General features: G+C 37.8%; 6 protein-coding genes across 11 annotated transcripts; 3 read left to right on the forward strand and 3 right to left on the reverse strand.

The window, feature by feature from the left end:
• The first annotated feature begins 28,235 nt into the window (after window positions 1-28,235).
• On the forward strand, window positions 28,236-30,927 carry LOC121976142 (pentatricopeptide repeat-containing protein At3g02650, mitochondrial-like). 4 transcript variants are annotated; one of them, XR_006110554.1, is made up of 3 exons: window positions 28,236-30,018; window positions 30,264-30,578; window positions 30,811-30,927. XR_006110554.1 is itself a non-coding variant. In XM_042528156.1 (3 exons), exons 1-2 carry the CDS (start codon window positions 28,301-28,303, stop codon window positions 30,346-30,348), a joined length of 1,803 nt encoding a protein of 600 aa, XP_042384090.1. In that variant the 5' UTR covers window positions 28,236-28,300; the 3' UTR covers window positions 30,349-30,371; window positions 30,493-30,856. The 4 variants fall into 4 exon arrangements, 3 of the variants coding, with proteins under 3 accessions (XP_042384090.1, XP_042384091.1, XP_042384089.1); XM_042528156.1 differs by having other exon boundaries at window positions 30,264-30,371; window positions 30,493-30,856; XM_042528157.1 differs by lacking the exon at window positions 30,811-30,927 and having other exon boundaries at window positions 30,264-30,375; window positions 30,493-30,578.
• Window positions 30,928-38,917: 7,990 nt separating this feature from the next.
• On the reverse strand, window positions 38,918-68,447 carry LOC121976143 (elicitor-responsive protein 3-like). 2 transcript variants are annotated; one of them, XM_042528158.1, is made up of 5 exons: window positions 68,260-68,447; window positions 67,220-67,285; window positions 57,553-57,679; window positions 57,239-57,353; window positions 38,918-39,177 (listed from the first exon to the last, which is right to left on the reverse strand). In XM_042528158.1, the coding sequence occupies exons 1-5, from the start codon at window positions 68,324-68,326 to the stop codon at window positions 39,112-39,114; spliced, it is 441 nt and encodes a 146-aa protein (XP_042384092.1). In that variant the 5' UTR covers window positions 68,327-68,447; the 3' UTR covers window positions 38,918-39,111. The 2 variants fall into 2 exon arrangements, with proteins under 2 accessions (XP_042384092.1, XP_042384093.1); XM_042528159.1 differs by lacking the exon at window positions 68,260-68,447 and adding an exon at window positions 68,152-68,252.
• A 2,157-nt stretch (window positions 68,448-70,604) lies between these two features.
• LOC121976144 (FACT complex subunit SPT16-like) lies at window positions 70,605-75,521 on the reverse strand. Its single transcript, XM_042528160.1, has 2 exons — window positions 75,369-75,521; window positions 70,605-74,121 (listed from the first exon to the last, which is right to left on the reverse strand). The coding sequence occupies exon 2, from the start codon at window positions 74,071-74,073 to the stop codon at window positions 70,891-70,893; it is 3,183 nt and encodes a 1,060-aa protein (XP_042384094.1). The 5' UTR covers window positions 74,074-74,121; window positions 75,369-75,521; the 3' UTR covers window positions 70,605-70,890.
• Window positions 75,522-80,522: 5,001 nt separating this feature from the next.
• Window positions 80,523-83,650, forward strand: LOC121978575. The gene is made up of 4 exons (XM_042530903.1): window positions 80,523-80,853; window positions 82,812-83,013; window positions 83,107-83,326; window positions 83,397-83,650. Exons 1-3 carry the CDS (start codon window positions 80,523-80,525, stop codon window positions 83,129-83,131), a joined length of 558 nt encoding a protein of 185 aa, XP_042386837.1. The 3' UTR covers window positions 83,132-83,326; window positions 83,397-83,650.
• A 369-nt stretch (window positions 83,651-84,019) lies between these two features.
• On the reverse strand, window positions 84,020-96,415 carry LOC121976145 (WD repeat-containing protein PCN-like). 2 transcript variants are annotated; one of them, XM_042528162.1, is made up of 11 exons: window positions 96,112-96,415; window positions 95,862-96,005; window positions 95,015-95,318; window positions 94,875-94,938; window positions 94,622-94,735; window positions 94,375-94,537; window positions 86,228-86,381; window positions 85,558-86,123; window positions 85,238-85,419; window positions 84,698-84,952; window positions 84,020-84,590 (listed from the first exon to the last, which is right to left on the reverse strand). In XM_042528162.1, exons 1-11 carry the CDS (start codon window positions 96,277-96,279, stop codon window positions 84,293-84,295), a joined length of 2,412 nt encoding a protein of 803 aa, XP_042384096.1. In that variant the 5' UTR covers window positions 96,280-96,415; the 3' UTR covers window positions 84,020-84,292. The 2 variants fall into 2 exon arrangements, with proteins under 2 accessions (XP_042384096.1, XP_042384097.1); XM_042528163.1 differs by lacking the exons at window positions 85,558-86,123; window positions 86,228-86,381.
• A 598-nt stretch (window positions 96,416-97,013) lies between these two features.
• LOC121976146 (choline transporter protein 1-like) lies at window positions 97,014-108,648 on the forward strand. Its single transcript, XM_042528164.1, has 10 exons — window positions 97,014-97,318; window positions 97,639-97,997; window positions 98,802-98,947; window positions 99,360-99,543; window positions 99,813-99,886; window positions 99,961-100,074; window positions 100,373-100,729; window positions 106,085-106,345; window positions 107,665-107,892; window positions 108,230-108,648. Exons 1-10 carry the CDS (start codon window positions 97,098-97,100, stop codon window positions 108,419-108,421), a joined length of 2,136 nt encoding a protein of 711 aa, XP_042384098.1. The 5' UTR covers window positions 97,014-97,097; the 3' UTR covers window positions 108,422-108,648.
• The last annotated feature ends 35,531 nt before the right edge of the window (window positions 108,649-144,179 follow it).

A 144,179-nucleotide genomic window follows, 5' to 3' on the forward strand; every position in this document is an offset into this window, starting at 1 on the left:
TGTTTTTAATAATTGCACTGTTCTTTTCTTTCTTGTTATTGTTGTTGTTGTTGTTGTTATTTTTTGTTATTGCCATCAGAATCTTGATTTTTTGTAGGGTTTTGTTCTTAATTTTAGTTCACAATTTTTTTTTTATAAATTGATTTTTAGAAGTTGTAGCTTCTGCAAGATCAGTGATTGATCAGTACGTGATGGAAGATTTCAATCCCTCAATGTATTATGATGATTATGATCTAGTGGAAACTTTACAACTTTGGCAACTCAGTGACCAAAGTGCGATCGAAAGAATGGCGAGTTTATCGGATATTCCTACGGTTCTTGAGAATCAAGTAGCAGGTGCAGGTTTCAATTCTAATGGAGCAGACCTTCACATGGGCATACCTCCACCCTTAGACCGCTCCTTACCTGCAAACTACTTCGATTTTCAGACATCTGACCTGATATCCTATTCGAATCATGATGCCTGTAAGGTAAAATTTCACAAATTGCATGTATCATTTGTTATTTCAGAAAGAAATAGCTAGTTTGTTTATTATTGTCTTTTTTGTAGGTTTATGCTCAACCTACTGGGCATGAGGGTCTTCTTGATTCGGTATCGGTTGCTATGTCTTATGATTGTATTGTAGTTTGAGTATAGTTGCAAATAGTTCATTCTTATTATTGTTTTTTCTTTTTTAAGAAAATGCAAACCTTCCCGATTCAAATTATGTTCATGACTATCTTCTTGAATTGAAATCGCTTGTTATGTCTTTAGATTGTGTTATAGTTTGTGTATAGTTGTTTTTAATATTTGTTATTTCAAAATCAAATAATTTGTTCGAACAATGGGGTCTGAGGAATTTCTTGAATCGGTATGCTTGCTCTGTCTTTAGATTGTGTTGTAGTTTGTGTATAGTTGTTTTTATATTTGTTATTTGAAAAATAAATAGTTTGTTCATTCTAATTATTGTTTTTTTCTTTTTTGGGATAATACAATCCTTCCCACTTCATATTATGTTCAAGCGATGGGGTCTGAGGATCTTATTGAACTGATATCACTTCCTATCTTTAGATTGTGGTATAGTTTGTGTATAATTGTTTTTAATATTAGTTATTTCAAAAACAAATAATTTGTTCATTCTGATTATTATTGTTTCTTCTTGTAGGATAATGCAATCCTTCCCCCTTCAGACTATGTTCAAGCCACGGGGTCTGAGGATCTCCTTGAATCGGTATCGCTTGCTACATGTCTTTAGATTGTGTTATAGTTTATATATAGTTGTTTTTGAAAAAGCTTAAATGTTTGATTGTTGAACAGAAAAATTATGCAATCTCTATGATTATTTCATCGGAAAGGACACAAGATAAAGAAGCCAAGAATGTTATCGATGAAAATCAACAAAGAAACAATGCTAGTTTGGTGCTAAGTGATCATTCTAAGCCAGTTAAGCTTCTGGCCGTTATCGCTAAGCACCACCGAGGCAAGTTAAGGCAAAGAATCCACCCTTGGACGGACACAATTGGAGGAAGTATGGGCAGAAACATGTGAAAAACAACGAGTTTCCGAGGAGCTACTATAGATGCACACATCCAATTTGCAAAGTGACGAAGAAGATCGAATACTCTACCGAAGGCCATGTTGCGGAAATAATCTATAAGGGCTCACATAAGCACCCTAAAGCTAACCCCTCTTTCAATCATGCAAGTAACTGTTTAACAAAACAAATGGCCATAAATGATTATAGCTCACACAAAAGGTTAGTCACCAACAAATTTTATTATGTACTTCTTTCTTACTTTGTTCATGGAATTCTCATATGATCTTGTTTAATTGTTTTAGGAACCTTGATAATGTCAAAATGAGCTCATATGCTAGATCCGCTTGCCAACCAAAATATACAATTTTGATAGAAAGTTGCGATGAATTTGTCTTGGATGATGGATTTCATTGGCGAAAGTATGGGCAAAAGGTTGTTAAAGGAAACTCAAATCCAAGGTAACTATTTAAGGATTGAGTAAACTAAAAGATGTCGTTCTTATGTCCCGGCTATGGAAAAGATGATTGATTCTAATTTTGGATGTTGCAGGAGTTACTACAAGTGTACTTATCCTGAATGCATGGTGAGGAAGCACATAGAGCGGGCACCGAATGACAATAAGCAAGTGTTGATGACCTACGAAGGTCACCATAAGCATGAAATTCCCGCGGCAAGATACAATATGAACAAAAATTTGAATCATGTAGTGACACCTTCCTTGAATTTGGGAGGAACAAGAGTACCGTCGAGCCATCACAATCAAGACAACATGGTGCTAGAGGCAAGAGTTGAGACACCAACAATGGCAACCCAAGAAAGGTTCACCGGGTTTGAATTCCCTAATCTTCTCAACATGGCCCCGTCGAGAACATTTAGTGCAGAACAATGGGCTTCGCCTAATATCTCTTTTGGGTCCACCATTATGCCTTTTGCGGGCCTCCATGGGCCTCCTCTCGTCAGTTCAGGGATGGTAATGACCATAATGTCAAAGGTAAAAGGCACTCAGGAGCACGGTGCTTCCTCCTCGATTGCACTATTAGCTTTACAAGCTAATTGGCAGCAAAAGAAAAAATCATCACCTCAACGGCTCTTCCAAAGTGAACCTCCACTGTTTGAAAGGGAGGTATATCAAGAAGGCCCCCCACCTTTACAAGCTAGTATTCCTATAGGTTATCAGTCCATGGTGGCAATGGTGCCATCTCAACCACGTCAAATATAACTTAATTTATCTATAAAAAAAGTCAGTTTTTGTTTTAGCTTTTAATCAAAATTCTAACCGAGCAAGACACCTATGATGATATCATTTTGCCAAATATACCCTACAAATTTGTAGGGATATCATAGAAGCCACAAGTGCTAAATTTGTACCCTACAAATTTTGATTTGTACTAGTTAGAGTATGTAAATAAATTACGAATATGATCCAAACAATAAATGCCCAAGTTTCCTGGGGGTGCCAACTCTAATTCGATCACTGCTCGACAAAGATTTCCTATGTATATGTGCCAGGACAATTTAGAAATAAACTAGACAAAAAGGGAATGCATTGTTTCTTCATAGGATATGGATCCTTTCAAAAAGATTAATATATATGTTTTAACCCTATTATTAAACAAATATACGCAAAATAAAAATTCTATTTGTAGAAAATGAATTCTCCTTTGCATATTTAAGTAAAGTAGAAGTATCTGAAAAAAAAAAGGAAGCCTAGGAGCTTTGATGAGGCCAATGAATACCTAAGCATGGCGAAAGACAATTCAAGAAGAGCTAGATGCTCTTACCAAAAATAATACTTGGAAAATAACAACCCTTCCTGAAGGAAAGAAGTTAGTGAAGTGCAAATAGGTTTGTAAAACAAGCATAAAAGTGATGGTTCAATCGATCGATCACTATTATTGCTAGATTTGTAGTTAAAGTATTCATCCAAACCCATGGAGTGGAGTACAGAAGGACTTTTGCTAGCATAGCAAAAATGAACACCATAAAGGAAGCTAGCCTACACACCAGAAGGACGCGAAGAATATCTTCTTATAAGGGAGCTAGAAGAAGAGATTTATATGCATCTGTCATAAGAACTCCACCGAAGTTAGAAGGACAAGTGTGTAGGATAAAGAAACCAATCTATGGATTCAAATAATCCCCTCAAGCATGATACATAAAACTTATTTTGAACTTTTTAATAACAACTTTAAAAGTGCAATAGTGATTCATCTTTATTCAATAAGATTGATAATGGGAAAATCACTATTGTCCTTATATACGTTGACATCATTTTTCAGCGTATGAAATATCATTTCGTGCCGTTTGGCATGGATAATTTTTACCATTCCGCCGGACGGTCGAAATCGGCACGGGAGATGTCCTCGTCTCGATAGCGCCGGAGGAGACGTGGGACGCCTCCGTCGGCACAGGAGGAGACGCGGGACGCCTCCGGTGGCGTCTGACGAGGCCTTTGGCACCAAAGGCGTCGCCGAAAGCTTCCGGCGACCCTGCCGGCGTCGCCGGACGCTTCCGGCGGCCTTGCCGGCGCCGCAGGACACCGCCCGCGGGATCGCCCGTGACAGGCGATCTCGCGTACGCACGATTTTTTTCCTTTTTTTTAATATTTATTTATTTTATTTAATTAATTAAATTAAACAATTCCTAAGGAAGATGAGATATTTTGAAGAGGCTTTTATAAACTCTAATTAAATTATCCTAATAAAATATATTTAAAATTAAAATAAATTTTATTAATTAATATTCTGAAAAAAATAATGTTGTAAATTTAATTTAAAATTTTTAAAAAATATAATAATTCTTATTTATATTCTAATATTTTCTGTATTATTTTAAATTTCATTTAAATTTTAAAAAAAATCTTTCAAAATTCTAAACAAATTTTAAAAATTCTATTTTTTTTTTAAAGAACTCAAATAAATTATATTTATATTCTGATATTTTTTTAAATTTTTTTACTTGATATTTTTTTGCTATTTAAAATATATATTATTTAATTAATAATTAATTAAATGAATAAATAGTTAATTTATATAATTATTATTAATATAAAGTAATATCTTGTATTATTATTATTATTATTATTATTATTATAGATACTTCCATTTTAATTTAAATTATTGATATATCAATTCTATTTAAATATAACTATTTTTAATTATTTTTTCTTACAATATTAAATTATTCAATAATTGAGAACTTATAATAAATCAATATACAATTTATTTTTATATACACCATAAATATATTTATTTTATAATTACTATAGATAAATAAAAAATATCGAAATTGTATCGGCACGGTACGATACGATATCGAAACCGTATCGTTCCGGTCTGAGATCGAAACCTCTGCACGAGTGAACTTAGGGATGGACTGTGATGAATACATGGGATGAGGATAATCATTGCTGCTACAATAGGAGTGATATAAATCATACAGATCAACTTAGGAATTTTCTTAAAGCTAGTTTTGAAGTTAAGGATTTAGGACTACTAATGTATTTTCTAGGAATAGAACTTGACTATTCTCACAAGGGTTGGATTCTATCCCAAAGAAAGTATGCTTGATCTCTTAACAGGAAACGTGTAAACTTGGAGCAGGACCAGCTAGTAGCCCCATCTCTACATCTATAATGACAACTTGTTCATAAATTTGCAGAGCTACCATAGGCTCATTGGGAGTCTTATTTACCTAAAAATTATCAAACCGGAATAGACATCCTCACTAAAACCCTGCCAAGGAAAAAATGACTCGACTGTTAGGATATCTATAAGGATAGGCTTAGCGCATGTGAGAGGGCCGATTATAAGGACTTCTTTAGATGCCTCGATCGTTAGAGCCAAGTGCAACGACAGGATTGACCATTTGGGAGATTGTAGACACAAGGATGGCCAGATGGTGTGTCAAGTTGACATCGAAAGATATCCAAATGAGTCAAGATTGATTAGACAATTGACATTAGTTGAAATTTAATAGACATTAGCAGACATAGAAATACTAACATGTTAATAGAGTTGACAAAAGAAAAGATCAAGTGAATCAAGATTGACTAAACATTTAATAGTAAAGAAATTCACCAGGTGTTTAGTGAAATGTAAGATTGCATTGCATGACTAGATCGAAGTGGTGAATAGGTGTGTGTGATTTTCTTTTCGTTTGATTTTATTATTCTAACAAGTAGATATACTCTAAAAAGTCATTAGAGTCCACTCATACTTTATCATGGCCATTTTCCTCAATTTTTGATAAATCCACTGAAGGATGCTATTGGAGCTTACTAATGCTTTAACGCGATCAAATAATTCAAATTTAAATTTTAGTTAACTTTTGAATGTGAATATAAAATACCAAAATGACAAAAAGGAAGTTCGAGCTAGTTGGAAAAGCCCCTAGACGAACGCAAAGGTACACATGAATAGCACTACAAAACCCCAGAAAAGATACTACAATACATATGGTAGCGCGTGACAAAATCAAAGACAGTGGTAGCCCGATCAAATTGGTCTCTTACGTGGAGTCTTGGGTTCTGCTATGATTCCAACTTTAAAACCACCACCCCACCTATGAGTAGTTCGGATCTTTTGTCCCGAAAGATCTTCGTCCTCATGTCCCTTTGTCGATCGGACGATCATGACATCCTTAAGATGTGTGATATCCTCGTGATATGCAAGGCATCCTTGAGATGTAATCTATCCAATCCGATCGGCAAGGGGACACAAGGATAAAGATATTTTAGGATAAAGGATCTAAACTCACCTATGAGACCTTATAATCAAGGAGCCTCCGAAACGAGTTACCCCATTGTTCCATACAGAATAGAATGGACAGTAGTGTTTTTGTAGATGACCGCTTCCTTGATTTTGTTATACAGAGTCGAATGTACAGTACGTTCTCGTTTGAATATTTAAGGGTGTTTTGAGTGATTTTGGGATGTTACTGAGGTATAACTCTGTCCTCAGCTGGCTGACTATTATTATTATTATTATTATTTGGTCATATTTTTAATTACTTGAGCCTAGATACATGCTCCCGTGAGATGTTCAGCTGATTAGAAAGTGATAAATTTATCACAATGGACAGAGATTAATTCTCGACGGATGCATATCTTTTTGAAAAACTCCTCTAGCCACTTGAGCAATAAGTTATTATTTACCTCACTTCACACAATGAGGATGGATTGTGATGTGAGGATGGATTGTGAAGAACGCATGAGTGAACATAATTGCCTTTTCTTACCATAGATCTGACAAATACTTAAAATAACTTAACTATATCTTGACTATTTCATAACGTAGAAGACTATTAGGCTACGTTTTGTTAGGGTAAAGTAAAATTTATAATGTAATAAAATGTATAATGTAATGTAATGTAATGTAATTAATATTATATTAATAAGTTTGGTGAAAGAGTTATATACTATATATAATCTTTAATTATAAGGATGATTATATTCTTTTGTCTAGTGTCCATTATTTTTTTTTTATAACGAATGTAATTCATATTATTATAAAATGATAAAAATATTCAGCGACCTCTGCCGCCACCATCACTGGTGGTTGGTGGCGATAGCGGCAGGCGGCAAGCGACGTCGGTGCCTAAAGGCAAAGGCGACGACCAACTGTCAATTACCCACGGCCACCGGCGACCAATAGTTGCCGACAGCAGCGACGTCAACGATCGGTTAGTGTAAGAAATAGACTAGGGGTATATTTGATAGTTAAATTTTAGTTAAACATTGAGCTTGAAATATAACTAGCTCACATGGTGTTGACCTTATAATCTAGATTATAAAATTTTACTATCTTTGTAATCCATGTTACATTATATTATAACTTTAAAACTTTACCAAATAAAATAATCAATATTATAATATAATCTATTACATTATAAGGCTAATTATCTCTCAATAAACTAAACGCGGCTAAAGTTCAACTTTTGTATACTTAAATACTTAGTGATATAGTAGAGATGATTATATATGTAGCAATTTTGATCCTAGCAAATACATGAATTTTTTTTTAAAAAGAAAATGGTAATATAGTAATTTTATTCAAAATGATTTTTATTTTATAATTTTTTATATTCTTTAATTTATACTTATAGTAGTTTTTAAATTTTTTAATAAAATTTATATTATGTTATTATTATTTTTAAATATAATTTTTATACATTTTAAATTTATAACATGTATAAGAATTTTTATAAAAATTACTATATGGGACCTTCTTTCAATCATAAATCAAAAAGTATGTCATAAAGATGGATGGATGCCTTTTTTATAAAAATAAAAAGATATTCCAAATTATATAAATAGTTGAAAGGATGTCTCTTATATAAAAATAAAAAAATCAAAAGGATGTCTCACTTTCAGGGAATATTTTTATTTTCAATATTATTATAATATCTATGACTAGCTACTCTAATATGTAGCATCTACAAATAATATTTAAGTAGCTATTCTATACCTAATATAATCGTGTAATAATTAATTTGTAGTCTCCAGGGCGTAGCACAGTTGGGGGCGCATGGTTTCGTGGCTGAAAGGTCCAAGGTTCGATCCTCGGGGTGTCATTGCCTGAGGTTAGCGTCCCGGCTATGCACTTTCATGTGTGTACCTGTATTTACCTCCCTCCATATCCGTGGGACCGGCTCTAGGGGGCCGTTGATATGACGGTTCCACATTTTTTTTTTGTGTAATAATAAATTTGTAGTATTATATAACTATTTAGTAACTTCTACCATTGTTGTAAAATGATTTTAATTAATTTAAAAATAAATGTTAAATAATTTTAACCTAGTTGATAATAAATATTTTGATATAATAATTGATCTGGTGATAAGGACGGGGATCCTCATTAGCGGAAGATCAATGGCACGTGGAGGTCAAAGGTCAAGAGATTTAACCCTTAGATCGGCCGACCGGCCGACCGTCCGACCGGAGGAAGCGGGCTGACCTTTGACCTCACAGGGCAGACCGACCGGCTATTAATCTCTCGAACTGAAATAAGACAACCCGACTGGGGGTCGGGTTTCCGATACTCAAGGTAAAAAGGTTCAAATCCCGAGCGGGATGTCCGTTCGGCCGGTACACAAGGCAACACAGGCGGGAGCAGTCTCATCCGAGCATACGACCGAGGCAGAAGTTATATTCCTGCCGAGCGGCCGACCCGCTCGGCCCTGGAACAGACAAGGAGAGCAAGAGGACAAAGGAGACAGGGGATAACATCATCCTCGAAACGCCTGCCGCCGACAAACAGCAGAGTTGGCGGCCGAGCCGTACATAAGATCATACGGTGGAAGCTTCTACCGTCACTTCCGGGATATGTTCGGACGATTGTGGAATGACGCCAGAGGTACTTTTCTGACACGGGCTCGTTAAGGTATGTTTGGGGAAGCGTGCACGCATCAGGAAGCGTGTCCGCGTTTCCCCGGGGTCCTATATAAGGAGCCCCAGACGTCGACAAAGGTATGCACACATCTCTACTGTAGCCTCGTTACGCTGCCTCTCTCGTTGCCTGACTTGAGCGTCGGAGGGCCGTTGCCGGGAAACCCCTCCCGGCTCGGCTTCTTTGCAGGATCGTCGGAGAGCTACACCACCAGTCGGAGACAGCGGAGCGTGCCACGTCCCTAGCGTCCGTCGACTCAGCGCTCGGACAGGATCAAATTGGCGCCGTCTGTGGGAACGCACCTGAATCCGAGCCAAGAAGATGGAAGAAGTTGGACGTCAACTTCTGGTAACGCTCTTGTAGGATCGAAAAGAATTTAGATATCTCCACAATGACATGATATTGTCCACTTTGGGCCTAAGCCCTCATGGTTTTGCTCTTGGGCTCTACCCAAAAGGCCTCATACCAATGGAGATATCTTTTTCTCTTATAAATCCATGATCTTTCCCATGTGTTTCCAATATGGGACTATGTTTGCAACCTTGCAACCCCAACAATCCCCCCCCTCAAACAAAGGACCATAGGCTTCCCACGTCCGATCCTCGACCCACCAGGTATTCCTACCCCTCGGTCTACCCGACCTACTAGGACTTCCTTGCCTAGCCACAACTAGGACTTCCTGCCCCTCGGTCCACCCGACCTACTAGGACTTCCTTGCCTAGCCGCAACTAGGACTTCCTGCCTGGTGTCTGGTCCACTTGATCCGAACATAGGAGCCCCTACTTTCTTTGTTCGAGGTCAATATTGTACTCACATGGTTCAATCAGACCATAGCTCTTGTGCATAGTCGGTGGTTAAACCTTCTAGCAGTCCGGACTCTGATACCAATTGTAGGATCGAAAAGAATTTAGATATCTCCACAATGACATGATATTGTCCACTTTGGGCCTAAGCCCTCATGGTTTTGCTCTTGGGCTCTACCCAAAAGGCCTCATACCAATGGAGATATCTTTTTCTCTTATAAACCCATGATCTTTCCCATGTGTTTCCAATATGGGACTATGTTTGCAACCTTGCAACCCCAACAGCTCTCTCCCGAAGAGCTCGAGGCACTCGTCCAAGCGCGAGCCGCAAAAATAGTAGAGCAGCAACAGAAAGCTCAGGCTGAGCGGGCAGCGCAGCAGGCGACATCAGCCTCGAGTGGCCTAGCACCACCCGAAGATAGGCAGGAGCAGCTCTCAATATGGGGGCAAAACAAGGGGTCAGCCGGCACTCAGATGGGGGCGTCGCCCGCCCCGATACCTTTTCATCGGACTCTGTTCCAGACGCCCTCAGAGGTAGCACAAGCCAACCAAGACAAGGGATCTTCATCGGACGAAGCACCCATCCGGGACGTCAGAAAAGGAAAGGCGCCCCGATCAGACGCGTCTCCCGAGCGGACCAACCGGCAGTTCTCAGATGCCATTCTACTCGATCCACTGCCGAGGCATTATGTGCCTCCTGCGATCGGGGAGTACAACGGGACAACCGACCCAGATGACCACATGGGTAAGTTCGACAGCACCGCCACTCTGCATCAATACACAAATGGTGTGAAGTGCCGAGTATTCCTCACCACACTTTCGGGATCGGCGCATCGGTGGTTTCGGAGACTGTCGGACGGATTCATCACAAGTTTCAAGGAATTCCGAACGGCGTTCCTCCATCATTTTGCAAGCAGCAGACGCCACCAGAAGACAAGCGTCAGCCTGTTTGCCATCAAGCAAGGCGCGAGGGAGCCGCTCCAAGCGTACATTCAGCGCTTCAACCAGGTGGCCATGGACATTCCAACGGTCACCTCGGAAACAATGGTGAACGCGTTCACGCAAGGGCTCGTGGACGGTGACTTCTTTCGATCACTCATCCGGAAGCTGCCTCGGGACTACGACCACATGCTGCATAAAGCCAACGAATACATCAATGTGGAGGAAGCCCAGGCAGCGAGAAGAAAAGAAGCCCAGAGCGACCAACCAGCTCCCGCCGAGCGGAAGTATCCCATCAGTCACCAACCACCCAGAGGACCGCGAGCCGAAGCCGCTCGTCCTCACCAACACACTCGGCCGCACGCCGTCCAGCAAGTCACGGCTGATCGGCCCAAGCCCAAGGGGAAGGTATGGACCCCAATGTTTTGTTCACTCCATCAGTCGGCCACTCACAATACCCGAGACTGTCGGAGCCTACCCCCCATGGCTCATCCCGCACCGAGGAGTTACCGCCGTCGATCGCCTTCACCAGATCGGCAACATCGACAACGAAGCCCCGTGCAAAGGATAGAAAGGCGATCCCTCGAGCGGCATCACCGTCAGCAACACGGAGCCCACCACCAAGCGTCAGATGAACGACCTCGACCTTCCGCTAAGGAGGAGGAAAATAGGGGCAACGCATCTCGGGGAGAGATCAACCTCATCGCCGGGGGCCCGACCGGTGAAGATTCCAACAGAACCAGAAAGGCACACGCAAGACAGTTGACGATCCATGCGGTCGGCTACAGCAAGGAAAGGGCGAGCGGACCCGAGATCAGCTTCGGGCCCAGGGACCTCGAAGGAGTTGAAGTCTCTCACGATGACACCCTGATCATCCGAGCGATAATAGCCAATTACACTATTCACCACATTTTCATTGACACAGACAGCTCGGTCAACATAATATTCAAGAAGGCCTTTGACCAACTGCAAATCGACCGAGCCGAACTATTGCCAATGACGACCCCCCTCTACGGATTCACGGGGAACGAAGTCTTGCCGGTCGGACAAGTCCGGCTGGCTATATCGCTGGGAGAAGAGCCGCTCAGAAGGACGAGAACCACAAGCTTCATTGTGGTTGATGCCCCTTCGGCGTACAACGTTATCTTGGGACGACCGGCGCTCAACAAGTTCCGGGCGGTCGTCTCTACCTTCTGCCAGAAGATCAAGTTTCCGGTAGAAGATCGCGTAGGGGAGGTGTGGGGAGATCAGCTAGCGGCTCGGAGATGTTATGTGGAGATGGTCCGAGCCGAATCCAAGTCCGCTCGGAAGGTGCCGCGGTTCGAGGCAAGCTGGAGGCTCCCTGGGTAGGACCATTCAAAGTCGTCGAGAAGCTCCGATCGGGAGCCTACTACTTGGAGGATGAGGATGGACGAAAGCTAGAGGGGTCATGGAGGGCAAACCACCTCCAGCCCTATCGGGCTGGATGAAAGGTGCACTGATGTAATATATTTTGAATATTTCGTTCGGATGTATCGTTTGGTTGCAGGAATGAAAGCTATAAGAACAAAGCAAAGGCATGATTCTGGCGCACCAAGCGGGTAGCAGCATGATGCCGTGGCAAAGACCCCGTGTCGTTCGGCCGGGAGTATATTATCTGAGCAAAATGCTCGATGGCGAAGACCCCGTGCCGTTCGACCGGGAATATATTAATCGAGCCATGGGCTCGAAGGCGAAGACCCCATGTCGTTCGGCCGGGGATATATTAACCGAGTCATGGGCTCGAAGGTGAAGACCCCGTGCCATTCGGCCGGGGATATATTATCCGATCCATATGTTCGATGGTGAAGACCCCGTGCCGTTCGGCCGGGCGTATATTATACGAGCCATAGGCTCGATGGCCCCGCGCCGTTCAGCCGGGAGGATATTATCCGAGCCAAATGCTCGATGGCGAAGACTCCGTGCCGTTCGGCCGGGAGTATATTATCCGAGCTAAGCTCATTATGAAGACCGTCGAGCGGCGACGTTAAACTCTAGAGCCGGACCGGCGACTATAAACCCCCCGGCTTGAAGAACGTCGAGCGGCGACATTAAACTCTAGAGTCGGACCGGCGACTATAAACCCCCCGGCTTGAAGACCGTCGAGCGGCGACGTTAAACTTTATAGTCGGATCGGCGACTATAAAAACCCTGGCTCGAAGGCCGTCGAGCTACGACGTTAAACTCTAGAGTCGGACCGACGACTATAAACCCCCTGGCTTGAAGACCGTCGAGCGGCGACGTTAAACTCTAGAGTCGAACCGGCGACTATAAACCCCCGGTCAGAAGACCGTCAAGCAGCGACGTTAAACCTTGGAGTCGAACCGGCGACTATAAACCCTCCGGCCGGAAAAATAATAGTAAAAAGGGTTGACCCGTGAGTCGAGGGGCCGATCGGCCAAGTAATCAAAGGTACTTAGTGAACCTCTAACGGGATTGGGGGTGTTCAGGCGAGCGGCCTAATTATAAAGAATACTTCATGAAAAATTCCTTCGGAAGCAAGGCAGGACGAGAAACGATTAACGAAGAAGAAAGAAGGGGGAGACATGAACGATAGTAATTCGCTAGTCGATCGGAAGACACAAGCATTGACAAAAAGGAAAAAGAGTAAGTTACTAAAAATACGACATAGCTTCATTACAATTTAAGCCCTTAGGGTCGATCGGAAGGATTACAAGAAGCACTACTCAAGAAATTCATAAACGGTTTTCGGGATGGAGGAAAGAAGCGCCACATAGTCTTCGGCCGGGATGGTTGTGGAATCGAGGAGCTGACCCTTGGACTTCAGATAGTCCGTCGTGGCGATAATGGCCAACTCAAAGGTGGTATACATCCGCTCGCAGACTTTCTCAGAAAATTCGTTCGAGCGGATGTGCTGCTGCTTCAGGGCTGCGACCCGGCCTGGCTCGGCCTCTTGATGTAGGACCGTTAGATTCGATAGAGGGGGGGTGAATATCGATTCGAACAAGACGAGTATAAACGCAGCGGAAAAATAAAATAGACACAGATGTTTTTACTTCGTTCGGAGCCTGTGACGACTCCTACTCGAAGGCCCATGGTCCTTGACCACTTTCGTTGGGCAATCACTAACAAGTCGAAATATGATTACAGAATAAGTACAGGAAATGCTAGTGACAACAAAGCAATACCGACAAAGAAAATTAAATAAAAACCGGAGGAGCACTTTTGTCGGAGTGTCGTTGACGTCGCACTTGAACGTCGAGCAGCAAGACCAGCAGTAGAAGAGTTCTCAGTAAAAATTGATTGTTATGAAGCTCCTGTCTGGGGCTTCTTTTATATGCTGTTCCAGGCGCCTGGATCCCTTCCGGGCGCCTGGAATGTGACGTAGCTACACAAACCATGATGCTCCACGTGGCGACGACTCGGTTGGATAGAATTCGCCTTCCGGGCGCCCGGACCACCTTGTTTCAGAAAACTCCCTTTTCCTGCAAAACAAAGTTAGTCCGAGGCAAATATGTATCCTGTAAAACAGATTGTTAGCACAGTTAAAGTTCAACAGATGGATAAACAAGAGTATGACTTAGATTCCGTCTTTCCGAGACCGGAATCTAGTCACGATCTCGACTTAGACATCCGAAATGGACCTAAGCCGGATCGACGCCTAATGTCCCTTCCCGGGAACGCGTCCTCACAGTCACTCCCCTCCAGTGACTTGCCTCACTTACCCGCCAGACGTCCGGTCAGCCCGTCGACCCGTCTGGACTTCTCGCCAAGCGTCCGGTCAGCCCGTCGACCCGCTTGGACTTCTCGCCAGCTATCCGGTCAGCCCGTCGACCTAGCTGGACTTCTCGCCAAGCGTCCGGTCAGCCCGTCGACCTGCTTGGACTTCTTGCCAGACATCCGGTCAGCCCGTCGACCTGTCTGGTCTTCTCCTGCACACTCGATCAAAGTGTCAGACAACAACAAAACTAACTTAACCTATTTGTCATTCATCAAAACCTGGGTTAAATCGTTAGTGCTAACCGCACCAACAATCTCCCCCTTTTTGATGGAATGACAACCTGGTTAAGTTAGTGTTAACATATGCAAAAAACAACATGCATTTATGTGGTTTTTAAAGTTAGTTTGTATTTTCAAGTTGGTTTAGCTAACTTAACCACCTAACCCTCCCCCTTTGGCACTCATCAAAAATAAGCAGGGGTAAATAATCATAGTGTTGAGTTACTGCAAAAAGTAATCAGATTTTGCAATATATTTTGATTTAATTTTTAACACCAAAAAATAGCCAAATTGACTTGGGGGAGACAAGTTAAATTTTGAAAAGTATAAATTTAAAGTTAATCAAGTTTAACTTTTCAAGCGTGTAAAAATTTTCAAATCAGGTTTTTCAAATTTACTTTTCATGTTTAAGTAACATTTACTTTTCAAAAAGGTAAATTTTCAACTTCGATTTTTCAAAACAAAGCAAAAATTAAACAAGTAAGAATAATTTTTCAAGAAGTAAAATTTTTGCCAAAATAAATTTTTAAGGCTAATTTGATAAAAGCTAAGTTTGGAAAGTTGAATTTTCAAGCATATGTTAAAAAACTGAATAAGTTTAAATTTGCAATATTCAACTTTTAAAATCAGGTTTAAAAATTAGGTGGGATTAAACTTAGTTAAATTTAATTTTATGAAAACGGGTGTTTTAAAAATAAGTTAGTTTTAAAATAGATGTAAAAAAACACACAAAATTTTAATTAATTTCTCTCCCTGAACTTGATACTTAAAATTTTAAAAATATTTGCTAAAAATATTCAAAGTAAATTTTTTTTTTTAAAATGAGGTAGAATTTTCTAGAGAGATTTTAAATAGAAGATTAAAAAATAACGCTTAAGGAGATAATTAAAAAATAAACCTCCCCCTGAATTTGATATTCCTTTATTAATCCTCCTTATTTATTAATTTTTCTAGGGGATTTAAAAGAAATTGAACCTCCCCCTGAATTGGTTACTCCCCTTAATTTAATATCTCCCCTTTAATACTAAGGTTTGGTTGTGTTAAATTTCAAAGCCCTAACACATTTGTCTAATTTAGTAATACATATATTATTATCTCTGTATCCTTGGTTTAACTGTTTATTTGAATTTGATTGATCAATTATTAATTAATGTTAGATTCAGGTGCTTAACTTTAGTTTAAGGTTAAATAAGATAAGATTTTATTAATTCAATAACAGTTAAGCATTATCAATAATTTATTGATTAGTTTTTACTTGATTTAATAATTTAATACTTAGTGAAATAATTTAAATTTCATATTGCTTGATTGAGTTGGTTAATGAAAGTGTTAGTTATAATTATTATTATTATTAAAAAAAATTTTAAAGGGATTTTTAAAACATCATTTAAAAGGAATTTAAAATGATTTTTATAATATATTTTAATTGTAATTTCAATATTAAGTTTTAATTTAAGATTTAATTTTTAGTTAAGTCAAATTAAAAATTAATTTTAAGGTTAAAATGATGTTTAAGATTAAAAATGAGTTTAAAGTTAAAATAATAATTTTTAAAGTGAAAATAATCTATAGAAATAATTTATTATTACTATTTTTAAGTTAACAAAATTTCATTATAGTGAAAAAAATAAGAAGAATTTTTCAAACTGATACAAAATTTTTAGATAGTTTTAAAATGATTTTTAAAATATTTTTTAAATGATTTTTAAAAGTTTTTTTTTTTAAAAAAATAATTTTTGAAATAATTTTTAAGTTAAAATAATTTTAAAAATATAATTTTTATATTAAAATAATTTTTAAGTTAAAATAATTTTTAAAATAACAATAATTTTTAAAAGGTTTTAAAAGAATTTTTTAAAAGAATTTTTAAAGTTTTTAAAATGATTTTTAAAAGAGTTTTTAAAATAATTTTTAAAATGTTTTAAAATAATTTTTAAAAGAATTTTTTAAAGTTTTTTAAAATGATTTTTAAAAGAGTTTTTTAAAATAATTTTTAAAATGTTTTAAAATAATTTTTAAAAGTTTTTAAAATGATTTTTAAAAGAGTATTTAAAATAATTTTTAAAATGTTTTAAAATAATTTTTAAAAGTTTTTAAAATGATTTTTAAAAGAGTTTTTAAAATAATTTTTAAAATGTTTTAAAATAATTTTTAAAAGAATTTTTTAAAGTTTTTAAAATGATTTTTAAAAGAGTTTTTAAAATAATTTTTAAAATGTTTTAAAATAATTTTTAAAAGTTTTTAAAATGATTTTTAAAAGAGTTTTAAAAATAATTTTTAAAATGTTTTAAAATAATTTTTAAAAGTTTTTAAAATAATTTTTAAAATAATTTTTAAAATGTTAAAATAATTTTTAAAAGAATTTTTTAAAGTTTTTAAAATGATTTTTAAAAGAGTTTTTAAAATATTTTTTTTTAAAATGTTTTAAAAGAATTTTTTAAAGTTTTTAAAATGATTTTTAAAATAATTTTTAAAATGTTTTAAAAGAATTTTTAAAAGAATTTTTTAAAGTTTTTAAAATTATTTTTAAAAGAGTTTTTAAAATAATTTTTAAAGAATTTTTTAAAGTTTTTAAAATGATTTTTAACAGAGTTTTTAAAATAATTTTTAAAAGAAATTTTTTTTTAAAGTTTTTAAAATGATTTTTAAAAGAGTTTTTAAAATAATTTTTAAAAATGTTTTAAAAGAATTTTTCAAATAGTTTTTAAAGAATTTTTCAAATAATTTTTAAAGAATTTTAAAAATAGTTTTTAAAGAATTTTTAAAATAGTTTTTAAAGAATTTTAAAAAATAGTTTTAAAGAATTTTAAAAATAGTTTTTAAAGAGTTTTTAAAATAGTTTTTAAAGAATCTTAAAAAATAGTTTTTAAAGAATTTTTTTTAAAAATAATTAAGTTAAAATAATTTTTAGGTTAAAATAAATTTTTTAATTTAAAATAATAAATTTTTAAGAAAAAAAAATTAGTTTTAAAATAATTTTTTAAGTTAAAAAAAAATTTAGTTTAATCTTTAAAATAGATTTTTTTTTTTAAAAAAAAAATAAATTAATTTTACTTTAATTTAATTTTAATTTCGTTTGAAAATTAATTAATTTAATCCTTATTCATCTCACCCGATCTAGATTATCATTCAGGGAATCTTATAATTTTGTGAGATGAATTAGATTTAATTACAGAGTTTGGTTTAACTTGTGTTAGATTCAGGTTTAGCTTTGGTCTCAACAAATAGGCAATCTTCGGATAAACGTCTAAGTTTGGTGAGTCACTTGGACATCATTAGAAGTAACCAACCTTTCGAGGTTTTCCGAATAGTCCTATCCACGGAGCTTAGTATTAAACCTTGGTCTAACTAGTTAGGATCCATTTAAAGGTAGCTTCGGTCGGTTCCACTTGGCCAAATGCACCAGATTGAAGCCATATCTTTCTAAACATGCGATGCCCAAGCTTCCCCAACATACTATCATCAAAAAACTTCACCAGTACCATGATTCAAGTTAAACTTGAACCCTCTTTAACTAGTCCTAATTACCCTGTCGCGTAGGTTGGTTGGGGTTACCCTTTTCGGGTAGGTTGGTTAGGGTTATCCTGTCGGGTAGGTTAGTTTTGGAGGTGCCAGCTATTCTGGAGCCTCCCCCTGAATTATTGGCCATAAATTTAGTTTTTAGTTCTGGTTTTATTATAGTTAAGTTTTGGTTAAAATTTAATGTTTAATTTGTAATTTAGATTCAAGTTTTTAATTTTGAATTAATTAAATTAGTCAAATTATCTTTCTTTAAGAGAATGTATTTAAATTTTCTTTCATTTTCACTTTTATTAGGTTAATTGAATTATTTTTCTTTAATAGCTTATTTTTAAAGTTTAAGTTTTTATTCATTTTTAAATTTGAATTAATTAAATTGTTTGAATTATATTTCCTTAAAGGTTTATCTTTTAACCTTTTATTAATTGTTAATTTTGAATTTTTCAGATTATCTTTATTTAATATGTTATTCTTAACATTTAATTTTAATTTTGTTAAATTTAGTTTTGATTTTATCAAAGTGTTTGATTTTATTCTTATATTTTCTTTATTTTTTAAGTTGATATAATTAGTGGAATTTATTAGATTATTCTTATCGTTAAAATTTAATTTTTTATTAATTAAATTATCTTGGGTTTGGATAGGATTTTCTAGATTAATATTGTCTAGATTATTAAATAATTTATTAATTTTATCTAGATCAATATTCACCTTGTCCTCTCTATCATTTGAGTTTTCAGATTTGTTTAGGTTCAAGTTTGAATTTTTTAAATTAATTGGATTTGTTTTATCAGATAATATCTTAAGGGTATTTTTGTAATTATTGTCAACTACATTGTTTTCACATATATTTTCAGAAATAACCAGATCAATGCTCATATTTTCTAAACTACTATTAGCAGGGGTATTTTGATAAATATCACTAACCTTGAGCGCAACCCCTAATTCAGTAGGCTTTTCGATTGGATCTAACCCGAGTTCAGATTCGATTTTTACTTGATCCTCAAGCTCCATCGGCTCCTCGTGAAGTTTGATCAATTGGGTCCAAAGCTCATGTGCATCTTTGTACTTTTTTACTCTGCATAAAACATTGTTAGGTAAAACATTACAAATGATTTTACTTACATTTGTGTTTAGTTCTGAGTTATGAGAAGGTTTTCTCAATATCAGCCAATAATCAAAGTTTACGCTTCCTAAGAAGCATTCCATTAATCGCTTCCAATAGTTGAAATCTTGATCGTATGGTGGTGATTCGTGGGGGTTCCGTCCTTCTTGAAGAGTCATTATTCTTGCACACAAAGAAATAGAAAAAAATCCCAAGACTTGGTCTTGGATTAGCAGTGCTGAAAAAATAATATTTCACTATTTTTGAAAAAAATAATAAAATATTATTAAAATATTAATAAAAAATATTATTCCAAAATTTTGAAAATGTAATATTTTATCAATACTAAGCAACGGTGAAAAGATGATGATGTGTTTTTCAAAAATAGTTTTGGAGGGAAAAAAACGAAAGGCGTACCTGCTCTGATATCGTTTTATTTAAAAGTCAAACGATATCTAATTTTTCTTTCAAAAAGTCCCCCCTTTGCCTGATTGGTGGTTGCACCAAATCAGAGCGGTACCTGCTCTGATACCACTTGTAGGACCGTTAGATTCGATAGAGGGGGGGTGAATATCGATTCGAACAAGACGAGTATAAACGCAGCGGAAAAATAAAATAGACACAGATGTTTTTTACTTCGTTCGGAGCCTGTGACGACTCCTACTCGAAGGCCCGTGGTCCTTGACCACTTTCGTTGGGCAATCACTAACAAGTCGAAATATGATTACAGAATAAGTACAGGAAATGCTAGTGACAACAAAGCAATACCGACAAAGAAAATTAAATAAAAACCGGAGGAGCACTTTTGTCGGAGCGTTGTTGACGTCGCACTTGAACGTCGAGCAGCAAGACCAGCAGTAGAAGAGTTCTCAGTAAAAATTGATTGTTATGAAGCTCCTGTCTGGGGCTTCTTTTATATGCTATTCCAGGCGCCTGGATCCCTTCCGGGCGCCTGGAATGTGACGTAGCTGCACAAACCATGATGCTCCACGTGGCGACGACTCGGTTGGATAGAATTCGCCTTCCGGGAGCCCGGATCCCCTCCGGGCGCCCGGACCACCTTGTTTCAGAAAACTCTCTTTTCCTGCAAAACAAAGTTAGTCCGAGGCAAATATGTATCCTGTAAAATAGATTGTTAGCACAGTTAAAGTTCAACAGATGGATAAACAAGAGTATGACTTAGATTCCATCTTTCCGAGACCGGAATCTAGTCACGATCTCGACTTAGACATCCGAAATGGACCTAAGCCGGATCGACGCCTAATGTCCCCTTCCCGGGAACGCGTCCTCACAGTCACTCCCCTCCAGTGACTTACCTCACTTACCTGCCAGACGTCCGGTCAGCCCGTCGACCCGTCTGGACTTCTCGCCAAGCGTCCGGTCAGCCCGTCGACCCGCTTGGACTTCTCGCCAGCTATCCGGTCAGCCCGTCGACCTAGCTGGACTTCTCGCCAAGCGTCCGGTCAGCCCGTCGACCCGCTTGGACTTCTTGCCAGACATCCGGTCAGCCCGTCGACCTGTCTGGTCTTCTCCTGCACACTCGATCAAAGTGTCAGACAACAACAAAACTAACTTAACATATTTGTCATTCATCAAAACCTGGGTTAAATCGTTAGTGCTAACCGCACCAACACTTGATACTCCTTGAAGACAGCTTGGGAAGCTTCAAGAGCCTCCTACAAGTTCTTCAGTTCGTCCTTGTGTTTGATCGTTTCACCCGAGCGGCTCGCCTTCTCGCCATCCAGCTGCTCCACAAACTCCTTAACTCGTTGTTCCAGACCCCGCGCCTCGAGGTTTTTAATCTCCAGATCGGCGATGGTCGTTTTCTTCCGATCGGTGGCTAGGCTTATTTTCCGATCAAGTGTCTTGATCTGTCTTTTAAGTTCAGCCAGAGTGTGGGCCTGGTCGGCCGTCTTCTTTCGCTCCGCCTCCAATAAATCTTGGGCCTTTTTGAGCTCTTTCTGCAGCTCGGCATATGAGGGACCCTGGGAGGGGGCGCCGCCAGAACTCTTTAACCTCTTCAGCTCTTCATCCACCATGGTCAGCCGATTGGAGACAACAATCTCCTCCACCCATCTCTGACATAAACAAGAGTATTAATAGCCGATCGGAAAGAGGGCGTAAAGGACTTCGGAAGAAAACACACTTACCCAGGTGGCCTGCTGCATATGGCTGTTCGCCAGTTTGCCGAGAGGAATCATAGCGACTCGGGCCCGAGCATCGGCCCACATCTCGACGAGAGGCCCCTTCATGGTGATCATATGCTCGGGCGCAATCGGTCGATCAGACTCGGGCAAAAGTTCTTCGGTGGGAAGATGCAAAGTGGCCCTGATTGTGCGGCTCCGACCGGGAGATGTATGAGCAGATGCAGAAGGAGCAGAGGCCGGGGCGGAGAATTTGGACAAAATAACTGAGCGCTGGACCCGGCTGGGGGCAGGTGGAAGAGCGCTGACTGGCACAACCTCAATAGGGTTGGCGGGCAAGTTTAGTTGTGATGGAGTCCGATCGGAGGATAATGCCTCCACCATTGGAGTTTTCCCACGAGAATCGGACCCCGCCCGCTCGGACACGCGAACAGCAGAAGTAGCCGATCGCAACGGTGTATCCGTCCGGCGCCTCTTTTGTCTGAGTGGCTGCTTGTCTTCCTGAGCGGAGCCTTCTTCTTGCATGACTGGCTCCCTGTTTGAAGTGTTGCCTCCCGTCACCTCCATGGGGGAGGCCTGGGCGGCCGACTCTTCTGCGTGTGTGTCGCTCTCACCCTCGTGAGAGCCGACCGGAGTGATGCCCAGTCGCTCCATCTCTTTGGCGGCGGCCGCCTCGAGCACCTCGGCTTTCCTCTTCAAAATCCCTTGCATCACGGACTCCATGATGATATTTGCTGCAAAGGAAAAAGAAGAAAATCAGTTAGCACTCAAAGTACATGTGCAAGTGAAATTCTTATCGAAGCTGCTCGGAAGTGGAGTGCGGCTCGGACTCAGTCCAAATATATACAGCACACCTTCGGGCAGAAGCTTGTTGATATCGAGCTTCAGACCGGCCAGCATGTTCGCGGCCTCGAGATAATCCGGTCGGGTCTTATATCTTTTCAGCTCAGGAGAAGTAGGCGGTCCGACCTGCCACTTGGTTTGGAAAGGAGCCCGCTCGGGGAAACGAAGATAAAAGTAATACTCCTTCCAGTGTTTATTGGATGAGAGGAGTTTATCAAAAAATACAAGGCCGGGCCGAGCCTAGAATAGATAGGTGTCCAGCTCGGACTGCTTAGGATAATAAAAATAGTATAAAATCTCCGATCGGAGAGGGATGCGGTGTATCTTGAACAGTACCACCACTCCACACAAAAGTCGAAAAGTCTTGGGAACTAATTGGGCGAGCGGAAGACCAAAGAAGTTGCAAACGTCGGGGAAGAAGGGATGAAGAGGAAATCGCAGACCGGCCGTAAATTGGTCGCGGAAAAAACAAACGCCTCCTCTCAGCAGTTTGTGAGGCCGAGCGATTAGAGAGGGTAGAATAAGTTCAAAGTCAGATGGAATGTCAAAACCGTCAAGCAAGGCTTCGGCGTCACGCCGATCGAAGCGAGATTCCATGGTAGTATATACCAGGGATCTAAAGTGGGTTCTATGGGTCGGGATGAACTGGCCATTATCCGATCGGGCAAAAAACAAAAACCAAGAGAATAGAAAATGACACAGCAAGGAGATGATGAAAAGGACAGCGACCAGAAGATGAAAACTCGACAAAAGGACGAGGAAAACAGAGAGGAAAGGAGGAGGAACCTTATGAAGAGGCTGGGGATCGAAGGAAGACGATGGGGAATCGTCGGAAAACGGTGAAGCGAAGTCGCCGGAACACTGAAGCACTGAAGAAAGGTGGCGGACACGCGAAGGCAGAAGTGTGACGGAGGAGGAAGATGACGGTTTTATAAGGTCGGGCCCGATCGGCCTCGACCGTCCGATGCAGGTCACAGGAACCAAGGCCCCCATCGGGCCGTTCATTTCAAACCGCTGATGTCCCATCGGACACATCGGCGAGCCGTACGGTGACGCCAGCGGAGGCACCACGTGGCACCGGGTCATAGGGGCGCATTTAATGAGCGCCATTACGGCCCACAGCGCGCGTGCTTGGTCTTAATGGAGAAGATTTACACGAATCCCGAGGAGATCCGAAGGGCGGTAGCAGAGCCAGCGCTCGGAGGAGGCTGAGCGGCCGAGGGAGGAACATTTCAGAGGGGCAGGGCGATGTCATTCAGGCCGACCGGCAGTCCAGTCAGTCGGACTTAACGCCTCCTTCGACTAGACTTGAAGGGGAGGCATGTGATCCGGTGATAAGGACGGGGGATCCTCATTGGCAGAAGATCAACATCACGTGGAGGTCAAAGGTCAAGAGATTCAACCCTTAGATTGGCCGACCGTCCGACCGGAGGAAGCGGGCTGACCTTTGACCTCGCAGGCAGACCGACCGACTATTAATCTCCCGAACTGAAAGAAGACAACCCGACTGGGGGTCGGGTTTCCGATGCTCAAGGTAAAAAGGTTCAAGTCCCGAGCGGGATGTCCGTTCGGCCGGTACACAAGGCAACACAGGCGGGAGCAGTCTCATCCGAGCATACGACCAAGGCAGAAGTTATATTCCTGCCGAGCGGCCGACCCGCTCGGCCCTGGAACAGACAAGGAGAGCAAGAGGACAAAGGAAACAGGGGATAACATCATCCTCGAGACGCCTGTCGCCGACAAGCAGCAGAGTTGGCGGCCGAGCCGTACACAAGATCATACGGTGGAAGCTTCCACCGGCACATCCGGGATATGTTCGGACGATTGCAGAATGACGCTAGAGGTACTTTTCTGACACGGGCTCGTTAAGGTATGTTTGGGGAAGCGTGCACGCATCAGGAAGCGTGCCCGCGTTTCCCCAGGGTCCTATATAAGGAGCCCCAGACGTCGACGAAGGTATGCACACATCTCTACTGTAGCCTCGTTACGCTGCCTCTCTCGTTGCCTGACTTGAGCGTCGGAGGGCCGTTGCCGGGAAACCCCTCCCGGCTCGGCTTCTTTGCAGGATCGTCGGAGAGCTACACCACCAGTCGGAGACAGCGGAGCGTGACACGTCCCCAGCGTTCGTCGACTCAGCGCTCGGACAAGATCAATAATATTCAGTGTTTATGATTTAGAATTTAAGATTTTAAAATTTAGAATTTAACAATAACTATATAATTTATGTAATTATGTAGTAATTGTTTAGTATTTTTTTAATAATAATTTTAAAGTGATTTTGATAAATTCAAAAAAAAATTGATAAACTTTAAATAATTTTAGCTAGTTGGTAAATATTATTTTAATATAATAATATTTTGTGTATAATATTTTTGATTAAAATGAAATAATCAAATTTTTATATTGTAATAGTTACATGTTATAGTAACTATCGAGTAGTTGCTACATGGTAACTACCGCACATTGTAGTTATTACCGAGTAGTTATTGTTAGGACCAAAAGTAGCTAGAGGGGGGGGGGGGGGGGAATAGCTCGTCGCGTGCTCGTTGCTCGGTGTTGCTTGTTTCTTCAAGAATGCGCAGCGGAAAATACATAAACAAACACAAAAACGCTAACACTAGGAGTTTACTTGGTATCCACCTCCAACGGAGATGACTAATCCAAGGATCCACACCACGCACGCACCCTCCACTATGAAAACACTCCTTTTCGGTAACTACCGAGGGCGGAGAAGCCCTACAAGACTCTCAGTACAAGAAGAAGAAAGGGTAGTAAAGAATAAGCAAAAGCTTACAAGAAATGCAGTAAAAACCCTAGCTTCTTCTTCTTCTAACTCGCCTCTTGACTTGGATGAACCTCCAAGAACCTTCAAGAACTAGCGGTGAGGAGCTTAGAGAGTGCTGGGGAGGAGCTGTGTTGAATCTGGAATGAATCGGTGAAGTTCTGCTGAAGAAATCGCACGCCAACAGCTATAAACGACGCCAACGGTCGAATCCCAATCGATTGGATTGCTCCCAATCGATTGGGGAGGCTTTGGATCGATCCACGGATCGATCCAGAGCGCCTCTGTGCTCTGGAAATACTTCTGGATCGATCCACGGATCGATCCAGCACTTATCGCGCGAAGCAGCAGCGTCCCAATTGATCCACTGATCGATTGGGACCTCTGGATCGATTCACGGATCGATCCAGAGAGGTTCTGTTCGTGAGGACTCACCGGATCGATCCACGGATCGATCCAGATCTTCTGGATCGATCCACTGATCGATCCAAACCTGCTGGATCAATCCACGGATCAATCCAAACCTGCTGGATCAATCCACGGATCAATCCAAACCTGCTGGATCAATCCACGGATCAATCCAAACCTGCTGGATCAATCCACGGATCAATCCAAACCTTGGTTTTTGCCCAAAACCAAGCCCAAAGCCCCCTAAACCAACATCTAGTCAACCATGACTTGTTGGTACATAAGACCTAACATCCGGTCACCCTTGGCCAGCTAGGACTCTCTCACCAAGTGTCTGGTCAATCCCTTTGACCCACTTGGACTTTTCTCTTCTTGCCAAGTATACGGTCACTCCCTAAGACCTACTTGGACTTTTCTTCCTCGTGCCAAGTATCCGGTCAATCCCTTTGACCTACTTGGACTCTCACCAGATGTCTGGTCAACCTTGACCCATCTGGATTTCTCTTGCCTGGCTTCACTCACCAGGACTTTCCCAATTGCCTAGATTCACTCACTAGGTCTTTCACTTGGCTTCACTCACCAGGATTTTTCTCCTGCCTAGCTTCACTCACTAGGACTTCCCAATTGCCTAGCTTCACTCACTAGGTCTTTCACCTGGCTTCACTCACCAGGATTTCCCTCCTGCCTAACATCCCAGTTAGGACTTCCCAGTCAAGTATCCGGTCATCCTTGACCTACTTGACTCTTCTTCAATCAATATCTTATTGTCAAACATCTAAACCCAAACCAAGACTCAGCTTGGTCAACCAGGTCAACCTTGACCTGAGGGATGTTGCACCAACAGTTATTACAACGCTAAAATAAAGAATATTTTAGATATAAAATATTTGATGGAAGTCCTTTTAACTTTTTTTTTAAAAAAAAATCTTTTGATTATTTACATAATTTAGAAATCTCTTTTGATTTTTATATTGGTGCATTCGTTCTCAAGTCAAGGTTGATCAGTTTGACTAAGCTCGAGTTGGTCTTAGCTTGAGTTTCGATGTTTGACAATGTTTGAGAAAAAAGTCAATTAGGTCAAGGGAGGACCAAATACTTGACTGGAAAAATCCTAACTGAAGGTTAGGTAATGAAAAACCCTAACTGGAGGTTATACAACAGAAAATTCTAACTCAAGGTTAAGTAATACGATGAAAGACCTAGTGAGTCTAGGTAGTGGAAGATTTGGTTGGAAACTAGACAATAGAAGTCCTAGAGGGCTAAACAGTGGAAGACCTAGTTGGAAACTAAACAATGAAAGTCCTAGCAAGGAAAAGTTCAAGTGAGTCATGAAGGATCAAACACTTGGCACGAGAACGTAAGTCAAAGTATTTTATAGAGGGTCAGACACTTGGCACGAGAAGTAAATCCAAGTAGGTCATGGAGGACCAGACACCTGGTACAAGTGGAAGTCCAAGTGTATCATGGAGGACCGGACACTTGACATGAGATGGAAAGTTCAAGTGGGTCAAAGGTTGACCAGACACTTGGTGAAGAAGTCCTAACAGGTTAAATTTGATCGGATGCTAGGCAACGAGAAGTCCTAACAGGTCATGGATGACTGGATGTCAGACAAAGGAAGTCCTGGTAAGTTGTGGTCAACCGAATACTAGGCTAGATACAAATTCAGTTTGGAAAGGCTGAAATTAGGGTTAATAATTGATTGTCAGGAAGCGGAATCGATTAAAACCCCCTAAACTTGGAATTTCATGTTTGTATACTCGAATCAATTGGTCTGATCAATTGAGCAATGCTAATCAATTGAGACAATCGATTGACAGCTATTTTATGAGGTAATAGAAAGTTACCGAATCGATTCAACCTTGTCAATTGATTGGCCTAATTGATTTAGCCTTATCAACCGATTAGGCTAATTGATTAGCAATGGTGTCTCTGTGAATAGAAGGATTCTGAATTGATTGAGGCAATCGATTGGTAAGAGTTTTGTGAGGAAAGAGAAGCTTGTCGAATCAATTGGTATATTCAATTAAGCTTTGTCAATCAATTTGGTTAATCGATTGAAGACATTTTTACGAGAGAACAGAAAGCCTTGGAATCAATTAAAACAATCAATTAGATATTAATATTGATATAACTCACCAATTAATTGGTCGAGCAAATGGTCGATCTGACATAATAATCGATTAGAGATAAGACCAATCGATTATGATGCATTTTCCTATTAAGAAGAACCCTAGAAAAGAGGAGTTCGTAGACATTTGAAGATGTTGATTCTTGAGAAGTTAGAAGCAAAGTGTTGTTGGATTTCCAATTGATCAAGAGGTATTTCCAAGCAACAAGATAACAAGCTAAGTAATATCTCATTATATAGTGTTTACTTTCATTTTTGTTGGTGTATTTTGTTGTGCTTATTGTGTTCTTGTGAGAACAAGTGTAGGAGGTTCTTCGTCTCCTTAAAATTTCTGAAAATGAGATATTTATAGTGAAATTATGAGTATAAGGCGTAGATCCTTAGATTAATCATCTCAAAAAGATGGATATTAAATAAAATTCAAATATTAACATTATGAAGTATCTTCCTTTCAAGTTTCTACTTACATTCAAAATAGAAAAAGTGAAGCATATTCACCATTCTCTAGCTCATATCCTAACATTTTGCTCATAAATTATTTTTTTCCAAATTTAATTTTAAAACAACATGCTGGAAAATTTTATTATTAAATATAACTATTATTAATTGAATTATGATTTTAATTCATTATACATAATTTTCAAAGCCTCCTAGTTATAGTTTTCAAATATCTTATTCAGTGTGTTCCAGAACATGCTTCATCGATAGGGTTTCAAACCGCGGCGCGGCGGTGAGGCGGAGCTATGTGGTGGAGATCTAGAGCGAAGGCTTCTCTTCTCCGAATATTGATTCGACGACCATCGCCGATCTATTCGATCCAGGTCTGTCTCCAAACCCTGCCTCTGATCCCTCCTCCTCCTCCCTCACCCGCATGGATCCGCCCCGTCGACGCCCGCCTCCCCACGCTCCGATTCTTCTCTTCGGCACAGCAATGTGAAGATGTTGGGAAGGGCTCCTCCGAGCTGGGGATTAAGACAGGCGAGAATAGCGAAGCGGACGAAAGCCTTAACCGTTTGTGGAAAGAGAACATCGACGACGACGATACCTCTGATATTTTCGCGGACGAGAAGTTCGAAGAAGCGGCCGAGAATGAGTGCGACGTCGTTGCTGACGTCGATCTGGAGCAGGTTGAGAAGGTCAGGTCCCTTCTTGTTGGTACTTCGCAGGATTCCTTGGAAACAAGATTGGATCAGATTGACGTGATATTGAGTGCCGAGCTAGTGGCGTTGGTGCTTCAGACGCCGGATGTCGTACCTCAAAATCTGATTAACTTTTTCATATGGGCTTGGAAGAGTGAAGAGTCAGTCAGATCATCAAGGACGGTGGAAATTCTTGTCGACGCTGTCAGTGGTTCTACTGAGCTTAGCAAAATGGATGCGTACAAGTTGTGGGATTTGGTTAAGGAAATCGGGAAAAATAGGTCGGTGCTGAATACTTCAATTCTTAATCAACTGATTTCTTTGTTTGGGAGATTACAGAAACCTAGGGCTGGTCTCGAAGTGTTCAACAAGTTCAGCGACTTTGGTTGTTACCCGGATGGGAATACATACTGCTTGACAATTGCTGCCCTTGGCACACGATCCTTGTTTAACACTGCCTGGCCTGTTTGTGAGAAGATGCTTACCTCTGAAGACCTCCCTGATGGTGAGAATATTGGGAAGATAATTACTTTCCTGTGTAAAGGGAAAAAAGCAAAGGAGGCTCATCTGCTTTACCTGATGGCTCGGCAGAAAGAGATGTTACTGCCAAGTTCTTGCTTAGATATTCTGGTCAGGAGTCTTTCCACAAAGGACGAAACGTTGCAAATGGCTCTAGAGTTGCTAAACAACTATCCTAAGGAATATGTAAGGAATGCCAATGCTATTTTTGCTTTAGTAATTAAAGGCTTATGCAGAGCTAAACAACCTCAGGAGGCCAAAAAGTTATTACTTAGGATGGTTCATTCAGGCCCACCACCTGGAACTGCTGTGTTTAATTATGTCATCACTGCTCTTTCAAAGGGAGGAGAAATGGAGGATGCCGTTTCTCTGATGAATTTAATTAAAGAAAGAGGATTGCTACCGGATATATACACTTACAGTGTTATCATGAGTGGCTTTGCAGAAGGTGGCCTGATGGACGAGGCCTATCAAATCTATCGTGAAGCCAAGAAGAAGCATTCTAAGCTTAGTCGCGTCACGTATCACATACTTATACGCGGTTATTGCAAGATGGAGGAGTATGAGAAGGCTCTTAAATGCGTGAGGGAAATGAAAGAGGATGGAGTACAACCAAATTCAGACGAGTACAGCAAACTAATACGATCGTTGTGCGTTAAGGCTCTTGATTGGCGCACAGCTGAAAAGCTTCTGGAAGAGATGAAAGAGAGTGGCTTGTTCCTTAGGGATGCAACACGCAGCCTCATTTCTGCAGTCAAGGAATTGGAAGAGGAAGCAAAATCTGAATCTGTCGGCAATGAAGTGTAATTTATTCCTGATCCTTGTTTAGATAATGTAGTACCTAGTTCTGATATCATCATCAAAGCAATATCAAGTTTTGGCTTGGGAAGGAGCAGTGGAATCTCATAAATTAATAATGCCTTTTCTCTTTATCATATGAGCTGACATACATTACAGACTGAGATTATTGTTTTTGTCATGGTTTGTATTTGAATTTGCATTTCATCCTTGATAAGAGCAATTATTCTGTGAATGTCTCTTCCTGCAGGAAATACTTGTTTAAAACCGTTATTCGAACTTGGTTGGTATTCCTGCACAACATGCCAGGAGCTGGCCTCATCATTTCCATGTAAATGTGCTGTTGAAGTGCAGTTATGTGGGTATATTTTTTTGTTATGCACAGGAACACTCCCTACCTAAATTGGTGCTATATAGCGCCCTCTCTTTTTTGCATATGTTTGTTAGATCCTAATCGGCTGATAGCATCTTTCTCCCAGTCATTTAGAAGCCAGTTAAGTCGTGGCACAGTTGTTACTGCTAGTCAATGTGCAATGGAGGGAATGCTGGACACTGGACAGATTAGGTATGTTGACATTTCAGTTGCTAATGTAGTAATGTTAATATGGAGGTTTTACTAAGATATTTAGTCATGTACTTGCTCTCTAACTGCTAATTGGTTCTATGCGCTATGACTTCGTGTTGGCTAAATTGTTTTTTTCTTCTTCAGTTTTTAAGTCAACCAATTTGCTGCAGGATACCATAGTAAAGTAGTTTTGAAATATCAATTCCAGTGTATACTCATTGATTTTTTTTAGTTGGCATTATATTCAACTATGCCGACTAATCAGGAGGATGGCCGGTCTCTCTACGGAAGTTTCCACTGACTAGGCTTGATTTTTAATCCCCTTAAATGTATTCGAGCCTATGCATGTTTTTTCTTATAATCTCGGTAAGAGACTAATAATCATCAAAAGATTTTTATGTTTTGATCTAGTATTCTTGTAATTAGTTATTTATTTATTTATTTTAATAATTTAATTTTTCGAACCAATTAATTCTAGAGATGATCGGTGTCATAGTTATATTTACAGTGCGTCGTAGTTAGGATTCCCGTTTAGATGCTTAGTGAATCATTTAAAGAGTTTAGCTGTGGTATCATTTTTTGAGAAAAAAATAATTATTTTTTAAAATATATCACGAGTTCGAATTCTGAAAATAGTCTCTTGTAAAAATAGAGTAAGATTATGTATAATGGATCCTTTCTTGAGATCTCGTATGATGAAAATTTTATCATCGGACTATTCTTTTTTACCTTAAACTATTCTACATGATATGACTACATCCCTCATACCTTACAATATTTTCGGTCCATGCATTTAAGAAATTTTGATAGTAAAAAATAGTTACATTAATCCCAGATGCTTGTGTCCATCACAGACTATTTTCAGATTATGTAAAAAGAGGTCGCTAAGTGAGAATTTTTGTTCGAAGGTATGCGTTAGTTAGAAATTAATTTATTCTCCCATTATAAAAAAGTTGATATTTTTTAGCCAATAAGACATTCCGTGGGATGCTTCTACGATATTCACATGAATACGCTCTTCGTTCGTCTCATGAACGTTTTAGAGAAGAACTATCTTTGTGGTGCTAGCCACACAAGGTGATTCGACCAAGAGGACAAAAAAGAAAAATTAAAATTTCTTCTTATGAAAAGAATTCTAAAAGCCTTTGATACTCACCAAAAGAATACCAAAGGTTTGTGTCTCTTGGTCGAATTAATCTTTATTAATATTTATTAATCTGAAATGGTTAGATTTAGTTTATTGAATTAATCAATAACCTAATAAACCAATTCATATCTATTAACCCAATAAATTTAATCATCTTATAATTGATTCTTAGAGTTAATACTAATAAGTTAGATATCTAGTGCCACTAAAAAAAAAATTAAAAATCATTTTGATCCCCTGGGGCTTGGCGCAAGGGTAAGACGGTACGGATGCCCATTAGAAGACCACAATTCGATCCTCTACTAGAGTATGAGTCAGCGTTGAATTTGCTGGAAAAACTTGGGCTAGCGGCCATGGGCTAAGTATCCATCCAAGGAAATAGCTCATAAGTTTGTCTTCACAAGTAGAAGTACTCACTTTAGCATCAGAGCCATTTTATAGGGACAGTGAAGAGCAGGATGATCGGCTCCTGAAGCACTACCATGGCATTTCCAAGATTTATCCTTAGGGATTGGTGAAAAACTTTTGTGAGTCTAGACCGATTTTTTTGAGGATTAGTCAAGTCGTAAGAATGAGAAAGTTGGGTTATATAAAAACAATATTTGGTCGGTTTACATTATTCTCATAAAAAACGTGTATCCTCATGACTGCCCTATGTCAATGAAGAGAGAGTTTAACATGAACCTAAATTGACAAGTACATAGAATCCGTAAAGATGATGAAATCCCATGTCAAATTTTGATCTTCCGAACACTATAATTATTATCTCATATACTTATAGTCTTGGTTGGACAGTAGTCTTCACATGTTGCTTATCACATATAAGAAATTCGGACCTCTTCTTTCTGTTTTAATAATTTTAATATATTTTTTTTTGATCATTTGAAGCGATTTGGATAAGTTTAAATAATTTAATAAATTGATAAAGAACTTTTAATATAAAATATGTATTATATTTTTGATAAATTATATTAATTTATTTAATATATTGTAATAATTAGTAATTGTTATAATAATATTTTCAATAAGGATACACTAGATGAGAAATATATTGATATATTATTTGAACGTTTTTATATAAAAAAAAGTTGCTTTGGATCATTTTGATAATGACGGATGCCTTGATAGTTAGTTAATTTAACGATTGACTATAAACTAATCTCATAATTTATAAATCATTTTTTACTATCATTAAAAAAAACAAAGCAAAAATAGAAGTGTTTTTTTTTTAATTGCTTACCAAACTACCTATAAGAGTGCAAGTGCTTTAAGCCTATTGTTACAATAAAATGTGATAATTCTCATCTCATACGGTTACAAAGGGAGATAAATTATAGGAGACTTCGTTAATACAGTGATCATTTGCATAGAGTCAAGTGACTCGTGATGCATTTCGTATACATCGAGAATCGATGCATTAAGCCTATTGTCAACTTATTTAAGATGGCAAAACTTATGTCTTAACCATCGCACCGCTCTGAGACTGCATTAAGCTTATTGTGCAATTGTTGAGTGCCTAATTTTCTTCTTCTACTCAAGTTAATTCAAATAAAATTATATAATAAAATTTATACTTCTTATATAGTTAGAAGAGGAGGAAGGGGCTAGTGTGTGACCTGATCACATATTTACATTGTGGAAATAGTTTCTTATAAAATGCAAAAACTGTGTATAATATATTTAATATGTTCTGATCCTAAATTATTCGTTTTTAATCATTAATAAGTAATAGAGAAATATGTAGAAACATATCTGAATCTATAACGATTAATAATCTTTTTGAATCATGCGATTGATTTTCCAGACTTTTTCTCTACGCCCTATCCAATGATGGGATTCATAAGAGAGTAGAAGAGATAACTTTCTTGTTATCTTTTGAAATTCTATTTTAGTCTATCATAAAAATATAAATTACACAAGAATTCTATACATTAAAGGATCGTACCCTGTAAAATACATCAAATTCCAAATATTCAAACCTTAGTTGATCACTTGTAATTAGGCTTAACCTAATGACAACCCGCAATATATAATTATTTCACATATAAGATCAATATTGAATTAAGGATCTAATAATCTCCTACTTGTACTATATGTACTATATGTGTAATCTTATAATTATGTTATACAAAAATAATTGTACAAGCTCAAATTTATTATCATTATTCAAATGTATCTATAATCAATTTGGCCCATCAACCATATCAACATAGGAACAAATCACATTTATCATAACTCAACTCATTAATGGTCACATATGTCAACACAATTGAAAGACATGGATCATGATATGACTGTTTAGTAAGAAAATTTCATGCAATATAATCTTGTCTATTTTTTACAAAAATAAGATTTTTTTTTTCAGAAAATAACCTCAAAAATATAATAAATTGAAATACCAAAAGAAACTCCATAACAGAAAAGCATTCGAAATTATAAACTCACTAAAATTGAACGTCATCTAAAGACATGACACTTATACGAGCAATGTGCTCATGAAAACTTTGACTGGCATACCTTTAGTAAGTGAATCCATAATCATGAAGTTTGTTCTGATATACTTTGTAGACAATTGTCAACTCTGAATTTTTTTCTTTCACAATTAACAATTTAATGTCTATATGCTTTGACTTCATTGAACTCCTATTATTGTTGGAATATAGAACTGTTGACTTATTATCACAAAATAACTTAAGTGGTCTATCAATATTATCCACCATGCATAGCTCTATGATAAATTTCATAATCATATTCCCTAATTCGATGTTTCATAACATGCTATGAACTCTATTTCTACGGTAGAAAAAATCATAAGAGACTATTTTACACTCTTGAATTCCAAGATATAGCTCCCCTAGCTGGAAGGTAACTGTACATAGCATAAGATAAATTCCATATTATCTTGGCATCTAATAAAATCGGAGTCAATATACCCAAAGATGATAAATTTCATATTATCTTGACATCTAACAAAATCGGAGTCAATATACCCAAAGATCTCGAGTTGATTTGGCCTCCGATATGTAAGCATGTAATTTTTTGTTCTCTATAAGTATTATAAGATCTGTTTAGTTGCTCCAATAGTTTAATCTTGAATTTCTCAAGTATCTATCCAACATCTCTATAATGTACGCAATATTTGTGATGTGCAAACCTGAAAATACATTAGATTCTCTATTGCTAATGCATAAGGAATTCTTTGCATCTCTTTTTCCTTAAAATCATTCTTAGGGAATTGACTGAGGCTAAATTTATCTCCCTTTATCACAGGAGTATCATTTGGTTAATAATCCTCCATGTCATATTATTTGAGAACCTTCAATCTTGGTGTATTTGTATTCTTAATACAAAAGAGGCGTCATCAAAATCTTTCATCTAAAAATTCTTAGTTAGAAATCTCTTGGTCATGTGCAATAAGCATATATCATGGTTGACAGGTAAATTGCCATCAACGTATAAGACCAAGAAAATATGTTTGTTCCCATAGAACTTATAGTATATACAATCATCAATCAAATTCATCTCAAAATCAAATGATATGATCACTTGATAAAACTTAAAATATCATTGTCAAGATGCTTGCTTAAGCTTGTAGGTGGATTTCTTAAGTTTGTAAACTATATTCTTTGGATTTCCTGTCATAAAGATTTTTCGTTTCACCATAGATCGTCTCATTAATGTCGTCATTGAGGAAGTCTTTACATTCATCTGATATGACTTGAGATTAAAATGGGCATTACTATTTTATGGTCTTAAAAGAGTCTTTCAAAGAAATCGATGAGACAATTTCTCATTATAGTTGTTGTTTTCTTTTTGTGTAAAGCCCTTCGTGATAAAATGAGTCTTGTACCTCTTCACATTGCCTTTAAAATCCCTCTTGGTTTTAAATATTGATTTGCAACAATGGATTTCTCACCTTCCGACAATAGGATAAATCCTTGATGTCATTATCTTTCATAGACTTCATCTCTTTATTCATAATATCAATCTACTACTTAGAATTAGAAATTAAATTTGCATGACTTGATGAAAGTTGATTAGATCATCTTTGATCACTCCAATGTGAACATCATGTTCTTGAAGAAATATAATGTAATCATTTACCACTTCACTTCTTTATTTAGTGGATCTCCTTAGCGGCATAGGTTTTTGAGGTGGTAAAAATTATTCTTCTAGAATAGTTTCTTGAATGGAAGGTTCTCCAATGGTGTCTTGATCTATTATATCTTGTGTGAAATCAGCATATTAATTTTCATAAACAAAGTCTCTAACCATATCTCCTCCTATAAACTCGATATTCTCAAAGAACTAATTATTTTCTGACTTAGAATTGACTTAGTAGTGAGATTATAAAACTTTTAGCCCCTTGATCTCTTAGAGTACTCAACAAAACAACAACTCACTGATCTTGAATCTAATTTTCTTTCATTAGGCCTATAAGGTCGTGCATCAATTGGGCATCCCCAAACATGTAAATACTTTAAACTAGACTTTTTGCCCATCCAAAGTTCACAAGAGATTTTACTAGTTGTTTTAGTTAGAACCCTATTAAGAATATATGTTGCAGTCTTAAGCACTTCTCCCTATAGTGATTATGGTAAGGTAGAGTGACAAATTATACTCTTCACCATATCTTTAAGTATCCTATTTTGCCTTTTAGTGGCATCATTCATAGTGGATGAACTAACATGGTGTACTATGGGACGATATTACATTCCTTTAGGAATTTAGCAAAAGGTCCTAGACATTATTCATATAAATCATAATATCTAACATAATATTCACTATCATGTTTTGATCTGATACTTTTGATTCTTTTGTTGAATTGAATATCAACTTAGCCTTATAATTTTTAAATATGTCCCTTGATTTTTCATTAATGAGATATAGATAGTCATCTATGAATGTTATAAAATATTGTTGACCAGTCCAAGTGGTAAAAAGTGAATATGTTCATCCCCAACGCCCTTGTCAGGCCGTCCCAGGACTAATACAGAGGAGGTAAATTATGGTGATTGAGAAGGTAAGTGACAGGTGGGGTGAGTTTACACGGATTGCAGGGATTTACATCCTGTCAATCCTGAGATTTGACCTCAAGACCTCATGTGACAATCAACCTGCCACTTACCAACTCCGCTAAGCCCGTGAGGGCATTATTGACCGGTCCAAGCAACTATAGGGAATGGTCAATAAATATCTATATGTATAAGTTTAAGAAGCATGAAGTCTTGTTGACTTCAAATATCCTTTTATTGGTTTCTTTCCCCTTCATATAGTTAATATAATCATCTAAATCTACAAAATTCAAGGGGTCTAGAATTTCATCTAACACCAATCTCTTTATTCTCTGTTTGGAGATATGACCTAATTTCTTATGTCATAATGTAGTCGAATTCTCATTGGTTAATTTTCTCTTTATACCTCATGTACTTAATTGTAGGGATTCATTAAATGAAGTAATAATATCAATCAAGTAAAAATTATCATAAACAGATAAAGAATCGGTTGCAACCAATTTTGAATTATGAAACTAACTAAAATTTTCTATTTTCAAATGAATAAGAATAACCAAACTTATCTAAAGTAGATAAAAAAAAATCAAATTTTGTCAAAAGATGATACAATAAATGTTGCATCAAGGTTCAAATAAAAACCAATCTTATGTTAACAAAAGGTATCCTAATAACCATAGTCATTTATTTAATAATTTAAGGCTCTCATAATTTAAATGCTCATGCCTCATATGCCAAAGCATTGAATCATTTATAACTTCATATTTTAAAATCAGATTTTCTTTATGAGACATGCACATTGGGAACACTCTATTTGATGTCATAGGTACTATAGTTATCGTTTGATCCCTTTCAATGTCAATAATTCTGAATTTATACCTATCAAATGTGAGCATATAAACATTTTCAACCGTTTGGCCCACACTCAACAAGTTTTGAGATAATTCAGGAACATAAAGTATATATTTTCACGATGATATCATCTTATCCTTCCACCTTCATATACTTTCCATCTCTAAGTTTCACTTTAGATTTAAAGGAATCCAAGCAAACAAAATTAGACTTTATACTTGTCATATGATGACATCACCGCTATCAAGGTACAATATGTCTCGATCTTCTTGCGTACTCATGCAAAAGTAGAACAATTGTTTTGAGGATTCATCATTTCCAATGAAGTTGGCTTGATTTTTCTACTTCTTTGAGCAATTGATGCAAAGATGGTCAGATTCTTCAGTCGTTACATTATCTAAATCAATAGTCTTTACTTTCATGATTGCTCTTTTTGCATATGTGGCATTATTTGAAATCTTTATTACTAGATTGATTTTTCTTCCCCTCTTTGTCTTTTGATTTGCCTCTTGAATTGGAATTTCGATGATGATACTTTGGCCATCTTGGTCAGTCTTCATTCTTTCTTTCTATCACATTCATTTTGGATTAGAGAGCCATTCTAATGATTCCTATATATCTAGTCATTCTATTCTCATGAGCTTCAAGGTAATCATTAGTTCATACATGATGAGTTTAGACAAGTCTTTAGATTCCTCAATGACAATAACATGTTGAAATTTGTGGTAAAATCTTTAAAATTGTATCAACTATGTTCCTTTCTTCTATAGTATCACCACAATTTCTAATCAAATTATCTATCTAAGCAACTTTTGAAGAAAAAAAACCCTACTGTACCTTTTCAGTTTCTTTTATGGATACATATTCAAAATTGGTACATAGAGTCCACTGTTTGATGGCAATGATTTTTGTATCTTGAAATTCTTTGTTTAGAACTTCCCAAGCATCTTGGCATTTTTAAGCTAAAAATGATAGGACAAATTGACTTGCTAAATCCTGGTTGGATGTATCATTTGCATCCTTTTGACATTCTCTTTATATTACCTTTGTTGAGCATTTGTCCATGAGTTGCTGTTGGTGGTTCCTCCTACTTTGTCCAATTACTTTCCAAAGATTTGAAAAATGTTTCCATTGAAAAATGTTTTCATCTACTTCAATAATCATAGTGCTCTCCATCAAAATTAGAACTTAACTTGGAGAGTATTATAAGAGGATATTGGCCATAGAAAAGGGAACTATATTGAGGCTTTGATATCACTGATAGATTGAAGTAAAGAACAGTAAAAAACATAAAAAATAGAAATCAAGATCTAATGGATTATCTCATATTAAGCAAATATGTGACGTAGCCACTACAATCTTATAAATACATTATAAATAATTATAGAATGACATTAATTATTGATCATCATTTACAAGGTTCTTTTTTTTCACACATCCGCTTTAATTCTCATGCATAGGCATTATTAATTCTGAACATGCATGCATATTCATTAATTCTGAAAAACAACTTTTAACAGTTCTACTGGAAGGACGATTGTTTCCATCCCCCGAATTCTTCCTCCCCAAACTCCAGAGATCGGTTTTCCTGCAGTTGAGAAGTATAGATGAATGATAAATTTGAGTCAGTTATGCTAAAATATTTTGCTTATGATCATACAAGGAATAATCTATTTAGGATATTTTTGTTTGATACGAGGATAATTGAGCATCCACATCATTTGGGCTATATCATTTTTATAATTATTCTTAAAAAAATTGCAATTTCCGGTCATTTGTTTACTTTGTTTAAGAAATTTCATTTTATCCATAGGATCATATTTTATTTTATTTTGACAAACCTATCATCATCATCATCATCATCATCATCAACATCAACATCAACATCAACATCAAGCATATTTGTAAACCACTAAAGCTACATTTGGTTAAGCATGATATAATCAATCTTGTAATGAAATAAACTTTATAATGTAATGTAATCTTGATTATATTACTATGTTTGGTAACGTATATAATATTTGATTATAAGGGTAATTATATTTTTTTTGTTTGGTGTCTAATATTTTTTATAAGAAATGTAATTCGTATTATTATAAAATGATAAAAATATCCCACGACGACAGTGACTAGTGACAGCGGCGTTGGTGGTGACTAGCGGTCGGCGACGGCAGAAGCGACGTCGGTGACCGATTAACACCGAAAATGGACTAGGGGTATATTTGACATTTAAATTTTAGTTAAATGGTGACCTTGTAATGTAATCGGATTACATGGTGTTGACCTTGTAATCTAAATTACAAAATTTTATTACCTTTTATAATCTAGATTATATTACATTACAACTTTAAAATTGTACCAAACAAAGTAATCAATATTATAATGTAATCTTGATTACATTACAAGGCAGATTACCTCCTACCAAATATAACCTAAGCTCGTGAACATAGCCGAATCGATAACCATATGATAGATTTACAGTAAACCACTAATTTGAGTTTCAAGCCCGTGTGAAAAAGATTAGGATTACATTATGTTACGCAAAGAAAGGGACAACACCTCTCAACCTCTAACGTGCCGAAGAGGAAGAGAGAAAAGAGATCGCGCGGAGCAACAAGACAAAAACGCACAAAAGGAGAGCAAATACGAGAAAGGAGAAGAAGAAGAGTTACCGTGGTTCAACGGCGTGCCTACTCCAAAAAAAAAAAGACTGAAGCTTTATTAGAATTCATGTGAGAATCACATTACATAATTCTTGTGATTGTTGTTTTACAATAGGTTTACATGATCCCTATAAATAATGCATAAACTCCAGACCCAGTAAAATTATAACAGAATTTTGTTATGAAAAATCGTAACAGAATTCTGTTATGAAAAACCGTAACAAAATTCTGTTATATAAAATCGTAACGGAATTTTATTATAAAAAATCTTAACAGATTTTTCTTCCATAGCATCCATCGCATTGACCTTCATCCAAATATGAGCCACCCGTCAATAATCTCCACCTTGGCGAATATTCACCCTTTCGAAGAACACGAGGATCTGAATACAACTCCACTTGGATCTCTAGGTTTGGGCTTCCTTCCTCTAGCATTTAGATATATGGATTACGTCCAAGCAATGCTTGAACTTCTCTGTGGTCACTGGCTTTGTCAGCATGTCTGCAGTATGAACCTTCTCAAGTTGAATTTCCCCGGAAGCAATCAACTCTCTGATCTTGTGAAACCTCACATTAATGTGTTTGGTTCTCGCATGATACACCTGATTCTTCGCCAAATAGATAGCACTCTGACTATCGCATAACAACTTGACTCCACCTTGCTGAACACTCAGTTCTCTGACCAACCCTGTAAGTCATAAAGTTTCCTTCGCTGCTTCAACTGTTGCTATGTATTCTGACTCCGTAGTAGACAATGCAATAATAGATTGTATCATAGATTTCCAACAAATAGGTCCTCCTGCGTGAACACGTATTCTGTAGTAGGCCTCCTGTTATCTAAATCTCCTGCATAGTCCGCATCTACGTATCCAACAACTGAAGGATCTTCCGGTTGTCTACTGAACATGATGTCATAATCAGTTGTATTGAGAGAAACTTGCTTACCATACTAACTGCTTGCGCCAAATCTGATCTCGTACAAACCATGGCATACATCAGACAACCAACTGCATTGGCATAAGGAACCTTTGACATCTCTTGGATCTCGTCATCCATCTTTGAACACTGTGTACTGGATAACTTGAAGTGATGTGTCAGGGGTGTGCTCACCGACTTTGCATTTTTCATATTAAACTTATCCAACACCTTTTTCACACAATTACGTTGAGACAACTATAATCTCCCAGCAACTCTATTCCTGTGAATCTACATCCCAAGAATTTTCTTGGTCTCTCCCAAATCTTTCATGTCAAATTCCTTGCTCAATAGCCTCTTCAATTTATCAACCTCTTTCATTTTCTTTGCAAAAATGAATATGTCATCTACGTATAGTAGTAAAAAAAATTAGTGATTCATCTTCAAGGCTCTTCACATATATGCAACAATCATACTGTTGGAGTGTATACTGAAAGCCTAAGCTTTGTAAACATTCATTATGAATAAAGAATCACATTTGGTCTAATTATCTACATTTGTTTGTAGTTGTTCATTTAATTTATATTGTAGATAACATAGTATGTGGTGTCACATACAGAAGATGATGTTATCAGTACCTTATAAATTATAAACAGTAGCTCACGACCAGAATGGAAAGGAACAAACCATTATAAGGTCGTAGTGTAATTAGGTATTAGTTTATCTTGACTATATAATTACACTAGTACACTCAGAGTGTATTGAGTAGGACCATTTGAGGTCGTTTCTTTTATACTGACTTTATAAAGGAACAAAGACCTCGGTTATTATGGAAGTGTGTGCTCTTAATCCTAATATAATAACAAGCACATATATTTGATATTTATTTCTTTAATTTATCAATGGGTGAGATTTAGTTCGATGAATCAATAAGCCCGATAAATTGGGAAATGATATCACTTATAGTGTGTGTTGTTGATTATAGATGGAAACTGTGTCCTAGAGATACTAGGTTGATAATGTCCCCAAGAGGAGCTCATAAGGATTGTCATGTTAAACCCTGCAGGTGGACTTAGTCCGACATGACGATAAGGTTGAGTGGTACTATTATTAATTAAATGAGTTGTCAGTAACTCACTTAATTAGTGGACATTCGATATCTTAAACACAGGGAGACTAACACACTCATAATAAGAAGGAGCCCAAAAATGTAATTTGGGATTGGTGCGGTAGTTCAATGATAGTTCTCTAGTGGAATGAATTATCATTGATAAAATTAAGTTGTGTGTTCGGGGCGAACACGGGATGCTTAATTTTATCGGGAGACCAAAACCAATTCCTCCTCTCGGTCCCTATCGTAGCCTCTTATTTATAGAGTTCTATACCCACCTATATCCACCTTCTATACCCACCCAATAGGGGCCGGCCAAGCTAGCTTGGGAACAAGCTAGGGCCGGCCCTAGCTTGAACCCAAGCTAGTAGGGCCGGCCAAATTAAATTAAAAAGAAATTTAATTTTTATTATTATGTGGAAGATATAATTTAAAGAGAATTAAAAATAAAATATCTCTCTTGTAAAATATCTACAAAAGATTAAAGAAAGAGATTAGATCTCTTTCCTTATTTGTAGATTGGAGAGATGTTTTATTTTCTCTTTAAAAATTATTCACATGTTGATAAAATTAAAATTATAGAAATTTCCTTTTATCAACCATGAAGAGATTTTAAAGAGAAATTTTATTTTTTAAAATTTCCGGAAACAAATTAGGAAGTTTTAATTGTTGATTAAAACTTGTCCAATTTGTTCTCCAATGATGTGGCCGGCCATTGAAGTTTGATTTGGAAAATTTATTTTATTTTTCTAAATTAAATCATGTCAAGGAAATTGAGGAAATTTTATTGTAATTAAATTTCCTAATTTGCCTAGGCCAAGGAATATAAAAGAAGGGGTGAGGGTGCCTGGGATAACCCTTATTATTTCTCTTCCTCTCTTATTCTTTGGTGTGGCCGGCCAACACCCTTCCCTCTCTTCTTCTTGTGGTGGCCAAACCTCTCCCTCTCCCTTGGAGCTCTTGTGGTGGCCGGATACTACTCGGAGAAGAAGAAGAAGAAGAAGAAGGAGAAAAAGCTAGCATCTCTTGGAGCTTGGTTAGTGTTTTGATTTTCTTCCTTGGTGAAGCTTCCTCTTTGCTGGCCGAACCTAGCTAGGAGGAGAAGAAGGTGATTGGTGGTTTCTCGTCTCGGAAGATCGTTGCCCACACAACGTTCGAGGTTAGAAGAGGAATACGGTAGAAGATCAAGAGGTCTTTCTAGAAGGTATAACTAGTAGTTTTTCCTTTTCCGCATCATGCTAGTTATTTATGGAAATAATACCAAATACAAGAGGCTTACGTTCTAGAATTTCGAATATGTTTTTGAGTTGTGTTCTTTGTTTTCTTCTTTTCCTTGTGATTTGATTGTTCTTTTGGTTAACCTAAAGTTATTTTAGGAAATTAAATATTAGCTTTCTATTAAAGGTTTTGTCTAGTCGGTGGTGGTTGCTCCCATATCCAAGAAGGTCATGTGCCTCGCCACGCCAGTACTGGGAACCTTATGGAAATTAATATTTAATGGAATTAATAACTTAAGGAGACTTGGGTCGAGCGTGTTAAGTTCCGCAGAGATCCAAGTCAAAACCTAAAAGAACAAATAGATTAAGTTTTGGATCAAACGTGTTAAGTTCAGCGATCCAAAATTTAATTTAAAAGAACACATGGTAGCTAGGAAAAGGTTCGGACCTTTGTCAAAATTTTATGCAGTGGAACCTAAAGGTTTTCAGTAGCAACCAACAAGTGGTATCGAGCTAGGGTTTTGCCTCTGTGTATTTGGTATTAGGTTAATTATACACATACATAATTTAGGCAGGTTAATAGTAGGATGTGCTAACTCTATGGATGCAGGATCCAACTATTTTGCTTTTAGTTATTATGTGTGTGATTGGACCCTTGGGCATGTCAAGGGCATTTATATGTGTGTGCATGATTGTATTAAAATACAGCAGGAGCTGTATTTAGTTTTATTAGGATTTTATTTTGATCTAGATACATGTACATTCCTTTTATGGAATATAGGATCAAAATGTAAAATTCTATTTATGTCATGGATCGAATCTTGCAAAGCGTGGAACCTTCTAAGGACTAGAGGCGCAGCGGAACTAGGAGCAAGATGGATGCGACAGCTAGACCCGGTGGTCAAATATGGCAGCTTCGGATGACAACACACGGAAGACAATTAAAGATAAAAGCCATAATAGTTGAAAATTAGATTTTCTATTTATTGCTTTTATATTGTGTTGTGTGTGCATGTTAGTTTACAAGTTTAGTAGGCTAGCATAGTTAAAATTCCTCATTTATAAATAACTAAGTGGGAGAGGGATTTTTAAGTAAATCCCATGGTCTCCATTACTGGTTTGTAAGTGATGCAAACAAGCTTGCGCGTTGGCTCTGAGTGCCTTCCTCCATAACGGATGAGCTTGTTTGCGGATCACTAGAACAGACTTCCATTTTTGGATGACTATAGGAAGTTAATCAAGAGCGTGTGATCTTCCCCAACGGAAGGGGCATAATCTTATTAATGGACTTAGTGTCAAGTAATGGTGTACACTTAGATACATCTAATAGTATCCTCCCTAACGGAGTCACTGTTATCATTTGTGTGACCAAATAATACCAACTATTAATTTTATTTGTCAAAAAGTTAGGTTGACAAGATAATAAAATTAATGGGTTAAAACCCTCCTTTTACAAATGTTGAAATTGTATACGTCCACACTAACGTGGCATACAAAATTCACGGTGTTATGAGGTGTTGGTTAATTTAAAATAGTATTGTTTGAGGAATCAATATTATTCTAAATTTAGAGTTCTGACCAAAAGTTATTTGTGATTCTTAGGATGACTTTCAACCCACTGTCCATCATACTTCAACAAAATAGACTTACTGGACCAAATTACATAGATTGGAAAAGAAACCGGATATTGTTCGATCAGAAAGCTATAAATTTGATCTTGGTGAACCTTGTCTGATGCACCTTTGGTGAATCTACCCAAGAGGAGATTGAATATCATAAGAGATGGGTAAAGGCGGATGAGATGGCGGTGTTACATTTTGGCTTCAATGTCGAATGTATTGCAACATCAAGAATTTACCAATGACTATGATATTATGAACAATCTCAAGGAACTCTTTAGTCATCATAGGGCTTCTAGACAAGAAGCTATGAGAAAGATAATGGCGGCCACCATGCAAGAGGTACTCCGTAAGGATCATATCCTAAACATGATGGCTTATCCGAACGAGATCGAGATCCTTGGAGGAGAAATTGATGGAAACCCGGATCGATATGATCCTCCAAACGCTACCTAGAAGTTTTGCGCGATTCACCGAACTATAATATGAATAAGAGGATTTATTCATTGGGGAACTACTGACAGAATTTCAAGCAGCAGAAGGACTATTGAAAATGGTTCTACCTCTAAACCGAGAGGAAAGAAGAAGAAGAAACAAGTCGGTTCAAGAAAGAAAGTGAATAAATCTCAGTGTAAAGGAGTAAAGAAGCCGAAGGGCAAGTGCTTCATCCGCAAGCAGGCAGGACTGTTCTCGTAAAAACCAAAACAAAGGTATATCTCATGCTCTAGTTGTTGAAACATGTTTAGCGGTGTTATCTACCAGCACCTGGTGTGTAGATACGGGAGCCACTGATCATGTCTGCAATTCCTTGCAGGGGTTCAGGAAACTCGACGACTATTTGAAGGAGAGATTACCGTCTACATGGGCAATGCTACTAAGGTGGCGGCTGTTGCAGTGGGAGATGTCTACTTATCTTTTAGTAGAAATAAAAATTTAGTTTTAAGAAATTGTCTTTATGTACCCAGTTTTAGAAAGAATTTAATTTCAGTTTCTAAACTGTTTTTAGATGGATATTCAGTTTCTTTCAGTAACGATGTAGTTATTAAAAGAAATAAAGTGATTATCTGTTCTGGTGCATTAGTTGGCAATTTGTATACTTTAAATCCAATTTCTTCCACAAAGCAAAATATGGAAATTTATAATTCATCTTCTAACTCAAATAAGAGAAAAGAACCTTCAGAAATGAACCAAGCATATCTTTGGCATCTAAGGCTTGGTCATATTAACTTAAGTAGGATTCAGAGGCTTATAGCCGATGGACTTTTGGGTTCATTAGAGTTGGAAAATTTTCCAACTTGTGAATCTTGCTTGGAAGGTAAAATGATCAAGAGGCCTTTTAAGGCCAAGGGGTATAGAGCCAAAGAAGTGTTAGAATTGGTTCACTCTGATTTGTGTGGTCCTATGTCTGTCCAGGCAAGAGGAGGTTTTGAATATTTTGTCTCTTTCATAGACGATTATTCAAGATACGGATATATTTACCTAATGCGCCGCAAGTCCGAGTGCTTTGATAAGTTCAAAGAATACAAGGCTGATGTGGAAAAACGATTAGGTAAAAGTATCAAGACACTACGATCTGATCGTGGTGGCGAATACCTCTTAAGAGAGTTTAGGAATTACTTATCAGAGGCCCAGATTCAATCCCAATTGTCTGCACCTGGAACACCCCAACAGAATGGTGTAGCAGAACGAAGGAATAGGACTCTTATGGAGATGGTTAGATCGATGATGAGTTATTCAGAATTACCAAATTCATTTTGGGGATATGCTCTGGAAACAGCAGTATACGTTCTGAACTTAGTACCTTCTAAATCGGTTTCTTCTACTCCCAGAATGTGGAATGGGTGAAAACCCGATCTAAGACATATTGATTTGGGGTAGTCCGACACGTGTCTTTGAAACCAGATCGATAAGTTAGAATCTCGTCATGAAGTTGGCGTGTTTGTAGGATATCCCAAAGGAACGAAGGTGATTTATTTTATAGTCCTAAAGACCGGAAGGTCATTGTTAGCACCAATGCCCGCTTTTTAAGAAGACTATATAATGGATCACAAGCCCGATAGTAAAATTGTTTTAGAAGAACTTAGAGGACATGTCTACTTCAGTACCACAGGACAAGATGAAGTACCACAAGAGACCGCAACACGTGTCACACATGATACACAACCACGAGATGTGCCTCGTCGTGGAGGGTTGTAAGGCAACCTGATAGATTCATGTTTTGGGAGAGTCTTGGACTTGATCCGGGTAAACATGAACCCGATCCACGAACATAATGAAGCACTCCAAGATATAGATGCAGCGTCTTGGCAAAAGACAATGAATTCGAAATAGAGTCTATGTACTCTAATAAGGTGGGAGCTTGTAGAACCACCGATGGTATAAAAGCCGTTGGATGCAGTGGATCTACAAAAGGAAAAGAGGGATGGAAGGTAGAAACCTTCAAAGCTAGGCTTGTTGAAAAAGGGTACAGGAATCGATTATGAGGAAACCTTTTCACCGGTAGTATGCTTAAGTCTATCCGGATACTCTTATCCATTCTTGCTTATATGGATTATGAGATTTGGCAAATGGATGTCAAGAGCCTTTCCTTAATGAAAGTCTTGAAGAGAACATCCATATGAAGCAACCGAAGGTTCATTGAAAAGGCAAAGAGCATCTAGTGTGCGAAGCTCAATCGGTCCATTTATGGACTAAAGCAAGCTTCAAGATCTTGGAACATCCGGTTTAATGAAGTAATCGATCATATGGATTTATTCAAAGTCCGGATGAATCTTGTGTATACAAGAAGTGTAACGGAAACGTGGTGGTATTTCTTGTACTATCGTAGATGATATTTTGTTAATTGGCAACAATGTCAAGGTATTATCGCGTAAGGGTACGGTTGTCCAAACAATTTGATATGAAGGACTTAGGAGATTGTGCACACATTCTTGGGATCAAAGTTATAAGGGATCGTAAGAAAAGAATGTTGTGTCTATCCCAAGCTTCATATATAGATACTATCCTTGCTTTTAGCACGCAGGATTCCAAGAAAGGTTTCTTACCTTTTAGACGTAGAGTAGCTCTATCTAAAGAGATGTCTCCAAAGACATCGAAGAGATAGAGGACACGAAAGCAGTTCCTTCGTTTGTAGGAAGCCTAATGTATGCAATGCTATACGAGACACGATATCCGCTTGGTGCGTGGTGGTTGATATCGAGTAACCTCGACAAGGACATTGGATGCAGTAAAGCATATATTAAAGTACCGAGAAGGACTAGAGATTATATGCTAGTTTACCAAGCGGACGATCTGCTTCCTGTGGGTTACACTGATTGATTTCCAATCAGGGGTAATAGTAAGTCTACATCGGCTATGTGTTTACTTTAGGAGGTGGAGCCATTTCATGGAGGAGTGTTAAGCAATGCTTTTGGACTCAACCATGTTGAGTATGTAGCGACCTCGAGGCATCTAAAGAAGCGGTATGGCTCGGGAACTTTCTAATGGACTTAGATATGATTCTGGTTTGCCCAAAATCATCACAATTTATTGTGATAATAGCGGCGATTCTGCAAACTCGAAGGAACCACGAGCTCATAAGGCAAGTAAACATATAGAGCGCAAGTACCACGGATACGAGATATCGTGAGCGAGGAGAAGTTGTCATCGCCAAGATTGCATCAGATAACTGGCGGATCCTTTCACTAAGGTCCTTCCGTGAAAGCTTTCGATCGGCATGTGGAGGAATGAGAATCGGATGTATGGTAGAAGATATGGCAGTTAATCATTAGTATAAGTGGGAGATTGTTGGAGTGTATCAAAGCCTAAGCTTTGTAAACATTCATTATGAATAAAGAATCACATTTGTCTAATTATCTACATTTGTTTGTAGTTGTTCATTTAATTTATATTGTAGATAACATAGTATGTGGTGTCACATGCAGAAGATGATGTTATCAGTACCTTATAAATTATAAACAGTAGCTCACGACCAAAATGGAAAGGAACAAACCATTAGAAGGTCGTAGTGTAATTAGGTATTAGTTTATCTTGACTATATAATTACACTAGTACACTCAGAGTGTATTGAGTAGGACCATTTGAGGTTGTTTCTTTTATACTGACTTTATAAAGGAACAAAGACCTCGGTTATTATGGAAGTGTGTGCTCTTAATCCTAATATAATAACAAGCACATATATTTGATATTTATTTCTTTAATTTATCAATGGGTGAGATTTAGTTCGATGAATCAATAAGCCCGATAAGTTGGGAAATGATATCACTTATAGTGTGTGTTGTTGATTATAGAAGGAAACTGTGTCCTAGAGATACTAGGTTGATAATGTCCCCAAGAGGAGCTCATAAGGATTGTCATGTTAAACCCTGCAGGTGGACTTAGTCCGACATGACGATAAGGTTGAGTGGTACTATTCTTGGACTTAGACATTAATTAAATGAGTTGTCAGTAACTCACTTAATTAGTGGACATTCGATATCTTAAACACAGGGAGACTAACACACTCATAATAAGAAGGAGCCCAAAAATGTAATTTGGGATTGGTGCGGTAGTTCAATGATAGTTCTCTAGTGGAATGAATTATCATTGATAAAATTAAGTTGTGTGTTCGGGGCGAACACGGGATGCTTAATTTTATCGGGAGACCAAAACCAATTCCTCCTCTCGGTCCCTATCGTAGCCTCTTATTTATAGAGTTCTATACCCACCTATATCCACCTTCTATACCCACCAATAGGGGGGGCCAAGCTAGCTTGGGAACCAAGCTAGGGCCGGCCTAGGTATAAATTGGGTGGCCGGCCCTAGCTGAACGTAGGGCCGGCCAAATTAAAAAAGAAATTTAATTTTAATTTTTATTATTATGTGGAAGATATAATTTAAAGAGAATTAAAATTAAAATATCTCTCTTGTAAAAGATCTACAAAAGATTAAAGAAAGAGATTAGATCTCTTTCCTTATTTGTAGATTGGAGAGATGTTTTATTTTCTCTTTAAAAATTATTCACATGTTGATAAAATTAAAATTATAGAAATTTCCTTTTATCAACCATGAAGAGATTTTAAAGAGAAATTTTATTTTTTAAAATTTCCGGAAACAAATTAGGAAGTTTTAATTGTTGATTAAAACTTGTCCAATTTGTTCTCCAATGATGTGGCCGGCCATTGAAGTTTGATTTGGAAAATTTATTTTATTTTTCTAAATTAAATCATGTCAAGGAAATTGAGGAAATTTTATTGTAATTAAATTTCCTAATTTGCCTAGGCCAAGGAATATAAAAGAAGGGGTGAGGGTGCCTTCATGGGATAACCCTTATTATTTCTCTTCCTCTCTTATTCTTTGGTGTGGCCGGCCAACACCCTTCCCTCTCTTCTTCTTGTGGTGGCCAAACCTCTCCCTCTCCCTTGGAGCTCTTGTGGTGGCCGGATACTACTCGGAGAAGAAGAAGAAGAAGAAGGAGAAAAAGCTAGCATCTCTTGGAGCTTGGTTAGTGTTTTGATTTTCTTCCTTGGTGAAGCTTCCTCTTTGTTGGCCGAACCTAGCTAGGAGGAGAAGAAGGTGATTGGTGGTTTCTCGTCTCGGAAGATCGTTGCCCACACAACGTTCGAGGTTAGAAGAGGAATACAGTAGAAGATCAAGAGGTCTTTCTAGAAGGTATAACTAGTAGTTTTTCCTTTTCCGCATCATGCTAGTTATTTATGGAAATAATACCAAATACAAGAGGCTTACGTTCTAGAATTTCGAATATGTTTTTCGAGTTGTGTTCTTTGTTTCTTTCTTTTCCTTGTGATTTGATTGTTCTTTTTGGTTAACCTAAAGTTATTTTAGGAAATTAAATATTAGCTTTCTATTAAAGGTTTTGTCTAGTCGGTGGTGGTTGCTCCCATATCCAAGAAGGTCATGTGCCTCGCCACGTCAGTACTGGGAACCTTTTATGGAAATTAATATTTAATGGAATTAATAACTTAAGGAGACTTGGGTCGAACGTGTTAAGTTCCGCAGGAGATCCAAGTCAAAACCTAAAAGAACAAATAGATTAAGTTTTAGATCAAACGTGTTAAGTTCCGCAGGCGATCCAAAATTTAATTTAAAAGAACACATGGTAGCTAGGAAAAGGTTCAGACCTTTGTACAAAATTTTTGTACAGTAGAACCTAAAGGTTTTCCGAGTAGCAACCAACACATACTTACATCTCCTATATCCGTTTTGAATCATGTATAAATCAAAAGATTTGTACTATTGCATAGGAGATTGTTTCAAACCATAGAGCGATTTCTTCAATTTGCAAACTAACTACTCTTGTCCGGGCTGACTAAATCCATCAGGTTGTGACATAAAAATCTGCTCCTCCAAATTTCCATGAAGAAATGTCGTCTTTACATCCATTTGCTCCAGCTGTAAATCGTGATATGCCACCAAAGTCAACACCGCTCTAATTGACGTATGTCTTACCACTGGAGAGAAAATTTCTTCATAGTCAATTCCCTTTCTCTATGAATACCCCTTTGCTACCAACCGAGCCTTAAACTGCACTTCTTCTCCCTCTGACATTGCTTCTTTCTTCTTGAATATCCACTTGCACCTTATAGCTTTCTCGCATTCAGGAAGTTCCACTAGATCCCACATTTGGTTCTTATGCAACGACTCCATCTCCTTTGCTATAACACTCGTCCACATGTCCTTCTTAGAGCTATGTATCGCCTCCTAAAAAGATGTAAGGTCTCCGCTACTAGTGATAAGCGCATAAAATACCAAGTCTTTGAATCCGTATCTGGTGGGTGGTTTATGACTTGTCTCGTTCTGTCACCAGCTAAGTGCGATGCTCCGTGTGCACTGAGCTAGAATCATCGGAGTCATGAGTCTCTAGCTCCACCTGCATAACATCTTTCTCCATGTTGCTTTATGGTGTTTCCTTTCCTTCTTCCTGAGTACGTTGTAGCATAGTTTTCTCGTTAAACACCACATCTTTGCTGATCACCATCTTGTTTGCCTTAGGATCCCAAAGCTTGAAGTCTTTAACTCATTTTTGATACCCAATAAAATACACTGTTTTGACTTCGCATCCAGCTTTAATTTTTTCTCACTAGATATGTGCATATAGGCTGAACATCCAAAAACTCGAAGATGAAAGTAATCTACTTGATTCTCTGTCTATACTTCCTCTGATACTTTGCCTTTTAGTGCTGCCCTTGGTGATCTATTAATAAGATAACATGTTATGTTAACCGCTCATGCCCAAAAATTCTTTGCAAGCCCCTACATTCAGTCTGAGACATCTTACCTTCTCAATAATTATCCTGTTCAACTTTTCCGCTACCTTGTTTTACTGAGGTGTCCTGCGAACTGAGAAATGCCTCATTATCCCATACTATTCACAAAATTTCTGAAACTTTGAATCTGTGTACTCAGTCTCATTGTCTGACCTAAAGCATTTGATCTTTCTTCCGGTCAGGTTTTCCACTTCAGTTTTCCACAATTTAAACTTTGCAAAAGTTTCCAACATGCGACGCATAAAGTATATTCAGACCTTTCGTGAGAAATCATCAGTAAAACTCATAAAATATAAGTGCCCCTCCACGTGATGCTACACTGGCTGGTCCCAGAGATCCGTATGTATGTAGTCCAGAATCCCCTCCGTCTTATTTGTTTCCGTCTTGAATTGCACTTTACTCTGTTTCCCAAGAACACAGAATTTGCATAATTCAAGCTTGTATGTCTTGACACCCTTCAACAAATCTCTCTTGTGAAGTTCTAGCTGTTGGGACAATTTCCCTAGGTCAAGTTTGACCAGTTTGACTAAGCCTGAGTTGAGTCAAGCTTCAGTCAGGATTTGAGTTTTGATGTTTGACAATATAAGGAGATTGTTGGAGCAATCGTCCGATTATGGAGATGGTCAAAGGGTTGACCAGGTTGATGAGAATACAAGTCAAGTAGGTCAAGGTTGACAGGAGACTTGACTGGGAAAGTCCTAACTGGATGTTAGGCATTAGGAAAGTCCTAGTGATGAGCTAGGCAGGAGAAAGTCCTAGTGAGGAGCCAGGCAACGGGAAGTCCTAGTGAGGAACTACGCAGGAGAAAGTCCTGGTGAGGAACCAGACAAGTGGAAAGTCCTGGTGAGGAGTCAGGCAATTGGGAAGTCCTGGTGAGGAGCCAGGCAACGGGAAGTCCAAGTGTGATCTTGGCAAAGGTTGTAAGTCCAAGCATGTGGTCTTAGCAAGGTAAGTCCTAGTGTGACTTGGCAAGGAGAACTCAATAACTAGGATGAGGTCGAAGAAAGCTCTTGAAGGCAAGGCGTGAAGGATGAGGAGATATCCGAGGGACGCAAGGCTGATAGAGGAGGTTAGAAGGCTAGTTCGAGGTTGGTCAAGTGTGGTGGTATAATCCGACAACTAGGATGAGGCCGAAGGAAGCTCCTGAAGGCATGGCGTGAAAGATGAGAGATATCTGAGGGACGCAAGGTTGATGGAGGAGGCTAGAAGGCTAGTTCGAGGTTGGTCGGGTATGGCCGGATGCTCGGCATGATGTACCAACAGGTCATGGATTGACCGGATGTTGGTTTTAGGGGGCTTTGGACTTGATTGGGCAAGTCCACAGGAGCTGGATCGATTAACCGATCGATTGGCTCATTCCCAATCGATCGGTTGATCGATTGGGAGAGCACCCCGACAAAGGGTTCTCCCAATCAATCCATGGATCGATTGGGAGTCTTTGCCAATCGCACAGAAAGCCTCCCAATCGATTGGGAGCCTCCAATCGATCGGCTGATCGATTGGGAGGTTGGATTTTCGTGCGATATCTCTGGAAATCGCACGAAACACAATGAATTGATTGGGCAATCGATTCAGGAGATTTCCAGAGAGCACAGAGGCGCTCTGGATCGATCGGCCGATCGATCCAAAGCCTCCCCAATCGATTGGGAGTAATCCAATCGATTGGGATTCGACCATTGGCGCAGATAAAGGCATTGGCGTGCGATTTCTTCGGCAAAATTTCATTCCTTTCTACACGAGCTTGCAAGGGTGATTTCCACAGCTTCTCCACAGCTCTCCCCGCCAGTCTTGAAGATTCTTGGAGGCACGTCCGAGTCAAGAGGTGAGTTACGACAAGAATAAGAAGAAGCTAGGGTTTCATTGTATAAAATCTTGTAAGAGTTATTTGTATTTGGCTTCCTTCTTGCTTTTTGTTGTATTGTGAGCTTGTAAGGCTTCTCCGCCTTCGGTAGTTACCGTAAAGGAGGGTTTTCATAGTGGAGGGTGTGTGAGTGTGTGGATCCTTGGACTAGTCACCTCTTCTTAAGGTGGATACTAAGTAAATCTACGTGTTTGCGTTGCAGTGTGTTGTTTCTTGTATTTTTCGCTGCACATCATCACAAGAAGCAAGCAACGACAAGCACGAGATCGCGACGAGCTATTCACCCCCCCTCTCTCTAGCTACATTTCGGTCCCAACACTAGCATCCCACGTTCACCCATATGTCCTAACCGCATATGCCACAAGATTGTACTTCTGATTCAAACTCCACCGAGGCAACTCCACCTACAACTGTAGTCCCTATCAACTTGAAGATGTTTCCTGCTACCTTTTGTCCTTTCATTACCGTCAGAGCTCCTTTGCTGACCTTCATCACCCCGCTCACTGATTTGTAATTACAATCAATATCATCCAGTGAGATCAAGTTCTTCCTTAGCTTTGGTATATATCTGACATTATATAAAATTCTGATCACATCATCAAACAACTTGATTCTGACGTTCCCTATGCCGATAACTTTGCATGATGCATCATTTCCCATCAACACTGAACCAGAATCCACTTGCCCTATATGTGTTAAACCAATCCTGGTTTGGAGTCACATGATATGAACATGCAGAGTCTAAAATCCATGCATCTGTCAGCTGCTCCAAACTTGACATAACTGATAGCATATCTACATTACCGCTTTCTGAATTTTCTTTTTCAACTATATTTACAGAGTTTGTCGAACTACCTTTATTCTCTGCGACATATTTCTTTATCTCTCGACAATCTCTCTTGATATGACATTTGCCTCCACACTTATAACACGTGATCACCTTCTTCCTTCTCGATTTAGAACGAGCTTTATTATTGTTACCCGATCCATGTCAAGATTTGCTCCTACCACGCTCTTGGTTGCTATTTACCAAAAGTTCTTCTCTCTGAGAAACTTCATCGTTTGTTTTCTTCCTTGGGTGAAAACCTAGCAGCGCACTTGTGATATCCTCCAATTTAAGGGTTTCCTTACCCCACATCAAAGTAGTAACCAAATTCTCGTACGTAGGAGATGAAAGTAGAGAATTCAACAACATCAGCGCCTTATCCTCATCTTCGATCTTCTCATCAACCCACTTCAAATTGCTCACAATCTGATTGAATACGTTGATGTGTTGGCTCAAATCGATTTCTTTTGTCATCTCCGGCCTGAATAATTTCTGCTTGAGATACAGCTTGTTTGTCAATTACTTTGGCATGTATTGGCTTTCTAGCTTTTGTCAAACTGCCATCGGTGACTTCTCGCTCATGACATCGTACATCACATCATCTGTAAGACAAAGTCTGATTGTTGCTACTGCCTTCGCCTGAAGTTCTTCCCAATCTGATCTCTCCATGTTTTTTGATTTCCTTTCTCCTAATGCATTCATCATGCCTTGTTGCACCAACAAGTCCTTGACTCTTCTCTGCCATAGTCCGAAGTTTCCGATTTCGTTAAACTTCACCATATCAAACTTTGCAGAAGTCGTCCCCGACTTGTTGAAGAAATCCATCAAAACCTGTAGCTTTGATACCAATTGTTGCACAAAAAAGGAGGCAACACATCTCAACCTCTAACGTGCCGAAGAAGAGGAAGAGAGAAAAGAGATTGCGTGGAGCAACAAGACAAAAACGCACAAAAGAAGAGCAAAGACGAGAAATGAGAAGAAGAAGAGAAAGAATAAGAGTTACCATGATTCGATGGCGTACCTACTCCACAAAAAAAAAAACTGAAGCTTTATTAGAATTCTCTCTTAAAAAAGAATCACATTACATGATTCTTGTAATTGTTGTTTTACAATAGGTTTACAATAATCTCTATAAATAATGCATAAACCCCAGACCCGATAAAATAATAACAGAATTTTGTTATGAAAAATCATAATAAAATTGTATTATGAAAAATCATAACAGAATTCTATTATATAAAATCATAACAAAATTTTATTATGAAAAATCTTAACAGATTTTTCTTCAATAGCATCTATCGCATTGACCTTCATCTAAATATGAGTCACCCGTCACCACATTATGCATACACAATTAGTGTTAACATCCATCTGGACCTAAAGTCCACGGCAAATAAATAGGACAAGAATAACTTGATGATGATGATGATCAAGCCATATATGTTCATTGAGTTCTATGTAAAGTTACATCATTAGTAAAATTCAAATATCCTCGTGGGGTGCCCAGTTGGCTAAAGGATGACAGATTTACTATAATGAGACAGAGATCAAATCACGATGGGCGCATGCCCTAGAAAACTCCTCTCACCCACTAACTATTGAAAAAAACTCCTTTCACCCCCTAGCCACTTAGTGGTTAGCTATAAGCTGACTCCGTGATTTTCCTCCCTTCACAAAATCTTATGGGCGGACTCTGAGGGGCGCCTAGTAATCACTTTTTTACTACAATTAGTAAAATTCAAATCAATTAAATAACTTTTATTAACAAAAAAATATTAACGTCTTTCCATACACCCTTCTAATCTAATTCATTCAACTCATTTAATTATATAATTTAATTATATAATGTTGGGGTCACCTTTATATATGTTTCGACCAAGTCTCTCATTTTATGGAGCTAAACCTATATTGTATTCTATAATCTCCCACTAAAGTTCTTACACTTTGCTCACTCGATTCCTCTTTCTGGTGAAACTTTAGAGTAAAGTGAACAAGGACTCTGACTCTATGGAGCCAGTTATACATGAAAGGATTAATCAAATGAGCAAAATGAAACTTGGAACAAAATTATGCCCTTCTACTTGAAGTGATGACATCTGTATATTTGACAAGTTTTATGTTCTACAAAACAACTACACAGAAAATGAAGTTGGCAGGGTCTGAAATTTATTACCACTGGGGTGAAAGTGAGCCCGACTTTGATTTGTCCACAATACTCCTGATCTTTGACCACATTGTAAATGGTCGAGGGGATACTTCCTTCGACAAAAACTGGATCCAAGGGAATCCTGGAAAATCACTCAAGAGAAACAAAGGAAACTGAACGAATGACAACTCGTCTGGTTATACAAACATAAAATGCATATATGGTTCTATAATAAATCATTCCAACCTACTAATAATCATTGAAATTGTCATAGTTTTAAAGCAGTCTTACCTTTTCATTATTTGTTCAACTAGAAAATTACATAGATAAAGAAGACTCACTTTGCTTCTCCTACAAAATCATCACTTGAAAAAGTATCCTTGTCAAAAAGCTTAATGGTAAGGTTGGTGACACTATCTGAAACAGTAAAAACAAATGTCTCATTCCATTCAGGTTCACTTCCAGCACCTGTATAAACAATTGGAGTCCCAATATTAGTCAAAGAAAATATGAAATGCTAAGAATCAAATTCTGCATAGCTTAGAGATTCATTCAGATTTCACTTGCATGATTTTTAGGTACAGCACTGTAGCATCCAGCGCAGTTGTTTTACTGCTCCAGCCATATTCCATCACTAAACTACCTGTTTCCATATCATGCAGGAGTATACTGGATAACTAGGTGATGAGATCTATGTTACACATGACTCGAGTACGAGTATTACAATTCCTTGCATCCTATTCAATAGAGCATTCAACATCTAGAGCCCCTAACCTTTGGAGCATGTATATAATGACCAAAAAAGATCTGGTCATTTGGAGTTCAAACGGACTATTTAATCCTCCCTTTTTTCCCTATCTTATTCCAACGCTCCTTGCTCAAACTTATCTCCTTTATGGTCTTTAAAATTGTACAAACTTCATCCGTGCCAAAGACATCTTGCATTTGACATACGAGGGCAGACCATTCCTCAAGGGAAAACAACCTTTATCCATGCGAAGTCATGACTTTCAGTAAGCACTTTAGATATAGGCCTCAACAAAAAGGGCAATTCTCACACTTCATGATAAATAAGGTAGGCATGTGCATGTTGAGGGTGTTCCATGGGAGTGGACCTATTGAATGAATTCTATATTAGCTTGGTTGACACAACCTAACCTAGCAAGGAGAACAAGTATACAGATCCCAAGAAATTAGTTAAATATAAATTCCTTCTAGGACCAATTGCAATTCATTTATGATACTTCTCATTCCTACTAATTAAATCCTAAACCACCCCTGGTTATAGCTTAGTTAATCTATCGCATGTTACTAGATAATAGTAGGTGCATGAATCTTCACACCATGGTGATAGAGCTTTCTACTTCATTTGTGTTAAGCTGATAAGGCAACCACATGCACCAATTAATATTTATTCATATTCCACTTGTAAAAGAAACAAAAACCAAAAATAAAACATTCAGCGGATGGGTCATGGGACTCGTGCCTACTCCTTTAATAGCTGAATTGTTTTCCTATAACTGATGAACAAAAATATAATGTTCTCCAGTATAATTTGGGGCATCAAAAGAATCAAAATATTTGAAAAGTTAATTGCATGATCTCATTTAAGAACACGAGAATCTTTTTTAAGGAAGCTTGGCATGTATGAACCTAATCAAATTCTCTTTAGTAGCTGAGCACAAGGATTAAAAATTGGATCAAGTTGCATAGACCCAACCATGGGCTAGGTCTGAACCAAACCTGACCTGAACGCTTAATAACGTGTCGGTTGCCCATTGACCTGGGTTGAAGGGTTAAAATCACATCTGGCCCATCGATAGACAAGTTGATTACAATTTCAATAAAAAAAATGTGAATCAGTGGTTCCAACCATTGAAACCGTCAATTTTACTTCTTATTTTTTTAATGATTTGGATTATTTGACCTTTTCTTATTAAAAGCTATGAATATTATTTCCTAAACTTATAAATACACTAGTCCATTTTATTTATTTTACATGTACTCCTCTACTCTTGTTCTTAATTTTCAAATCTCAATCATTTTCACCTTCAATCAAATGGAAGAATCAACTTCATCTCGCAAGGGCAAGGAGAAGGATAAGGTTAAAGGTTGAAATTTTTCGAACCATTGAACTGCCAATGCCCTGTAACCCAAACCATATTCCAAACCATAACTAGCAGTTCTGAACGAAACCATTAATGATCCGGAAGCCGAATTGTGACCAACAGTTCTAAATTGTGAACATAACCGGCTTCAACAATTAAGGTTAAAGGTCCATAATTTTTTATCCATTAGTCAGTTCTAGTTGTATATCTAGATATATATGTATCAAAGACATGCAATTAAAAGTACTCAATTGTCTTTAAAGAATCTAGGCAAATCAATGAGAAAAAATGATGTTTTATAAGAACTGCAAATTTATAGTTAATTTCAACAATACAAAGATTTTCCAAATTTTACAGTGTTGGAGTTGCCGGTCCAAGGGACAAATATATTTATATTATCTGTTATTGTTATAGACCTAGGGACAACTATAAATAGGATATACTTGTAATTTTTATTCACTGAAAAACTAATGTACATAAGCAAAGGGCACTAGCTAAGGTAATTGACTTCTTATTTTGTTGCTATCTCATAAATTGCTTGTTTCTCTTCGATTTTTTACTATTCTGTTTCCACTTGATTCCATGTATTGTCTTTTAAGGTACTTGTGTTTGTTTTGTCCACACTATCTCCGAACAAAAATATACGATCACCCAAAGTGGCCAAGTATATCTTCCTTGGCTATTCTTGGTTACGAAAGGGTGTTAGTGCTACTCTTGTAAGTCATGTGCATTTATCTATGTTGATGTCACCTTTTTATACTCATCATGTACTTTTTGAGTTGTACTGAGGTGCTTCTAGATTCTATACCTTTGTTTATTCATTACCTTCTCCTATAGAATAGCCAACACTAACGTCCATTATTGAAGACCTCCAATAGATGACCACGACATTCCATTACTCACTAAGCACAACTGTTATAGGACTAGACCCTAATTTATATTGCTTCCTATTTCTGGAAAGCTAATTGCACTTGTTCTATCCCTCGTTCCAATTTTTTTTTTTAGCTTATCTTGTATTATCACTTGGCTATTTTTACATTACACTTCTTTAGTTTCATATTTTGTTTCTAAGACTATCTCAAAGATGCTTTCACATTTAAGATGGAGACAAACTATAGTCGAGGAGAAGTAATCTCATATTCTTATTTTACATAGGAGTCGATATCTCTCTCTTATCAAGCCTATAATAAGTTACAAATCACTATTCATAGTGAAGATATCATTAACATGTATTATGAATTAGTTGAATGCTTGATTGGTGGTGAAAGGATATACTCAGCTATGGGATGGATTAACTAAACACCTTTTTGTTGACATTACTAAGGAGTATTCTGATTTGATTTGACAACATTAAAGAATATTCCGATCTGATTTGATTTGATAATTAAGAGAGATTGACATAGAAGGAAAGGAATTAAATCTGTGATTAATAGAGATTGACACAGAAAGAAAGGAATTAAATCTGTAATTAAGAGAGATTTTTATTTTCCTTTTGTTTGTAATCTTTCTTTCTAATGTCTCTTGCATCCTCCTATTTAAGTTGGACTTCTTGTAAATTATAAAATAATGAAAAAGATTTAAGTTCTTTTTCTCTTCATCCAATTCCACATGGTATCAGAGCAATAGGATGTAAGGATGAATTTTAAGGCAGCCATGGTTGGCTCTGGTCCAACATCTTCGGATGCTGGGAGTGAGATGATGCCTTTGGAGGCAAAAGCCCAAGCAAATGCTCAATCGATGGCAGGTTTTCTTCCTGACAACTCTACTGGATCTCTCCAGATTACTCTTCATAAACTGAATGGAAAAAATTATCTTGAGTGGTCTCACAGTACGATTGGCAATAGACGGCAAAGGAAAACTTGGATATCTCAATGGTGAAATCAAACCTCCAACCACAAAGGATCCAAGATTCGAGCAGTGGCGGTCTCAAAATTCTATGGTCACTGCTTGGTTAATAAACTCTATGGATTCTGTGATTGGAAAGTCATTTATATTTCTACCCACAGCTCGAGATGTGTGGGAAGCTGTTAGAGAAACATATTCAGATTTGGACAATCATTCTCAATTGTTCGAATTAAACACTCGACAGTGGAAAATGGAGCAAGGAGATCGTGAGGTAACAGCTTATTATAATGAAATGATGATTGTTTGGCAGGAGTTGGATTTGTTTGAAGAAGAAGATTGGGAAAATCCAAATGATAGTGCTCGCTATAAAAAAAAAAAAATAGAAAGAGGTCGGGTATTTGTGCTCCTGGCTGGTTTGAACAAGGAACTCGATGAGGTTCGAGGGCGTATTCTGGGACGAAAGCCTTTACCTCCTCTAAGAGAAGTTTTCTCAGAAGTACGTAGGGAAGAATCAAGACGATATGTGATGCTAAAAAATATTCCTGAATCAAAACCAGAAATGGAAGGGTCCGCTCTTGCAGTTCGTGGTGCAGAAAAGCAAAGGCCTTGGTGTGACTATTGCAGAAAACCGTGGCACACACGTGAAAACTGCTGGAAGTTGCATGGAAAACCAGCATATGGAAAGAAGAAACAGGGCAGTGATAACAAGTTAGGGTGAGCACATGAAAGTCGTGCCCTTCATGTGAACCATTCTGATCCAAAGCAGCAATCTTCCTCATAATCTTTTCCCTTCACTAAGGAACAAATGGAGCACTTACAAAAACTATTTCAGTCCCAATCCTTAGGAAATTCTAATCCTTCATGTGCCCTTGCTGATTCAGGTATTGTTCCCATCGGTACCCTTGCATGTACCAAATCTAATGGCTTCTGGATCTTAGATTCAGGTGCTACTGATCATATGACTAGTATTTCACAATATTTCTCTTCTTATACACCAAGTGCAGGGAACCAAAAAATCAAAATTGCAGATGGTTCTTTTGCTGCTGTTGCAGGAAAAGGACTAGTACCTATTTCTCAATCTATAACATTGAAAGATGTTCTACATGTTCCCACCCTTTTTTACAATCTTCTATCCATTAGTAAATTCACCCATGATCATAATTGTAGAGCTAATTTTTGTTTCTCGCATTGTGAATTTCAGGATTTAACCTCGGGGAAGATGATTGGGGACGCTAAACAGGATGGTGGGCTTTACCTCTTTAATGAAGGGTCAAACCGTAAAACTTGTTTCAACTCTATTTCTGTTCCAAATAATAGTGAAATTTTGTTATGGCATTATAGATTGGGTCATCCTAGTTTTCAATATTTAAAGTTGTTGGTTCCTAAGCTGTTTATTAATAAAGAGCAGTCAGTTTTTCAATGTGAATTTTGTGAATTAGCAAAACATCATCGATCTGTTTTTCAACCTCAACCATACAAAAAATCAGCACCTTTTACTATGATTCATAGTGATATTTGGGGTCCTTCTAGGGTTACCACTCTTTCTGGGAAACGATGGTACATTACTTTCATTGACGATCATACTAGGGTCACATGAGTTTTTTTGCTAAAAGAAAAATCTGAGGCTGCAATGATGTTCAAAATTTTTTATAACATGGTTCAAACTCAATTTCAGACTCAGATTAAAATTTTTCGAAGTGATAATAGAATGGAATTCTTTAACAATATGTTGGGAATTTTTTTTGATGAGAAAGGAATTGTGCACCAAAGTTCATGTAATTATACACCCCAACAAAATGGGATTGCTGAAAGGAAAAACAAACATCTCCATGAAGTTGCTAGAGCATTAAGTTTTACAACTAAGGTTCCCAAGTATCTTTGGGGAGAAGCAGTTCTGACAGCAACCTATTTGATTAATCGAATGCCAACCCGAAATTTGTTGTTTAGAAGTCCAATCCAGGTTTTCACAGAATGCTTTCCTAATTCTCGGTTAGTGACAAACATCCCTTTAAAAATTTTTGGAAGTGTTGCATTTGTTCATAATTTTGATCCTAGAAAATCAAAACTTGATCCAAAAGCACATAAATGCATATTTGTAGGATACCCCAACAATCAAAAGGGTTAAAAATGCTTTGATCCAATTTTGAAAAAAATATTTGTCTCTATGGATGTCACTTTTCTTGAGGGAACTTCATACCAAAACACTCATCTTCAGGGGGAGAACAAACCTAATGAAGATGAACGTGTTGATAAATCTGACTTAACCTTTGCACTTGTTCCTAATGATGCTCTATCACTAAAAGAGGTAGAAAATGGGGAAAATATTGAGTCTATCGACAAACAAGAACACTCTGTGATAATGCCATCTCAAAATAAACAATATGAAATAATAGAAATGGATGGGAAACGATATAAAGTTCTGGTCTATTCAAAGAAGAAGGAAGGCCCTAGTTCCCAGGATCCTCAAGAATCCAATCAAAGGTTCAATCATGAAATTCATGATTCACAAGGACCCAATCTTCCAGGTAATCATGAGTTTTCTAGTCAACTGGATCTTCCCATTGCTCTTAGGAAAGGTGTTAGATCTTGTACAAAATATCTCCTATCAAACTTTGTGTCGTATGAAAATATTTCACCTTCCTATTGTACATTTATTTCACAATTGTCTAGTGTATCCATTCGTAACAGCATCCAGGAAGCCCTGAATGTTCCTGAGTGGAGAGAAACTATTCTTGAAGAGATGAAAGCTTTGGAGAAGAACTCTACTTGGGAGAAAGTGGATTTTCCTAATGGGAAGACAGTTGTTGGTTGTAAGTGGGTATTTACTGTGAAATACAACTCAGATGGATCCTTGGAGAGGTACAAGGCCCGCCTGGTAGCTAAAGGGTTCACTCAGACTTATGGAGTAGACTACTCTGAGACTTTTTCTCCTGTTGCTAAATTAAACACAGTACGAATACTTTTATCTATAGCTGCTAACCTTGATTGGCCATTGAATCAGCTAGATGTGAAGAATGCATTCTTAAATGGGAACCTAGAAGAGGAGGTTTATATGGAACCTCCACCCGGATTCACTGAGAAATTTGGGGGTAAAGTGTGCAAGCTGAGAAAGTCTATATATGGACTCAAACAGCCCCCCAGAGCTTGGTTTGACAGGTTTACAAGGTTTGTTAAAGGTCAAGGATATATTCAGGGTCAATCTGATCATACTCTATTTACTAAAATATCCACCAAAAACAAGATTTCAGTGGTGATTGTTTACGTGGACGATATAATATTGACTGGTGATGATGTTGAAGAAATGAGCAGATTAAAGCAAAGCTTAGCAAAAGAATTTGAGATTAAAGACTTGGGCCAACTAAAATATTTTCTGGGAATGGAAGTTGCAAGATCCAAGAAGGGCATTGTGGTTACCCAACGGAAGTATATTCTGGATCTTTTAAAAGAAACTGGATTGAATGACTGCAGACCATCAGAAACGCCAATAGATGTTAGTGTTAAGCTTGGAGAAGTCAAACAGGGAACTCCTGCAGATGTAGGAAGGTACCAAAGATTGGTTGGAAGGTTGATTTACTTGTCACACACACGCCCTGATATTGCTTTTGCTGTGAGTATGGTAAGTCAATTTATGCATTCTCCATTTAAAGAGCACCTTGAAGCTACATATCGAATTCTTCGATATTTGAAAGGGACTCTAGGGAAAGGACTCTTCTTTAGGAAAATTGATAAGAGAGGGATTAAGGTGTATACTGATGCTGATTGGGCAGGATCAATCACTGATAGAAGGTCAACTTCAGGGTACTGTACATTTCTTTGGGGTAACTTAGTTTCTTGGAGAAGCAAGAAACAAAGTGTAGTTGCAAGAAGCGGTGTCGAGACAGAATTTAGATCTATGGCTCAAGGTATCTGTGAGGTTCTTTGGATTAAGAAGGTCCTAGAAGATCCTACTAAGGAAATTAATCTCCCTATGAAGTTGTACTGTGATAACAAGGCAACGATCAACATTGCTCAAAATCCAGTTCAACATGACAGAACAAAGCATGTTGAGATTGACCGACACTTTATAAAGGAGAAACTCGATGAAGGGATAATTTGCATGCCATTTGTGCCAACTTCACAGTAAGTGGCAGATGTGTTGACTAAGGGCTTGTTGAAACAAACATTTGAATTTCAAGTCAACAAGTTGGGCATGATAGATATCTTTGTACCAACTTGAAGGGGAGTGTTGACATTACTAAGGAATATTCTAATTTGATTTGACAGCATTAAAGAATATTCCGATCTGATTTGATTTGATAATTAAGAGAGATTGACATAGAAGGAAAGGAATTAAATCTGTGATTAATAGAGATTGACACAGAAGGAAAGGAATTAAATCTCTAATTAAGAGAGATTTTTATTTTCCTTTTGTTTGTAATCTTTCTTTCTAATGTCTCTTGCATCCTCCTATTTAAGTTGGACTTCTTGTAAATTATAAAATAATGAAAAAGATTTAAGTTCTTTTTCTCTTCATCCAATTCCACACTTTTCACCAATGGAAAAGGTTGTTTCAATCCAACTATTTCTTCCTTGGCAACTTTATTCATATGACCCCTTTCTTAGGATATCAAGAATGCTTGCTTCCAAGGTGATCAAATGGAAGAAATATAGATGATGCAACCTCCAAGATTTGTTTCTTAGGCGGAGACTAGTTTGATTTATAATAATAGCAAAAACCTATAATAAAGGATGTAACTATTCACTATCATGGAAGAAAATAGAAGTAATCCATGAAACAAATCACTAGACAAGCTTAGCTGAGAAGCTATAAGTGGTTGCTACAAAAATAGAATAATCTAGCAAGGCAAGAAAGGCATGAATCTCAAGGTTGGTATTTAAGTTGTACTCTCCAATGCAAAAGTAGATTGTACCATCTCTAAAGAAAACTAGTAGGCTATGTTGTCTCATTCAATATTTTTACATTATAGTAACTAAATAGTAAGGAGCAAGTCGTGGATGAAGGTGTTTACAATCTTTCATTTGCAATGGTGAGCAAGAGAGCTTTGTACTTCCATAAAGTTAGATTTTCATGATATCTTTGACCTAGTTGAGGAAGAGTGTTATGGACCGAAAGACTTAAATATAAATACCATATAATACTAGAGACCTAGTAGTCTCAAATAGGTTGGGTCATGAGTGGCCTAGCTTAGAATACCCACGACTCATCTTGGCACAACATGTGTGAGTTGTGCCAAGCACAGCCCAAGCCTAAATGCAAGCAATACCTCTATGACTCATAGACTACCCAAGCCTACATGGTGTTGTGCTCAACCTAACACGTGCTTATAACCATTTCCACCATTTCCCACTTGAAACTGTGAAAAATTAATTAAACTCATGAGGGCATTTCGGTCTTTTAGTTCTATAAATCTTTTTTAAAAAAAAATCTAAAAAATAAAGATCCAAACAATTCATAATTTTTCAATTTTAGTCTTTAAAATTGGAAGATTTTTTAATTTATGATTTTTAAGTTTTTTTTAAAAAATTATGGTTTTAAAAAAAGCTTAATTAAAAATATAAATACTAAAGGACCGACCATGACCCTACTAAGCCAATGTTGGACCAAGATCTGCGACTTCGCATATCAATTCACACTATGCCCAACCTAGAATAAGGTAACCGAGGCAATGTAATTCTCAGTTATTACATTAATCAATAATAATAATAATAATAATAATAATAATAATAATAATAATAATAATAATAATAATGTATAGGTAGAGAGGACCACCTTCGCTAATTAACTTCAATCTTCCATTTTGTAATTCTTTTAGAGGTGGAATAGGTACACATCTTTTCCTCAAAAGTTGTACCTTATTCAACCAATTCTAGATAGGCCTAACCGCCCAAAGTCAATTTGCAAATATTAAATATGTTCCTCAATTGGTGTAATTATGATATATGAACAAAACATACAATTGATGTACAAACTCTTTTAAGATTAAACAATGAGGACAAGCAATGAAATCTTGCAGAATATACGAGAAAGTAATAACATGGCAGGATGAAAATGCACCTGAGGCAGTACTGCTTTTCTTTTCCTGATTACGACAAATAAGGATGGCATAAGGATCCATTTTGCCTGCTCATCAGTTATAAATGTTACTCAATAGACACTAATGATATGACAAACAGGCAGATGTATGTACATATAATTTTAGATATGTATTAAATATTTGTGAGTGCATCAAGCAATTCAGGATGGTAAGCATGAAACTGAAAGCTGAAATATGCAATCGAGGCATATAAGTCAATCTGGGTGAAATGTTTACAAGTAGAAAATTTATCTACAAAGTTCTACAGATCTCATTAGCCTGCATAAAAATAGAACTTTTTTAGACACCATGAATTGTTGAGTTCGAGAAACATTACATTCAAGGGCTACAGAAACCAACCATTTGGAAAATATGATCTTGATCTAAGAGCATGAAAAAAAAAATTAACCTCTGTATCTTCTGCATGAATTTAGAATGAGATAATTCAAATTAAAAGTTCACATTGTCATAATTGACTAAAAATTTGTGGCATGTGCTTTCACTACACACTAAAAAACAGGGAACTAACCTCCAATCTAAGCAAAAATATGAAGCAAGATTTGGAATGTTTTCAGATCTTAAAATAAGACCCTTGCAATCACCAGAGGCATTGGAATCGCGAAGGCTAGAATTCATCTGCAATTCCAAGGTACAAGATTTGGCCCCCCAAAACGGCAGTTCCTTGGAAGAGCAAAATCGCTTTGAAACAGAAAACTTATCAAAATGGTCGTAATGTATAATCTCATTCGTAAGAACAAAGAGGATCCGTAATAACAGAAACACAGAGAAGGAACTCGATGATTTAGTGATTCGATGAACGTGATTGGGAATTCTAAATTATAATCTCCATAAGAACTTGTGAAGTTTAACCCAGCACGAATCGCGCCACGAGACATAACATTTCACTTCTCACCGTTGAATAATCCCGATTTGGCAGATCAAGTAAAAGGAAGGAAAAGGATCGGAAGAAGGGGCGTTTGCGTGAGATCGAAGGCGATCGACGGGAAACGCTAAAACCTACCCAAGACATCGGCGTCATGGAGGCCCTTGGCGCTGACCAGCAGCACATGAAGCGTCCCACGAGCCATCCTCGATCGCCGGATTTGCTATTGCAGATTCGTCTGTTAGTGGTGAATGGGGAAGCTGCGTCTTAAGAAAAAATAGAGTAGAGGATGAAAGAGGAAAAAAATCATCATTCGAAGATCCACCTCTATTAATAAAGTAATTTGATTAGTTAAAATTGAATCACCTATTTTAAAAGAGTAAAGAATAATAAATTTAATGGCGTATTTTAAATTATAATATTTTGAAAACAAAAATGATATTGAAAGTAATAGTTTATTTCAAAGTTAATATAATCTTTTTCTTTTTCTTTATATGATTTACATAATTTTTTTTTTTTTTTTTTTTCATCAATTGAAACTTCCTTCTATGAATTCCTTTTTAAGTACGAAAAATTCATTTGATGATAAAGTGTATTGTATTGGGTCTTTATTAGAAGTTTATAAGCCTGTCAATACTTTCTTTTCTTAGCTTTAGCTTTGTGTTGAGTTCTCATCGAGTTATAAAAGAATACTATATGACAATGTTGCTGACGATGGCAAAGAAAGCATTATGGCTTCAAGGATCAAAGTGGAGATTGTTGTTGATGAAATAACTTCAATTATGAGTATTGTGATTATTGTGAATTTGTGATAAATCAATTCTTCTTATTAATGTCAAAATTCAACTCCTCGCATACATTATTTTTATAATTTTTTCAAAATTCAAATGAAAAATAATATTCACAATATTAGTATGCATTCATGTTCATTATGTTACATATGAGTAAAGAAGCCTTGAAATCTAAAACTCACTATTGAGTGCAAATTGTATTAGATAATCAGGCATATATTTTGTTATTTGTTTAATAATATGTTAAATAAAATTTGGTCAAGATTGAACAACTCAGTGAGAGAGTCTAAGTCAAGGATGACTGTATGCATTAGAACATAGGTGGAACCACCCATGGGCTAAGGTGGGCTCCAACCTCACCTAATTTTTACTTAACATTTGTTAAATTTTTTATCCAGCCCCAATAATTTATGGATTATTTCTATTAACTCTCTCCTCTTTTCAATTTCCAACGGATTACCATCCAAAAAAATTACTGAAAAAAGTTTGAAAAAATATTTAGTAAGAAATGATGAAAAATAAAACTTAATTCGTGCAGGTCATATGTGAGTCATTCTCCTTTGATTTTAATTGTTTTGTCAACGATTTTTTAGAATTTGGATCATATGTGTGATCACTTTATTATAACCCAAATCGATTTTACTTCATTTTTTGAAAAGTTTTCACCTTGATTTTTTATCCTTGGTTTGAGTTTTTTCAACAAACGATTGTTAAAAATTTTGCCTACTCAATTTAACTGATTTTGAGAGTTTTGAAGATTGATTTCAGCTTGTATTGTTCGATTTGTGGGCTACCTTGAGTGAAAATTTTACACGTTTGATCTATTTTGATTTTCAACTCATGTATCGAGCAAATATTATTTATTGATTGCTTTATTATTATAGATTCTAAAATTATACAATTTTGAGGTAAAATACGATAACTTTAAAATTATGTTTGGATGCGGCTAGTGATGCTTTCAGGATTTTTCTGAAATGTTTATGATTTTGGAGCTGCCGGAATAATATTTTACACCTAATGTTCCAAATTTCAAATTGCAACGTGCGACTTCTATTTTAAAGGAGTTTTGCCTAATTGGAAGATTTGAGCGCTATGAGAAAATATGAATGTGATTCCCTAAACTGACATAAAAATCTGTCATTTGATACATCATCTTCTCAAAATAAAACACCCGGACAGGTGCAGTGGTTTGGCCGGTAGATTAGACAATTAGAGTTTGAAATGTATTGTCGATAAATAACAGATACAAAAATATTAACGGTCAAGATGAGACTCTACACATACTTTTTAAAATTTATCCTAATAATCGATAATAAATTTTCATAATATCACTCAAAATTAGTAAGAGAAAAGCTTGGCTAATACCTAATGCCAACTATAAAACAAAAAACAAAAAAAAAAAACCAACTTTATTGCATCACCTCAAACCAACTTCAGTCTGAATCAAAAACCATATTTAATATAAAAATAATTAAAAATATATTAAAATATTTAATATTAACAACATACAGCATAAGATTTTTCCATTTAAACAGTGCCGTGCCGAGCACAATCCCACATTGGTCCAGACAAAGTTGATCCATGTGAGACCGGGCACGGCCAGTAGGCTGCAAAACTGTTACCTGGCTCGGGCCCTTTACTGGGCTTGGTTACAGTGGCTCAGTCCAATTGCAATCTCTAGACAAACAGAACTAAATAATACTAAATAGATAGGAAATCAACACTCAGCATCCAAAACAAGTTCCAGAATCTAAATTTACATGATGAAGTTGAATGCATCCGTGTTACAACTTAAGCTAATTCAACATAATTAGACAACTAAAACAACACTAGCACATTAAAAAAAGATTTAAGAAGTTTGATACCAAGGCGTGCTCAAAAACAGGGGAATCTAATGCTTCGGTTGTAGCCTTTTAAGTGGCAATATGAGCAGGTAGGTCCTTTTCAGTTCCTCCCGATGTAGGAGTGTGCGTGTGTTTCAGTTAAACTTTGGTCTCTTCCCAGGGACTCCCTTGGGGACACTTCTTTCCAGACCACGGGATTTTCCGAGAGCTTTCACCTTCCTCCTCCGCTTCTCCTCTTCACTATCAGATTCATCACCCTTCTCCCTGTCAGCATTGGTCGCCTCCCGTTCCAACTCCTCCCATGTCTTCCCTTTCTCCTCCTCTGAGTCCTCGTCCGATTCCTCATCCTCGTCGGATTCCACCAATGATGCACTGTCCTTGTCTTCATCTTCGGAAGCGGACTCTGGCTCCACATCAGATGGCTCATACCCTTTGTCTGATTCCTCAGTATTATCAGAATCTGATTCACTGGCCTCCATGTTCAAAAACTCCCATCCGCCATCTTCGATGAACTTCTCAGGGTCCTCGACTATGGTTTTCAGAATTGGCCGCCAGTTGAGATTCAGTCTGCTCTCGTAATACTTTAGATCTGTAGTGTCGAGCCATTCCTTAATTCCATCAACGGAGGAGGATGGAATAGAATCTATGCGGAGGACGTCCCTTTTGAAATCCTTAAACACAATAGTCATGTCGAAATTCTTCTGCCCGAAACCAACTCTTTCAAGATTAACTATCTCGATCTCACCTAAGGTAACCACCAGGAAGGGTGTTTCAATGAGTTCGACCAAACAGGTAGAGGTTGGAACAATGAAGGCCGACGACTTGTGAGGGACTCCATGGAACCCAAGCTCCCGTAATGGCATATCAAACTCCAAATCAAGACCTTTAAACTGTGGTTGCGCCCAGATATCATGCACCTTGTTGACAAAGCTCTGAAATTCCATATTTATCTTATTTTTCCGATCCCTTTCACGTTGCTCTTCCTCAATCTCATCAGGATCAAGAGCTGATCTTCTTCCACCACCCAAAGTCTGTACAACATCCATAACTTCAACATAAAACTGAACATCCTTTGTCTTCTTGTTGCCCACCATGATATGATTGTGAAGGTGAAAGTGCACCAGTGTTATCATCTCTCTCTCTGCAGGCTGGAAGAAGGCATGCTTGATGTTCGCAAACATGATTTCCACTCGCTCATCAGGTCTCGATGTAGCATACCGAAACCCATTTACATGAGCCTCCAAACTTCCTGTGAGCTTCCTTCCACGACCACCGAATGAAGGGCGTATCCACAAGTCTGGTAGCTTGACTGATTTCATTCGGTTTCCAGCAAGCTGCAGTTTCTCTTGGGTAACCAAAGTGGCCCTTTCAGCTCTCTCAGACTCCCTTGATGTGACATGTCTCCGAAGTGTTTTGATTAGCTGAACCACTTCACTGGTATGCCGGGGATCCTTAGACCGAAAAGTAATCTCTTTGACATAGATTGCACCTTGAAACTTGAGGGTATTGGCATCATGAGGATTGAATGGTGTGCCAGGCACATTGAAAATAATTCGGATGGTGCAAGTCCCATGGTCCTGATGAGAGGTCACACTCTTTACTGTAGAGATATGGAAGGGGATCATGCTTCCATAAATTGGTAAAAGAATAGCCTCGTTCTTCTGATCTACTTGTATAGCTAGCTGTTTCGCAAAGGGTATATCATTTACGTTTTTGTAAGCAACTAGATCACTAGATGTTTTGGCCGGGCCTCGGCCATCACCACCTGCAGACCTACCAACAGCCAGCCGCCTAGCAGTTTCTTCATTCTTCTGTCGAGCAAGCTCTGCCTGGTGCTGTCTTCTCAACTCTTCCTTGGACATCTCCTGGTTATCCGATCTCAGAGTTGCTTTGGACGCAAGCACCCCCTTGTTGTTAAGAACAGCCTTTACACTAGGCAGCTCTTCCTCCTCTTCCTCATTAAATGAGTAAGCAACATCCTTAACCGCCTTGGAACAGCTAGCAGTCAAGACCTCAGGAGGTTTCTCGCTAACTATAACAGTATCAGCAAGCAACAATGAGTATATCTCAGTCTTAGGATTTTTAGTCTGAGCCTGGAGATTCTGGAAACCAAGAGACAAGTTGAAAACCATTCCGGGTTTCAACAAACGGTCATTTTTTGAATTTAAACTCAATCCAGACTCACGAAACTCAAGCCCTATTCCAGTTCCCGCAGACTTGGTAAGATTTGACAGCAGCTCTGGAGCTTCCTTCTGAACTACTGCTATGGCAGCTTGATAGGCAGCACCAACGGTATTTCCAGGTTTCAAAGAACCAATCACAGCATCGTGAGCTTTAACCAACACATCATAGGCCTTAATCTGGGTCGCAGTTGCATCAATCAAAAATGTCCTTGCAACATTTGAGCAATAACTGTTATAGCGTGAGCCAATAGCACAGATGATAACGCTAGTAGAATCATAATACAGATTATCATCATTGCTGGATGCACTGGGTCTGAGATCAAAATGCCCTCCACTTTGGAAGATGGGAGGATAGCATATATCGACATTTTCTGCCTTCAATTTAACCTTCACCTTTGTAGGGTTGAGTATTGCCTTTTCTGCATCATCCATCAATGAAGAATGGGAAACTTTCTTTTCCTCGTCAATGGCCCGCTCAAGCTTTGGAACCACAAAATTTTTCATCACTGATGAAGTTAGATAGGCAGCTTTCTTGATGCAGGTAAGTTCTGTGCCATCTTTTACAGAAAAGAGATCAGAGAAACCATTTGTAACATCAATAAGTTGTAAGGTCGAGTTCCCAAGCTTCTCAGACCAAGTTTCTAGAAGCTTCCCTTCCGGTGCCTCCTTTGAAATGTATCCAACAATTGGGGACTCTGATTTTGACTGTGCACGAATAGCACGAATAGTATCCTCCATCAGGGCTGTCCCATCATCATCCTTTGCCTTAACATGTATTACAAGATCAAGTCCAGCAGCCTCACGAGCAGATTTTTTTACGGTGTCAAGTAGTTTGGCCTTCTTTTGACTACATATGAAATGAATCTGCTTGTCCATGAAAACCATGATGGTTTCTGGAAACTCATAACCAAGTAACCATATATTCAATGCTGAGGATTTAAGGTACCGAAGATCTTCAGAAGTAGGTGGCGTAGCAATTGCAATGGCATCTGCAGAACCCCAAAGATTGGGTTTATGATCACTCCAATGAGTGTAAAATCCTTTTAGCCGCATGCTGAAGTTATCAAGATTGATAGTATAAGCAGCAGCAGCAGAGGCTGGTGGTTTTGCACCCCCATTCTGATGATTGGCCATTAGAAATCACCAATAGAAACTCATAAGACGTACAAAAGTGCAAGCAACCTGAAAAGGAAAAAAGGAAACAAGTACAGATGAAAATCTAAATTTTGAAAATATCTAAAACACAGAAAGAGATTGTATAAAATAATAGGACAAACAAACTTATTGAGTAAGTGGATAAGCAATCATAAAACAATGTTCACCGAACAATAATTTTTATAGCAAAGATCAAAAGCAGAAAGATTGATGCCGTATGACAAGTATGGACTAGACCAAAGTATTTCTTATTTTTCAGCAATGGAAACTAAAAATCCAACAACAAATGATCCGTCTTGAACTATCAATCAATAGGATTGCAAATTTCAAGCATTAGGAAATGAGACAAAAGTTCTATTATTAAAATGAGAACTTCAGGGTACATGCAAAACTAAAACACACGCATAAAAAATTCAACATTACAATAATGCCAAAACGATAGGATCATTAGCTAGCTAACACATATGTCGTTACTAGAAAAGTTAACATTAGTCCATGCTATCAAATTGCAAAAGCTTATGGTGTCGAAGTAATGACTACACTTCAAAAAAGTACTAATTGCCTTGCGTCTCTGGTGTACAACTATTATATTCAATTAAGGTTCCAAAAACAGATAGTAGTAAAATAATTGACATTTTTTATGGTGAAACTACCAACTACCTCACAACAATATAAGCATGTAACTTACCTTCCATCTCTCTAAGGTTGTCTTCTTCTCTCCTATCCCAATGTAGTTTTTTAAAGAAATCCAATCTCTCTCTTGTTATATATTCATCTAAATGAACTACTGCAAACTCTTCTGAACAATATGGTTCTAATAAATACTGAACCTAGCGTGAAATTACCAATTTCCTTCAAATTACCGAGATTAAATAAGTAGCAATAGCACTAGGAATCACAGGATCTGAAGTTCATAGCACGCAAGCAAAGGCCTCGAGCAATCTACTAGAACGCAATTTTTTTTTTTAATTTGAAAATACTCAGATCCAAGATCAAAATAAGCAATTGGAAAGTGCGTTAGGGTTCCTACGTCCTATTATTTACCCGAACACTGCAACCAAATCCCTAATCTGGAGCAACAATAAGAGAAACGGTGGAAAAAAAAATAGTAAAAATTGATGCAATAACTGGAAAAATATGGCGAAAATCGACCGCTCAAAGTGACCAATCGAAAGAAAAGGGCCGATTAAGACCTAAAAACGAATGAAAAAAATACTATTGTTCTCGAGTCGTGAAAACCCTCGAGAACGGCAACGAGGAGGACAAGTTCTTACCTCAACAAAGGATTTCGCGTCGCGCACAGGATCGAAGCTCCAAATGAGGAAGGAGGCGATTAGGTCATCGGGACTTCGTTCATATAGCCACTTCGCCAGAGCGCAAGCGGAAGCCCCTCTCTCTCTCTCTCTCAAAGAAAATTCCATTTCACCCTAGAACTTACGTGATTTTCAAAATATTACCATATACTTTAAGTATTATCACAATACGTCAAAATTTTCAGACCCTGAAAAGCACTTGGAAAGAACGTGTAAAGTTTGGGGTTGAAATGAAATTTTCCCTTAAAACAGCTCGGCTCCAAACCTTTTTGTACTGAAAATTACCCGCATGTTTACCCGCCTTGACTTGGGTTCAAACAAGCCACTATGGAGCGGGCCCCAAAGTGGAAAACACTACGTGGTCCACTAGAGACGAGTGCTGACGTGTCGCTTAATCAGCAAATATGATTGATGTGTCGCTTAATCAGCAAAAAATTGAAAAACAAACTGGCAGCCCAACTGAATTTTGTAGCTTATTGACATTCTTTAATAAAAATTATTTAAAAAAAATATTTTACCCATAATTAATTTTTAAAATATCTTCTTTTTCTCCCCTTTAAAATAATTTTAATCAAAATTATATTAATTTAATTAAAATTGTTGATACCTTACAGTAGTTTCAATCTAATTTTGATCAAAACTATAGCATCTTTAATTAAAATTGCTTTAAAATAATATAATTTTGATTTAAAATAGTATAATTTTGATTTTAAATAGTATAATTTTAATTAAAAGTTACTTTAAAATGAAGCACAAAAGTGTCTTTGAATATTGAATTATGGATAAATTAGTATTTTAATTTTTTTTAAAAAAAAGGTTTTGTTTTTATGATCATTTACTTATTACTAGTTAAGACTAAATTCAGAATAATGATCAAATATATAAGACCTAGAACATTCAATGAAATCATCCCCACGAATATGAGAAATGTTATGGGCAAAAGTAAATTATAGTTAAGATGATACGAACAATAGATGTCCTAGACCAATTATCCACAATATCTATATTAGCCTTAAAGTATATTAAAAATATATTTACTGGTTTTAATTAACCTATATAGGACAAAAAAAAAGAGCTTTTTTTTTATTGGAATAGTCAAAAGGGAGATTTTTTTTTTTGATTTATTATTAAAAGTACACACAATCCAAGTTAGTACATTTTTTTCCCCCAAAACTACTTTTATTTATTTGTATTACTACAGATTTATAGCTAATATAATATGAACATTTTAATTTTGATCAACACTAATAAAATATGTTATAGTACTTATAGTTTATAGTTACTACAATATAGATATTTTATCTTTGATCAAGGCCAACATTATATTATAATAGTACTTTTACTCTGATTAACATTAATAATACTAGGTTATAGCAACTACGGTTCATAACTCTTTTAATATAAAATTTTCATCTCGAATCATTATTGATCAATATTGGTCAACACATATCAACATCATGTTATAGTGCTCCAAATCATAGCTACTACATCTAAATAATTTATTTCTAATCAATATCAGTCAATATTACATTATATTAGTTACGAAATTAATAACTATAAAATTATAATTGCTATAATTGTACAGTGTTATAATCTTATACTATTATAATAATATTACAAATAAAGACAATTTTTAAAAAGTAAGATGGAATAAATGAAAAAAAATCCTTTTAACTATCCTAATAAAAAGAAACTGTCTTTTACTTTTAAAGGAAGATTAGCACCAACGTCTGTACTACTTGGCACACAATGTTATGATACTTTTGTAAAATTAACATCAACGTCCGTGCCACTTATCACATAACCATAACTTCTTGTGAGTCTCAAAAATAAAGTTGGAGGACATATATACATTCTATACACTCACCCCTTCTATCTCATGCCAAAATTTTAAAAATCCAAGGCCCATCTCAATCATGGGTTTCAATCAAAAACTATTGATGGGTTTAGAGAACTATGATCGGAACTATTTCAAGTCCTATGGGTTCATATGGATCACAAGAGTCTGAATATGCCCTTCTTTACTCTTCTTAGAAATTTTTAGCGTTGTTTCAAATGATTTACATCTTTATGCACATTGTGGTGCTGGTCTTAGAAGATTAACATCATGTTGGTACTAATTTTTTGAAACCAACGCCAAACTTAGTGATCGGAAGCCAAAGCCACGTTGGTATTATATTTTCAAGACAATCACCAATGTCGTGTTGCTTTTGCAACACCAGCACCACGTTGGTGCTGCTTTTGCAAGATCAACATCAACGTTCATGTCGTTTAGCATGTAGTCATAGATTCTTGTGTGAGTATTAGAACCATAGTTAAAGGGCATGCATATATTCTATACACTTACCCTTTCTATCTCATACCAAAATTTTAGAAATTCAAGGCCCCTAGCTCAATTAATGGGTTTTGTTCAAAATCCATTGATGAGCCTAGATGACTTTGATCAGACTCATTTTAAATCCTATGAGTTCATATGGATCATAGGAGTTTGAATATGACCTCCTTTACTCTTCTTAAACCTTCCCAGCGTTGTTTCAAATGACTTGAAATGAGTTTGATTAGAGTTCTCTAAGTCCATCAATGAGCTTTGATTGAAACCCATTGATTGACCTAGGGGCATTGGATTTCTAAAATTTTGGTATGAGATGGAAAAGAAGAGTATATAGAATGTATATATGCCCTCCAACCATGATTCTGAGACTCGCACAAGAAGTTATGGTTGCGTGTCAAGTGGCTCGGATGTTGGTGCTGATCTTAAAAAAGCAGCACCATGTTGGTGTTGCTCTTACAAAAGTAGCACTAACGTGGCCTTGGCTTTTGATCACCAAACTTGATGTTGGTTTCCGAAGATAAGTACCAATGTGGTGTTGATCTTCTCAGACCAACACCATAATTTACATAAAGATACAAATCATTTGGAACAATACTAGGAAGGTCTAAGAAGAGTAAAGGAGAGCATATTCAGACTCTTGTGATCCATATGAACCCATAGGACTTGAAATGAGTCTGATCAGAGTCCTCTAGGTCTATCAATAAGTTTTGACCGAAACCTATTAATTGTCTTAGGGGCCTTGCATTTATGAAATTTTGATATAGGATGGAAATGGATAAATGTATAGAATGTATATATGCCCTCCAATCATGGTTCTAAGATTCACACAAGAAGTTATGGTCGCACGCCAAGTGGCACAGACGTTGGTGTTGATCTTGTAAAAGCAGCACCACGTTGGTGATGTTCTTGCAAAAGCAACACCAAAGTTGCCTTGACTTTCGATCATCAACCTTGGTTATGGTTTCCTAAGATCAGCACCAACGTGATGTTGATCTTCACAAACCAACACCACAATGTACATAAAGGTTCAAATTGTTTGGAACAATGTTAGAAAGGTCTAAGAAGAGAAAAGGAGCGCATATTTAAACTCCTGTGATACATATGAATCCAAAGGGGTTTGAAATATATCCAATTAGAGTCTTGTAGATCTATCAATGAATTTTAACTGAAACTCATTATAGAGCTAGGTGCCTTAGATTTCTGCAATTTTAGTATAAAATGGAAGGGGTGAGTATATAAAATGTATATATGTCCTCCAACCATGGTTCTGAGACTCGGACAAGAAGTCATGGCCATATGACAAATGACACGAACATTGATATTGATCTTGCAAAAGCAGCACCACGTTGGTGATGTTCTTACAAAAGTACTACCAATGCTTGGCTTCCGATCACCAACCTTGCTATTGGTTTTCGAAGATCAACATCAATATGTACATAAAGATGCAAATCGTTTGGAACAATACTTGGAAGGATTTATAAGGGAAATATATCTCTATTGGTATGAAATCTTTTAGGTATAACCTAAAAATAAAATCATGAAAATTTAGACTCAATATACGATGAATATATTTAAATTCTTTTAGTCCTAAGACTTATGTTCCAACTCGGATCATCTCTAATCTAGGCCTGAATTATACTAAACTTAGTTGGCTCATACGAACGTGACCAATATCTAATTTGTCAAAGAAAAAATTAGCCATGTAACAGGCCTGTGTTTTACCACTCAATTATTTGGCATACATATTAATAATGATTCCATTGTTTTTTATATTTGTTCCAATTCAAATATCCATATTTTGGCTTAACTTAATTCATTGGCACCTCTATACCTAATGGTTATTTGAAATCTACATATTAGAGTGTTGTTTACATGAAAGGATAAGATTTAATACTTAAAACAAGTGTATCATTACATTTGCTAGTGCAAATGATACTAAAAATATAAATCATCAATCCATTCCATTTGGTAATAGAACATGATTAGTACCTTTTGATATGTGATTTAGTGCAGTGGAACACGATTAAGTACATCTTAAACCAGTATACCTGGTAGTGGAACATGATTATTGTCTCTTAGTCCCCTCGGAGTGGTGTGATGATTAAGGCATGAGATGTTGCCATATGAGGTCTTGGGATCGAAATTCGGCGTGATCGAGCATAATCTCCTCCATGTCTTGGTCATTTGTACTAATGGCTAGTAGCCGTCTGTGATTTACTTCCTCCGTGTTGACCTAGGGACGAGTTGGCGGGGGCGGCGGGAGCGACCGAATCACCTTTTGTCACATGATTATTGTCTCTTAATCCAATCCTTTGTGTTTGTGACTTGGTCCATGTAAACAAGCTAAATCAAGTAGAAAATGTAGAATAATTAGTTTATAAATACCATCTCCATTGTATGCCACTTGTTGGAGGATGCCCACTGATTTGATTTGATGTTATTTGGTTTATTATTATTTTTTCTATTGAAAGATGTTCACTCTAATTTGGGTAAAAATGCAAACTCTTAGCTAATAAAGTAGAAATATATACTGTGGTAAAATATAGAAATAAAATTAAACACATAATTCGAGCACTGTAATATAGAAATACAAATGTAGCCTTTGATTGTTTGAATCTCAAGTTAAATTGTCATATTATATATAATTTCTAAAATTTATTTTATTCAAGATATATCTAAATAACAAATACATATTTATTATTATAAATTTGATAAATTTACTATTTGAGCCAGATCGGCAAGGAATGAACTAAACCGGCACAGTTGTTCGTCGAGCGATCTAAATGAGCCGAGTCGTCATTCTTTGTCGGCCCACTTGGCTCAGAATTCACTGCTGTAAAATTCAAATAACCTGTCTTCGTGTGGCAAAATATGGCGGCGGAGGGAACAAGGTCGGGGCGACGAAGCCGCACGGCGAGATGCCATTCCATCCCTTCCAGTCCACTCCCAACGACAAGCGACCTGCATCCGCCCCCAGGAGGGCATCCTTTGCCAACGGCAAGGAGAACCGCAGAGCCGTCTCCGCGGGGAAGTCCTTCATCGCGCGTCCCAAGCTCGAGGGGAACTCAGCGGCTATCGCCGGCGTACGCTTATCCACATCGTCTTTTCCGAGAGGTAAGCCCTCCGAACCCTCCGATATGGCGTCTGAACTCCGCGGCAAACGCCGCCTCCCTAGGGTTTCCACGTCCGGACAACTGGGAATAGCTTCCGGGAGGGATCCGGAAGCACAGGCCGGAGGTCGGAGGAGTTTCGGCGGAATTAGGGTTTCGGATACTTTTCTGCCAGGGAAGGGGCTTTGTGACCAGAGTTTGAAGAAAAATGCTGAGAGATTGGATACGTTTCTCCGGAACCCTGAACCTAAAGGAGATGCAGAATCCTTGGATCTGATCGCAGAGAAACTAGGTCGCAAGAATGGCGATGATTCAAATTCAAATGCGAAAGGATCATCAAGTTCCTCGAAACCTAAAAAGGAAGCTCCTTTGCTAGAGAAGAAAGCAAGGAGTTTGAAGGAAAGTGCATCTCTGCAAACTAGTAAAAGAGCTTTCTTGTCTCAAGTTCAAACTCCATCGATTCAGAGGTCACAAAAGTTGTTCCCAGTGGATTGAAGGACACAAATTGTGCAGTATCTCCAAATCCTGAGGGTCAAACGGTGAAATTGTTTGTTCATACTACATTAAATGATAAGAAGAAAGATTGTTCAAAAGTGCAAATAGAGACTTCAAAAGAAGTAGAATTTGATGCTAAGATCAAGGGTATTCTGTGCCCATGGATCATCCGTGAACATTACAGTCTGTTTGGGAGGAGGTGAGGGAAGGATTAGTAAAGAGGTGACATTTACCCTTGTTTGGGAAGAAGGTGAGGGAAGGAGGTGAGGGGAGGGGGGACTTTTACCCTCCCTTACCCCTCAAATGAACTGTTAACTTACACCTCAAATTGGGGTGTAAGGAAGTTACCCTCCATTCCCATTCCTTTCCTTTCCTTCCCTTCCTTTTCCATTAATGAACCTCCCCTCAACGTTGCTCGAATTGCATCTAATTACTCCAGTAAGCTGCATGAGAAGCTGGCAATGTTGGAAGGGGAAAGTTCAAAAAATAGCATCTGAAATAAAGTGAATGAAGGAAAGATTGCATAGTAATAACCCAGATGATTCAAAGCTGGTTCTCTCTGATATCCAGAGTCGAATATGTGGAATTGAGAAAGTCATTGCTGATGCAGTTCGTGGTACTACATCTAAGCAGGGCTCCTCTAAAGTCATGAAAGCTAACTGCCAGGATAAAAACAAGTTTGTATCAGGTCATAATGATCCAATAAGCATTCCAAGTTATACAGTTGGAGAGTTAAAAAAGGAAGTGGTAGAAGCAAGGTTCTTTCTGCATGATAAGTTACAAAGAGACGTGATCTCATCTGGCATTTTGGAAGGTCATAGCTCAGATCGCAGTGACTCATATTTTGAAGATGAGTCACTGGGTTCAATTGATGAAAATTCCATTGCAGTGAAGTTCCTGGCTTCTCTAGATCTCGAGCAAGGTGAGCCTCGCAATAATGTTGTGACTTTGGCATCTGAGCATGCGACAGTACAGGCAACTGGGTTTGGGGAAAGCACATCTGCAGCAGTATATGCTTTAAAAAAGATGGTCAGTGGACTTTCCAAAAGGGAAACTGAACTCATGTTTGATGAAATACTTGAAGAATGTTTCGACATGGAGAAAAAAACCTGCATTGATGTTGCATGAACAAACTGAGGGACTTTGCAAAGATCAGTTATGTGAAATAGGACAGAAGGCTTTGACTGGTGGATGGTTTGTTTCAGAAGAAGCTGTTCTTCTTGCCCACCATAATGGATCCTGTTCGTACTACGACATAACTAATTATGCGATGAAACTTCAAACTTTTAATATTTATAAACATCTTTTATTACTAGATTTTCTGGTATATACTAATATACTTTTCCATGTATTAGTTCAAGGCTGAATAGAAACCACCATTGGGCGCGTCAAACAATTTGTAGGGTGATTGTTTGATAATCCGTGCACCGGGTATAGATGGTTACTTGGGGAAATTTTTTGTTGTAGGTTCAGCTGGGAATGCTACTGAATCTGGATTTTGTTCTTGGGATTATTATACAAGAGATATACAAGCATTTTGCATGGAAGATACAACGAATAGTTCCCCATTGCCGTGTTCATCTATGATGCCTCTTGGTTCGCTAAGTAATGCTGGCTTAAGGCGGAGTAATTCGTGTGCGACATCAACTGTTGAACAACAACAGTGGTGGTACAAGTCTTGTGCCCTCTCCTACTCTTTACTGCTACCAGGTAGAAATCTGTCATTGCTTATGATATTCGTGATGATGAATTTGTGTCGAAGTGGGAGACTAGCAATCCTGCGATGAGGATGGACTACTCGAGCCCTTTGCAATGGCGAAGTAGAGGAAAGGCGATTAGCAGGAACCGAAGCCATTAGCCTTTGGGATGTCAATTCTCGAAACCCTCAGTCCCTACTGTCAGTTGCCAGTGCTGGAAAAAGAATCTATTCCCTTAATGTAAACAACACTGATAACTGAACATAGCGGCGGCACTCGATAAAGGTTATTTTCTTCTCTTGCCAATTCTCATATCGAAATGTTATGCTAATCCTTTACATCTATCTAACTGCAGAGTGAGTTCATCAGAGATGGAGGGCAAGATCCAAGTGATTAGAGCGAACGTGATTAGGGCTAATATCCACTATGTTAGTTTGATCTTTAGTTGTTCTATAAGTGTTTTATTTCGAATGTTTCCATATGCAAGTGGGCTGATATGCCAAGATCTAATTCACTCATTACAACTATTACAACTGATACTCCTATTTCCACCGTGGTGGTGCATCAATTTTAAACTCTCTGTATTTAAAAAATCAATATTATAATAATGTGGATTTTTGAAATGCGGTGGTGTGATTCTTTATAATTGAACACATAGTACTGTTGCTGTTCTTGAAGCACAACGTCACAGTGGTTGGTGGGAGGTGTGGAGGGGCATGTACTTGTTTTTAGAATTTTTAAACTTATGGTCACTTGAGGGGAACAATCAAAATAATTTGATAAATTAAAATTGAATTTATTATTTCCTTCAAAAACTTTAAAAGAAAAGAATGCTTTCTCTAGTACAACACTCATGCTCAACCCAACCCATGGTCTGAGCCATCCTTGCCTGGCTCAAGCTCATACTGCCGACTAGGTTAGGCCCAAACACAGCCTAGAATAGATAATGATGGTAGAGTTTAGCGACAACACATCACATTTATGAGACATTTCACAATATATTCTTGCCTTTGAGCAACAGAGGAAAAAGGAAGAGATATATCACTAGTCAGCGACATTACATAAACAATCATTAATGGCCTCTTAAAGAAAAAGAAAGAAAAAGAACATTAGCAGTAAACAGACGAGCACTAGTAATGCAGATTGATACTTTACAAAATACAGTACAAAAACCCTGACGTGGATCGAGAAATAGCATCTGGCAGGCAAGGGAGGTCGCATTTTGTTTCCGAAAACGGTAGCTCAATCTGTTTATGTTCCAAATATGTGTCTATGTATGGGCGCGTCAAAGTTCCTGGCAACATCCAGCCACTGCTTGCCCATCAGCAGGAGAGAATTATCCGATAAATGTCCAACGAATAAGGCAGGATCTTTGAATACAAAAAAATCAAAGTTCTTAGTATTGGAAGACTTCTGTTCATGAGATTTTCTCTTCCTCTTTGCCCAGTTAGTTTTGTTACGTTCATTTTTGTCTGATGATGGATCTAAACCGATCTGGACTTTCTCTTCTTGAACGATCGGCATTCCAAAGTCAATCAAGCACATCGCCCTGAAAAAGAAAAAGATCACATCGATGTGATCAACAAAATGTGCAATATATTGCATTTATGTACTACCACAAATGCCAGATTATTTAAGAATGGAATAAGGGCATACCTTGAGCTATATATGATGACTGATAAAGAGGAAGGCAAAAAGGAAAGACCAATTATTTCTCCTGGAAATTCTTGAAATCTTCGAGGAAGGTGGTTTGTGTTCTGTTTTGACCACTCGCCTAACTGTTTTGCTTCTAGATCGAAGATGAAGACTTCGTTGCTAGACGTTGTGACAACAAATACATTACTGTTCTTTGGAGGAAAATCCGCAGCAGTGATGGAAGCATCATTCATCCTAGAAATGAACCAATGTTGCCTGCCAAACAAAATTGAAATTTTGAGTCAGAACAAGAAAAGTGGGAAAGCCATCGCCCAACATACATGTTATAGAATTAACAAAGTGGCAAGCTGAAAGAGGCATGCAAGATATTGATGCCAATAACAAAAGGCACCTCACAACATTTGCATATCCTCAAGACATAATGTTTCCAGGTTGAACATAAGATTTTGCTTAGCAGAAAAGATTTAGAAGAATTTTTCAGCACTAATATCTAGCAAAATTATCAAATAGAAGTTAAAAGGTCAATTAACATCCAATTACCTGTTTATCTCCAAGTTAAAAATATAGATGTCACCAAAACAATTGATGGCGGCCAACCACTGCCCGTCTGCACTTGTACACATTCTAGTCATAGGAGGTTCATCCGGTTGTAAATTCATGCTATCCAACTTCCTCTGTGGAACAAATGTGTCTACAAGCTCCAAACCTTTTATATCAACCACCTGTCAACCCATGAAAAGATCAAACTAATAATGTCATATGTAATCCATATGAAGTAAATAAGGAAACTTAACTGAAAATGCCAATTGAATTCATGCATAGAGAGCAGAACATGATTCCAATTGATAGTAGAAACATACATATATTTTCCTATCATGCCCAGCTAGCATAAGGTATGAGGAGTCAGCACTGAAAATAATAGAGTGTGCATATGGCAGTCTTTTAGGCAACTGTATTTTGTTGATGATCCACTTGCTTTTCCCGACTTCTGCCTTTTTGAGTTCAAAAAGGCAGGGTTTTTTCTGGTCAGAGTATGCAAAGAGCATTCCGGAACTAGATATTGCACTGCATATGATTTTACTGGATCCCTTGCTTTTCACTCGAGCAAGAAGCTGTGTCACTACCTTCTTACCAATTAACTTGACCTGTAAAACATCTATCCAGCCAGAGGATTGTTGAACAAGCATCATTGAATCCCCATCGGAAACTGTATCATTCACGAGTTTTATTAATGGTCGTTGAGGTGCTGGGCATATATCATGAGGTGAGAATTGAGTAAACTCTCTAGCAGAGTAGGCAATCAACTTGGCATCATCACCTCCAGAAATGAGCATTGGAACTCCTAAATGTGCCCATTTGTGATAACTAAATTCGACAGGTTTCTCTTGGCGACGTACCTTGACTATCTTTTCCTCAGGTGATATATCTATCAAAGAGATAAAAAAAATCATCTAAGAAAAAGATATGGCAAGTTTGGAGCGCAAGATGAGAGAAGATTAGGATCCACTGTTTTTAATTGTATTAGCAAACCTTCTCTGCTAATTGGTACTGTCATTGCCAAGGCCCTTACATCATGAGTGTGAGCTCTTATATATCCAACATAGATCCACTTAAACAGTTTTTCTTGACAGATCCCCTTTTCTTCTGATATGCTCATCTCTTCAGTGAGCTTATAAAGAATAACCTGGACAACCATTAGAAAAGGAGTACAAATCAGTGAAGTAACAAAGACTGATGCAGATATACTTTTGCAATAACAAAATATTCCAGGTACCATGACTACACATTGCTCTATACAATGTAAGATACCCAACTTGTAATTATAGATGGAGTGCTGTTGGCATGAGCGATAGAGAAATTGTTTGAACCAAGAACATCAGCAGATCTCAATAGATCAGATCTCAGCAGATTTCGATAGATCAGCCAAGTCGGATTAGGATCAGCAAGGTCCAATCTGATTCTTGTCGATATCTCTTTGTCATGTGTTTGAGTATCAACCAAATGTTAAAGAGAAAATCTGATCTCACAAACATCTCTCTGAAATTAAATGAACGAGTGGGAAACCAGTTGATTAATTTAAATCAAGTGAGGGAGAAATCAGCCAATCAATTATCAATCTCATTTTAACTGAACAACTCTCACAGCAAGGAGACCTTGAACCAGAGAAATAGTGTTGCAATACTGGTCAACCATTTAGTTTGTGCCCGAGATGTTGGATTGCCAGAGACAAATGACTTAATTGTGTGGCGGAAGCCTCTTTCCAATGTTAGAGGTTCATCTCCTTGACGACGAAAGAGAGACAACTTGAAAGAAAAGGAAGCATCAAGGAGAAAAAGAAATAATCCAGCTTTTGCTGCTTCCCATCTTCAAAAGAGGAATTGAAGATGAAATAGATGATTCATGCAGGAGAGTTTTATGAGTAATAAAGTATATGGCCATAGAAACTTAACTGGTATTACTGTAATATTCTTATATTAGGGTCTTTGATAGCTAAGTTTATCATAAAATATATATTAGGGATTGGATAATATCTAATGAAGAAGAGCTTTGGTACAATGGTAAAATTGTTGTTGACATAGAGATCACAAGTTCAAGTAGCTAAAGTAGCCTCTTGCTGCGTACAATAAACCCTTCCCTAGAACACCCCATTGGCGGAAGCTTCGTGCACCGAACTGCTCTTTCTATTGGATAATATCTAATATGGTGGGAAGCTTGGGGCTATAAGCGTAAATGTAACCTATTATTGTTGGCAATATTAGATAACATTAGGCATCACCTAATTCCTAATAAATATAAATCATTAATATAGGTAATAGAAGATTGTTGATATTAATAATAATAAAACTGATATTAATAATTTAATATAAGAAATGTTAATAAGGCATTTATTAGTTGTTATCAAATAATATTAGATTATTATTAATATTATTGATCTTAATAATTTAATCTTGTTAAGTTAATTGTTTAGCTGAAATTATCTTAAAATTAATGTATGAAGAACTATTAACAATAGTGTATAAATAATAATTTAACAATCCTATTGATAAAAATTCAATAATAACAGTAATACTAATATACATATCATAATATGTTAAATGTTACATATCATCCTAATTATAATATTAACAAACTATTTATAATGATGTAGCAAACCAAATTGATGTAGCATGGAATCGTTGTGATACCAAATGACACAACACAAGAATGCTTTGATGCAAAATTAGTGTGGCCCAAACTTAGAATCTCGAATCGCACAGATAACTCTGGGATAAATTTTACAAAGGGATAATTATCGCACATAGAGAAGAAAATCTCACACCAAAAATCAAAAGGAAATTTCTTTCTTAACTGAAAATTGAATATTATATAAAATCACTAACATTGTATAGACTCAATACCAACTAATTTAGGAATAAAATAATGTAACGTTTAAAAAAATTAACGCCATTAAACTCAATAAACTTGTACCAACTTAAAAGATATCAAATTTTTGCCACTGGAAATAGGCTAATTATCAAAAATCAAATACAATAGGACGTATAACAGCGATAATTATCAAAATTTTGCCCCCATGGGTTGGTGCAGATGGTTCATGAAGGGGTCTTACTAAAGATAAGCCCGGGGTCGATTCCTAGCGGGTACAGAATTCTCCGTTGTTTGCCTCACCCTTGCTTGCATACGCTAAGTGAGCCCTCATGATTTACCCCTTCCAGAAAGTGTGGGATCAGGAGGGGCTACACCAAGATGACAATTTCACCTTTTGCCATGTATAATTATCAAAATTTTATTGAAATTTAAATCAAAGCCTTTCCTTTGTTTGCATTAGATTTGTTTACTATGTTATTTGGCAACGGTCAATCAATAAATAACAGCCGTAAGAAGTATATCTGCCTTTTAAATAATTTGATATTTATTGTAGATTCTAATAAATAATCATGGTTAAGTTGATTGTATAACAACTTATCTTAGAAGTTTAAAATGTTACAAAAGGCATAAATTTATATATTTGTATACCTGACCTTTCATGTGCGGGTAAGGTACTTGACTTGATTGGTCCATAGCCAACATATGAATTGATGATTTTTTTTTACATGGGTGGAATTCAAACCTCTAACCCCCTACTACCTCCTACTTTGATATCATGTCAATGTAAGGCTGATTGGTTACTCATTCCAAAAGCTCGAGCAATTAGGAAAAGAACCAATGTATATATTTACATTATTAACAATTATAATGTTGGAATATGCTATAATAAATCCTAATAACTACCAACTTTATTTAAAATTTTGTCTGTATTTTTCCATTGTATATATAAATTTCTAGAATATCTAATACAGATATCAATTTTGACAGCCATGGTGCTAAGTTAATCTTTAAAAATAAAGAAAAATGTATTGCCCACTTAATTGTGAATCCCTAAAATTGCAACTACCTCTGAATGATATTATTATTATTTTTTTTGTAGATTTAAGAAAGAAAGACAATGAAGTCTTAGAAGACTCCCCCTAAACAACGTTGTAAATGACGGTAGGTGGTAGGCATTGGCGAGGCGGTCAATAACTGCCTATCGCCTCGATTGCGGCAGTGCCTAGGTGGTTAATTTTTTTTTTTTACTATTTTTTATACACAATAATGTAAATAATCATTATTCTTTATAATATTTACTTTTAATAAAATATATTAATTAAAAATTAAAAACTTAATATATATATATATGATAATTTTATTAGGTTTTAATTAGATCTATTTAAATTATCTTAATCATAATCCGAAGTTAATTAAAATTATTAACATAAAGTAATTTAATTAAATTCTAACTTAAAAACTTACTTGTGTACCCTGTTTCAGCAAGGTGAGGAGTTCGACGTGTCGCCGAGACTGCATGACAAGTTCAGACGCCTCATCGGGCTTGGGCAACACGACGCGTTCGAGCCTGTCGTCGGGTCAAGACGCCTCTGGGTCCAAGAGATGCGTTTGGCTTGCACGAGGCGTCTGGACGCATCACAAGGCTAGGCGACAAGTCTAGACTTGTCGTTGGGCCCAAGCAATGCATTCAAACGTGTTGCGGTGGCGAAACAGTGAGAGCAACGACGAAAGTGGCAGGTCCAGGTGTAAAATACCGAAAGGGGCAGATAATAATAAAGGAATTTTCCGGAATTTTTGAAAATTTTCCGGGAATTTTTCGGAGCTCGTACGAACGAGTTAACGGGGATAAAAACGGGGTCGGGAAAAGCCTGTTTAGGCTACCCCGTTTTAACGAGGTAATGTTGATTTTCTTTATTTCCTTTTTCTTTTTTTTTTTAATTTTTCTTTTATTTGCTTTCCTCGTCGTTTCCCTTTTCCCCTGCCGAAGCTCTTGCGCGCCGACGAAGCCCTAACCGCCTCGGCGGTTACTTTCCTCCTCCTCCCTCCCTCGCGTATAAGCCTCGGCCAAGTTCTCTTCCTCCTCTCCTCTGCCCGACGCCACTTCATCTTCTTCTCCTTCTCCACATCAGCGACGTCGACACGGCGAGCCCTAGCCATCTTCACGGCTCTCTTCTCCTCTTCATTGCACGACACCACCCTGAATCTGCTGAGTCCAGCCGTCGCTGGAAGGGGGGAAATCCTTATCGTGTTGATCGCTGCCGTCTCTCGACCCGAACCAGCGCCGCTGTCGCCTGTGCCCTAGCGCCGGCAGCAGCCTTTCACTTTGCCCTAGATCGCCGGAATCTGGAAGCTTGAGTAGGTCTTCGGTTAGGAGCAGCAACCCAAGCCTTGGTGTCCCTTTCCGTGCCCTAATTCCACTGTGGGGTCTTCGTTTGGTTCTGGCAGCACTCCGGTGAGCAGCTCCCCTTGTTCCAACATCAAGAGGGGCTGTGAATTGAGGTAAGGTTCGGGTATCAGAAGTTTTCTTGCTGTAATTCAGTTGTTTGGACTGATTCTAAGAGGAATGTATGTTTTGTTGTTCTTTAGGTAGTTGCCGACAGAAGCTTTAGGGCAGTGAGGTGGATTTCCAGCAGCCACCTTGTTTATAGCTGTGAGTTTGAGGTATGTTGTAGGAATTTGGCTGCATGTTGTAGTGGATAATGGATTGATTTAGGAATGATTTAATTACATGATTATGTGTAGGTTTGAATTGGAGGTTGTAATTAGTTGTCGAATGTTGAGTAGGTTTATGTGTTTTTGAAATTAGGGTTTTGCCCTAATTTAGGGTTAAAGAATTTATTTAGCTATTTATAGGAATTTAGCTAAATAATCGTATATCTATTGGATACAGGACTTTGACGCGAGACGAGTATCTCGATGTCGGATTTGGACATTCCTATTAGAGGCGGGTGCTTCTGACTTTATGTCGTTTGATATGCATAGTAGTGAATTTAACAAATTGCAATAATTATGTTTCTTATCTGTTTCGGTTAGTCACTGCCCGATACCTGTTTCATGCTTGGTTGTTACTTGTTTTGCATCTCATGTTGTTCCTTACCTGCTTATACATGCTTATAGGGGGTAGTGATATACCATGCTTCACCATGTTCAGGACCTAGGTTTTATACCTTATCTTATCTGTGTACCTTTGATTTGATTCATTGACCTAAGGTGCACCTTCTATATATATATGGATTAGCTCAGGATATTTCCATGGTTAGTGCCATGCACCATTCGCATGATTGCATGCTGTGCGATGGTCCGCTCCATTATTGTTGAGCACATCGCCAGTTACATGGATCTGCACACACCACCACTCATGGGTTAGTGGTTGATTCAGGCAGAGTGTGTTGCAGCAGAGACTTTGTTTGGCTCTGTTTGTCCGCTCATGGGTAGTGTGACGCAGCGTGGTAACCGGCAGAGATTCCTCCCCGTCATCATGGACCGGGAGATGAGAGCACTGCGCTCCCCCATTTATGATTTGGGGTAGGAGGATAGGTGTACTTCGACAGCATCCCGTCCACTCGGTCACTCATCAGGAGCAGTGACGACGGAGTGCACGGTTGTCACAGCCCTACCCACTCTGTCTCACTATTGTGTGTGAGATGGTTGACTGGTGTCAGGGGTGACCAGGACGCATCATTGGCATCATACGCATTGATGCATTTATTTCTTGTGATTGTGTTTGCTGCATTTATTTGCTGCATATTGGTTGGATGCCCATGCCTGACATGCATACAGGATTTCTATACCTCTCGGACTGTTTATCCTTGTACCAGGTCCTGGTTAGTACAGTTTTTTCCTGTTTACTACAGTTGCATTTTATCCTTCTTATATCAGGAGACTGCACGCATGATTAGTGCTAGATGTTATTTCTCTACTATGTATATCAGTTGTTACCCGCTGAGGAGTTGACTCACCCCGTGGATATTTACTATTTTCAGGTTGATGCTGTCTGGAGAGAGTTCCAGTTGCTAGTCCCCTGCAGCCACGAGGATGTTTATTTACCTTTTGACTTTATGTACTAGACTATGTTTGGACTTGTTTTGTTTTGATACTTGGAGCTTGAATGGATTGTACTTGTCGATGGGTTTTTAATTGGATTTGTTTTACTAAATGCCTGCCTAGACGGCAGAAGAGGTAAGTTGATTTGATCGTCGGATTTGTGTTTTATGGGTGTAGTTGAGTAGGGTGGATTTTGAGTCTTATTATCATTGCTTATTAAACTGCGTGGATGTCTATATGTTGTGGTTTGTTTATTATTGTTATTTATTCCAGCCGCATGTGGCTGAGGTATATAGTGATGTAGTAAAGTTTCAGATTGTTCGCCGTACAGGGGAGATGCTGCCGAAATTTCTTCGGACAGGGACTCCTCCGGGGCGTATCGGACAGGGACTCCTCCGGGGCGTGACACCAGGCGTAGCAGTGGCGGAAGAATGTGAGTTACTGCCTAAAGCACCACCTCATCACAAGGCGGTGCAATTGATGTCCGCCTCCTGCCTAGGTGGTACCTAAGCGACGTCCTCGACCACCATTTAAAACACTGCCCCTAAATGATGCTACAATAGGGGTTATCAAGAGCACAAATAAAAATCACTAAAAACGAAGTCATGGAATGTTTTGATTCTATATTGAAACTAATGAATTAGACTAATTTTGTTTCCGTGATAAATGGCAGGGACCAACACACTTCAAGAAACAAGACATACGCCTAACACCCTTAGCAACACCTCAATAGCTTGAGAGCATGGCTAGCACTAAACATTCAAAAATACATAACTCTTTCTGCATGCCCCCACAGCTACCTAGTCATTAATGAAAATATAGCAAAGGATCTATCAAAGAACAATAGCAAGTCATCTGGTCCTCTCTTACCACTTCCCTCACATGCTGACTCAAAGTTAGTCTAAGCTTCCCCCTCCTGAATCAAAATTATATCTACAAATGTGATTTCATTATACCTAATCATTAACATACACGCATGATTGGCCGGATTAAGAAAGAATTTGTCCTGGTTGACGTAAGCAACCTAAATGAACTCCTACCTGCCACAAGCTAATGAACTGACATGGCGCAAGTGTGGAATTTACATCAAAACATTGAGATAAACCTTTTAGTGCTTCATCAGCTACACACTCCAAACTCACCAGGTCAATGCATATTGGCACTCATGCATAGAAGAATCAAAACTATATTACTGCATCTATATTAAGTAATCAGTAATATAACCTCTACTTGCTCTTGAAATCCTAAATCCTTGTTTTAATCATGCTTCTATGACTCCCCCTATTTTGAACACGGGGGATACACAATAATTGAACAAAAACTCACTGGAAAGGAAATTAGCATGTTAGTATGGCACAAATCCTCACGAAGCAAGCAAGAAACAACTCATAGAGCTTCGGTCTTGGTCGGAGAAGTAATCCGAAGAGGAAGAGGAGTTCAGGAAGAGAAGACAGTGGTGCTGCTGCCAAAGCAAAAAACAGAAGAGATGAGCTTCCTAGTGCTGGAGACAAGGCCAAGGAGCCAACTACGGCTCCTAGCGGGAGGTGGAGGCGCCAGAAGAGCCAGCCGAGGAGGGTGGTTACGCGTAAGCAGTGTCAGAGACGAGGCCAAGGAGGCAACTAGGGCTCCCAGCGGGTGGATTGCCCGACTTCCTCTCCGATCGCGGAGGGGTCTTCCGCCCAATCTATCCTCCTCGTGTCATGCAGTGAGCCCTAAACAGGATGCCATCATAGAGGAAAACGGAGTGAAAGCAGAGAGCGAAGGGTCGGCAAGCGTCGGGACTGAGAAGTAGTGGATCAATTTAGGTAAAAGAAGAGGAGCCGTGTGAGGAGAGAAGTTGCATGAGGAGAGAACCGCATGAGGGATTCATTCGGTTTGGGAAAAAAAATGGTTTATTCAGTTTAACCGAATTTCAACTTTTAAAACTGAAACAAAACCGATATAACTGATATTTTAAAAAAAATGAATTTTTGAATTAACCAAACCGAATTGTTAAATTCGGTCGGTTAATTTGATTTAATTGAACTTTTTCTCAGCCCTATGGCACATTATCATGGAAAAATAATTAGGCAGAAAAAGGCACATTATTAATATAAGATGGATTCATGAAAAGGCAACAAAAAAAATTATAAGGAGAGTGTAGCGAGATGGTCCATTAAGTGATAAGTGTCATTTAAAATTCTAGCATTTTTGTTATGAGCAAATATTAATTTAATTCTAACATTCTGTTATGTGTGAAATTTATTTTATTCTTCTTTAGTCAGTACCTGTCCATCTGAACCAGCAGAAAACACTCGGTTTTGACTAGGAATAGTGGCTAAAGCATTCACATCACCCTTATGGTAGGCATGAGCTTGCATAAGAGTCCCATAGTTACCATCCCAGAACTGAACACTCCCAGTACTATCTCCACTGACAAGGGTGCCAGACCTTTAAAACAACAGTTAGTGAATGAGAACTAATAGAGAATGGAGAGTTCCATCCAATAACAATTTGAAAATTTGTTGCAAGTACCTTAAGAAGAGCAATGACCATATGCAAAGTTCAGGGCCACTGCCCAAGCCTCCAAGCCCAGCAGTAATGCGATATTTTTCATGGAAAGATGCAGCATCCCAACACCTTATTAGCCTGCATGTTGCCAATGATGGTCATTAATTAGTAAAAGTGGCAGGAGATGAGACATCACAAGTGACAAGAATTCCCACTATAGAACACCATGGAAAGCAATCTATAAAAGATATATTGACAAAAATATAAAAGAAATTACCCATCACTACTACCGGAAAATACAAACTTTGCATCATGGCTCCATGTAACACTTAAAATGCGCCCTGTGGCCATAGCAACAAAAGTTATTAAAACAGTATGAAATATGTAATGAGAACTAACTAAGGTTAACAGTCTGACCACTAACTCGGGGGAAACTTCTGCTGTAAATAAACCCATCTTTATCAGAGATCTTATACATACGAATACAACCATCATCACAAGCAAGAACCAATCGTTGACCATCAGTTTTTGTGGTTGGATGATCAAGTTCATCATATTCATCGTCACCATCATTAAGGCAAGATTCACAATCACTTGGGGCATCATGACTGGTGTGACCATTTGCTACAAGCTTGGAATCAGTCACATCTGGATGCATAAAATCAACAGATGGTTCAGCTGATATCTGCCAAATTGACACTCCGATGGAATCTAAAATGACCTAGAAGAACATACAAATCAAAATTAAAGGCTTCATACTCCCTAGAGGTACCATGATAAAATAAATCAGAGAGAAAATGATCAGAGCCTATTGAATTTAGCAATAACTAACACCAGAGTGTAAAAATAAATTTTGCACTTCCTCTTAGACTCAATTACATTAGTTAATTCAGTAATTGCAACTATCAGAAAAATGCAAATGTGTCGAACTCCATCCAGCTAGCAATGACTAAAATGGGTTGCTATTTAAAAAAAAAAAACTAATGGAAGAGTTAAATAGAACCTTTTTAAGGCTAGTCTTATCAGATTTAGCTCCATAGTGTGGTGATCAACTCAATAGTGAAAAAGTAAAATTTCGCACCTCCTCTTAAAACATAATTACGTTAATTCCCATGCTGTTAAAATTAGTTAATTTAGAATAAATATAAGATAAATTGCAACTTTCAGCACAACGCAAATGTACTGAATTCCATTCCAGCCGACAATGACCAAAATGGGCTTTCATCTACTAAAAAATGACAATAATAAAGGTTAAAAATTGAACCTTTTGATTTAGCGAGTACAAATCCCATTCTGATATCGTCCCATCTATGTTCGAAGATAGCAAACGTCCAGCGCCTTCGCTCTTCAAACTCGAACAGCACCAGACCAATGACGAAACTCTCGAGGAAGGAACTCCTTGGACCGTCTTTAAAATAGATAAGAAAAAACTATTCAGCAAAAGTTACGGGGGAAAAAACACAAAGGGAATCCCTAAAATATAAACAACTATTTCAGCATAACATGATCCATACAAGCTGGCAATGCCATCCGACGGAGCCAGGGGAAACGAGCCATATCTCCACGGAACCATCCTCCCGCGCCGCCGCCACTCGCAAGCCGTCGGCGCTGGTGGCGAGTGCCACCACCGCGGAAGGCTTCCATTCCACAGAGCTGTTCCAGTGGATCCGAAGCTTCTCCATGAGGCAGGCGAAGTAGCTTCGATCTCCAGTATCAAAAATCTCTAGTGTGTATTCGAGGAGAGCGGCGGCGGGGACGGCGGCTTGGACGGCGGCGGGGTTTTCTGAGGTTAGATGAACAAGGAATAATTTTGTTCGGTGAGGTTAGACGAATAAACCTAATTTAAATTGAAGCAATAATTTAACCCGGTTCGGTTCGGTTCAGAGTCATACCGATTCGCTTTTGTTATATTATGGGCTTAGGCCATTGGCCCATTATGATGGGCCATAATGTGAGATAATGAATAATTCTGGTCAATCCAAAAATTGCATCTCTAAAATCAAGTATAATATTGCAGTTGATTCATCATTAATATAAAGATATTGTTGTAAATTCATATTTACTCAGATATGTAAATATCTACTTATCTTCTAGAATAATGACGTAAATATATTCAATAAGGAGAAGTAGGTCATCTAACGAACTCACTCGTCTAAATCTATCTATATATTTTTGGTTTTTTATCAAATAAATTAAAAGTATTAAACTAAAATTATTTTAATGCCCTTTTCCCTCTCTTTATACCAACAGTTTCCGTGCACTCGCATCGCCCTCTTAAATATCATGATCCATCGATGAAGCACATTCCTCGAGACCAATTATTCGCGGCTCATGATTGTCCTTATCAGCATTAATCGTGCTCCGGAGGATCACTGCACCGTGCGGTCTCCTTTACCCTCCCTTCCTTCCCTTGAGGACACCTCACTCACCCACTCGCCCTCGCTCCGTCACTTGTCTCTCCTTCAGCTGGGACGTTTCAGCGCGAGGGAGGGTAGAGGAAATGGGCGGTCCGCTGGGGGCGATCATTGGGAGGTACCCGGCGGCGGCTGGGGTGGACGCGGAAGGACAGATCGGAGGAGGAGGAGGAAGTGGTAGTGACGGCGGGATCATCAGACACAACAGGAAGTGCAGAGATTTGGTGTTCCTCGTCATCTTTATTGCATTCTGGGTGGCTATGATCGTTAATTCCAGCTTCGGGTTCAACCAGGGCAACCCGCTCCGGTAAATTACGTGACTTTTCTCCTCCTTTTTTCTGCTTTGAGCCTCTCGCACGGTCATTTTTTTTTTTTTATCAAAAAGATGTCAGCTTTTGCCCTCTTTATATTTTATCCGTCATTTTCATTTTATAAAAATGCGTTTTTTTCTCGAAAGTTTCGTTTTGGGCTAAAATCGTCGCTTCCATGGCTTCTTAGATGTTCCTTTTCGCCCCGCGATTGGTTTTTTTTAGCTACATTATCTTTTTTTTTCGTCATATTTAAGTGTGAAGCCTGTGTGGAGAATGTTTAAGATGATAACATGTCGATTGAACAAAACTGATGCAGACTTACTTATAGTCTGGATTACAAAGGAAATGTTTGCGGGAACAGGCATGCGGATCCTGATTTGCGCGAACTGGACGTTAGGTATTGGCTTGATCCTAATCAGGTTTACTTGAGTGGTGTTAAGGAGAGTCGGTTCGATCTAGCTGATGCAAGGAGCATATGCTTGATGGAATGCCCTATTCCTTCAGAAGATGGTCTCAACTGGGTTTGCGATTACCCAGAGGGGGACATTCGCCTCTCTGTGGATGATTGGATTAACAGGGACTATGACTACTATGAATTTCTAACACCAGAAATGAGGAATACTTCTCTTCAGCTCCAAGGTCCATGCTATCCCATCATATTTCCAAGTGTGAATGGTAAGCAAGCTAGTTAATATCAAGTTTAAATTTTTATCTTTCATTGAGAGTCTATCTACTGTGATAGGAAATAAAGAAGTGGTTCCTTTCACCTTTTCTGGCCTTTATTTCTTGTGCATTGTATTAGATTTCTGTGAACTGAGTTGAAAATTAGTGATCTATCTCTGCCGCATCATTTGTCATCACCAGCAGTATATTAGATGTCCTTTAAATGATTTTATGTTGTAATTGCATGGTTTCTTTCTCTAAATACTGTCATCAAATGACTTGATCTTGGTTTACGCATAGGGCTATAATTTAACAGAACATTGGTGAACAAGTTTGGTGCTCAGTTTGATGAGAGTTCATTAGTGAGCTTGGTTTGTTGATGCTCATCAACATACTCATGAACACTTTACAAATAAACTTATGTATTAACTTATCTAAATCTTTATTATGAATTTGTTTCTCTATTTTTATTCAAATAAATAAACATATGGTAATCTATATTTTTTCACAATTTTAATTTGTCAATAATATGGAAAAGATTACAAAATAATATAAGGTTCACAAACTAGATCAATCTAATGTTGTTGGTTGAGCTTGATAAAAAGCTCTTTAATAAACAAACTTGAACAGTCTCAATAAGAAAATGAATAAAGTGGAACGTGTTAAACCTTAGTGTGGGTTGGCTCGTTTAGACGCTCATTTACCCATCATGACCAATAATTTGTATGCTGCAGATTCAATTTTATCACTGCCATGATTACATGAAGACATCACTTTTGTGTATTTGTCCACTGAATTATTTTTTTATGACTTCAGTGCACTGGAGCTGTCAGTTTATCGTACGTGCATCAAATGTTTCATTGAAGCATTGGCAGCAGATGGGCGGTGTTAACATTGATGAGAACATAATTATAGATAAAACTATTCACAAAACAATCAATTCCCCATCATCTGTTTTAAAGGTTGGTGAGAGAGCAATAACTTTGTATCTATACTTTTCAAATATTCCTTAAGTTCTAAGTTTTTGTAATTGATCAATAAATAAGAATATCCTTACTGGATAAATGCTGTTCTATAATCATTCTAACTTTGTTACAGTTGCGGTTTCTTAAAATTGTTTTGATCTGTTGTACATGTCATAAGATAATGTTGTATTTGAATGCTCCTGTTGCTTGCTTAGAAATTACTTTGATTTCTATATGATGGTTAAACCATGATGTGTTCTGTAAATAGAGATTTCCTTTCAGAAGTGAGATTCAACAATTATATTAGGTTGCATTCATATTGGATGTTGATGCCTTTTCATTGTCTTATAACCAAAATTACTTTGGTAGCCTATTGACATCAGTACCCATGAATATTTATTATATGCAGAGATATGTTGCAGATATAGGGAAAGCATGGCCCGTGTTAATTGTTTGTGGAGGAATTGTTCCACTCTTCTTGTCTGTTATCTGGCTACTGATGATACGCCATTTTGTTGCGGGAATGACTTGGATAACAGTGATTCTCTTCAATGCTCTTGTAATATCAGTTACAATGTTGTACTATGCAAAAGGTCAGATATGCAGTCTTGTCATGTTTGGTTTTGTATTGTGGGATGCTTGATCATGTAGAACTAGAGTCATAGAGATCAAATATGTCTAATGCAGACGTATTTGGCCCAAGCTGTCTACCATTGTCAAGAATCAAAATCTTGGAATTTATTTTCTTTATTTCATCTAGGCTATGATAATACATATAGATGCCACATTTACTCATATTGCACAAGGTGAATTTTGTCATGACCAATAAGCAAGAGACACTACTAATATTTAACTTTTTCAGCTGGATGGATTGGTGATGATGCCTTATCAGTTGTTATTGGCGAAAGTGATCCCTACATCCACATAAGTGGCCGGGTTAGTCTCAATCACTTAGAGCTAATGTTTTGACAATTATCTTCTAATTTCTCTAACTTACTGACTTAATGCAGGAAATAAATCATCTTCGTGTAGTAGCTATTCTTATGACGATAGTAATGATTATTGCCTTCCTATCTTCGATTGCAATTGTTCGCCGAATACTTATAGCAACATCTGTTTTGAAGGTATGCTGTTTCTCATAGATATAATTGAAATCTCATTTGGCAGTCTTTTCCTTTTGGTAATTTAGCTAGACATGGAATTATAATTTTGAGGGCACCTAAATTCCAACTATTTCTGTATAAATACTTCTGTAACCGTGTTAGTAGATAATAAACTTTTGAAATGAACTCACACAGCCTGGTTTTATTTGCACAACTTTTTTAGCTTCTATTACTCTAATAGAGAATTTTTCTGTTCACATTTTCTCCTTGCATCTCTAATACTTTGTGCTGAAAAATCTAATGTTTTGAGTTTATTTAGGTTGCAGCAAAAGTTATTGGGGAAGTTCAGGCTCTTATAATCTTCCCAATACTTCCATATGTTGTTCTTGCTATATTCTATATGTTCTGGTTTTCTGCTGCTCTTCATCTTTTCAGCTCGGGTCAGATACTCAAAAATGACTGTAGTGGCAATTGCTGTGCATTTGACCTAAAGTCCAACAAGGTCAATTGTGATAATTGTTGTGGCTATAGCATCCATTACACCCCACACATTGGAATTTCTATTCTTTTTCACTTATTTGGATGCTACTGGGCAACACAGTTTATCATTGCCTGTTCATCTACAGTCATTGCTGGATCAGTTGCCTCTTACTACTGGGCTCGTGGTGAGATATCGGTAAGTAAGCTCACATTTGAAGCTATTTGATGCTTAGGGTTCATATAGAATCTATGTAGCCTGCTTTTAAGCTTCCAGATTCCTTGGCTCTAAATTTACTCGTCATAAGCTCACATTTTGAAGCTATTTGATGCTTAGGGTTGATATAGAATTTATATAGCCTGTTTTTAAGATTCCAGATTCCTTAACTCTAAAATTTACTGGCCATGCACTCTTAATTTATCAGCCTGAATGTACTAAGATCGTGAAACCTTGATTTGCATGTTAAAAGTCTAGTAAGGAATGGAAATGATCATTGCCATCTTGGATTATTTCTTCTTCTTCATCCATCGTGCATGGATAGTCCTCAAATAACATGATACCCGGTACTGATAGATTGTAGTTATCATCATCATCGTGAAGTTGTGTCTGCCCTAGCTAATTGGGGTTCGCTACATGGATATTGTTCATCCATTCAGTTCTATACAACAACAACAACAACAACAACAACAACAACCAAGCCTTTTCCCACTAGGTGGGGTCGGCTGTATGAATCTTTTTACGCCATTGAGCTCTATCTCCTATTATATCATCATCTATATTTAAATAAATTTTATCTTGTTTTATTGTTGCTAACCAAGTCTTTTTTGGTCTTCCTCTTCCTCGTTTTATATGCATGTTTATCATAGTTTCACATCGCCTAACTGGAGCATTTATTGGTCGTCTAAGTACATGTCCGTACCATCTTAAACGTGTCTCTCTGAGTTTTTCCTCAATAGATGCAACTCCTACTTTCTCTCTAATGCTCTCATTTCTTATTTTGTCCATCCTCGTATGTCCACACATCCACCTTAACATCCTCATCTCTGCAACTCTCATCTTCTGCTCATGTGCTCGAGTCATAGCCCAACATTCAGCTCCATATAACATAGCAGGTCTAACTGCGATTTTATAGAACTTACATTTAAGTTTAAGAGATACTCGACGCTCCCCTCCATTTCACCCATCCTGCTTGTATTCTATGTAAGACATCTCTCTCAATTCCTCCATCATTTTGCAAAAATGATCCTAAATATTTAAATCTCTCTGTTCCGGGCAACTCGTCCTCTCCTATCTTAACAATTGTTTCATTACTTCTAATATTGCTAAACTTAAATTCCATATATTCTGTCTTTAATCTACTAAGCTTAAAACCTTTCCCTTCTAGTGTTTCCCTCTAAGATTCTAACATAGCATTTACTCCTTCACGTGTCTCATCTACCAAAATAATATCATCTGCAAACAACATACACCATGGTACTGTGTCTTGAATGTGCGCAGTTCGTCCATAATTAGTGAAAAAAGATAGGGACTTAGAGCTGATCCTTGATGTAACCCTATCTTTATTGGAAATGCTTCAGTTAATTATCATGTATATCCTTAATTAGTTCAATATATGCTTAGTCTAATACCTCTCTTTTCTAGAATTCTTCATATAATTTCTCGTGGGATTATATTATAAGCTTTTTCTAAGTCAATAGATACCATGTGTGGATCTTACTTTTGTTCTTGATACTTTTCAATTAGTTGCTTGACCATCCAAGTATGAATCCAAATTAATTTTCGATCACTGTGGTCTCTTTTCTGAATTTTTTTATATTATTTTTTCCCAAAATTTTATGGTATGACTCATTAGTTTAATACCCTATAGTTTATAAAATTTTGTACGTCTCCTTTATTCTTATATAAGGGAACTAGAATACTTACCTTTCATTGATTTTTTGTTTTCAATATCATGTTAAATAATTTTGTAAGCCATTCAATACCTTGTTTCCCTAAGCACTTCCATACCTCTATCGGAATATCATCCGGTCCAACGACTTTTCCATTGTCATCTCATTTAAAACTTGTTTTACTTCGAAGTTTGAATTCTACGATAAAAATTAAAATTTCGATGCTCATTTGACCTAATTAAATTTGTCACCTAAACCTTCATTAAAAAGTTGATGAAAATACCTCTTCCACCGCTCTTTTATTTCTTCATCGCTTACTAATACCCTATTACATTCATCTTTAATACATTTTATTTGGCTAAGATCTCTTGTTTTTCTTTCTCTCGCTTTAGCTATTCTATAAATATCTTTTTCCCCCTCTTTTGTATCCAATTTTTGATATAACTGTTCAAAAGTTTCATTTTTTGCTTCACTCACTACTTTCTTAGCTTCTTTCTTGGCTATTGTATATTTTTTTAAATTTTCCTCGTTCTTACAAATATATAATTCCTTATAAGCTATTCGTTTTTCCCTCACTTTCTCTTGTACTTTCTCATTCCACCACCAAGATTTTTTACTTAGCGGTGCATGCCCCTTTGACTCACCGAGGATACTCTTAACTACTATTTTCAACTTTGATACCATCTTATCCCATGTTGTATTAGAGTCATCGTATATTTCACCTAATGCTTGTACTTTTACCTTCTCTTTAAATATATGTTGCTTCCCATCCTTTAACTTCCACCACTTAATTCTAGGAATTGTATATATTTTCTTTCTATTGATACTATGTTTGAGGCGTATATCCAATACTACTACCCTATGTTGGGTAGTTAAGCTTTCTCCAGGGATGACTTTGCAATCTTTACAAATCTTTCTATCCTTCTTCCTAACTATAAGAAAGTCAATTTGCGATTTATTATTCCCACTTTTGAATGTGACTAAGTGTTCTTCTCTTTTCTTAAAAAATGTATTAGCTAATATAAGGTCATATGCTATCGCAAAATCTAATATAGTTTTCCCTTCCTCATTTCTCGTTCCAAACCCATAACTCCCATGTACTCTCTCATATTCCTCATTTTTTACTCCGACATGGCCATTTAGATCACCTCCTATTAAAATCCTTTCATTTGGTGGAATATTTTATAATATTTCATCTAAGTCCTCCCAAAACCTTAATTTGGTAGCTTCATCTAATCCTACTTGTGGTGCATATACGCTAATTATGTTAATAGTTTCTTTCGCCACTATTATCTTAAGAGTTATAATTCTATCCCCTTTTCTAACTACTCCTACAACTTCATCCTTTAACAAACTATCTACAATAATACCCACTCCATTTCTTGTTTTACTCTTTCCCGTGTACCATAACTTAAAACCCGAGTTCTCTATCATCTTTGCCTTCTCACCTGTCCATTTTGTCTCTTGTACACATAAAATATTAATTTTTCTCCTAATCATCATATCTACTACCTCCATTGATTTACCAGTGAGAGTTCCTATATTCCATGTTCCAAATCTTAGATTATTAGTTTTCCTATCATATTTGTTCTTATCTAACCTATGGTGTGAGAACTCTTGCCTATTTAACACTACACCCAAGTTCTCATGGAGATGTAGCGGTCCTTGCTGAGACGTTACAGTCGGACCCTGTAACGCGAACTCTTGCATATTTATCACTACACCCGAGTTCTGGAGATGTAGCGGTCCTTGCCGAGACGTTACAGTCGGACCCTGCAACGCGTTCCTTCCGGGGAACAACCTAGCATTAGCACAATAGTTTAATGGATTCATTCATGAAATTTTGCCATAGTTTGACGCTGGCTGGCAACCTAACGCAACCCTCCTCCTTTATCCGGGCTAGGGACCGGCCATGACTGGTCATCATGGGCGGAGTTCCATTCATTCAGTTCTATACAAGTTTATATTAATATTTAAACAATAACTTATTATTTTATTACATTAACTAAATTTTTCTTTGGTTTTCCTCTTTCATCCTCTCTCTAAAAGTTTCTAACCATAAAATATATTGGCTATCTTTGAATATATCCATTCCATCTTGACCTTTCCCCCTTATTTTATTATCTTTACGCCTAATTAATCTTGGATATTAACACTTTTTAATATATCCTTTAGTTTTACATTGTAGCATTCTTAGTTTTTGCCACCTTACTTTTTTTCTGTACTCATTACCTTGTAGCAAGGTTTAAAATTTCGACCCGTGCTGAGGTTTCGATTCCGGACCGAAACAATATAGTTTCGGTACCGTATCATGTCGTACCGATATAGTTTCGGTGTTTTTTAAATATAAAATATATTAATTAAAAAATAAAATATTTAACATAAATATTTAAAAAATAAACAATATAAAAAATAATCTTTAAAAAAAAGGAAAAGATATGAAAATAGATAATAAATAAATAAAATTTTTATGAGGGTTTAATAAAGTCTATTTAGATTATCTCTATCATAACTAGGAGTTGATTAAAATAATTAACCTAAGTTTAATTAAAAAATCCGAAATCCGACACCACTCGCGAGCTCACGCTACTTCGGCGGTGCCGCGGGGTTGCGCGACCCCTTAGCCATGGCCGCGAGGATCGCGTGACTCCTCCGGGGCGACCATGGTGGTCGTGCGACCCCTCTACAACGGTCACAAGGTCGCACAACGTCTGCGTGGCAGCAGAGAAAGGGTTATGCGACCCCTCTGCTGTTGTTGCGAGGCCTACCGACCCCTTCGCTGCGGCCACGGGGTCGCGCAACACATCGCAATTGTCGTGGGTCTGGTGTCGGGGCCGTGCTAACTCCTCCGCTGCAGCCACGGGGTCTCGCAACACGTCGCAGTTGTCGTGGGTCTGGTGCCGAGGTCGTGCCGGTGCCGATCGCCAAGCGGAACGAGATATTTCGCCCGTTTCGACCGTCTCGGCACGACACTTTAAAGCATGCCTTGAAGTAACTGAAAACATAAAATAAGTAAAGTATGTTGGGGTATGATGAGTTGTATGATAGTGGATAATTTTATCCTGATATAATAATAATTTCCACTTAACAACTCAAACATTTTAGAATATTTTTGCTGTTTTTGTATTTATTTATACTAGAGAATGCAGTTTCTTTTCTATCTAATTTTTTGCTTAGGGAGCAAGCATATAATTAATTTGTGAAGCTCACTCATTTACCCGAAATGCTTAAGCCCCTATTAACAATAGTCATCCATGATTAAATTTCATTGGTCCACAATTTTCCATGTCATACTAAACTAGGATTTCACAATCTCCTACATTTTAAACTTGACATACACCTCATCCTCAACCCTTTAAGTCGCTAGACAGTTTCATGTGATAATCAGTGATGGTCAACAACGCAGTTACTTTTACAAATTGGAACACTTCATCGTTTTTGAGACCGAGCATAATCACTTGTTAAATCAGAGAACTGACAATTAATGGTACTTCACTCACAAGCCTGGTAAACTCCCCTTGTTAATAGACTAAATTGGCATGTCTATGGATTTGTTAACTGTTTTTCCTGCCTTGGATAAATCTGAATATTGATTAATCTTTTTTATTGTTTTATTGTTTTTCTCCCATTCTTCTGTAATCCAAGTCATTAAAATTGGATGCAGCCAGAGATTCCATTTCTTCCTGTATTTTCTTCTATGAAGCGGCTCTTGCGATACAGTCTGGGATCGGTGGCGCTTGGCTCCGTCATTGTATCCGTTGTCGAATGGATCCGGTTTATACTTGAGGCTTTTCGGCGTAGGTTAAGACATACTGATCCTGCTCCAGCAACCTTCTTTGGAAAGTTCATGTCCTCTTCTTCACACTATTGCTTAGGATGCATCGATTGGACCATCAAGTCTGTGAATCGCAATGCATACATTATGGTAAGTTATGAGATAACTGCCTGAATCTTTTAACATGCATTCATGTGGCATTAGCTTTGTTTGCTGGACGTTGGACTAGTTTGGTTCATTCTGTTTCTAAAGTTAGCCTATTTTGACTTAGCATTTTTTGATAATCACATAATCACTAGACTTTTGTTTTATTTTATTGGACTGAAGGTTTTGTTCTATTATTTTCTTCTATATTTTTGGAAATAATGTATTTCTGAGGTGCATCTATTAGCTACCATTACCAGAATAATTAGCTGTATTTGTTTTTTTTTTTCCTTAAAGTATGTTTTAAGATTCCTCTTCCTAGGCCTAGACTCTCATGAGCCTTTAAGTTATATAATCGAATGTCATCTGTGTGCGAAAGACATTATTTTTTTTGCCCTCCATATACTTGGCTTAGGTATTACAAATCACATCGATCTAAAGTGACATGCCGTCTGTTTTCGTCCTCAAACAAAGATATATTAGGGTTCATAGTAGTGGAGTAGCTGTCCAAGTAAGAGAAAAGACTTGGATTATGTAGTTTAAGACGACATAAATTTAAATATGAAGATTATTTGAAGTGAATTAAAGATATTAACAATTGATGGATTCTTAGCTTTTTAATATACATTTTTATGTACTATTCTCTCTCTCTCTCTCTCACACACACACGCGCGCGCGAGGTGCATTCCTTGTCTGAGGTGGGGGTGACGACAAGCTTAAACTCTCCCACTAGCGCCGTTATACAGAATATAAGAGTTGGTAGTTTTCTTGATCATGAATTCTAATATTGAAATTCTAGCAACCATATGAACTTGAAAAAGAATCATGTACAGGATTTAGTTAACATCAGATTTTACAGAAGAAATAAATTAAATGAAAATAGATGATGAACAAAATTAAATGTGACTTGAATGCAACGGAATCACCATCGTCTCAGTGTTGTCCATGCAATCCGATCCTGAGAAGAAGAACAACACTAAGCCCCTGACCTTTAGTTGGAAGCTCTTTGATCTAGCTTGCTTACTACTAGATTGAGCAATTGATAGATTATTATATGGTTAGTTGACAGGTGTTGAGTTTGAATCCTTGTCTTGACAAATTCAACCAATTTAGGGGAAAAATATATGGAGTCTACTTTAAATAAAATGGGAGGGGTATTAATTTGCTTCCTGTCAAGATTTCTGTTCAAATATTTTTCATTTATAAGAAGCAAAAGTAAATCATGGAGGTGCCACTGTGGCAGTACACACAGGTAAGTCTTAACATGTTCGATAAAGTTTCAAGTTTCTTTCCACGTATTGCTAACCTTTTTACTTCTATCACAGATTGCTATCACAGGAAAAGGATTTAGCAGAGCTTCGGTGATTGCCACTGGTTTGATCATGAATAACATTTTACGCATAGGAAAGGTCAATGTCATCGGAGATGTCATTCTTTACCTCGGAAAGTTATGTGTTAGCCTCTTCTGTGCATTATTTGCATTCCTTATGCTGGATACCTACAAATACAAATCTTCTCATAACAAGATCTCATCCCCTCTATTCCCTGTTCTGGTAAGGTTTTAATAAAGTGCCTTTCCTTCAGAAATTTTACTCGTGTTTCTTTGCCTTTTGTCGAGAGAAAGGAGTTTTAGTGTAATGGTAAAGTTATTATCGTATGATCCTGTGGTCACGGATTCAAGTCACGAAAACAATCTTTCGCAATGTAGGATAAGATTGCGTACATCCAATGTGATCTGACCCTTCAAGAACTGGTACCGGACTGTTATTTTCTTTGCCTTTTATCGAGAAAAACTACACTGGTTTCTTTTTTTTTTTGTAAATTCTTTCTTATCAATGCAACTCCACAGATCCCAGGCGTACTTCGGACATGATTGCATTTTTCATGCAGGTAACTTGGGGACTTGGTTACATAGTAGCAACTCTCTTTTTTGCGGTCGTCGAGATGTCGATAGATACTATCATACTCTCCTTCTGCCAAGATACAGAAGAACATCAAGGAACTGCTCAGTGCGCGCCACTTCTGCTCATAGAAACACTAGATGGCCAAGGAGAAATGCAGAGACTAACACAAGGCCCTTAAGTGACTCCCTCTCTCCCTCCCTCTTCTGTGTATCGAAAAGCATCAATAGTTTCTGATGCTTACTCTAATTTTGTTGTTACCGTGACATTTCATTAATGTTATCGATGTGTGTTCTGTGATAAGCCGATAACATGTTTGTATCAATCATCCAAGGGATGTGGTTTTGCAGCTCTAAAACAACTGAGTCTTTTGCTAGAGTTTATGATGATTGCAAACAGCTTTATGTATATTCTCATCCAATTCTTCCTCTGTAGTTTGTTAATATTTCACTTAACTCTATTTTTTTTCAAGATTTCATTTGAGTTCATCAAATGACATTTAATACCAGTAGAGTATGTATATGATTTTTTTTTAATAATTTAGGTGTTTAGATTTCGTTGGATGAATCTCGAAAATAGACTACCTTCTCTCTTATTTGTTTCATGGTTTGTTTATGAGCAGTGTTGTCAAAATTGAGAGTTTAGATAAAATTATTAGAGCAATCATAAAATCAGATCGTAAAATCGTAAAATTTTAGATCATATTTTAAATCAATTTTAAAAGAAATATGATATATTTTTTTAATTGATCATTAAATATTTTAATTTAAATTATAACATAAATCTACATATAGAACATTTTAATTTATATAATCATATACTACTCATATTAAATTTTTAAACAGTCAAATACTTATCATGAAAATACAACATAAACATAAATTCAAATCTAAATCATATTAAATTTTTAAACAGTCAAATATTTATCATGAAAATACAACATAAACATAAATTCAAATCTAAATTTAAATCTAAAGATAAATAAAACACAAGATAACAAATTAATATAAATCATTCATAGACAACTACAAATTTAAAATTATCCCAAAACGATATCATTTTGTCCAAAATAGTTCCCTTTTATTTATGACACAAAATCGATAAAATTATCTCAAAAATCATGTTTTTACATGTTTAAATATGATTTTACGATTTTGATCCTATTTTACGATTTTGCTTCGATTTTACGATTTTACTCCGATTTTACTTTAATACACGATTTTATCACGATTTCACTCGATTTTCATAAGTAAACTTGTGATTTTGTACGATTTTCATAAGTAAACTCGTTATTTTCATATCATAATGATAATATTTTAATAAAATATAAATAAATAATTTAAAAAATAAAAATAAATTAAAAGAATATAAAAATAATAACCCTACAAAACATCATAAATATAATAAATTAAGTTCATTGATATTATATTTTATTCTACGAGACTTCTAATCAAACTGATCTATTATGAATTCAACATCTAAATTAGTTAGAAAATATTTGGACTTTTAAAATTTGATTAAATTTAAAATCTTGATATAGAGAAAAGAACATATTGAGCTAATTAAAAAATTTATAATCAGCCTTAATATTTAGACTAGATAATATACCTTATAAGGAGGGGGTTGCCTCTTATACTTCGCCTCGGAGTCAACCAAACTTAGTAGCTAAGAAAATAAATTTTCTTTCAAGAATTCATTTCATTTTTAATTTCTGTTTACTTGAAGAAAAATTGATATTTTAAAATTATAAAGATTATTAATTGTAGTCATTTTAAGTTTTCTTCCAATGTAACATCATTTTAAATTTTTAAAAAATAAAATTAATGGATTCAATTATGTCCCTTTTTCCCATTTTCATTTCCACGACGTTAACACGTAAGAACATCTCCAATGCAAGCTTTATTAGAGGTTTGTAAAATTGAAAAACCTCACCAAAAAGAGCTTTTATGGTTGTGTATATAAGATTTGGGGTTTTTAATTTAAGAGCATGTTTGAGTTTTCAAACATACTTTTTTCTCTTAAACATAGAACTAATAATTAATGTCAATGATTGTCATAATATTTTATAATGTTTTATTTTATAAATAATTAATAATAAGTTCATTTATGGAGAGAATTAATATGCATGAGCCATGTAATTACATGTGGAGAGAATTACAAAAAAATTCACTTAGAACTTTAACCATTAGAAATATTTTAATGAGTTTTTCTAATGTTGATGTGACATATTAAAATCTTTAAAAAAGCACATTCAAAACTTTAACTATTAAAAATGCCCTAAAAAAGGGTGCCTAAATCGTTACTAGCCACTAATTGATTTCTGCCACGTAGAGCCTAGACTAGCCCACTATTATGTTTCACCTCTGCACCTAGGCTAGTCCCTTCTTGTTTCACCTCTGCAAAAATAGAATGCTTTGCATTAGCTAACTTTCAAATGTCCCTTTAGTCCTCTTCAATCGCAATTTCATTTTTGTTCTATTGCTATATAGATATAGCAATAACGGAGCTCATATCTTTAGTTACGTATCTTATTTGGAAAAAGAATTCTTATAAATTCATCAAAATTAAGGATCAAAATATGAAACAATTTGAATACTCTATCACTATATTAGATTATGGTGAACTATTTTCTTGATTACTTTCCCTTATAGTCTGCCAATCGGTATATCATCAATGACTGATGACTATAGCTTTTAGATCATTGGATTTTTGCACTTTTTGCAACGCAACTTTGTGATATCAATGATTATTTTTTAACTTTTCTAGTTGAGCATTATCTGAGTAGAATTTTCTTACTCCAAATTAGTTGATTGCCCAATTGACTAAGCTATATAAAACATTATGTTCAATAGTTTAGTTTGAGTTAACTCCTTAACTCCTTAAGGACATTATGGTCAATCGACTTGAGCTTAACTATAATCATTCTAATAATTGAGTGTTTTTATTTAAGTTGTGATCTATCTTTTTTGAGGAATATAAGGGTGCGTTTGGTTTGTGTATTTTTCATTTTCATTTTCTGAAAAATGCGCGTTTCTGAAAAATGATGTTTGGTTTGTATTTTTCGTGTCTGTTTTTTTAAAAAAATGCTAGTATTTTCTAGAAAAATAGAGAATGATAAAAAGTCATTTTCTGTTTTCTAGAAAACGTACGTTTTCCAGAAAATGAAAATAGAAAACGTGCAAACCAAACGCACCCTTCCACCACGAGCTTTACCACCAAGCTCATCTCCACTATAAAAAAAAACCCTGGATTATTGATGGATTTACCGACGGAATGTATTTATGTTGGTATCCTTCGACGGAATTTATTTTTGTTGGAGATCTCTGACGAAAGTTGAAATCCGTTGGGAAGGCTTCAATCCGATGATTCTTATTTGAGAACACCGAAAGAAATACAATTCGGTCGGAAAGAGATTCCCAACGGATTGTTGTTTCCCTCAGGAAAGAAATATCCACCGATGGAAATAACCTTCTTTTGGAAGGGGGTTACCGATAGACTGTTATTCCGTTGGTAATTCCTGACAAACCTTAACTTTCCACAGGATCATCGATGGAATTCCATTTTCATCGAAATTCATTGATGGAATATCAATTCCATTCGTGATTCATAGTCAAAAATCTAGGGTACAACCCCAATTTTCAATCATGTGCACGTCTTCCCTAATCTCCTGAGTCCTGCCTCTCCAACTCAGTTGACGATCTTCAGTAAGATTTCTCTGCCCTAATTTCTCCCTCTTCTCGATTTTGGCAATAGCTAGTGGCTTTGTTGACTGCTAGCACGTCAATAGCTTGGTTGATGTCCAGAATGTGGTCGACCACTTGGCCGGCCGTAGGTTGGGCGACCGCTAGTTGTTGGTCACGACTGGCAGTGTGGTTGGCCTCTAGAATGCGGCCAGAAGCCAGCTCACAGCTAGAAGCATGGCCGGCCGCAACTTGGTTGGCCACCCACCGTTGGCCGCGACCTTGGCCACGACTGGCAAGTTGGCCACGATTGGAAGCATGGTTGCTTGCTAGCACACGACCGACAGCTTATCCGAGCACCAACTTGATCCTATCATGAATTTATCCTACGTTGTCATTTTTTGTGATTAATTTTATCTATTATTTTATTTTGTAGGTTACTCCATTTGCTGCTCTTTTCCGGCTAGACTATTCATTTTTAGGTATAATTTATTAAATAGTACCTATGTTAAGTAAGTATTTAGATCTATAATATGATATAGTCATTTTGTTATCTTAGTATTGATATATTTACATCGAAGATAATTTTAGACCTTATTATCCTTGGTTGGAACATGAAAGATAGTATAGTTTCTTATTTTGTGAAACCCATATACTTTGTAATAAATTATATTATCATTAGGTGATAATGTCTATAAGCAAAGTTTGGATGTACAATCGATTAGAAAATTGATTTATTAGAGATGATTTTATTGCAGAAGTTGAACAGTTTATGAACTTTGTTAAAAGTCATCTAGAATGTATGAATAGTGTCGAGTTACTTTGTTTGTGTAATCATTCTAAATGTAGAAATAGAGTCTTCTGTGATAAGGATACCTTGAAAGTACAAATATGTAGAAATAATTTTGTGTCAAATTACTACAATTGGTACTGTCACAGAGAACCTTATTTATATAAACTATTTGGGTCTTCTGGTGGTTCGTCATATGACACAACTATTGTTGGAGAATCATCAACTAATGATATTGCAATGCAATCAATGGTTCACGATACGATGAATGTAGTTGATTATTCCAATATAGATGAAATATCGGCACTTGAATATCAACAACTATATAAAATGTTAAAGGCTAGTGAAAGAGAAGTATGAGAAGACAATTCTTCTAGTCATTCCCAACTATCGGCTACTACAAGGTTATTAAATATAAAAACAGAACATCATTTTTCAGAAAGATATTACGATGACATATGACAATTAATATCAGAGTTGCTCCCTACTGATAACATAATGACTGATAGCTTCTACGGTACAAAAAATTTGGTTAGAGATTTAGGGTTGCCTGTAGAGAAATTGAGTGGACCCAGGAGATGAGGTGGTAGGGCATCTTCCCACCTGGCTCTGATTGGTTGCCCAATATTAAGGCTCACCAAATTGGTTGGTCGGATTTCGAACTGGGTAGAAAAAAGGCCGACCGACCCTCAGGCCGGTCGAATGTAAGGGGTGCAATGCATTGCTCTTGAACTAAGGAGACAGTGTACTCGATCACTCAATAGCTGACCCAATCTAAGGCTAGCTATCCTTGTGGGCTGACCTAAATGGCCTACCTAACTCACATTCAACCAGTACTAGACTCAATCGAAGGAAGGGTTGAATGCCTTACTCTGTATGAACCCCTGTACATATGCCCGGTCAACCCGATTATTGCTCAGCCTTACGAGTATTCGTCCAATAATAGAACCAAAAGGGCTTATATGACTACATGCCCATCTATCACATGCATAAGGGTAAGATAACTTTATAAATCTGGTTAGAACGCCAAGTGTACCTCGCCTACAAATTATTATATACTGACCGGATAAAGGAACGCTCAAGCCTAAGATGTCTTGGCTCAAAACACCGACCGAACCTCTCAGAACATAGTTTCATTTCTCCAGAGTCCCAGTATACATCCAGACAAAAAAAAAAATACCGACCACGCCTAAGACGTCTATTTTCATATTACAACCCGGGTAGATCTATAGCCCACACTGTTGGACCCCGTGGTTGTTTTGGTATGATCAACCAAGTTAAGTTAGATCTTGTTTTGGTTTGATCCATGTGTCTAAGTGTGCAGGAGCTTAGGAGTACAAAAAGTCGAGCGGAAGACGCAGCTAACGATAAGGATGGCATGGGAATAGAGCCGACGGGCTCAGTGTATCCGAGGGAGAGGTACTGCAGAAAATTACACTGGTAGACGAGAAGAATGTACGCGACGTTCGAGGGACGAGAAGCCGGAGCGGAAGCTTGCTCAAGGAGAAGGCCAGAAATTGGATTCGGGTGAGCCCTATTTCGGTTGGCCGTAATCACCCAAGAGATCGGAGGAGCAGAAGAGCGAAAGAAGCTGATGAAGACTGCTGGAGAAGCCTTTAACATGAGTTGAAGGCGCCTCCAAGGTGTCTGTCTGCCTCTGCCACCTTCAGGCAGAAGGCGCCCTCCATAAGCATGGAAGGCGCATTCGACCAGGAAAACTAACCGTTGTCAAGGGATAAAATTCTATCCCTTGGCGCCTCGCTGGAGGCGCCTTTCAAGCCCTTTGGAGATGTCCTCAAGCTATGGATAGGATTTTCAGGAGCTATAAAAAGGCCCATGAAGCTAGGAAATAAGACAACAACTTCTGTAATCACTTTCTTAGTTATTTCTAAGCTTTCAGTTTGTGTAAAAGGCTTCTCCGCCTTCAGAGAAGGATATTATTAGTGAGCTTTTCAACTGCCTTGGATTAACAACCAATTATGTTGTAACCAAGTAAATAGTGACCTTTTACTTATTTCTTTAAGTTGTTAATTCTGTTTTTAATTGCGTTTCTAGTCTAAGTCTAAAGATCGGGAAGAGGTTTTATTTTTTTATTTCAGGCAATTCACCCCTGTCTTGCTGGCCCCGCTGAGCCAACAAGTGGTATCAGAGCCTAACCACCTCAGAAGGACTAACTATTGACTGAAGCATCAAGATCAAGATGATGGCCGGACCAATGATCTATCCACCAAAATTCGAAGGAGAATTTGCGTCATGGAAAATCGCATGAAATTCTATTAACCCCCGAAGAAGAAAAAGAAGAATATTAGTGGATCAAGAAGGAAAAGGAAAAGTACAAAAGAGCAATATCCTCCAAACACAAGAACCTGAAGGTCACATGGAATGAATCATCATCCTCTGAGTCCGAGGTTGAGGCCTTCTCAGGACTAGCCCTAATGGCCAACCATCAAGTAGAAGATGAAACCAGCTCAGAGATGAGCATCGATGAAGGGGGAGGGTCATCAGAAGAAAGCAGTGATAAAGGGGGAGCATCAGAAAATGAGGTAAGGTACGTGCTTTATCTCCTAAGCAGTCCTTTAATTTTATTAAAATTCTTTCTAAAGATTTAGTAAGATTAGAAAAGGAAAATGCTGAGTTAAAATTGAACTTAACAAAAACATGTTCCTTAGAATTATTTAACAATTTAAAGTTAAAAAATGATAAATTAAAAATGCAAATCGAAAGTTTGAAAAAAAAAATGCATGTTTAAAACCAAATAACTATTAAAAATCAAAACTTAGAATTTATGGAAGGTTAAATTGGTACATTAGAAAATATCAGGGAGTCAGTAGGAAGGAACCTATATTGGGTTCCAAAATCATGCTTAGATTAACATTTTTTTTTAATCTAAGGCTTTTCAGAAAAGTTAAATATTTAAATTCTTTAAAAGGCTTTGTCTAGAAGTGGTTGATGATCCAATAACCAAAAAGGCCTAGCGCATCGCCATAGTTTGGAAGCCAATTACTGAATTGAATATTTAATTGACCAACTGATAAACTTTTGAAATTAATGAAATGTTTTCAATCATTGTCAATTATTTGAAAAACTTCATAACTTAGAAATTGTTTTAAATTTTTAAGTCAAGTTATTTTCTTATTGTACCATATTTTTTTAATGTGATCAAAGGGGGAGGAATATGTACAAGTTTAGGGGGAGTTAGAATTTTTAAGTTTAAAGGGAGTTAGATTTTTTTTACTCTATTTTATCATATGTTGCCAATTCTTTTATTTGCAACTTTATGCTTAAAATATTTGTTTTGCAAAATTCTTTTATTGCATCTTGTTCGTTATTACTCTAACTTGAACTTGGTTGATGCACATCAAAAAGGGGAAGATTGTTGGACCCCGTGGTTATTTTGGTGTGGTCAACGAAGTTAAGTTAGGTCCTATTTTGGTTTGATCCCTGTATCTAAGTGTGTAGGAGCTTAGGAGCACAGGAAGTCGAGTGGAAGACGTAGCTAGCGAGAATGACACGGGAAGGGAGTCGACATGCTCAGTGCATCCGAGGGACGAGGTACTACGGAAGAGTACACTGGTGGACGAGAAGAACGTATGTGACGTTCGAAGGACGAGAGCCGGAGCGGAAGCCTGCTCGAGGAGAACATCGAAAATTGGGTTCGGGTGAGCCCTATTTCGGTTAGTCGCAATCACCCAAGCGATCAGAGCAGCAGAAGAAAGAAAGAAGCTGATGAAGACTGCTAGAGGCGCCCTCAATAGGAGTTGAAGGTGCCTCCAAGGCGCCCGTGCACCTCTGCCACTTTCAGGCGGAAGGCGCCTCCCATGAGCATGGAAGGCGACCTCTGTAAGCATGGAAGGCGACCTCTGTAAGCATGGAAGGCGCCCTCCATGAGCATGGAAGGTACCTTCGACCAGGAAAACTGACCATTGCCAAGGGATAAAACTCTATCCCTTGGGGCCTCGCTAGAGGCACCTTCCAAGCCTTTTGGATACACCCTTAAGATACGATAGGATTTTCAAGAGCTATAAAAAGGCCCCTGGAGCTAGGAAATAGGACAACAACTTTCGTAATCACTTTCCTAGTTATTTCTAAGCTTTCAGTGTGTGTAAAAGACTTCTCCGCCTTCAGAGAAAGAGATTCTTAGTGAGCTTTTCAACCGCCTTGGATTAACAACCAACTATGTTATAACCAAGTAAATAGTGGTCTTTTATTTATTTCTTTAAGTTGTTAATTTTGTTTTTATTTGCGTTTCTAGTCTAAGTCCAAGGATCATGAAGGAGTTTTATTTTTCTATTTCAGACAATTCATCCCCCTCTTGTCGGCCCCGCTGCGCCAACACACACAAGTTCTCAAATGGATTTCCAGGACACATGGGTTGTCATGTTATTTCCTAAATGGATTTCTAGTGCGCTCGGGGCACCATATTATTTTCCAAACAGATTTCTACATGACCTTCGATACATGACAAAACCATCTCAATGCGAGGACATGTATAAAGACGACTGACCTTATAGGCCGGCCTGGACATACTCAACCGGCAGCATAATCAGAGAATCCTAGCAACCTATCAGAATAATAACTATGTGCCAGAGAATATTTTTTTGAAATTTTCTTCAGGGACCACCGTGTCTCCCATTAGAAGACCATTTATAACAACATCCTCCTTCAGCAACTCCAGCATTAACAGAAGTTATAAACAATAAAAGACGTATATATGTTGGTAAAGGAAAGATTTCTCAGATAATTATTGCATATTGCCTAAGTTATACATTTCCCTTTACCTAACAAACTATGATATATTTTTCCACCTCATGATTGCGAAGGTTATGTAAGGTGGTATATAAAGGGGGAGTCCTTTCCGTGGAAAAGGTACGCTCTTTAATCATCTGCCACTTTTACTCTTGCACGCACGTTCTCTACTGTCGTTCATTCACTCGGCCTGACTTGGACTGACTTGAGAGTTGGAGGCCTTCGCCAGGGACTCCCACTGGTTTCAAGACGCTGGCATTTTGTTGGCTCGTCTATGTGTGTGCAGGATCAAAAGGGAGTTTTTCTAAGGAGTAAAAGGTCTTCTACTGGTCGCACCATCTCTGCAGTTTTCAGACATGATCAAATTTGGCGCAGTCTATGGGAATTGTAGGGCCGTTACGGCCGGCTGGAAGAGGGGTTGTTGGATATCCTGAAAAAATAAAAGAAAATGAACAACCTTCCTCGAACTCTTTAAGCTAACACTTGTATATATAAAGAAAGCCGATAAATTAAAAACATAAAGAAAAAGCGAGGCACAAGGATTTACTTGGTTACAACCGATGTGGTTGTTAATCCAAGGAAGATTAAGCTCACTAAAAACTCCTTCAGGCGGAGAAGCCTCGTACAACGTTGAAGCGCAGAAAACAGAAACTCAACTCTAGACTAAAGCTTACAAGCGTTGGAATTACAATTCAGAGTTCGTTGAAAAGCTTCTGGACCAAGACTATATTTATAGCCTTGGTCGGGGTGCCTGGAAGGGTTCCGGGCGCCCTGGGGAGATAAAACTTTATCCCCTAACGTTCAGAACGCATTAGAATCGTTCTGGTCAAAGATGCTGGTTCGGGCGCCCGGAAGGGTTCCGGGCGCCCCGGAGGGGTCCGGGCGCCTCGGTCAGCTCCGGGCGCCCCGGACCCCAAAAGTCAACTCTGATTGACTTTTTCGTCAGGGACCTCTGCTCTGTTTCAGTCCTGCCTCGGTCCGGGTCTTCCACTCCGGATCCACTTACTTGGGGTGATCTTTACCGTCCGGAAAAGGGCTCACCCGAACCTAACTTCCGGTCTTCTCGAGCAACCTTCCGCTTCGGCTTCTCGTCCCTCGGAATCGCTGCGTGTTTCCTTCTCGTCCACCAGCGTACTCATCCGCAGTCTTCGTCCCTCGGTCGCACCCGTGCCGACCTTCTCGCTAGCTGCGTCTCTTGCTCCCCGAGCAATCTTCCGCTCCGGCTTTCGTCCCTCGGAGCCACAGCACGCTTCCTTCTCGTCCACCGGGGTACTCTTCCGCAGCACCTCGTCCCTCGGACGCACCGCGTGTCGTCCTTCTCGCTAGCTGCGTCTTCCGCTCGAGTACCTGTGCTCCTAAGCTCCTGCACACTTAGACACAAGGTTAAAACAACACAGGACCTAACTTAACTTGTTGATCACACCAAAACAACCTTGGGGTTCCAATAATCTCCCCCTTTTTGATGTGATCAACCCAAGTTAAGCTAGGGACAAAAATAGATATGAAAAATGAAATAATTTCTATTGCAATAACATGCAACATGATAGAAAAAAATTAAATTTCAAAAATTCTAATTTTTAATTTCTACCTCCCCTAGACTTATACTTTTTCTTCTCCCCCTTTGTATCATAAAAATTTGGGGTTGCAAGAAAAATCTAAAGGTTGATACTTAGAAACATTATAAAAATTTATTTCAATGATTTTCTGGAAAACATTTCTAAGTCAAGAAAAATTCCTAAGTCAAGAAATAACTTTTAAAAAAAATTTCTAAGTATTCGTCATCAATAAAAAAAACTTTTTAAGTCGAAAAATTTATGCAAGAAAATTTAAGAGAATTGATAACATTAAAAGAAATTTTCTATGCATTTATTTATTTATATATTTTATTCTAGTGCTTTTATCAGAGAGTTTTAAATTTCCATTTTAACTTATTACAATTTCTGAAATTTGAAGTAAGAAAATTTAAACATGCAAAGAATTGTATCATGTTAATTTCTGCTAATAGTTTGTCGAGATATTTTAATCGACAGACTATTTCTCTCAGCTTTAAAGTAACAAATGTTAAACATGCAAGAAATTGTATTGACAAGATAATTGGTAAAAATTCGTTTGACAATTTTTCTAATTTGCAAGATCCATTCGACAAAATATTTTGTAACTTGCAAGAATCTTTTGTCAAATCATTTTGCGATTCGAAAAACTCTTTTGATGATTCAATTTTTTATTCACAAAAATCTTAAGGTAATTTGATTAATTGAACCAGTTGTTCAGAGGGTAGAGGTCATACCTTACTTACCTCGTCGGCCGTTGGTTCTCCCCCTGTTGAGTTGCTTTCTTCCAATATCTCTCCCCCTTCATTGATGTTCACCTGGGATGAGCTTTCTGTGTCCTCGGGATGGAGATCAACTATCTCGGCATTTTCCTCATTCTCGGACTGTTCTGGCATTGAATCGATGTTGGATTCAATTTTGACTTGTTCTTCGTAGAGTTTTAAGAACTTTTCCCAAAGTTCTTTTGCGCTTTTATACTCTCCGACTCTGTCAAAATCTTTAGTTGGTATTGCGCTTAGAATGTGAAATGTTGCCCGACCGTTTGCCATTGACTCGTCACGTTGCTTCTTGTTCCAGAGGCATAAATCGAGTTCTTCACCATTCGCGTTCTTCGGTTCCTCGTAACCAAATTTCATTATTAGAAAAATACCAATATCTGAGTTTAGATATACCTCCATTTTTTATTTCCAGAGAGAAAACATCCCCTCGAATGCTGGTGGGTAGTCGCTAGCTTCGACCGTCGTTTTGTTGCTTCAGACGACGGTTTGTCCTTCTGAGGCGTCTCGGCTCTGATACCACTTGTAGGACCGTTGCAGCCGGCTGGAAGGGGGGTTGTTGGATATCCTGAAAAAATAAAAGAAAACAAACAACCCTTCCTCGAACTCTTTAAGCTAACACTTGTATATATAAAGTAAGCCGATAAATTAAAAGCATAAAGAAAAAGCAAGGCACAAGGATTTACTTGGTTACAACCGATGTGGTTGTTAATCCAAGAAAAATTAAGCTCACTAAAAAATCCTTCAGGCAGAGAAGCCTCGTACAGCGTTGAAGTGCAGAAAACAGAAGCTCAACTCTAGACTAAATCTTACAAGCGTTGGAATTACAATTCAGAGTTCGTTGAAAAGCTTCTGGACCAAGACTATATTTATAGCCTTGGTCGGGGCGCCTGGAAGGGTTCCGAGCGCCCTGGGGGATAAAACTTTATCCCCCAACGTTCAGAACGCATTAGAATCGTTCTGGTCAAAGATGCTGGTCCGGGCGCCCGGAAGGATTTCGGGCGCCCCGGAGGGGTCTGGGCGCCTCGGTCAGCTCCGGGCGCCTTGGACCCCAAAAGTCAACTTTGGTTGACTTTTTCGTCAGGGACCTCTGCTCTGTTTCAGTCCCGCCTCGGTCCGGGTCTTCCACTCCGGATCCACTTACTTGGGTGATCTTTGCCATCCGGAAAAGGGCTCACCCGAACCTAACTTCCGGTCTTCTCGAGCAGCCTTCCGCTCCGGCTTCTCGTCACTCGGAATCGCTGCGTGTTTCCTTCTCGTCCACCAGCGTACTCATCCGCAGTCTTCGTCCCTCGGTCGCACCCATGCCGACCTTCTCGCTAGCTGCGTCTCTTGCTCCCCGAGCAATCTTCCGCTCCGGCTTTCATCCCTCGGAACCACCGCACGCTTCCTTCTCGTCCACCGGGGTACTCTTCCACAGCACCTCGTCTCTCGGACGCACCGCGTGCCGTCCTTCTCGCTAGCTGCGTCTTCCGCTCGAGTACCTGTGCTCCTAAGTTCCTGCACACTTAGACACAAGGTTAAAACAACACAAGACCTAACTTAACTTGTTGATCACACCTAAACAACCTTGGGGTTCCAACAGGAACTTCATCTGATCTGGAACGTAAAGATGGATGACGCCAAGAAATCCTCTTCCGTCACCTTATCACAAGAAGACTTGGATCTTTTGGTAGCAGCTAAGGTAGAAGGGATGAAGCAAAAACAACAAGTGGCGAAACCTTCACCTTCAAAAGTACCTGCAGCAGAATCCATGAAATTCGAGTGAGCTCAGAGTCCCTCCACTGGAGATATACCTTGAGGTCCTCAACAAGGTAAAGCTCTAGTCGTTGGCAGCCCACCGCATCTACAGGATACTCCTTTCACTCGGGAGATTCTGGAGGATAAGCTACCTCGCCATGTCCCACCACTTCAGATTGAAGAATATGAGGGTTTGACCGACCTCGAAGACCACTTATACAAGTTTGAGAATGCAGTATTGTTGCACCAATATTCTAATGGCGTCAAGTGTTGAATGTTCCTAACGACGCTCTCAGACTTACCATAGAAATAGTTCAACCAACTCCTTATAACCTTTATTCGGTTATTTGGGGATTTTAAGAAGGTATTTTGAAACATTTCGCCAATAGTCAGAGAAGCCACAAGTCCTCAGTTAATTTGTTTGTCCTCAGGCAAGGGTCGAACGAAATGCTGAAGGCCTATAGTTGGTGCTTTAATCAAGTTACCTGGGATGCCCCCTCAGCAACTTCAGAAATATTGGTGAGTGCTTTCTCGCAAGACTTGTTTGATGGAGACTTTTTTTGTTCTTTGGTGAGAAAACCCCCAACAGATTTTGATAATCTATTGAGTCGATCGATCAAGTATGTTCATGTGGAGAAAGCTCAATTAGCACAAAAGAAAGTAATACACCAACTCCTTCCATCACTCAAGTAGAGTGTAAGGGTCTTTCTCCACCCTCGCAAGATACGGGTTGGCATCTGAGTCACCCATTTGAGCCAACGCGAAGAGAAGGGAGAGCAGATTGGTCATCTCCAAAAAAGTGTTGGTGTTTCTGTAATTACCATCAATCCCATCATCATTCTACTGGTGAATGCCATCAGTATACTAAAATGCTCCATTGAACGACATAGTCAGAAGCAAATAAAAGATGATTTTCGCTCCCCTTTAGAGGATCTCCTTCATGAACATAATAGGTCCTAGTTGACGCTAAAACCAAACATTTTCCAAATGAAATTCCTAATCATCAAAATTCTAAATCGGCGAGACTCAGTCACCCGATAAGCTGATTGGGGAATTTTTCAATAGCGGTAGCACTGCCAAGTTAGCATCCGAATCATATAAGATCAATTTCAAAATTTGATAGAATCAAGCTAAATGCCTTATTAAAAGGGGAAAAAGTCAATCAATCAAATCCTCCAAGTGGCGAAACCAATCCATAAACACCACGTGGCTAGGTCAATCATCCAACTCAGCTCCACCAGCTGGCAAAACCTGAGCGGCTATAAATATGGGAGATTGCAATTGAGAAATCATGTGGCTGAAGCTATTGGAAATTTTAATTCGCAGTAACTCATCATTTGACAAATCCCTTAGAAAAATCCGTCGGGGTCAATCTGATCGACCTATCCGTCAGGGCCGACCCGATCAATCGATCCTCCATGGCCGATCTGACCGGCCGATCCACCATTCTTCCTGACTATTTTACCAATTTCCTTTATCGATCCGTCACTCTCCCATGACCTCGAAGAATTTCAGCAAATACATCGCCGCCACGCACCCTTTCAATAATTCCAAACTGGACAATTTCATGGAGCTCAAGGGTCAAAGTTGATTGTTGTCAATAAATCAAATTCGATCGGCATATGAAAATTCGATCGGCATATGAAAAAAAACTTCAATAAAAAATCAGATGGCCATGTCCGATTGGCGCTTGAACTTCAATTAAAATGAAAATCTCATTTGATCGGCTGTGAAAATCACATGCAATCCAAATCAAAGTCAACCAACTAAGCGAGTGTAAAATACCGAAAAAGGGTGAATCACTACAAGGGAATTTTTCAAAATTTTTAGAAATTTTTTGAGAATTTTTCGGAGCTCGTATGACGAGTTTACGGTGATAAAACTGGGCCCCGGAAAAACCTGTTTAAGGTGCCCCGTTTAAACGAGGAAAAGTTATTTTTCTTTTCCTTTTTATTTTTTTCGTCCCCGCCGTGATCCATGCCCTAACCGTCGACGACCTATTTCTCCTCACCGATCTCTTCCTCTTCCCCCACCCGAGCTCGAAGATCTCCACGCCGCCGCCGACAAACCCTTTCTCCTCTTCCTCTTCCTTTGCCCGATCTGCCACCTCTCTGTTGGAAATTCTAATCTCTTCCTCTTTTCCCAACCCTAGGGCCGACCGCTTCTCCTCTGCCCTAATTTGGGTCGCGCGCACGCCCTAGCATCTGCCGACGTCGTCGACACGAACTCTTCTCCCGCTGAGCAGCGCTGGTTGCCGCTGTCAGTGAGCCCATCCCTCCTCACAGCATCTCTGCCCTAGATCCGTTTCGCGGTGCCGACCCTTTTCTGGTCTTCCCGATCATAGGCACACCTCTACACGAGTTGGGCTTCAACCAGGGGCAAAGGTTCGTTCCCTAGTTTGCTCTTCATTGTAGTTCCGTTTTTGTTGTTACCGTGCCCTAGCTATGATCGAAGAGGTAAGGGAAATTATATTTTGTTGCTGGATTGTAGTGGTGAAAAGGTTTCTTGGTTGACTTCATGATCTCTTTGATTTGGACAGTGAAGCGCAAGGTATTTCTTGGTTTCCAGTGGCTACCCTTCTTCGGCAACAACTTCTTGTTCTAAAACAGAGCTGTGATTTAAGGTAAGACATAAGGATTTGAAATATTTTTTAGGTGGTTGCTAGTTATGTTAGCAAGGAGTGTTAATTTAGGTAGAGTGAATGATCATGTTGATTAGGGGTTTCCCTAATTAGGTTTGAGCATTTTATTTAGCTACTTAATTCATTTGAATTTAGCTAAATAAAGCACTGCATGTACAATTTATCGCAGGATTTTGATTCGAGACGGTGTCTCGACGAGGGATCTATTTAGGATACGATCCTTTTATTGGAGGCGGGTACTTTGACTTGTCTTTTTAGATATGTCACTTGATATGCATAGTAGTTTTTTTTAACAAGTAGTAATAATTATGTTTCATATTTGCATCGGTTTGTCACAACCAGATACCTGTTACATGCTTGTTTTTGTTTACCTGTTATGCATTTCATGTTAGTACCACTTAATTGCATATGCTTATAGAGGTAGTGACATAACCATGCCTTAGTATGTTCAAGACCTAGGTTTTTATACCTTATCTGATTTGTGTACCTTTGATTGGATTTATTTATCTTATGGTACACATTATGTATAGATGGATAGGATCAGGATATTTCCATGTTTAGTGTCATGCACCAACTCGCATGATTGCATGTTGTGCGATAGTCAGCTCCATTATTGTTGAGCACATCGCCAGTTACATAGATCTGCACACACCACCACTCAGGGGTTAATGGTATGTCAGGCAAGGTGTGTGGCAGTTCTGTTGTTAGGCTCTGTTGGTCCGGTGACTCAGCGTGGTAGTCGGTAGACAGTTCTGCTCTGTTAGGCTCCGCTGGTCTGGAAACGCAACGTGGTAGCCGGTAAATAGTTTTGCTTTGTTTGACTCCGTTGGTCCGCTCATAGGTAGTGTGATGCAGCGTGGTAGCTGACAGGGATCCCTCCTCTGGACTTGCTCAGGGAGATGAGAGCATTGCGCTCCCCCACTTATGATTTGAGGTAGGAGGATAGGTGTACTCTAACAGCATCCCGTCCACTCGGTCACTCAGGAGCAATGATGGTAGAGTGCACGATTGTCACAGCCCTACCAACTCGGTCTCACCATCGTGTGTGAGACGACTGACTGGCAGTAGGGATGACCAAGACATGTCATTGACATCATACGCATTGATGTATTTATTGCTTGTGTTTGTTGTATTTATTTGCTGCATATTGGGTGGATGCATATGTTTGATATGCATATAGGATTTCGATACCTCTCGGTTTATTATCCATACACCAGGTCCTGGTTAGTACAATTGTTCTCCTATTTATTTCAATTGCATTTATCCTTTTTATATCAGGAGACTGTACGCATGATTATTGCTATTTGTTATATTTCTTACTATGCATGTCAGTATTTACCCGCTGAGGAGTTGACTCACCCCGTGGTTATTACTATTTCAGGTTGAGGTTGTCCGGAGAGTTCCAGTCGCTAGCCTCCTGCAGATCGCGAGGATGTGTGTTTTATCTTTTGGTTTTTCTTAATACTATCTAGATTTGTTCTGATTTTTGACATATGGATATTGTATTATCTTTATTGTTGATGAATTTTATTTGGATATTTTTTTGCTACATGCCTGTCTGGATGGCAGAAGAGGTGAGTTCGTTATGATTTGTATTTTATGATGTAGTAAAATTTCAGATTGTCATCCGTACAGGGGAGATGTTGTCGAAATTTTTTATGATAAAGACTACCTGGAGCATGACAACGAGAACTATCTCATGGGCACTCAAAACTCCGGCCAAAATTAAATGGTGAGAATCCGATCAAACATCACACTTCAAAAGTCAAGATTGACCGTCAAAGTTGACAGTTCTCTAATCAAAAGCCTCCAAAGCCTCTCCAATCGGCTATTTCAAGTCCGATCGGTATCTATAAATAAAGTTCGATCGGCAACTCTGGTGAAAATTAGATCGACAATAGGGAAAACCCAACCGGAGTTTTTTTTCCAAATCCTTGATCAAAGTGAAAATTGGAGAATTCAAGTGGCAATGAAGTCCACATACCGATTGGCATTCAAAGTCCAAGCGAACTCAAAAGACCAGAATACCACTAAAACCCAAAGTGGTCATCCCATTTGCAAAAAGTTCACTCGGCGTCAATAGGCAAAGGCGTCAAATTATTGTCAAATGCAATTGCTGATCGACCAAATCCTCCTCCAAAATGGCCAAATGAAATCCTCCAATGGCCAAGTTCAACTTGGCAAAAGGCATGCAAAATCCGATCTGCAACTTATAAATTCCCAGTCATGTTCAAAATGGCAAAAATTCAAGAAGCAAAAATCGGTTAGTAGTTCAAAGGAGCAAGGTATAACGAGCCAAATGGGAAAGCCCAATCAGCTCTATTCGATAATTAGAAAGGGGAATTTCAATCAAAATCCACTCGGCTGGTAATCCCAAAGAGCCTCTTGGCTGATATCTATAAAGTAAATGGACACTCGGCTTAGTCGACCCAGTCTTCTTGGCCGAGCAGAATAGAGCCGATTAGTCTTCCTAGCTTAGTAGAGCAGAGTGAGCCAATGGTCAAGCAGAGCCAGCCAGTCTTCCTGGCTGAGCAAAACCGAGCCAACCAATCTTGAGCAGAGTCAATCCAACCAGTCTTCCTGACTAAGCAGAGCTGATCCAACCCGTCTTCCTGGCTAAGCAGAGCCGATTTGCCACTCTTCTTGGCCTACCCAACCACTCTTCTCCAAGCTTGGCTATTTGAGATTATCGGCTCAAGTCATCTCAAGATAAGTATGAATTTGAATTTTAAAATTCAAATTCTAAAACATTTCTTTATCGAACAGGAAGTGCAAATCAGATAGGTATTCGGGTCATACACTGTGCGTCCAAGCTCTAAGGTATTCAGGTTATACACCGTACCTCCAAGCTCCAAGACATTCGGGTCATACACCGTACCTCCAAAATTCATGGCATTTGGTGTAAGTACCGCAGGATAATTTTGATATGGTCAACCAAGTTCAATTAGATCTTGTTATATTTAATCCTTGTGTCTAAGTGTGCAAGAGCTTAGGAACACAAGAAGTCGAGCGGAAGATGCCGCTAGCGAGAAGAATGACACAAGAAAGGAGTCGATGGGCTTCGTGCATCCGAAGGATGAAATGCTGCGAAAGAGTACACCGACGGACAAGGACAAGTGTGGCGGTCCGAGGGACGAGAAGCCGGAGAGGAAGGTTGCTCGAGAAGAAGGTCGAAAAATGGATTCGGGTGAGCCCTATTCTGGATGGCCAAAATCACCCAAGTAAGAGGAGCAGTGGAAGAGTCAATGCAGAAGTGTGGAGCTCGGTAGTAGCTGCTAAAGGCGCCTTCAATGGTATTGAAGGCGCCCTCACGCCTTTATGGTGGAATTCACCTTCAACCCTTGAAGACACCTTAGACTGGGCAAACAATAGCCATTAGCCAAAGATAAGACTTTATCTTCAGTGATAAGATTTACCACGCTGGAGGCGCCTTCCACCCTATTGAAGGTGTCTTCCAGTCTCAGATAAGATTTTCAGGGGCTATAACAAGATCCCTGGACCTAGGAAAGTAACAACAACTGAACTATAAGTCTTGTATTCACTTCCTAGTCATTCTGTGAGCTGTAAACGTTTATAAGATGCTACTCCACCTTCAACAAAGGAGTTTTTCTAGTGCTTTCTTTAACCCTTTAGATTAACAACCACCTAGGTTGTAACCAAGTAAATAGATTGCCCTCTTACTTTTTTGTTCAGTTTTATTATTCTGTTTATTATTATTATACTGCTGATCAAATTAAAATAACAAGAAAGTGTTGGATCGAGAAGCGCTAGAGGGGGGGTGAATAACGCTCGTGGCTTTCACTCGTTTCGGATTCATAAAAACAACGAGTAACGCAGCGGAAATAAGAAATAAACACAGAAGACCCAAGTGGTTTTACTTGGTTCGGAGCCTTGGGCGACTCCTACTCCAAGGCCTACGCTCGTTGAGCGTTTACTTTGGGCAATCACTAAAATATCGTGAATGAGTACAAGTAGGAATAAGTACAACTGAAATTGAAACAATACTAACAACAGAGTAATAGTAAATGAAGCTTCGGGTCGTCGGGAACTGCAACAGCACTTTAGCGTCGACTCTTGAGCAGCAGATTAGTAAGAGATAGCTTATGAATTGTTGAAATCAAGTGCTGCTCGAATCCCTCTTTTATACAGTGCTGGAGGCGCCTCCAAGCTACCGAGTCGCACGCATGGATCAGCACAGAACTGGTTGCACTTATCGGCTTTAAGGCGCCTCCAAGCCTCTTCAAGGCGCCTTCAAGCCTTGGTCCAAGGCACCTCCAGCTACGTTCGAGGCACCTCCAGCTTCTCTGGACAACTGGCTTCGGTTTGCACCCGAGGCGCCTCGGACACTGTTCATCCGAGGCTTTATGTGCTCTTTTGTACCTGCAAAATATGTTAGTCCCAAAAATACTCTGTAAAACAAAGTTAGCACAAAATAATAATATGAATAGAATATTTTGACAGTCTCCGGACTGTCTGATTCTGACTTCGGATTTCCAACCGGAAATCCTAGGTCGAACTGACGCCTACTGTTCCCTCTACGGGGAACGCGTCCTCACCTACTCCACTCAGGAGATTTACCTTTTGTCAGTTCGGTCCTCTAGACCAATTGGACTTTTGCTCAGTGTCCTAAGCTTCCGGTCTTCATGCTGGATGTTTGGTCCTCGATCCATCCAGACTTCTATCCGGTTCGCGACACCAGGATTTTAACCTGTTGGAGTGTATACTAAAAGCCTAGCTTTTGTATAAACATTTATAAGAATCGCATTGGTCAAGTGTCTACATTTATATATACCAAATGTAGATGTTCAATTAATTTATATTGTAGATAACATAGTGCGTGGTGTCACACACAGAAGATCATGTTATCGGTTCTTTATAAATTAAAAACAGTAGCTCACGACCAAGATGGAAAGGAACAAACCATTGGAAGGTCATAGTGTAATTAGGTATTAGTTTATCTTAACTATATAATTACACTAGTACACTTAGAGTGTATTGAGCAGGACCATTTAGAGGTCGTTTCTTTTATACTGACTTTATAAAGGAACAAAGACCTCAGTTATTATGGAAGTGTGCGCTCTTAATCCTAATATAATAACAAGCACATATATTTGATATTTATTTCTTTAATTTATCAATGGGTGAGATTTAGTTCGATAAATCAATAAGCCCGATAAGTTGAGAAATGATATCACTTATAGTGTGTGTTGTTGATTATAGAAGGAAACTGTGTCCTAGTGATCTAGGTTGATAATGTCCCCAAGAGGAGCTCATAAGGATTGTCATGTTAAACCCTGTAGGTGGACTTAGTCCGACATGACGATAAGGTTGAGTGGTACTACTCTTGGACTAAGATATTAATTAAATGAGTTGTCAGTAACTCACTTAATTAGTGGACATTCGACATCTTAAACACAGGGAGACTAACACACTCATAATAAGAAGGAGCCCAAAAATGTAATTTGGGATTGGTGCGGTAGTTCAATAATAGTTCTTTAGTGGAATGAATTATTATTGATGGAATTAAGTTGTGTGTTCAGGGCGAACACGGGAAGCTTAATTTCATCAGGAGACCAAAACAAATTCCTCCTCTCGGTCCCTATCGTAGCCTCTTGTATATAAAGATTTATACCCACCACATACCCACCTTCTTACCCACTCTAATGGGGCCGACCAAGCTAGCTTGGAACCCAAGCTAGGGTCAGCCAAGACCAAGTGGATGAGCCAAGTTAGTGGCCGACCAAAGCTTGGGTCCCAAGCTTAGGTGGCCGGCCACTAGAATATTAAAAAAGATTTTTATTAAAATTATTTCTTATGTGGATATCATGGTTTTAAAAGAGAGTTTAAAATTTAAAATTTTTCTTTTATAGCTTTCTACAAAAGATTAAGAAAAGATTTGAAATCATTCCTTATTTGTAAATTGAAAGGAGATTTTATTTTTGAGAAAACTTTCCTTTTTAACCATGATCATAATTTAAAAGAGAGTTTAAAAATTAAATATTTTCTTTTATTAGTTTCTACAAAAGATTAAGAAAAGATTTGATATCTTTCCTTATTTGTAGATTGAAAAGAGATTTTAATTTTTAGAGATAACTTTCATTTTTGGAAATTATCCACATGTTTAAAAGAAAGGTTTTAATTTATAAAATTTCCTTTTTATAATCCACCATGAAGGGAAAAATTATTGGAGAAATTTTTTATAAATTTCCAAAAACAAATTAGGAAGTTTTAATTTTTGTTTTTAATTAAAACTCTCCTTGTTTTGGGGAAATAAGTGGCCGACCATTGATATTAAGAAAAGAAAATTATTTTTAATTAAATAATTTTTTCTCATGGCAAAGGAATTAAGGAAGTTTTTATTAAAATTTCCTTATTTGCCAAGACCAAGGAATATAAAAGAGGGGGTAGAGGTGCCTTCATGGGAACAACTCTATTCTTTTCTTCCTCTCTTTTTCTCCTTGGTGTGGCCGGCCCTTAGAGGTTCTCCCTCTCCTCTTCTCTTCTTCTCTAGTGGCCGGTTTTATCCCCTCTTGGAGCTCTTGATGGTGGCCGGTTCAAGCTAGGAGAAGAAGGAGAGAAAGGAGGTTTTTGTTTCTTGCATCCCTTGGAGCTTGGTGGTGGTGGCCGGACCTCTACTTCTCATGGAGAATTCTTGGTGGCTGAATCTAGCTTGAAGAAGAAGGAGCTTGGTAGTTCTCGTCTCGGAAGATCGTTGCCCACACAACGTCTGAGATAAGAAGAGGAATACGGTAGAAGATCAAGAGGTTATTTTGCTTACAAAGAAAGGTATAACTAGAATTGTTTTCCGCATCATACTAGTTTTTCTTTGTATAGTTATTTATGGAAATACCAAACACAAGAGGCATATGATTCTAGAGTTTTTGAAATAGTTTTTTTTCGAGTTTGTGTTTTCTTCTTTTTCGAATTTGTAATTCGATTATTTTTTTTGGTTAACCTAGAGTTATTTAAGGAAATAAATATTAACTTTCCTTAAAAGGCTTTGCCTAGGCGGTGGTGGTTGCTCCCATATCCAAGAAGGTCATGTGCCTCGCCATACAGTCCTAGAAGCCAATTTTGGAAATTAATATTTATGGAATTAATAACTTAGGTAGATTTGAATCAATAGTGTTAAGTTTCGCTTGTGATTCAAATCTAAACCATTAAGAACAAATAAGTTAAATTTGGAATCAATGATGTTAAGTTCCGTCTGCGATTCCTAATTTAACTTCTAAAGAACACAATAGGTTATTTAAGGAAAGGTTCGACACTTGTACAAAAATTTTTGTACAGTGGAATCAGTATGATTTTCCTAGGACTAACCAACATAACCTAGGGTTACCGCCCCCTAGGATTTTTGCCCGAAGCTCCGACCCGCCAAGACTTCCCGCATAAGGTTACCACCCCCTATAACCTAGGGTTACTACCCCCTAGGATTTTCCACTTGCCTAACCGCAGCTAGGACTTTCATGAAACACTCAATCATACACATTAGATAACAATTAAGCTTAACTTTGAATCCCTTTGTCATTATCAAAACTAAGGTTCTATCGTCGGATGCTTCCTGCACCAACAGAAAGGGCTTATTTTACTTTTATAGACAATTCATCCTCCTTTTGCTGGCCCCGCTGCACCAACATTTAGATCATATATCGTGCCTCCAAAATCCAAGGCATTCGGATCATACACCGTGCCTCTAAGCTCTAAGGCATTCGGATTATGCACCGTGCCTTCAAATACCCAATAGGTAAAAAACTGCTTGGAAACTCTAAATCTAATTAGCAGCATTCAAATAGTATCTCCAACTGGTGGCTCAGTCGTCCCAAGCAGCTCATCCGTCCTACTTGACAACTTGAGATTATCCACTCAAGTCATCTCACAGATAAGTCTGAGACTCAAATTTTATACTTAGAAAATATATGCATCCCTCTTTTTATCAGTCAACTTCAATCTACAAAAGCCGATTAAGTTTCGCCCAAGCTTAGTCTAGCTAGTCGGAGTAATTTGACTGTAGAAGAGACTGTCTAGTCAGTCAGACTCGTGCCTCCTTCGATTAGACTTGAAGGATAGGCTTGTGATACAACGAGTAGTAAAAGTTGCCACGGATGATAAAAGGGGGTCAAATGACATGCTGAATTGGGTCAAAGTCAAGCGAGGTCAATGATCATCTCTGTCAGACCAAAGCTAATTGGCAGTCTTCCAGGGTCGCATAGACTGGCAGTCTTCCAAGGCCGCCCAAACCAGAGCTACCTAGACAGACCAAGGTCGACCAGACATACCAGGACCACCCAGATAGATAGGGTTGCGCAGATTAGGGCCTCCTAGACCAAGGTCGCCCAAACCAAGGTCATCCAGACAAACCAGGGTCGCCCAACAGACAGGGCCACCCAACACTCTTCCAAGGCTGCCCAGACCATGACCGCCCAACATACAGGGTCACCCAACACTCTTCCAGGACCGCCTAAACCAGGGCCGCCCGACATTATTGCAAGCCAACCCAGACCAAGGCCGCCAGGCACTATTCCAGGGTCGACCTAGAACAGGGTCACCTAGCCATTCTTCCAAAACCAACCAGCTTACTTATCATAACAGAGTCAAGCCAACCAACCTACCAATAGAACATTCGATCGATCAGTCTTCCTGGCTGAGCAAAGCATCCGATTAGCTAATCTTTCTGGCACAGCAGAACTAAGTCAATCCATTAAAAGCCTATTAGACTGCTGGTCCCGTCACCTCTCTTTTTGTCTCATATATTAACACTTAGGCAGAGGTAACATAAACTCTGACATCTTTGTTTGAGCAGGACCCTCTGACACCTAGACAATGGTATCATGACCCTCTGACATTTTTTATCTTGACATGACCCTTCTATAAAAAAAGCCTACCCCCACAAGAAGCAGGGAGGAAGAAAGGAGGGAGAGGAAGGAGAAAAAAAGGGAAAGAGACTCCTTAATTATGACATACACTTATTTTGTTATTTATTCTCTTGCACTATTCATCTTCTTCATTTAGAAGATCACCGAAAACATATAGGAGCGGTTACGACCAATGTTACTACCAAATCATCGATCTACCCAAGGACACCCGTTAGGCCAGACATCAAAGTGCAAGGTCGGGGCAAGCCCGATCAGTCAACGGATTCCTCCAGCGAAGGGAATAGCTCACCCCTCCTCCTGGTTCTTAGCTCAAAGTCTCCTTACGGTTAACATTAGCACAACATCATCAGTAGTCCACTCTTCTTAGCTTCCAAACGGGATCACACATGTTTTCCCAATCTCTTGATCCCTGCCTCTCAAGCTCAGCCAATGATCTTCGGTACCCTCCACTACAATATTTTTTACTTTTGGCAACGCCTCTCATTGCAACGGCTTAAAAACCGTTCTCTTAAAGTACATTAGACCACGGTTTTTAATAGTGTTGGTTTAATAAATTTTTTTAATATGCAACGATTAAAAACCGTTCTCTAAAATACATTTATTAAAAAAAATTATACTAAATAGATTAGGCAACGGTTTTTAATATTTTTTTTAAAAATATTGTTGCGCTACATTAAGCAACGATTTAAACTACAATATTCTTTATTTTTTGCAATGCCTCTCATTGCAACAGTTTAAAAACCGTTCTTTTAAAATACATTAGGCAACGTTTTTTTTTAAATTTTTTTGCAACGATTAAAAACCGTTCTCTTAAAATACATTAGGCAACGGTTTTTTTTTTAATTTTTCTCCAACGATTAATAACCATTCTCTAAAATAAAATTTCTATTTTTATTTTCCTTTTCTAAAATAAATCCTACCCGCGCTTGCATTTTCCTTATCCTGACACATTTTACAATTGTCATCCTAAATAATAAATATATTAATCTAATTTATATCATGTAGTGTTTTGTAATGACCCAACTTTCCCTATTTCGAGTTCTAAATGTCCTTAAAAATATTGGGAAATGCTTTTAAAATATTCTAGAGATTTTTAGGAATTTTTAGAGTATTTTTATGTAATTTTTGGAGGCCGTTTGATATTTTTATTAAACGAAAGAAGTTTTGACAAAAAATATCCAAGTCGAGATTCGAACCCGTGACCTCCGGCCGAACCCAACCTTAACCGAATCCAGCCAGCCAACTGTTCTACAAACTTTTTGTGAATTAATATGGAACGAAATATATTTAAGCAGTAGTTAGGAACGTTTAAAATAAAAGGGGAATAAAACGCTCAGCTGAGGATTCGAAACCACCACGACCTTTGACTTGGTCAAATCGTGGTTGACCAGGTGTGCCAAGCGGGCATTGCTGATTAAGGAAGGAGTGGATTTTATATAAGTAGGATTTGGTTAATGGAATAATGGAGTTATAAAGGGAGAACTTAGGTTTTACCGTGACCTAAAAAAAAACTTTCCTCTCCTTTCTCTGTCGCGGCGTGTCGCCATTCTCTACTCGGGCGGAAACACAGCGGAGGCTAGGGCTTCACTCCGGCGGTCGGTGGAGGGGATTTTTCGAGAGATTTCTTCATCTTCACAATCCTCTCGGCAAGGAGAACACGTAGGCACAAGAAGTGGCCGGAAAACTCGAGTTATCCGAACCCTAGAAGTTCTCTTCTCGGTTGTAAGTGTTGGTGCAACCTTAGGTCAAGGTTGACCTGGTTGACCTGACTCGAGTTGACCTGACTCGAGTTGTATTTTGATGTTTGACGAGAATAGAAAAGTTCTATTCTGATGTTTGACGAGAATAGAAAAGTTCTATTCTGATGTTTGACGAGAATAGAGAAGTTGAGGTTGTATCTTGATGTTTGACAAGGATACAAACTTGGGAGATTATGGGTGCAATCTTTGGTCAAGGTTGACCTGGTTGACCCGACTTGAATTGACCTGATTCGGGAAAAGTCCAAGTATGGAGACTTGGCACGGAAAAGTCCAAGTATGGAGACTTGGCACGGGAAAAGTCCAAGTATGGAGACTTGGCACAGAAAAGTCCAAGTATGGAGACTTGGCACGGAAAAGTCCAAGCAGGGAGCTTGGCACGGGAAAAGTCCAAGTATGAAAGCTTGGCATGCGAAGTCGGAGAGGGCTCGGTAGCTCGTTCTCCGGACTAGGTCAGAGAGGGCTTGGTAGCTCGTTCTCTGGACCGGATGGAGTCGGAGAGGGCTCGGTAGCTCGTTCTCCGGACTAGGTCAGAGAGGGCTCGGTAGCTCGTTCTCTGGACCGGACGAAGTCGGAGAGGGCTCGGTAGCTCGTTCTCCGGACTAGGTAGGGTTTAGGGCTGGGAGCTCTAAACCTGGATCGGTCTGGTGAATGATCCAGTGATACGCTGGTTGACTGATCGGTCTGGTGACCGATCAGTAACCAAACAGTGTGTTTCTGTGAATTAACTGATCGGTCTGGTGACCGATCAGAAGCGAAGAAGATCGGGAGAAGAAAGAGGGGGGATCGGTCTGTGGACCGATCCACCTGAGTCCTGATCGGTCCACAGACCGATCAGAGACGAGGCCAACTCTCTGTGAGAGTTGGCTGATCGGTCTGGGGACCGATCAGCCTAAGGCCTGATCGGTCCCAAGACCGATCAGAGCACTCCTGGACCGATCAGGAGTGTGCCTGATCGGTCCAGGCCTAGCCGTTGCGACACAACGGCTATCTCTGCTTCGTCTGTTTTCGTCTGTTCTTCTTCGCAGGTTGCAGGGAGATACCATATGATATAAAGCCTCTACAGTAACAGTTCTTGATTATTCTACTCACTGCTATTTGAGCTTTGCTGAGCTCTCTGTTTGCTGAAGCTTCGCGTGAGCTTCGTGCTGGTTTTCTAGCTGTTGGAGCCGTGAAACTGCTGCTTCATCAACGGACTCCGACGAGAAGGCAAACAAGTGTGTTTACAATTTCTATTGTTATTGTTTGCTTCCTCTATTGTTGTACTCCTCTGTTTTGCTGTTGCAAAGACTTTGTGGTGAGGTTTCTCCACCCAGAAGGAGTTCATATTAGCGGTTATCCGGGGTTTCATCCACCGACGGATTGATAGACTTCGTCCACCTTACGGACACGCCGAGGAGTAGGAGTATCATCTCCGAACCTCGTTACATCGCTGCGTCTAAGGTTTGATCTTCTCGTTCTCATTTCTATTATTTTATTTCCGCTGCGCTAACCTAATTTGTAGAAAGAAACGTAAAATTGGGGTCGGCTATTCACACCCCCCCTCTCTAGCCGCATCCGAAGGTCCTAACAGTAAGTGCAAGACCAAGTGTAAGTTGCTACTCACCTGCAGTAGGAGTAGTTCCGCGGCTTTGTTATCGTATAGCGGTTTTTGATTTCTATAGAATAGACTTGAGAAGTTTTATTTGAACCTGAAATTTGTTTTCCTTGGGTTGCTTCTTCTGGATTTGGGAATTTGAAGAGATAGTAAGTTTTGCTTGAGATTTTCACTGATTGAAGTTGGGTTCTTCATTTGTTGGGCGTGGCTTTGGTGGTTAGATTTACAGATCGAAGCATGAATTCTATGAATATGTTGGTTCTTGAACAGCGCATGTTTTCCTTATGGAACTAGTTGTAGAGTTTGGATTTAGTATGATAGAAACATGTTATGGTTGCCCTGCATGTTTTTCAAACGGAATTAGATGTAGAGTTCGGATTTAGCAGGATAGCAATATGTTATAATTGCCTGTTTTATTTTTATCATAATTGTTAATATGGCCCAGTTGCTTCCATATAGGGTCTAGTTGTCAAACCAGAATGCCTCAGAAGTGAATTCCTAAATTATGTTTCTTTCTTTTGATGTTAACCTGTACATGATAATATGTGTTAAGAAATTATTTGGCACTCAGTTATACGTGCCAAACGTGCACAGCCTTGTTTTAGCAAGAACAACCACTATTAGTTAGGATTTCAATTTAGATGAACAACATATATATATAGTGTACCTTGTAGCTTAGTTTCCTTGCTACTAAAAAGGGCAAGAACAACCCTTTATTTAGTTAGAATGAGTTTAACATTTTCCTTGCTACTCAAAAAGGCAAGAACAGCCTTTATTTAAAGCATGTAGTGTTAGTTTCTTGGTTTCTTGAACATGAACAGCTATTAAGCTTATCTTGTAGTTTGATTGGCTTTGTTTCATTTTATAGCATGCTTAGAGAGTTCTTCCTTTAATTTATGTTTATTGTAGCATGCTTAAAAAAGTCAGATTTGCTTTCCTTTGCTTTATTTTTATAGCATGCTCAGTTAGTTGCAATTCTCTACTTGTTAGATATACCTACAGGGTTCTAGTAAGCTCTAATAAAGGATTATGAGAAGTATGAGTAAAGGAAAAGACCAAGGTCTAGTTAGAAAAGATAACAAGCTAACATCTGTAGCAAACTAACATCTGTAGTGGGTTAGATAATATCAGTTCTCATTATGCACCTAATGTTTTCTTTGTAATTCTACAATATTCCTTTTTTTTGTATACAGGATCCTAATATGGATGGTGATCATGTGGATGAAGATCAAATGTTGGACATAGAAGCGGAAGAAGATGATGCTATATAGCTTGATTTTTTAGTACAAGTATTGATAGTGGATGAAGGTCAAATGTGGATGCAGATCAAATGTTTTGATCAGTAATGATAGATGACAAATGATTTTATATTTTGTGTGCAAAGATTTAAGTTTAAGGTAGAGAAATATTAAGACAAATGTGGATGAAGATGATGCATACTTTGTTAATTAGTATATTTGTTTGAGTATTATAATATTTTGTTTTGGATAACAACGTAATTAATTTTCTTCAATATGTATGTGGATGATTAATATATTTTGAGCATGTTTTTCTTTAATTGGTATAATTTTCTTCAATTAGTATATTTTCAGTATAAATTTCTGTTGCTATCAACGACAACAGTTTTCCTCTATTGTTATCAATAACAACGGTTTTCCTGTGTTGTAATCAAAGGCAACGGTTTTTCCTGTGTTGCAATCAAAGGCAACGGTTTTTTTTGTTGCTATCATAGATAACGGTCATAAACTATTGCCATAGAATGATTAAAAAACCGTTGGCTATATTCATCAAGCGGTTTTTTTTATAGTGTTGCGAATTATTAGTAAAACCGTTGCCTAAACAAAAGGCAACGGCTGACTATACCACGGTTTAAAAACCGTTGTCTAAAGAAAAGGCAACGGTTTTTATACTTTACGCCACATTTTTTGGACGTTGCCATTGGTGAAAAATGTTGTAGTGCTCTTCCCAATTCTGGCAGTGGTTAGTTGCTTTGACAACCGCTACCACATCATTTTTTTCTTTGTCGGCCGCTAGCTGTGGCTTTGCCAACAAGCGGCTGGCGGTTGGCACCTTGGCTGATCGCTAGAACGTAGTCAACAACTTGGTCAATGACCAGAATGCAGTCAACAACTTGGTCGATGATTAGAACATGGTTGGCCGCTTGGCCGACCGTAGGTTGGGCGACCGCTAGCTATTGGTCACAACTGGCAATGTGGTTGGCCACTAGAACACGGCCAGAAGCCAGTTTATGACTAGAAGCATGGGCGGTTGCAACTTGGCTAGACACCAGCTGTTGGCTGCGAGCTTGGCCGCGACTAGTAGGTTGGTCACAATTGGAAGCGTGGCTGCTTGCTAGCACATGACCAACAGCTTATTCAAGCGCTAGCTTGGTCCTGTCGTGAATTTATCCTAGCTTGTCATTCTTTGTGATTAATTTTAGCTGTTTTCTTATTTTGTAGGTTACTCTATTTTTTGCTCTTTTCCAACCAGACTACTCATTTTTAGGTATAATTTATTAAACAATGCTTATGTTAAGTTAGTATTTAGATCTATAACATGATATAGTCATTTTGCTATTTTAGTATTGATAATTTTAGATCACATTATCTTTGATTGGAACATGAAAGATAGTATAGTTTCTTATTTTGTGAAACTCATATACTTTGTAATAAATTATATTATCATTAGGTGACAATATCTATGAACAAAACTTGGATGTACAATCGATTAGAAAATAAATTTATTAGAGATGATTTTATTGTTGAAGTTGAACAGTTGTGAACTTTGTGAAGAGATATCCAGAATGTATGAATGGTGTCGAGTTACGCTATTCGTGTAATCATTCCAAATGTAGAAATATAGTTTTCTATGATAAGGATACCATGAAAGTACAAATATATAGAAATAGTTTTGTGTCAAATTACTACAATTGGTACTGTCACGGAGAGCCTTATTTATATGAACCAATTGAGCTTTCTGGTGGTTCGTCATATGACACAACTGTTGTTGGGGAATCATCAACTAATGATATTGCAATGCAATCAATGGTTCACGATACGATAAATGTAGTTGATTATTCCAATATAAATGAAATATCGACACCTAAATATCAGCAACTATATGAAATATTAAAGGCTAGTGAAAGAGAAGTGTGGGAAGACATTCCTTCTGGTCATTCCCAACTATCAGCTATTACAAGGTTATTAAATATGAAAACAGAAAATTATTTTTTAGAAAAATGTTATGATGACAAATGTCAATTGATGTCAGAGTTGCTCCCTATTGATAATATAATGACCGATAGCTTCTACAGTATAAAAAAAATTAGTTAGAGATTTAGGTTTATCTGTATAGAAAATTGATTATTGTATAAACAACTGCATGATATTTTGGAATGAAGACAATAAATTGAGTGAATGCAAAATTTGTACTTAACCTCATTATAAGCATCGTACTAGCATGCTAGGGAATAAGAAGAAATATATTGTTTAGAAAGTGATGTATTACTTTCCCTTAATTGCTAGACTTCAATGCTTGTATGCATCTACTACTACAGCTTACCACATGATATGACATCATGAGCATGAGCACGAAGGAAGTATTATATGTCATCCTTGTGATTCCCCTGCATGAAAACATCTTGATATTGTATTCCCTCCTTTGTAATGGAACCACGTAATGTGAGATTGAGACTTTCTGTAGATGAATTTCAACCATTTGGTCAGTCGGGACAGCAATGTTCATCTTGGCCAGTTATATTAACATCGTAAAATTTATCACCATGAATGTGTATGAAAGATAAATTTATGTTTCTTATTATACTTATTCTTGGTCACACCAATCTTAAAGAGAAGATATATATTTTCTTGCAACCTCTGATTGCCGAGTTGAATAAATTATAAAATATAGGGTCGGTCACTTATGATGTTGCAAGTAAAATTAATTTTATATTGTATGCTACATTATTATGGATGATCAGTGATTTTTCAACATACTCAATGTTGTCAAGATGGAGCACGGCTGGTAAATTAACATTCCCACAATGCATGATAGAGTTTGATGTATTTTTATTACAGTGCAGTGGAAAGGTATCTTGGTTTGATAATCACTGTAAATTTGTACCAGTCGATCACCTTTTCAGATGAAATAAAAAAAATTCTAAAGAATGTTGTAGTCAGAAAACCTCCTCTAATAGTCCATGCTTTATGTGAAGAAATCATTGAATAAATAGACAGTTATGGATTTCTACCAATATCTCAACATGGTTTTGATGAGATAAATAAATACATCGTTAGGATGTGAAAGTATAGTTTGAAGAAAAGCACCTAGTTTTTTTTTAATTCAATGAAATATCTACTAGTATATTTACCATATGAGACACAAATAGCTGGTTCTGTACAGTACATATGCATGTATCCACTCAAATAGTTTTTGAGGAAATTAAAGAATAATGTTCATAACAAAGCAAGAGTTGAGGGGTCCAATATGTAATGCTTATCTAGTTGAAGAAGCATTTTCTTTCTGTTCATATTATTTTATTGATAATGTGAAAATCAGACATCGCAAGTGTCCTAGAAATTCTAATGATGCTCAGTCGATAGACCTACTGATATATTCTATTTTCAAGTTTCCTAGTAAATCAATGGGTGTATCTTTTTCTAGATGGTTAACTCAAGAAGAATACTATGATGTAAGAACATGCATACTCTTAAGCTGTGATGAGGTTAAATCATACATAAAGTAAGTTGACTTCTCTAATTAAACATTTATCCCACATTTAATTTGTTTGCTTGATATCCAAATTATCTTAAAATTATATTCTTTCCCAGCTTGTACGAACAATAACTATATGTATAAAATCTATCAATGTGTGTAAGTTAGGTAGCTACAAAGTTAGAGGCCAAATTTGTATTAAGGTTTTAAATATATGCAAGTTAGAGAATTTATGAAAATTTTTAGTTCATGTGTATTAAAAAGTGTCCTAATTTATATCATAATTATTTTTATAGGTGAAAGATCATAGAATATTAAATGTACAAGAGGATAGGATAATGAATATTGCATCAGGACCTCTTTGTAAAATAAAGGTGTATTCTAGTTATTATGTTAATGGCCTCAAATTCCACATGACACAACAATATTCATAGAGATTAACCTATACTTTTGGTATTTACGTCAAAGGATCTTTGACAACAGTAATACTGAGTTTGATTACTATGGTAGACTTGACGAAATCATAGAAGTTGAATATCCTGCATTACCTATAAAAAAGTTTGTATTGTTCAAATATTCATGGTATGATCTGAACCCAAGAATAGGTACCATAATACATTTAAATTATAATTTAGTTGTGGTTAATGTAAACAAAAGGTTCAACAAGTTTGAACCTATTATTTTCGGTGTACAAGAGGGTCAAATTTTCTATCCTGAATACCCTACGATGAGAAGAAGATCTAGTGAATGGTTGCTAGTTTGTCAAATGTGTTAGGATCAAAAGATTTCATATATCTCCACAATAGTATGATATTATCCACTTTAGGTCTAAGCACTCATGGATTTATTTTTGGGCTCTACCCAAAAGGTCTCATACTAATGAAGATATCTTCATCTTATAAACCAATGATCTTTTTCATGTATTACCAATGTGGGACTTTGACTGTATTCCCAACAATCCTTCCCTCAAATGAAGAACCACGATTATTCTCATGGTTCGGGTCTCCCCTCAAGTACCGGGTCACTCTTGACTTGCTAAGGGTCTCCTCTCGAGCATCGAAACACTCTGGACCTGCTAAGGGTCTCCCGTCGAGTATCAGGCCAAGTTATTAATTGTTAAGATCAAATCACAATGACATGACATTTTCCACTTTGAGCCTAAGCCCTTATGATTTTATTTTTGGGCTCTACCCAAAAGGTCTCATACTAATGGAGATATCTTTCTCTTATAAATTCATGATCTAATAGTATGATATTATCCACTTTGGGCTTAAGCCCTCATGGATTTATTTTTGGCTCTACTCAAAAGGTCTCATATCAATGGAAATATCTTCATTTTATAAATCAATGACCTTTTTCATGTATTTCCAATATAATGTGGGACTTTGATTGTATTTCCAACAGAATGATGCCTCGCTCGACTATAGAAATGTCGATTATCATCACTGTACAAAACCATGATGTATTTCAGAATGATGAAATGGAGAGACATTCAGTCAATTTATAACTTCAATCTACATCTCAATTACTTATAGATGTTAATGTTGTTGGTTGCTACTCGGAATACCGTCCTAGTTCCCCTGTACAAGCTTAGAATTATCCTAGCTACCCATGTGCTTTACTAAAGTTAAATTTGGATTGCAAACGATACTTAACATTATTAATCCAAATTTCCCCTTTAGAAGTTAAACTTGGATTGAGAACGAAACTTAATATTCTTACTCCAAGTTCAATCGATGAGATCTTCCTAAGTTAAACCATATTATAGAAGTTATCAAATATCTATTTCTAAGATCGGTTTCCAGGTTAAACAAGGCGAAGCACTAGGCCTTCTTGGGTATGAGATCATCCACCACTTCCTAGACAAAGTCTCACAGAGAAATTGGATATTTAACTTCTTACAGTAAACTAGGTTTAACTATAGAGACCTTAATAGAAGCACAATATCGAAACATGAAATCGAAACGAAAATCGATAACAAAAATGATAACTAAAACCGATAACCTCTTGTGTTTGGTTTTACAAGATCTATACAAAACAAAAGGATGAACTAGTCATGATGCGGAAACTAATAACTAGTTATACCTTTCGTAGCTTATAGACCTCTTGACCTTCTATTGTATTCCTCTCCTTCTCTTGAACGTCATGTGGGCGACGATCTTCCAAGAGGTAGTCCACCCAAGCTTCTTCCAAAGCTTCCAAAATCCGGCCACCAACTATCCTCCAAGGGATGCTAGATAAGAGAACTTCCTTTTCTTCTTCTTCTCCTTCAAGCAACCAGCCACCAAGAGATCACCACCAATTGATGCCGCCGGCCTCCAAGAGAGAAAACAAAAGGAGAGAAGAGAAAGAGCAAGGGTCGACCACCAAGGAAGAATAGAGAGGAATAGAAGATGTCTTATGAGGTGAGGCACCCCCTTCTTCTCTTTTATATTTCTTGGTCTTGTCAAAAAAAGAAAGTTTTATACCAAAAAAATAAAATTTCCTTTTCTCCCATGACATGGCCGGCCACAAGCTTGTGTTCCAAGCAAGGAAAGATTTTAAACAAAATTAAAATCTCTCTTTTAAAATCCCTTTTGTGGATAGTTATAAAAGGAATGTTTTATAAATTAAAATCTCTCTCTCTCTTTTAAATCCTTTTATGGATATCTATAAAAGAAAAGATTTAAAATAAAACATGGTTACGAAAAGGAAATTTAATAACAAAAATTAAAATCTTTCTTTCACATTATAGATAAATACAAATAAGGAAAGATTTCAAATATCTCTTTTATTCCTTTGTAGAAAGCTATAAAAGGAAAGATTTTAAAATTTAAAACTCTCTTTTAAAACCATCATAAAAGGAAAGTTTTTCACAAAATAAAAACTCCTTTTATTTCCTTTTGTGACCAATCTAAAAAAGAAAAGTTTTATATTAAAATCATCCTTTTAAATCCTTTTTATGGATCTCTATAAAAGAAAAGATTTTAAAAAATAAAACTTTCTTTTCTTCTTGTGTGTGGGCGGCCCCTTGCTTGGGCACCAAGCAAGGCTTGGCCGACCCTAGCTTGGGCTCCAAGCTTAGCTTGGCCGACCC

Source organism: Zingiber officinale, chromosome 4B (genome assembly GCF_018446385.1).
Source record: "Zingiber officinale cultivar Zhangliang chromosome 4B, Zo_v1.1, whole genome shotgun sequence".
Lineage (NCBI taxonomy): Eukaryota > Viridiplantae > Streptophyta > Magnoliopsida > Zingiberales > Zingiberaceae > Zingiber > Zingiber officinale.

Excerpts from the sequence above, each read along its gene's own strand:
- LOC121976144 (XM_042528160.1), bottom strand. The coding sequence starts at position 74,073 with ATGGCCAATCATCAGAATGGGGGTGCAAAACCACCAGCCTCTGCTGCT.
- LOC121978575 (XM_042530903.1), top strand. The coding sequence starts at position 80,523 with ATGAGCCGAGTCGTCATTCTTTGTCGGCCCACTTGGCTCAGAATTCAC. Across the intron at positions 80,854-82,811 it reads CACATCGTCTTTTCCGAGAG|GTTCAGCTGGGAATGCTACT; the intron begins GTAAGCCCTCCG and ends TTTTTGTTGTAG. Across the intron at positions 83,014-83,106 it reads GTTGAACAACAACAGTGGTG|TGGGAGACTAGCAATCCTGC; the intron begins GTACAAGTCTTG and ends TTTGTGTCGAAG.
- LOC121976145 (XM_042528162.1), bottom strand. The coding sequence starts at position 96,279 with ATGGAGAAGCTTCGGATCCACTGGAACAGCTCTGTGGAATGGAAGCCT. Across the intron at positions 86,382-94,374 it reads CTGCTGGTTCAGATGGACAG|GTTATTCTTTATAAGCTCAC; the intron begins GTACTGACTAAA and ends ATGGTTGTCCAG. Across the intron at positions 84,591-84,697 it reads GTCATCATATATAGCTCAAG|GGCGATGTGCTTGATTGACT; the intron begins GTATGCCCTTAT and ends TTTCTTTTTCAG.
- LOC121976143 (XM_042528158.1), bottom strand. The coding sequence starts at position 68,326 with ATGGCTCGTGGGACGCTTCATGTGCTGCTGGTCAGCGCCAAGGGCCTC. Across the intron at positions 67,286-68,259 it reads CCATGACGCCGATGTCTTGG|GCAAAATGGATCCTTATGCC; the intron begins GTAGGTTTTAGC and ends ACTGATGAGCAG. Across the intron at positions 57,354-57,552 it reads GATTTTGTAGGAGAAGCAAA|GATTCCCTTGGATCCAGTTT; the intron begins GTGAGTCTTCTT and ends GTGATTTTCCAG.
- LOC121976146 (XM_042528164.1), top strand. The coding sequence starts at position 97,098 with ATGGGCGGTCCGCTGGGGGCGATCATTGGGAGGTACCCGGCGGCGGCT. Across the intron at positions 98,948-99,359 it reads CCCCATCATCTGTTTTAAAG|AGATATGTTGCAGATATAGG; the intron begins GTTGGTGAGAGA and ends TATTATATGCAG. Across the intron at positions 99,544-99,812 it reads AATGTTGTACTATGCAAAAG|CTGGATGGATTGGTGATGAT; the intron begins GTCAGATATGCA and ends TAACTTTTTCAG.
- LOC121976142 (XM_042528155.1), top strand. The coding sequence starts at position 28,301 with ATGTGGTGGAGATCTAGAGCGAAGGCTTCTCTTCTCCGAATATTGATT. Across the intron at positions 30,019-30,263 it reads GAATCTGTCGGCAATGAAGT|GAAATACTTGTTTAAAACCG; the intron begins GTAATTTATTCC and ends CTCTTCCTGCAG.